Consider the following 144179-nt stretch of genomic DNA (forward strand, 5'->3'; position numbering starts at 1 on the left):
CCTGGCTATCTTCAGTTTGATGCTCTGAAACAATGCAAGTCTCCCATAGGTGCCATGTTCCATCCACTATTCCTGACATATTGGCCACCCAACGCAACCCAAATGTGGCTGGAGACCCATGCAGCAGTCAGAGCAGGGACACGACCCAGCAGATGGGGGTTGACGGTGGGGGTTGGGAAAGCCTTCTCGTCCCTGGATGGGACAGAGGTACTTCTGAGATCTCCTCTTCAAGGGAACACATGGACAAAATCCAGTGCTTTATAGCAAAGAAAATGTAGGGAAATCTGTATAGTTTGGACAGTCCAGGATTAGTTACTGCAGTCCATGGTGTTGTAGAAATGCTCCTGGAAAGGGTTGCAAGCATGGCTAAACTGAGTATATTTTATGAAAAGAAAGTGCCTGTAGCATACTAATTACCAGAACATTTATATCACCAGCTATATCATTCATTAAAAAATGCAGAATGATAATATGACAGCAGAAAACACAGTAGATTTGTATCAGGTTTATAGTTTACTTATATAGAACTTAAATTCCATTAAGTTTTGTTTTACTCACAGACCAGGTAGAATATAGATACCATAATAAAACCATTGCAAAACACAGGTTTTTAAAATCCTTCATGCCAGCTACCTATATGTAATAAACAAACCAGCTCTTTCACATTTTTCTTTTGAAAATATCATAAAAAGAGCAAAAGACAGGAGAATTGCAAACAAGTGAGAAAACGTGAAGAGGAATTTTCTGAATATCTGTGAATAAGCTCCAGCATATTTTTTAATGTAAGTGCCTGCTAGGCTGTTCCTGCTGATTTTCAATAACACACAGCGGGGCTGGAATCTCCTCAGGTCTCTAACAGCTCAGATTTCTGCAGTGAGTCCATTTTGGAAAGTCAGTTCCCTCTTTCAGAAAATCTTATCTCACTGCTCTGCAAATGCACTAAAAGCATTGCAGAAGGGCAGGATACAGAGAGAATACTGCCAAGGCTACAGAATTATTCAGGTTGGAAAAGACCCCTAAGATCACCGAGTCCAGCTGTGAACCTAACACTGCCAAGTGCCCCACAAAGTCTGAAATAATCATTCCAAAGTGCTTTTCCAACACAATAAAAGGAGTGCACAATTTATGAAATTCCAGTGAGGGACAAACTCACTCATATGCCAATTTACCAATAACCCATACCCCAAATCACAAGTATCTTCCCATTAGAAAAGAAACAACACCAAGACATTGTTTTGCAAGATGATATAACTTGATTAAAAGCCGGGGGGGGGGGGGGGGGGAATAGTTTTATTACTTCCATCTCAGGTATCTACATTTTTTTTCCATTTTCTTCCTGCTTTTGCAATTAATACATCTGCTGAATAACTTCCATCCCCCCAGCTGCCTAAAAATGCTGGTTTTCACCTACAATAGCAAAGCATGATGCTGCCATGACATCAGAATGAGTGCTGGTGCAGTAGCAGTGGCACACCTTGTGTTACAAGAAGACTGGCCTTACAGTTTCCTCCTTCTTCCAATGAAGACATCCTTTGAGACTGCAAATTGATGTTTGAGGCAGAACCAACAGGATGCATTACACCCGTTGCAAGACCACTTACAATAGGAGTGTCCGAAAGTAATCCTGACGGAAACCAGAAATCCAGGATCAATCTAGAGGAAGGGGAGACATGAGGATTTCCTCATACCTGGGAGAAAAATATGCAAATTTAGTTTACATCTAAGCCTCCCCAAAGCTTCGGGCATCCGTTCAGGCAACAGTGTGGACAAGCAGTTGTGAGTCAGTGGTCTTTTTAAGGACTCTTTTTTTACAGATTATAGATTATTTCTGCAGGCCTTTCACTAAATGTGTGATGAGGGCACATTAGGCAGAGTATAGTATATACAGCAGTACACAATAGAAGACTAGAAAAATCTGACAGGCTAATATATTTGTAAAGAAATTTTATTCATTTTTATGCATTTTTAAAAATGCATAAGAAATACCACATTCTTCACATGTGCTATACACTATCACATGCTTAGTATTGGAAGGGGAAGTCTATGTACCCAGAGCAGACAGGTAGAAACAAAAAAGGGCTTAGAAAAGAGAACGTCAAATAGATGCTGAATACAGAGAAAGAAAATAAAATCAAAGCAACCCTTCTTGCCAGAGTCACTGTATCTGTGCAAAGGGAGGCACAAAAAGCCCATCATCCCTCATAAAGAAGACCCACATTAAAAAACAAACCAAAACAAACCAAAACAAACCACAAAACAACGAACAACCCAACAGAGTAAAAAGATAATAGTAGTGACTTTGCCTCTTTCAAAATCTCATCTTAAAAGGTAGGTGTGATCCCAACAGAAACCTTACTGATTTGTTTCTTTCTAATGATCATGCTTTGAAGAAAGAAAAGCTCTTTATGAGTAGTATCCTGTAAATTTTTGCCACCATACTGTGTTTACTTCCATCTTCTCTGAAATTTCGTATCTCAACCACAATTTTTGTCTCCAGTTGACAAAAATCACAGCAAACAAACAAACAAACAAAATACCCAATGCTTAAGTAATGAAAAGTAAATTTCAGCTAGAAAGTTATTTCCCCTACTTTCAGATATTCTCTTTCCCCACTCCCCTGTGCCAAACCAGCTGGGCAGATGAATTCAGGGTTATAATTAAAACTGTTCAACAGCTTTGGCTATGAAATCACTCTCATGGCTCCAGAATACAATACTAACCCTTGGCTTTACTGATCTGCATGTACCAGCAGCAGACCTATCTGTAGCTAGTGCATCCTGCGGGGAGTAGAGACCTCACAGCAACAGGCACTGATAGCCTTTTAAGTCCTTCCAAAACCTACTTTTCAGAAGACAGGGTGTGACAGCAATGAAATCCCATTTGGCTTCCATGTGCTCTCAACAGATTACATGTACATGTCCTTACAGACACAGAAACCTTCCTTCCAGAAGAAACATCTGGGAAGAAAGGTAAGTGGCATAAAGATTTAGGTTGGATACCTTAAAAAACCCCACCCTTATTTTAGAGCATTCTACCTTTTTCTTCTTTTCTTAACTCTTTTTTGTTGCAAATATTTCTTTAATCTTGCATATTGCATCCTGGATAAAGTTTTCCAGAGATCGTAAGTTGCAGAAGGAGGTTCCTAAGACACAAGCGATGAGTGCCACCTACCTACATACAGTACCATCACCTTTCTTTCTCTTCAAAGGCAAAAACTACTAGCTGTTGCTTTTCATTTTTTCTGCCTGCTGAGTTGTAGACTGTACGATAGAGAGTGGTTGTAGAACATTCAACGAAATCAAAAGGGAGAAAATACCCATGGAAGTTCCAGGGTTGCAGAGAGTTTTATATTACATACTAGCATTAACCTTTGCACAGTAAAACTGTCTCCCAGGCTTTCGAGGGGAGTATACTCCTTTATTTGTAAAATTTGCACACAGGTCATAACAATATTCATTTTAAAATAACAGGCAAAGCAAATTCATTGAAAAGTAAAAGGTTTTGCAAGTATTATTCTTGAAATCGATGTCTTAATGTGCACGCATTGAAAGAAAAAATGTGATTTACTTCTTTGACCATCCAGCGGCTCCTGCGTTGCCAGGGATGAGGCGCTGGACAGACCTGCACCTGAGGAGTACCGTGTGCCTCCTTCCCGAACCACAGAAGCACCAAAGAATAATTCAGTGCTGGGAAGAGCTGGGTTACCTCTGCTTGTGCTCTGGCTAGCCTAAATATCGTCTACATGATTCCTTACAACTATACGAAGAGAAACAAAACTACCTGGATGAAACGCAAAAATTCAGTGGCCAAAAAGCAGCAGAAGGCACGAGAATGAAATTGTGGCTTAAAATCTACCTGTCTGCTTAGTTGCCAGGCTTGGGTTTTGGATAGATCCTAATGTCGCCACCCTACAGCAGCTCCCTGGGTGGGATTTATGCTCAAGGCCACAAGAAATGTGCCAGCAGAGGACACTAATTCTGCATTGTTATCTAATACTAAAGAAGTGTAAGTGACTTGTGGAAAATATGTGAAAATGCTAAAAAGCGCTGCTATATAATCTTAGGAAAATAAAAAACACAGCACCACCACTAAAACTTTTTCTTGGTATCAATGAATGACCTTAAAAGGCATTTTTTAATTTAGTAATTGTTCTTTCCTTCCAGCAGCCTTGGCAATAAAGCTTATTACCAAGAAAAAAATAATAACTGAAAAAAAATAACCCGATCACAGTGCATATACCTACATAGTGGTCATGATACCTGCTGTGCCCAAAATGTTCTTAGTGTCTAAGGGTCAGTCATGAGGATCAGTTAGTTGTGTGTCTGAAAGACCAAAATTGTGCAGCTGGAGGTTTGTATGAAGTGTTTTTGAGAACAGCAAAACCATGATCCTCTATATGAAAAATGCAGAAAGAAATCAGAAGAGTAAGAACTGAAATCCAATTTTTCATGACTTAAGTATCTCAGTTATGTATATTTATCACCTCAGCTGAATTGTACATGTTCCTTGCATGTTATGGGAAAGCAAAGTGGGAAAGACATGTTATTGTTGAACATGGAAAGAATGACTTTTGAACTAACTAGAGAGTACAGTGTATTGAGTAATCCATTCTTTTACATGCCATGTTTTTCTAGCTATATAAGGTCTCTCAAGGTCAGATGTGGGTTTTATCTAAATGATGGGGTTATACATCAGCATTTTCACATGATGTGACTTGACAGAATTTCCTTCCTCACCTACATCTCCTGATCCCACAACAAGTGTACATGTTATCAAATAGTCTGTAAAACTGCTGAGACACAACCCCCTACCTTCCTACTGTATCTTTTCCTGCTGTAGTATTGTCCTTAAACAGCTGCACCATCCTACTTTTATGCCCATTGTGTACAGACTTGGCCTCCAGAAAGGAAGGACTCTCATACACAAAGCTGGATCTCAAAGCAAGGTATTTACAACCCTAGGTTTTCGCAGCAGGAGTCCCAGTGACGTCCCAGAATTTTTTTAGGATGAGAGCTTTTCTGGGCAGGGACCACCTTCATTTTGTGTGCCCAGTACCAAGCGCAACTATAGCCTTCAATAAAAATTAATAACTGTTACTAAACACAGTTCAGAGCAATACTGAATACCTCACTGCCTGTCCTTGCTTTTATAGTTTGCTACACTTGAATTATCATAGTTCAGTGCATTTTGTGTGGCAGCTTTACTCTACTGATATGTGTGTTCCTACAGAATAATAATACATGACTTACAGACATTAAAATATACATTTTTAGTAGCTTGGCCCTAATTTTAAGCAGCAATTCAAAATCAGCTCTGGCAAACAGACAAAACCAGAAATATAGGAAATACAAGGTTACTCATTATCACTGTTGTCGTATACATTAAAAAATGTGCGTCTATTAATAATAGGTTATTGTTAAGCTCTCTGCCATGAGATGCACAGTCTCATTTAGCTCTGCCTGCTAACAAAATACCATAGAATGTCACTCATGTAAAACCTCAGGACAAATATATCAGCCAGAAACCGATCAAACTCAGTCGCAGAAATTGTAATGCTTCCTGTGGCCTTGGTCAGGCACACATTTTGCAGTCACTGACTACCTATTAAAAAAATTTAGATCTGTTTGTGTAAGCTACAAAACCACCATGGAGTGTCTATATTCTTTTACTTAAACATCCTTCTCAGACTAGTTTTTATTTGGTGCCACTTTGTAGGAATAATTAAGAATTTCTGCATTTCCATACCTCCCCTCAACAAAGGATATTTACCCCAACATATTTATACAGATAATCAGGGTAGAATTGCATTTTACCATTTCTACACTTAGCAGGAATGCTATCATTGGTTAGTTTTTAGAGGTTTACATTGGGTTTTGTTCCTTATCTGTAACATATACCTTTATTTCCCTATCATTTATGTCACTTCATTTTGTTTAGCTAATACTGAAATGTTTGTGTCATTCACTTTTGTTCTGTTTCTTTACTTATGTTATGGAGCAAGTATCTATTGGTTAAACACTGAATTGAGTTTAAGTTCAGTCCTTGAAACATCTACCCATTTTTAATGAGCTTGGGTAAGCCATCCAATGATAATTTCTTAGTGCTTAGTTCTTACATGTAATACAGAAGGTTGTAACAGATCCCAGTTTTACTGCAATGTTCTGAGGATAAATTCATGAATACTTGTTTCTCAGCTGTTGTTTCATCTGGGCATCCATAGGGACAGTCACTAAATACCAAATGCAATAGCAAATGACCTGGCAATTACACTGTTGACGTTTTAATTGTTTGTGAGTCATGCCCTTGTAAAAAAAAAAAAAAAAATCTTAATAATTGCTAAACCTATATTATCATGTATTTTTAGAAAGACGTTACTTTACAGGAAGCTTTCTCTTAGTAGGGAAGTAAGCCAGGTTTCAACAACCTAGATCTCATGGCTAGCATGATCTCATGCAGATGCACATCCATTTTTCCTGTCCACTGAAATTTCTTCAGATTTCCTCATTCTACACAAAGTCAAATACAAGCTTGAGATGGGAAAGGAACTGAAAGCCGTTTAGGTATGGCCCCAAATCTAAATGACTCTTGAGTTTTCAGTAAGACCGATGAGATCTAGCGTAAGAAAAAGACAGGAAAGTAGCTAATATGCCTAGGGTAGACATAAATCTAAAATACCTTTACATGCTAAAATATGCATCCATCTCTTTCCCCAAAGAACTGGTCAGTATACAGAAGTTAAAGTTCAGTTGAAAGGATTTTTTGAATGAATCTATTGAGACAAGGACAGAAACCTGAGACTTCCAGATACAAGGACAAAAAGGCTAGCACAGATACTTATGAAATTATGTGTGCATAATAAGTGGGATATAAGATCAAATGCAACATAAGATTATGTAATATATATTTTTGTGAACGAACCTCTTTCCTTAATAATCAATTACTCAGACAAAGGAATTGCAGTGGATCTCATTTCAGTATGAAATTCCAGAGAAGCATCTTTCTCAGTAAAGCATTTGGTATGATATCAAATCGGAGCTTCAAATGGTAAGGATGAGGATTAATACTAACAGAGTTAATGAACAATAGATTAGTAAAAAAAAGGGTGTCATAAAGGAACTTATTAGTGGACTTCCTTAGGGCTGATATTTTCTAATATTTCCATTAGTGACCTTGTCACAAAAAAATCAGAGCATGTCAAGCACACTTGATAAGGATGCAGGTTTAGAGCTTGAAGAGGGATGTTCACATCATTCAGCATAAGAATCAGAGTGATTTAACATCCCTTCATAGACAATGGAGGGAATCAAGAGAGGATTTTTAAAAACATGGTCCAGAATGGGATTCCACCTTACATGTTCTTTAACATCTCTTGGAAAGCAAGATTTGCCTGAGAAAATGAAGTTTCTTAACCTAGCACGTAAGCTGGATGACATTGCATCATTGAGGTTGAAAAGGGTCAGAATGTCATACAGGAATAACCAGGTGACCCTGGGAGAGAGAATAAGAGGAAAAGGATGGCATTCAATACCTTGAAATACAAAGCCATGTGTCTAGCTGTTACCCAGAATTTGTGCCAGGAATTTTGAGTCCACATTGAAAATGACAAGAGGTGAAAGCACAGTCCAGGAACAACACTTGAGGCCTTTGTTGATCACCAGGTGACTGTGACACAATGAAACCATGACAAAACAAACAAACAAACAAACAAGCAAACAAACTGAAACAAATCTACACACGTATCAGGAAAAGTTCTAGCATGGATAAGGAAGTGTTAATGCCCTTACCCAGAGCAATCATAAGGTGTTTACCAGAACATACAGTTCCAGTCACAGGAAATTTTAACTGAGCTCAGTGAAGAGAACGTGTATTTGCATACACCTGAGAAACACAAAGTCTGTCTTATGGGACACCAAAAATGTTGAGCTTGACAAACTGGGGGCTAAGGGTGAGGAAGAAGATCCTCGTACTTTTTCTCCTCGTACTTTTCTGTTTAGTTCAGACAACTCCCTTCTATACCAGGCTATCTGAATGTCCAGCGTTTCTTGTTTCTTTCTTTTAGACTCTTAAAGCAGACCATACTTTTTTATTGGAAGTGCCCCAAATGGGGAGCAGGTCCAGCCTTGCCTATACTAGTCAGAGGGAAAAAATAACTTTAATAATGACATGCCCATTTGCAGCAGCCTGACATTGGTTCACATTCAGCTTTTCCAGGGGATAGCTATACTCACCAAAGGGGTAACTAGCCAGACGCTTTGCATCTTAGATTTGTGAAGCTGATCCTGCATAACCATATTTTGCACTTTCACAAAATTTTCTCAAAATCACTTTAAACCTAATCCTCTTTTCCAATGCACTTGCAGAGTGTCCCAGGCTGCAGTTTTCTGCAAATGTAGTATTTGTACATGTACTACGTCATCCACGTGAAATTCCTGGAGCATACAAGATGCAGAACAGACGTTATGGAAGCCTACTCAACCCCACTGAGGTGTTATTACTTTTTTTGATCACAAATCATTATTGTGATAATTGCAATAATGTCATTGTTCCTGGTTTAACAATAAACCAGGAGTGAACACAGTCAATTCCAAGTGGCAAGCTGCTTTCCCGCACATCACAAGGAATCCCTATCCCACTTGTTAGGGCATATGTTCAAGAACAAATGGGACAACTAATTCGACACCGTCTTTTCTGAACATACGGAATATGTTAGATGTTTTTGTAGAAATAATGCTGAAACTGTTGAGTATTTAATGTCAGGAAGAAAAGAATATTTAAGAAACTAACATCCACTGTATCAGAATGCCGTGCTAGCAACTCAAGGCCATTCAAACATGGAAAGTCACAGCCAGCTTATCTCTTTCTCCAAAGCCAAAAGAAAATTTTAAGTCCTCTTGGGAAACATTTGTACTTCTAATAATGTTTCTTCTCAATCAGTCTGTTGGAAAGGTAAGAAATTCTTTCCCATGAAAAGTCTAGTTTGAGGAGTATTTATTCCATAATATTCACTGCAACCTGAGTGTTCTCAGGCTGTGTCAGGGTCCAGGCTGCTGAAGCCCTCTGCTCTGCTTGCCCCTGCAATCCCTACTCCTCTTTGTTCACCAAGAAAAGCTTGGCAGTACAAAAGGTGACAGCAAACATGAGGAGCACAGTGAAATTTCAAGATCTGCAAAGGCATGTCCATAAGGCAGGCACCCCATCTCTGCAATCCAAGCCCACTTCCAGCATGGAAGTTGCTTCTGATTAACAAGAAGGAAGATTGATACCATTTCTTGCAACCTCCTATGTTCTCAGGTCAGTTGTTATGAGGTCACGAAACCTTATATGTGCAGCTGGTAGTTATTTAGCCCTCAGAAAATTGCTTCCCAATGGGCTTAATTTAACTGTATTTTGACGGAGGGGACAGAACAGTACTTTATATATGAGGTTTCATATCATCCAATTCACCTGAAAATTTTGGTGCCTCTATTTCTCAAATCCCTCCTTCATTTTCTTTGTATCTTTACAAAGAAGCTACAAAAGCATTTCCTAGCCTTCATGAGATTCCCTGATGTTATAGTTATTTCAGGCACTTTAGTTTAACAGGGAATCCATTCCTTCATTTCAGCATATCCTACAAACGAGAAAGAAGAAAATGTTTCCTTGCCAAATTTAATGCAATAAAGAAGTTAAATGGAAGAAAAAAACAGCTAAACCCATTTATACAACACTTAACTCTGTGAAGAGCTACTTTCATAAGTCCAGTAAAAAACAACTTTCAGAATGTTACAGATGATAAGGTGTACAGGAAATGCCGGCTTGGCAATGCAGACAACATGGTGCACCATCCATTGCTCAGAATGTTGTTCTCTCTTCTAGCACTGTGAACAAGCCAAACAGGGAGAACATCACACTTAAAATATACTTACGGCAAAGATGGGGAATAGGAAAAGTTATTTGATCCCTGGTATTTCACAGACCAGACCACGAGCTGCTGGTGTGAGCAAATCTCTTAATTTTTTGTTGTGAATTTTAGAAATCTTATTTTCTAGTCCCATTTCTCCCTCTTCAGTAGGAAAAAAAAAAAAACACCAAAAACCCAACAAAAAACCACCAAAACAGATGGTTGATAAGTGTGTTATATCCAATGAGGGGTGGTGTAGAAAGACAGTCATTTCACCTCCTCTCTTCCTTGCACGCCCTTTAATAAAGGAATGTGAGAGGAGGAGGAAGGAGAGAGCAAGGCAAGTAAACAAGTAACACAGCACATTTCTAAAAGTAGTACAGAAAATGGGAATCTTTACTACCCAGTCTTTCAAGTAACTATGCAGAACAGGTCAGGCTTTGTCTCTCAGTAAAGTATTCTAGGTAAGATGAGCTAGAAAACCACAAGTATGGAAAAATAATTTAGAGTTTATTTTCATTTATGAAGACAGCCATGAATAAACATTATGCATTTCCTACACATCATACAGATGATATGGGTAATAAGGAACAATGTAAATGGAGTAAATATCACAAAATATAAAATACAAACTGCCAAACTCTATTAACTGTATGTATGTAAGAAAGGAGTTTCAGTTCTCCTAGGTTTGCTGTTGGCATTGAGAAGTTTCTCATCTCTATGTAATTTTATTTCATTTATTTAAAGATATAAAGAATTGCATTCCTCTACAATAATTGCTCCCGGTCACGTCACTGTCATCATCTCTGGAAGAGATAACAAAGTCTCAACCTCGTCTCCTCAGTCCAATTTGTCTCAACAATATTATAAAAGCATAGGAAAAAGAAAACTTCTTACTAATAATATTAAGGTCTAAGAGCCATTTGTCAATTTTCAGATTCTTCAGGCTCCTGTGACTTGCTGTAATTCCATCAGGTACTTAAGATTCAGAATCAGATGCATATCACCCAACTCTGCTATCCGTGACATTTAGATCAGAGGGCAAAAACTCACATGATGAACGCAGAAGTAGTTTTTCTTCCATGTGGCCATTGTTGCCAGGGTAACTACATCCTCTGAAATCCTTGCATGCAGCACATCTGTCTGGCTTCCCACTACCACTGGCTTAACAAGAGGCAACACCACAACATGGCACAAGCATGGGGAAAAGGATGAGACCGGCACACCGCACTTCCAGGTACGCGGTGCTCACGTGTTAAGGCTTCTTAGAATGCCATGGCTAAAAGCACATAAAGTAATCACATACAGTAATCTTATTATCAGTATTTTTAAGCCTTAGAAAGAGAGCTCATGGATCTCTGCAGGCTGTACCTACAGGGTCAACAGAACTGACAGATCTTTACTAAAAGCAACCTATCTTTATCCTTTCCAATCACTGTGCAATACCATAGCAAATTTTATATATACATATACATATATACAACAACATAGAAATAAGGTCACAGAAAGAACTCCACCAGCAAATAACCCTGAAATTTAGGGGAGTTCACATCAAATCTCACCTTTGCAACAACTTTTTTCCTTTATGTTAAAGTGAACCAAAACCCCAAGTCTGAGCACTACCTTCTGGTACAACTCAGGTCTGGACCTGGATCTTGTGTTGTAGCTCAGTTTTCTTTACAAAAGCAGTATCTGCCTGTGCTACCTAAACACCAAATCGCCGACCCAAACACTATCTTGGCTTTACATGATCATAAACCTTAAACAGTGTTTGAAATGCTGAAAAACCTAAACCAGAGTTGTTCAACACACATCACCTAGGCTGGAAGTTGCCTAACTTGTCCTGTGTTTTGTGGCCTCTGAGACATTTGCTTTTTCTGCAACGTCTAAGTGCTCTCACTTTTAAATTAGATTTCAAGCACACTTGGTTGCAAAGAAATCTTTGCAAATATGCCACAAGAGAGCTTTCTGAATATGAAGGCAGTTGCAGTGAATGACTTGGAAGTCAACATCCTTGTTTTCTTCTTCACTTCAGGATACCACCAGTCCAGAAATCCAGTGATGATTTTTCAGTATCAGTATCAATAATTTGATTATATTCACACAAGGTGACATATTGGGAGTGAAGGGGGTGGTAAGAATTGAGTTGACAAGAAATTAAAAAGAATGGTCAAGAACATCAAGGCAAGGTCGGGAAGGAGAAGGGAGAAATAGGAAAGGAAAAGCAAGAAACAAGGGATGGAAGCCACAGAACTTTCTCCGTGAATAATTTAGGACATGCCAGTGAAGAATGGCAAAAATAACCACTCTCCTCTGTAAAAGCTGGCTTCGGCTCTTGGTCTTCAGGCAAATCTTCCACTGACTTCAACAGATACCCTGCACAGTACCAAAAGGAGCATGCAATTCTGATTGCCCGGAAGGAATTCAGCCCTCAATGCTGAATGAGCATGATGTCCTTAATTTAAGGATAGCCAAACATCTCTGCCTCAGCATATTTAAGTTTTGCCTCCCTGATTTGTGATTTCTTTTAGACCGTACACTTAATGTGCTTTTGAAGTTGTATATTATTAAATGCAAAAGGTTTTCCTTACTATTTTAAAATGTAAAGGTCAGGAATTCCAAACTGTTGTTTCTAGTCCTTTTTCACTCACATAAAGTATGCTTTTGCTGCGAATCCTAAGGTTTACATCCCTGTATTGCATATTCAATATATTATAGGTATATACGTACATCTTTTTGTACTCATTTGAATGACCAGTACATTTTGCTAATACTGAATAGCACTCATTTGACAAAATAATCTCACTGATATCAGTGACACCAAATAAAAAAATAAAGTATTACTTAGTATAAGCAAGAAAGGTAAGAATCTGATTTTAATTAGTTTCAGAGTTAGGACAATTGTGACTCAAGCACTGCAAAGTGAAGTCCTATGGTATTATATTCATATATTGAACAAAATGAGGACTAAAACATAGTATTTCAAACATTAGATTCTGGACTACTGACAAATTCTCAGTGGCATTAATTATAGCAAATATTAAAAACATGTGGTAATACATTGATGTGTTTTCCCCTCTAAGGCTTTTAAAGCTCTCCAGGGCCATCAACACCATCAACTCTTTCTTTGAATGTAGTCACCGCTATGTTTTCAGGCTGGTTAGTATCTGGAATTAGGCATAATAACAATAACAACAACAACAACAATTATAATACCAATAATTAGTTATCCTTATACTCAGCTGAATTATGGGAAAAATGAACTATAGCTCTCTAAACTTACTAGGATTTGGGCCTTTGATCTGAATGAAAACAGAACTAGCAGCCCTTGGATTCAAAAAAACTGAGGTACCTGTAAAAAACCTGTGATGAGGAAAAGACATTCAGTGACAACAGCCTGAAAATTTCTGCATCGGAAGACAATTTTCCTTGTCAGTTGCTTCCCAAAATTCCAATTCTTCCACAATATAAATATTTAAATAAACTATTTTCAAAAACTTAGGCCAATAATTTTATCATTAACTCACAGGCTTGCTTTTTTTTCACCACTCACATACATAATCCTTAATAAATTTTTCTGTATTAATTGGTGAAATGCAGGTCCTCTGTGTTCCTCCATAGTTCTAGAATACATGTGACATAGATTTTCCCTCATTTTTCCTATCTTTGGTTTATTACTGTGAAAGCACAGAATAGTAAGTACTGTTTGTATGTCCTTCAGAGTACCTAGAGTAACAGCATAGTTCTTTAATATTCAGAGGCCATTGTACAGGACTTTTAATTTATAGTTGTTAAAAAGAAAACCAAAGAAGGTTATTAGCATCAGCATTAACAGGAATATGGGAAAACTGAAGATAAATGACATGCCCCATGTAATATGGTGATTCAGCAAAACCGGTCCTAGTTTCTAATTCCTAATTACTGGTCTGTCTGAAAGTACTTCAGGAAACTTTAATTTTTCCTTCATGTAAGCTGACAGGAACATAATTCTGGATAACTTTTCAGGTTTAAGTTTCACCTCTTCTCATGGTGTTGCACATATGGTATGCTTTGAACGGAGAAACTAAATTTTAGGCAAAGAAACCGAGACGAAGGTCACAGCTAAAGGGTTGCTACTTCAGAACTTTCCCCACACTCAAAGGAGCCCAGCTATTGATTGGTGACACTTACAAAGGATAGCCTCCACCGAGCAGGCAATTAGTTCCTATCATGGGCATTAATGGGCAAACCTCTACACACCCACTGGTCAGGACTAAATTAATTAATGGACAGACACTGCCTGACTGTACATCCAAGCCCCCACAGTATATCAGATATGGCTGCATTGAAGGCTTGTGGAGGGACCTGTGGAAAATGGGATAGGCCTTACAGAGAACTGCAGCATCCGCTCTCCACAGCTTCTGGATATCACTGTGTGGTGGGTTGACGCTGGCTGGACCCCAGGTGCCCACCACAGCTGCTCCACCCCTGCCCTCCTCAGCTGGGCAGGGCAGAGAAAATACAATGAAAGGCTCACGGGTCAAGATCAGGACAGGGAGATCGCTCAGCAATACCTGTCACAGGCTAACCAGACTTGACTCATGAAAATTATTTTATTACCAATGAAATAGAGTAAGATAATAAGAAATAAAACCAGACCTCAAAACCACCTTCCCCCACACCTCACTTCTTCCCGGGCCAACTTCTTCCCTGAATTCTCTCCGTCCTCCCACCCAGTGGCGCAGGACAGGGAATGGGGCTGCAGTCAGTCCATCACACGCTGTCTCTGCCGCCCCTCCCCCTCACTCTCTTCCCCTCCTCCATCGTGGGGGATCTGCTCCAGGTGGGGACCTCCCTGGGCGGGGGCACAGCCTGCCTGGCAGAGGGCTTCCCATGGGCTGCCAGGGGGTCTCTGCTCTGGCGCCGGGAGCCCCTCCGGCCTCCCTTGCCCTGCCCAGGGGGCTGCAGGGCTGCTGCCCTCGCAGGGTCTCACTCCTCTCTCCAGCTGCTGTTGTACAGCATATTTTTTCCCCTTCTTAAACACATTATCCCAAAGGTGCTACCACCATTGCTGAGGGACTTGGCCTTGGCCAGCAGTGGGTCCGTGTTGGAGCCAGCTGGCATGGGCTCCATCAGTCATGGGAGAAGCGTCTAGCAGCTTCCCAAAGAAGCCACCCTTGTAGCCCTCACCCCCTACCAAAACCTTGCCACACAAACCCCATACACACTGTTTCTCTCTCCTGCATCACCATAAAAAGGAACTACCTTTAGAACAGCTTTTAAAACCTCATACTGATGAGGATGGCGTGGTTTTAAAAAAACATGATGGTTTTAAAAACTCATCCACATGGTGATGCACTTTGTAAAAAATTAATATGGGACTTTCCCTATGGCTACAGATACTCAAACTCTTTTAGAAGACTATGGTAATGATCTTTGTACATGCATTATGTAAATAAAGCTTACAACTGAATTGAAGGGCTGTGCACTTGTGTTCACAATCCCCTTCGTCCCACATTTTTTTAAAAGGACACTACCAACAACAAGTTGAAAGGTTTTCTGAATTTATTTTGAAGACTAAACTCTACAGGGCAAGCCACTGGGCTTTAGGTGTCTTTCTGTTCTTAGGTGGTGTATGTAGTACTTCTCAGCCCTGCTCAGTCACCTTTAGCTGTTCCAACAGATCTAGGTTCTCTGTATCACCCAACACAGAAAAAAAGAACATTTACAGCAGCTATGGCCATCATAAAAACATTGCAGCACTTAGGTTTGCTCAGGCTAGTAGGGGCGCCAATCTGAAGGACACCTTGGACTAAGCTGAACAAGGCTGCGCACCTTGATGATGCTTCCTTTGTACAAAAACCTTCCCTATCGTCCCAAGAAGAAATACGTTTGTGTTGCCTCCTGTTAAGGCCGTATCTACCATAACAACAATACCAATAACAGCATAGCTACATGTGAATCCAATAGCAATGAAGATTGGAAAAATGTGCAGTAGCTGGTTGCAAGACCCTTATGCTCTACGTGAGACAATGTGTTACAAAGAGACAGTAAGAACCCAGCTGGCTCACGCTGAGGACAATGGGAGCTTTATTCTGAATGTAAATAGTGGGCTACTCACTTATTTGTGGTACGTAACAAGGGCAGAACATTTTTGTGATTCTGGAAAGCTACCAGCTGTTTTTATATGAGAGTCCCATGTCAAAGGCTCATCCAACCTCATCTCCCTTCTGGCAAAAAAGGACATCACAGACAAAAATTCCTGGCAGACTTGGCTGGTGAGCATGAACTTCCCTAGAGAACCGGTGGCGAAGGGAGCCATTGGAAAATCTTGCAGGTGAAAACGTGACTGAACTCAGCCCATGGCTGCTTGGAAGGGTGAAAGCTCCCAGGAACCAGAAGCAAGAGGCCAGAGGAAGAGATACTGTCCTAGGGATGCCAGTGTGTCTTGTATTGACCTCAGGATTACCATTGGTTGCCATCCTAAATTTCCTCCCACAGAAGTCAGTGCTTCTCCTTGCCATACAACTGAGTTCTGAGCCTTGGGGAAACCTGTTCCTCAAAGGGTAAGCACTGCAAGAGCTCTTTGGGTCTCTTACTATATAAAGCAAATATATATATTTGCTCAACAAGTTCTATCATACTGATGAGCCTACCCTAACATCAAACCACAGCACGCTCCCCAGGCAAGCATCATCAGAACCTCTACCTCCCATCACACACTTCTCACCAGAATTGTCCTCATGGGAACTCCTACCTTTCGAAAAATGGATATAGGAGAAACTTTGTTCTTAAAGCTGACTGCAGCCCCACTCAGACACTTACATCGGGAGGAATACCTCTGTGGCACACGTTAATACAAGCAGGTAAATTATGCTTTGTTTATAATATGTAGGTGGTGGACAGTATTCACACTTTCAGGTAATTTTTTCTGAGAAATCGCCAAGCACATTCTCAAATGCCTAGGCAATTGGATAACATTTATTATCTCACAAGGTTTCCTCTGTCATCTCACTACTTGCATAATTCTGAACAAATATCACTGCACATGATGTTTGAAACCGGAATAAAAGGTAGACTGCAAGTGTTTACATTTGCCTGAATAGAGTAACCAATTACTCATACAGCTACTTAGGAAAATTCAGACCGTATCTCCAATTTCATGGCTGCCTATGGATACTTTGCCCAACACAGTGTCATCATTAAATTACTGTGTTTTAAAACTTTAGACTTCAGTTTCCCCAAAAAATTTTAATTGTCATGGTTATCTTTCTGATTTTAGTAACAAATTATTTTATACCTACTCTGCCCTTTACTAGTGTATTCTATACCATTCTTTTCAGATTTTGTTGCACAAAAACCACACTACATAATTTCTACTTTTCATTAACTTCTTCAATTGTGAATTGAGTATATAAAAATTGTGTTGTAGGTAAAAAAGTTGTGAAAAGTGCTACAGTCAAACCACAGCACTAGAAACAGTAAATTCTTGGTTTTGCACATGGCTTGGTGAATGGACTTGCCAAAAGTTTGGCTGAGTGTTTTATGATTACATTTTCAAATGTGTTACGTAAATCTGCCTTTCTCCACTTCCAGCCTAAATTTTAGAATCACTTATAATGCAGGATACCTGCTAAAGTCAATGTAGAACTAAAATCAATAAAAGCGATAGTTGTTGGGTACCCTTAAAACTTAAAAACGTACCCCTTTGAAGTACAAATTCTGAAAAGTGAAAGATTTTAAATCAGTGGAGATTAAAAAAAATAATCTGCTTTATCCTCTTTACTGCACTTTTCCTTTTCAGAAATTGTTATTCCTATTCTTACATCTTTTACACTAACAGTGATGATGTGAAATGGCATATGCTGGTTATTTTGATTGCTTGATTACTATGATTGTCTAATTTGCTATGGAAGTGTTATGATTAGATGCACAATAAAAAGGTGTACCTGTTTTGGTATTTTTGGTACCTATGGTTCTTGAAAATGAGATTTGTTCTGATTTCAAAATAGAGATGTTCAATTGCTGTAATTTAAGGCAAAGAAGACTATGTAGACAATAAAATCATCTCCTATGTAGTTTCCAAAAAGGACTTTTGACATTTCAGACCACAAGAAACCATTTTAACTACCAAACCTGTGAACATCCACATGTGCTTAACATACGTGTCTCACATACTTCAAATACAAATGCAGTAATGTCTAAAATTTGGTTGCTAAAGCACATAGGCTATGAAATGCTGCTTCCATAACTTGATTGGGTATTATATGGGGGAATAAAATATGGATTATTTGGGGGATCTATTGAAGAAGCAAAGGGAGTAGTATGAACCTGCAGGTTTATGTAGCTAAAACTGAAAAAGTGAATGTTGCTATTCTGCAAAAGCTTATTACATGCTTTTTGCCGCGGTTCTTGTTATTCCTTGAGGAACTTTTCAGATAGACTTGAATTTTTAACTTATAATCTCAGCACTAGATCATCCTATCTGTACGCACTGTGTCTGGCTGGGGTGAAGTTCACTTCCCTCACAGCAGCCCGTATGACACTGTGTTTTGCATTTACAACTAAAAGTGTCGGTACTCATCAGTGTCTTGGCTCATGCTGGGTAGTGCTCTCAGAGCATCTGGGCTGTCTCTCCTTCCCCTCAGCCCCGTCCTCCCCCTCAATGCTGTTCTGCACCTGGAGGGAGCAGGGTAGAGAGAGACAGGTCAGGGTTCTTTCTGCATCTCCACAGGAAAGGTACAACCATTAACAGCTTACTAAAAAAGCTATTTTATATAAGATAGAGGAAAAAAAAAAGTATGCAAATAGTGATTAAATCTTAATGTCTCTTCAGCCACTGGGAACCCTGAGTTTGTGCAGCTTTGGACAGATCCTAGACGGATTCTCCTGCAGCATGCTGTGCAGATTCTGTGTGTGGAGAGGTTCCTCCTCCCTCCCACACCGTGGTGCCTCTCTTATTTTGTGTAACAAAGTCACAATCTTCTCCTGATGGGCTGGGGTGTTATCTCTGTCATTAACACCCAGCAGTGCACAGCCTGGGCCAGCTCAGGGTACTCCAGCAGACTCCTATGCAGTGGCTACTCATGCTAACATAAAGGATTTCAAGTCTTTTGTACAACACCCAGTGGAGCAGACATGGCCTGTCCAGTATCACCAGCTCCTCAAATACAACATCTTCTGGAAGACTCCCGGTACACCCTCTGCAGTCAGTAGGCTGCCAATGGGAAGGGTGAGAAAATTAATTTTTTTGCTTTATTCCTATGTGCAGCTTTTGCTTTTGCTGTTAATCTGTCATTATTTAAATCCATGAGCCTTCTTGCCTTCCTTTTATTTTCTCTCCATCTTGCAAGAGGATAGTGAGTGGCTGTGTGGCCATTCGGCTGTTAGCTGGACTCAACCCGCACTGTAGCAAGAGCAGAATGTGCGGCCAAAACCATAGTAATTTTGTAACTCATTTTTTAACTTTCCCTTTTAAACAATAGTGAAAAAAATCCTAAGACATAAGAACGGCAAAAGGTTTGTAAGGCAAGACCAGTGTAAAGAAAGTTCTGACGAGTGGGTATGTACAGTCTAGGAAAAGAAAGTGAATAGAAACTCAAGTGTCAATACCCAAATGTTAATGCCATTGGCCTCCCTATATAAAAGAAGCTGAATAGCTACCAAAAAGTAAAGCAGCAACAGGGAAAATATGCAAGGTACTGAAGAGAACCATACAATCGGTGAAGCTATGGGACAAGCTACCACGGACAAGTTGTTAAATCACCTTCACAGAGATATTAATGGAAACCACATATCAGCTTACGGGATATGGTTAACAATAATGAAATCAACCCTGACATGAGATAGCAGTACAGACTAGACGAACTGCTAGAGGATTATTTCTTCTCACATATTTCTTTGAAGACTCACCAAGATTGATTTAATTTGCTGTAATATCAAGGATTCCTTTTTTTTCTAACAGTATTATTATTTGATGTTGATAAATTGCATGGTTTCATAGCTTTGTGGATAGGAACTGAACAGTGAATTTCTTTTTTGATGTCAGCACGCTGCATGCTATTTGTAAAAAGCTTGAAAAAATGCGAAGCTGCATATTATAGCCATGCATTATTGTAACAGGATGAAGTAGGACCACTGTGAGCTATAACCTCTGCACCATCCATGGGCACACGAGGCCAAGGCACTCCCCAGAAGGTCATTACAGACACACAGTGTAAGAGGAGCAGATGTTTTGTCTTTGCTGGCACTATGGTGCTAGGGTTTCTGACTCTTCATGCCACGCAGAGCTTGCAACAAGTCCTCTTGCAATTACCACAAGAGAAAGTATTCCTCATTGTCAGGGCTTACTGAACTCTAACATAATCCACCAAGTAAGTGCCCCCTCTGGGCCTGATCCCAGTTCCCTCACTTGTAAAAGCGGTTTTTATTCCATTAAAAGATCCAATGACAGAACAGTAGTAAACTGCTGCTGGTTTTGTGAGGTGCTTCGCAAGCTGCCCCAGCGCCACGCAGAAGTATCTCGCTCTGCCCCATCCCCGCTGTCCCCTGCCCCGAAAGCCGGCCGGGGCCTTTCCCGTCCCCTCCCGCAGGGCTCGCTCCCTTCAGCCCGGCACACCACAGCGCCCCGCGGCCTGCGGCAGCGCCAGCGCCTCACCCCTTCCCGCCTCGCCCCGCGCGCTGCCGTAAAGCGGGCTGCCGTAAAACAGGCTGCCGTAAAAGGCGGACGACGGAGAGTTGTTGCCACCGCCGCTGCCAGGATCACCACCATGTACCACAGCAGCACGCAGTGGCGGCACTGGACCTTCCGCAGCGAGGAGGAGCTGGCGCGGTGCCGGGCGGAGGCCAACCGCAAGTTTCGCAGCAAAGCGGTGGCGAGCGGGAAGGTGCGGGGCGGGGGGGTGCGGCCTCCTCTCGGCCGGCGCTGCCCGCGCCGCTGAGGGAAGGACCTGGCGGGGGAGCGGCGTTGCCGGGGCGCAGCCTCTGTGTCAGCCGCGGTTTTGGTCCCCTCAAGGTCCAGCAGACCGACCCTGCCCTGCTGGAGCCCCACGAGGAGCTGGCGATATGCAAGTACTACGAAAAGAGGTTGCTGGACTTCTGCGCCGTCTTCAAGCCTGCCATGCCCAGATCGGTGGTGGTAAGCGGCGGGGCCTGCGCGGGGTGGCCGCCCTCCCCTCACGGCCTGCGGCCTGGGGACTAGCGGGGCTGCAGGCAGCGCACACACACCCCTCCCCAGCCCCTGCCCTCCGTGTCTCAGGTTTCTTCGTTTGCGCATTGCTTAGCTTGTTCTTGAGAGCACGGATATCTCTCGTTTTCCAGTGCTGTATTTCATGCTGCTTTTTATGCCTTTCGGTCACCTGGGCAGTGTGCAGCCGTTTCAAAACCAGACTTACTTCTCGACTTCATTAGGCATCTGTGGATGACTCGCAATTGCTTGCTCTCCTCTCCCCGCGAGTCGCAACTGCTTGCTTTCCTCTCCTTTAAGCAAAGAGTAGAAACAAACGTAATGGTGTTTGGATTGACGATAAAATAAAATGATCTCACTGCAGCTAAAGGAGGTATTCTCAAAGTTGGGCTGTGATCCAGTTGTTTCTCCAGCATTGGTGCTTGCCTGACCACAAAGCAAACTGGTTCAAGAACTGGCAGTAAACTAACCCACAAAGGGGGGAAAAAAAATAAATAAATTGTTGAACCTACTTACCTTGAACACAGACGAGTGCATTTCAGAAGAGGAAGGACAGCAACCAAACAGCTAAAGCAGGGAATTGTGCTTTTGTCACCTAGCTGTTAAGATGTGTAATCTGTATCATCCCCAGTCAGTTCTCACTTCTTCTGGCAGGTGCGGCATATGACTAAGGTGAAGAGCGTGTTGTGTAAAGATGTGTTTGAAACATAGCAGTAGGCTGCCATTACATGCTCTGTGGAGGCAGACCTTAAATTTCATAAGTGGCCCTTGTAGAGTATGTGTGCTGGATCAGTCTCACCAAGTAATGGTTTTAGAAGACATGCTTTCATGCCGATAGTGTTCAGATCAGCTTGGAAATCTAGCATTGACTGCAGTACCTCTACACTCAGAGAGAAGCATAAATGTTAAATATATTGGGAAGTTTACTGATCCAAAAAGTCAGATGGCTTGGCTGCGATGACTTGTGATTTTCAGGGTAATTTTTTCAGTCTTTGGTTTTTAAATTTCTTTTAAATGTCAGATTTTTCTCCTGAAGATATTGTAGGCTTTTTGAGCATTGTCTTCCTAACTATGTCTAAATATGGAGGAAAAGATAACCAAGCTGCTAATTTTTAAGGCTCTTGCAGGCATCAGTGTATTAGACTTTGAATTAATTAATGACATGGGACTGTGTACATCTTGGTGCCTTACTGTATCCTGTGTGTCTGTAGTGTGTGTTCAAACTTATCTGTTCTGTTTTGTGATTTTGTGATTTTATTTTTTTCTTAATCTGTTTTTGCTTCTGTACTTACTTTTCCATCCCCCCTTTCTTTTTTAATTTAGGGAACAGCTTGCATGTATTTCAAACGCTTTTACCTCAATAACTCAGTGATGGAGTATCATCCTCGGATAATAATGTGAGTTATCAATGCATCTTGAGTTATTCTGACAAGTGGAACATTGGAGATATAACCATTGTATCTGTAAAGACCAGAAAAAATGCAGAAGTAAATCTGAGAGCTTAAATATGAATGAAGAGGAAGTCTGGTCTCTTTCATTTTCCATTTGGAAGTTTGCTGTGTTCAGAACATGCTGTTTTTAAGATACAGACTTTGTGAACAGAACTGTTGATAAACAGATGGATGCTGCATATGTCAATTGTTTGCTTTTTCTCTAGGTTAACATGTGCATTTTTGGCCTGTAAAGTAGATGAATTTAATGTGTCCAGTGCACAGTTTGTTGGTAACCTTCGAGAAAGCCCTCCGGGCCAGGAAAAAGCTCTTGAACAAATACTGGAATATGAACTACTGCTTATTCAGCAACTGAACTTCCATCTTATCGTCCACAATCCATACAGGCCATTTGAGGGATTTCTAATCGATTTGAAGGTAGTGTTGTTTTATATGCTACATGGTCTGTATGCTAACATGATGCAATCCTGTCATGGATTGTGTTACAAAAGTTTTATTTCCCTTCATATCTGTGATCTGGAAAGATCTACTTTCTAAAGTGACAAAGGAGATTGGTTTAGCTGTGGTCTTTAAGAGCTTTAGATTATTTTTGAAATAAGTAGATGGCCTGCCACTTTTTAGCTTTAATTGTTGAATTATGTGTTCTTAGCTTACAAACCAGAAGACAAAGAACAGCTGCTTACTTTCCTAAATACTTACTTTTTAGACTCGCTATCCAATGCTGGAGAATCCTGAAGTTTTGAGGAAAACAGCTGATGACTTCCTGAATCGAGTGGCTCTGACAGATGCGTATCTGCTTTTTGCTCCCTCACAGATAGCTCTCGCTGCCGTACTATCTAGTGGTTCAAGAGCAGGAATTAATATGGAAAGGTAGTCTTTTCTTTTTTGTTATAGGTATGATTTAAACAGTTTTATTTGCCTCTTGTGTAAAACTATTTTGTTCTAGACATTCTGAACTAGTGAAAGTATTTATTGATTGTTAACACTCTGGTATGTTCTTCAAGTATGTTTCAAAACTGAAGTGGTATTGTTATTTATTCTCCATTTTCAAGAAGCAGGCGATAAATGCAGTTAGTTGGTGTTTGGTGTCCAGTTTGGAACCAATTCCAAAGATTGCTTTGGAAAAAGGAAAAAAAAAAAAAAAGTCAAACTGATGACATTGTCCTAATTAGAACAGCATAGGATTTTCAGACTCCTCTTGAAGATTAAAGTGAAGAAAGTAGAAATACAATAGAAACTGAGAGTATGGAATGCCTCAAGAATCACTTCAAGGGAAAAAAGTAGGATTTTGAAGTTATCTAAGCTCACAGTGTGAAATGAAATTACGCTGAATTGACAGCTACTAGGCATGTGGAAACTAAGTGCTCTGTTTGGCTGGTACAACTGTTCAGTTTCCATGGAAGCAGACTAATGGTAAGGTGCTGTTTTAAATAGTCCCTTCTTCCTTTCTGTGTTCTAGCCACCGGTGTTTGCAAATGCATTATCAAATACTTCGATGTCATTGGTGAAACACGTGGTTTGGTTTGGTTCTTTCTGAGGACAAACCATCTTATTTTTTTTCCTTCAGGAAGACAGCTGAGGTAGTTGCTCTAAGTAGCTGTATTCTGGAGTGTTTTAATTGCCTGATGCTCTGTGTGAGCATTTTTTATCTAGTGTCATGTCAGGCACAAGGGCTGATGTGAAAAGCAGAGTTCTTTTTACAGGAACTTTCCTTCCACCTACTCTAAATAAATCTCATATCTCTCTTGTTCCAAAAGAGCAAGTATGTGAGTATCCTTTACAAGGTTTGCTGACCTCTCAGAATAGTGTAAAAACATTCAGGTGCTTACTATAACTTGAAACTTGTTGATCTCACTCCTGAATCTATATTCTGTACCACTTGTTGCCAACATTCAGAAAAGCATGCTTGTGAAAAGAGCTAGAATAATTTGTAGATGGCATGTGAGTCGAGGTATGTGAACCTTTTCTTTGCATACTCATGAAGAAGTCAAGTCTTTGCCACCTGTCTGCATCCTACTGCTACTATAAACTTGTCACCTGCTTTTTTTGTGTGACTTTGAGCTGCTGGACATGAGAGAAGCTTGGGTCTTGTGGACCTGTGGGTAGGTGGACTTGCAGAGGTGGGGTGGAACATGGAAGGATTGGAAAACCTGTTGTTCCCATCATGTCAGCGTGTCTTAAAAAAGTTAGAGCTTCAGGAAAAAAGACAGGTGCCACCGTACTCTGGCCCATAGGTGGCTGCAAATTAACCTTCAGTTCTGATATCAGCACAAGGTTAAATAATAGTCTTAAGTTTAACTGTGCAAGAGCAGTGATGCTAACAACAGCTGTCAGCTTCAGGGTGGCTGGTGTCTCACTGTGGGAGCTGCAGCTGATGCAGCTGTGTGAGTCTGTGCAGTAAGTTTGAACTTAACACATCATTTATCCTAAAGTGCACTTCCAGGGAAGGGATAAAACTTGGTGGTTGTGCATTATAGTAAGTATTGCTCTGTGTGTGTGTGTGTGGAGGGTTTTTACCCACGTGGTGTGTATATATATTTATGTTCTTAGTAAAAGGAAGTTTGAATCTCTGAAGGAAGAGGAAGGGACCCACAGACTCTTACAGGATGGTATTTAGGATTTGCTTTCAGCTGCCAAAAGAAGCAGTCTCATCTTGCAAGCTTTGCTGTCTTATCTGTCTGAAGACTACTCTTCTGCAGTATCTGCTTTTCCAGGAGTTATACTGTGCAATAGTGTGATGTTAGTATGACACTTCACAGAATCTTAAACTTAAGTTGGCCTAACTCAGTGAGGCTTACTCACAAATGTTTAATTTTGCAGTGTTGCAGAATTTGGTTCTTTATGTGGCTATGTACTTTATGTCACGTTCTTAGAGAAGAAGAATGTTTCAAGTGACAGAGGTGCCTTTTTATGACTCGATAACACACAACCAAAATGTTACTTACAAAAGTCTAGTTAATTAAATGTGTATTATTTATTATTTGCATCTGCTAGAACTTTATAATTAATGTTAGCTGCCACAATACTTAGGATACTTTTAGAACTTATTCTTCCATGTTTCTTTGTAGTTATTTAACACAAAGTCTTATGCTGAAAGAGAACAGAACATCCTTAGCCAAGCTACTAGATGATGTGAAATGTAAGTAAATGTTGGAAAAGTATGACAAACAGTATTTCTAAAGGAGGAAAAAGAGCTTTTTCCAAACAGCAAAAGCTTTATGCAGAAAGTGTGTTTTCGAGTACTTTTCTTCACTTCAGGGCATGCATAAGTAAGTAAAACATGGGCAGTAGAATGAACTACCTAGCATGTTGATGCAGTGGGAGGAAACATTGAGACTTTCCTGTGACAGGAACACATGAAATTAAAAGGCAAAGGGCCTGATGCTTCTCAGAACATAAGAGTTATAGTCAGTTAAGTGCTGGGAGCTGACCCAAAAGTGAGAAATCTATTTTGGGAACTAGGTAATAGCTTTTGTAAGTCAGGGTGAAATGACTGTTTTCAGTCACTCTGTTGCGAAAATTACAGGTGCAGGCTTTTGCCTGAAGCTGTAAAAACTATTTCTACCACCAGAGGGTACCTTCTCTAAGATAAATGATTATGTTAAGCGATACGTCAGGATTTATACTTCACTTCTGTTTTGTAGCTCTGGAGATGTTTCAAAGGATGTTTAGTTTTCTTGTGTTAGAAATATATATATATAAAAAATTCTAGCATGGTTTAGTTAAGATAATGGGGGATGTAGTACACTGATTATTACCTTTTTTAAAATTAAATAAAAAGGCTGGAATATGAAATTTCCAGTAAGTAATCAGTTATTTAATGGTTTAAGCTAATGCATGCATTTAAAATGGGAGAGTGGTAGCATTAATATTGCAGTCTTTTGGCTAGTAGTGACTACACCATACAAGTCACCAGGGTCTACAAATTCATTTTAAATTGCATTGATTAAACTTAAGATGCTGTTCCCTTTCTCCTCCTGTTAACATATCCAGTCTTCAGGTTTCCATTGCTGAGATGCAAAAGGAATGCTGGGGTAATTATTCTTCACTTGCATTATTCTGGAAAGTAGCTTTAGTCCAAAGGCCACTCTTTTGTAAACATATGAAGGCTGGAAGGAAATTTTGAAGCATCTGTAAATGACTAGTTTTACAGAGAACTAGTGGTAGAGGAAAAACTCTTGTTTTTGCCAGGGTAGGTGTAAATTTAATTTGCATTTTTAACAAGACTTCAACCAATCTTTCTCTTTTTTTTAAGACTGAGCTACAATGCTGAATGCAAAAAATACCTGTGTATTTTGAACATTGTTAGCAGAATAATACAAACTGTACAGTATTACAATTTACCTTGAGGAAATCCAGGATCAACAATGCTAACAACTTGTTTCAGTGTAGTGTTCTGTGCTTGGCTTCTGTGGTACCTTGTTATTTAGAATTAATTCTTGGATGTAAGTTGATACTTAAGTTTTAGACACGTAATCTTTGAGCCTTTAAAGTTTTGAGTGCTGTGTGGGATGGGAAGTTTTGTAAGCAAGCAGTTTGGGAGGAGTTCATCCTTTGAATGTCTAATGCTTCCTTTGACAAATAAAAGTATTTTACTTGGTAAGTTGTCTCAGCTGTTTGCAGTAGGTTGCATGTTGCTTTTGATTGCTTTCTAGTGTCTTTTGAGTCTGTTTGAAAACTAGATACAATGCTTTCAAACCTTTCAGAGGTGTGGACTTCAAAACTTAGATTTCTTTTTTTTTTTTTTTTTCTCTGTGTACCATTCTGATTTTTTTTGGTGTAGGTTGTTGGCTTTTTTTTCCCCCTGGTAGAAGCTGCTTGAAAATGTATACTGTGTTGCTGTTACAGGGAGGGAGGGCAGAGTAAACTGTTGGATCAAACTTAACTGTGAGGGATGAGCAGTAATGGTAGCTGTAGTACTGACTGATAGGCAAGTTTAGTTCACAGCTGTGGTGGGCTGGCCCTGGCAGTAGCCCAGGTGCCCGGTGCTGCTGCTCCATCCCTGCCCTCCTCGGCTGGGCAGGACAGGGACAATATAACCCCCGGGTTCCTTTGTTAGCAGCCACATTAGGGCAGGGCAGGGAGAGATAAACCCAAACCTTAAACACACCAATGTGCCGGCCTCCCTGGGCGGGGAACACAGCCTGCCTGGCCCTGGGGGGCTGCCAGGGAGTCTCTGCTCCAGCGCCGGGAGCCCCTCCGGCCCAGCCCTGCCCTGCCCTGCCCGGGGGGGGGCTGCAGGGCCACTGCTCTCACAGGGTCTCACTCCTCTCTCCAGCTGCTGTTGTACAGCAGATTTTCCCCCCCCTTCTTAACTATACTACCCCAGAGGCGCTACCACTGCCGCTGATGGGCTCAGCCCTGGCCAGCTGTGGGTCCATGTTGGAGCTGGCTGGCATGGGCTCCATCCAGCACGGGGAACCTTCTGGCAGCTTCTCACAGAAGCCACCCCTGTAGCCCCGCTGCTACCAAAACCCTGCCATGCAAACGTAATACAAGGTAGAGCTGAAAATATTTAATGTGCTTAGAGCTGTGTTGTTGCTGCTGCAGGCATGAAAAATCTCATAAAGAAATATGAACTACCAAGGCCTGAAGAGGTTGCTGTTCTGAAACAGAAATTAGAGAAGTGCCACAGCTCGGAGCTTTCACTTAATACAAACCCGTAAGTAGGTACTCAATCTTTGATGTGTTCAACTTCTGCCTTTTTTATTGCTGTAGAAGCACTAATTTCCTCTGATCTGTATGAGTGATTGAAAACGAAAACATCCAAATGTACCTACAATGATGTCTGTTCACATGCTTCCTTTGTGAGTGTCTGGTGGAAGCTGAGGACCAAGACTCGAGGTAGAGCTTTCAATAACATGTAAATACATTCTTTTGTGCTGATTTGCACTGCAAGCTGTAATACTGATGATTTTGTAACAAGAGAGCTGGAATCCTGGGTGAGGTTTTAAGGTCTGGCCACTTGATATCATATGTAATGAGAACCAAGAGCTTTAAATTCACAATTAAAAGAATTGTGTAAAGGGTTAATGTTTTCATAAGGCTTGGCTGGATGGCAGGGGACTTCCTGATTTTTATTTTCTGCCCTTTTCACTTTAGTGTACCCACTGTGATCTTCTAGCAAGCTGCTTGTTGAGGCTTTAGCGTGGCACATGTGTCCATAATCTAATCTTGTGGCTGAATAAGGAGATTCCAACTTCTGAAAATACCTAAATGTTTTACTTTGTTTCTGGATGGGGTATAGGAAGAAGAGGAAAGGTTGTGAAGATGATGACCATGTCACGAAGAAATGCAGAACGGATGAGGTCAGTAAACCTATTGTACAAGTACTTGTGCTTTCCACTCCAACTGCCCAGACAAAGGGGACGCAGCTACTGAGACCAACTTCCTGCATCATTAATTCTCTTTTTATGTATGGCTCAGACAGAATCTTCTTCAGCTTTTTAAAAAAATGAGCCAGAATTCATACTAGCCTGCACTTGGGAGTGTTCTTAAACAGTGCAGTCTTTTGTGAGGAGGGGGAAGAACACACAGACCATCCTTCCTGCTGTTTTCTGTGCTTTGAAAATCTTCTGACAAACCATAGATCAACCATAAAACACATCAAGCTTAGTACTCCAGCATGTGAAACTCCATGGTGCCAGTGAGGGGAAATAGCTGTAGATTGATATTTGGAATATTGTGATGAAAGGAGGATTTGGAAGGCCAGAAACTTAACACTTGAGAAATCCTAGCTAGGTGGAAACTTGTTCCTCAGAACTGGATTAAATAAATGACTATGCTGAAATATACTCATGCAGGCTTTTTTCACGCAAGCTTTATGTGGTGGTTTTTCTGTCAGCCAGTGTTTCTGAAACTGTTTTCATTTACTTCATTTGGCTTCTTGCACGAAGCAGAAGTCAGCTGCTGGAGTAAACTTCTACTTCAGCCCATTTGCTAACAGGGCTTGCATAGATTACAGATGGGTAGCTAGTACTTCAGGTTGCAAGACCAAGTGTAAGTACGGTGGAGATGGGCAGAGGAGGGTGACTCAACAAATGAAAACGGCATTAAAGTAACCCTTCAGATCTAATCTGAACACCTTTGAGAGCTTTCATTTGTGGCATTGACTGGAAGTTGTAGAGAATACATTCTGGTGGAGGAAATAGCTTTGTGAAGAACCCTTTTTAACTGGACTTCTTTTGGTATGAAGACATTGTACCATCCTGATGTAGTCTAAGACACTTTAAGTATGGCATTTAGAAAAACTTGTGAACAGCTGAAGAGAGTTGTCTGTCAAAATCTTAATGTCAAGTGCAGGATGTGTAGGGTTTTTTTTTTTATCATTCGAGGACTCTTGATATTAAAAATTGCCATAGTAGGTTGATGCTATAATGTCAAATTAGAATCTAAAAAATTGAGTAAGACTGTAGTAAAATCAGAACTGAAAGTATATTCTAATGAAATGTGGAACCTCAGGCATATTTAATAACTATTCTAATGCTGTACAAACTTTGAGTAGTGTTTACTTCAAACACCAGTCTCGGAAAGCATATTGAAACTGGCAGCTCTGTAAAGCTAGCGCTTTAATAACTTTCCGCTTTCTCACAAAATGACTTGGAGAACAGCTCCAACTAAGCTCTGGAGACTCCTTTCTTCCCTACCCCGGTTTAATTTGAAAGGGGTCTTATTCTAGTTACGCCGCTATGGTTTGAGGCAGTTTTAATTTTTGCGTTTTCAATTTCTATTTGCCATGCTGTTCCAAAGGAATGAACTGATCAGATAAATTCACATAGCGTACAGCATTTCAGGATAAACTCTTGCATGGTTTGAACAGCTCCTGAAACTCTGAACTCCCAAGGGTTTGTACTTGGGATATAAAATAGTTTATATTAAAATACATTATATACATATATAAAAATTAATTTATGCCTATATAATACAGAATGTATATATTATCACACTATATATTTATAGTATTAGATACATAATTATATTGCATGTATATAAATTATATGTATTAAAAATATATTTATATAAAACAGTTTAATTTCTGAGTATTGCAGGCAATAGCAGATCTGAGCTAGCCAGGGCATAAAGGAGAAAGTGTGCCCAGCTTTTTGAAAGCTGATTGTATGTGAGTACTGCTCAAACCTTGAGACTTCAGTAATCCTGTAGTCAGCTGATATTAACAATATGTATATCTGTAAGTAATTAGGCTGTAGTATACAAGTGCACAGTCAGTTCTAATCTATTTGTAAGATTCTGTTTCTTGATCTAATGTTTTACAGCTGAAGTTGACAGCAAGGCCGTAACAGATATAGAAAGCTTATAAATTTGAAATGATAAAAGAAACACACAGAGTAGTGGTTGAGTGAGGATGACTCGGCTGCCAAAGTGATGAAGCCATAAAAAGTGCAAGGTATTAGTAAAGGGTTGCAATATGGGCTTTTGTGGAAATCTGTGGATAATGAAGAATCATGGGCTAAACCTCAACCAGGTGCTGAAAAGAGGCTGCTAAGATGGCTGGGTCTCCATGACATGGATAACTAGCTTCAAGGTTAAAGGGCTTACTCATTACTAGTTAAGATATTTTTTTGTTCTATTCTTTCATGGAATACTTCTATTAGGTAGTAAATCCTGACCATAAAGAACATAGCTTTTTTTGGCGTGGGTTTGGCAGGGGAGGGTGGTGGTAAGCAGTGTGGCATGTTTCCAGAAGCAAAAAGTAGGGCTTGGTCCCAGGAGGCTTTCAATCCTGCATTCTGGGATTAGCTAAAATGAAATCTTCCCTTTGATACATTTACTTGATATTAAGTGATAACTGTTTTATTCAAGACACTGAGCATGCTGGATAATGCTGCTTGGGAGTGGCACGCAAGAAACATTTTAAATGAACCCAGGAATCAAAACTTAATTGGAGTCTCACAACAGACTAAGGTGTGCTTAAACGAATTCCTTTACCTGTGCTGATGTTTAGCAGTGGGAGCAAGTCTGCGCAGAAATCCAGATCATGGGGACTCTAAGGAAGGGAAATACCTTTACATGCTGATCAGCAGTTCTTGGCCATCTTAGGTCATGAGAGTCTGAAGGGGAACATCACAAACGTGCATTCTGTCAAGTGATTCCTGCATAGGCCTTGCATGAGTTCTCATTTCTGGTTTGGGCCAGCCTTTTAAGTTAACCAGGAGTGACAGTTGCTACCTGGTTGTCAGAAGTGGAATGGAGTCTGCAGCATAAGGACGGTCAGGTGTCCTGGCAGAAGTGCTCACCTGTCAGGTAAAGTAAGGTGGACAAGCACTATCTTAAAAAACTTTATTTTTTTATTTATTTTTTTAAAATGTAAGTCTGTTACAGACTTCTCCCATCTCTGAACCGTGTCTGCTATGTGTTGTGCAGATTCTCTTTAACTGGTGCTTGTAGTAGGAGTTACTGTGACAGCACGTGCGGTAGCACCATGTGCCCGCAGGTACATTTTGCCTGGCCCACCTTGTTGTAAAGCACGCTCAGGTTTTTACACTGCTCAAGGCGTTGCTTTTTTCCCGTTAGGAGGAGTGGACTGATGATGAACTTGCAGATTCAGCGTGACGTTGAAGAAAGATGGGATCCTACTGCTGCAGAAACTACTGTTCGGTGTCAAGTGTGAACCTGTCTGCCCCAGGTGCCTTACTGTGTGTGTCATGCGATATTTATTCTGTCACGTTGCAATATCTTCCTAATAAAGCATTTGACTATGCTAAAATAATAAGTTATAGTTCCATGAAAGGTCAAGCGTCATTAAAGAAATGTTTGCTTTAAGAAATCTGTCACTCAGGAAAGAGCTTTGGTTCAGGAACATTTTTGAGCTGCACGTGTAGGGTTACAGCATGGCGGTAGGTAGTGTCAAACTGGACTTTCAGTGAACGGGATAAATGCAAGCAGGAGACAGATCTGCTCATGGCCCCGTACATGCTGTAGAGCAGGATGTGCTCCTCTCCTCCCAAGCTTGTCATCGAAGCAGCTAAGTGAATACAGCCTTGCCTGTAACACTGGGTGCGTTTGGGAAGCTCTTCCCAAGCGTACCGAGAGGCTGCAGCAACATCTTTTACAATATGGAAAGCAATAATCACACCTTTGTGACTTACTCTGCAGCTGTGATTTCAGATTAGGGTGCTGTGACTAACTTACCTGGCAGCAATGGAGAAGAGTACTTTTTACGTCTTCCCAAGTAGTTAGATGTCTTCCAAACCTAGAGCAAAGTCTCTTTCCTCTTCATAAACAGTTTTATAATATTAGTTCTACAGTATACACACACCTAAATGCAGTTTTGGAAGTTTTGTGGTTTCGTTCTCATCAGTGCATTTTGTATGTAATGGGTAAATCGCCTGACAAATCTGTTCTCCAAAGTTTGTATTTTTACCATGCTGTATTACCTACAGCCAGCTAAATTACCCAGTAACCCACTGTAACCACTCTTGCTCTTGACAAATCCTTCTGTAGCAGGGTCAGTGGCTGACTAGTCAGGGAAGAAAAGCAGCTGTCACCATTTCACTCTGGAAAGCCTGACACTTTCAAACACCACCTTTGTAACCAAGTGAAAGAAGTGTGACAACAGAGTGTAAGTTGTGTACTTAGGTTCTGACCTGGTGGGAAGCTGTAAGAGCATGCAGCAGTAGCTTGTCACACACAAAAAGGTTATAAGGTGGGACTGTGACTTGCATGACCTAGTGGTACGCAGGGAACTAAACAGGGCAGAAAAAAAAATTGTTAATTACCTTTTCCTCTGAGATGCAGTTTAATATAGGCTTGACAGCACTAGCGCAGGCAGTGCTTTTAGGGGACAATCTAAAAAGGAAGTCAGTAGTACCAAGATCTTGCAAGCAGGTGTGTTGGCAGTAGGCTGTATGAGGCCTGCCTGCTCAGTGTAGCACTTGTGACATGTGGCAGCTCTCGATGCTACAGCACTGGGCACCCTCCTGCAAGAGAGAGACCAGGGCAGCGCAGCACAGACCCAAAGACAGAGTCTGTACGATCCAGCGTGACAGCGAATGGAAAAGAGCAGTTCTCAAAAGACAAGAGACACAGGTCAGTTGTTCTAATGGTGTAACAACTGTGTTTGTACTACATGGTTACTTAGTGATTCTTGTTAGTCTTGTCAGTGAATCACAGCATCTTTTACTTTTCATTAGATCGCTGCCTAGAAAAAGGGCAAATGGTGATGCTGAAATTCCCTCTGAATGAATTTCATGTTTTAATTTTAATTTTGTTTAACAGTTTGTGGCTGTGCGTTGTCCCCTACTCTTTTTCTGCTTAAGCCATCAGTGACAGTCGAGATGGCTGCACCTGGCTGAAGATGGACTCTGGAGAGAGGGGCAATGCCACAATAGGCAAGGGCCGTAAATCCTGCTCAGCCACTAAGGGCTAGCTGAGTGTGTGCTAGCCTGAGTACAGCTGGCATTTACTCCATAAGCAGTGGACAGCCCAGGGCCCGTGAAGCTCTCCTGCCGTGGCAGTGGGCTGCACACAGGATCTTCCCTTGAGTACGGATGCCTCTCAAGGTTACTTTTTGAGGTTGAGAAAATCCTTATCACATCAGATACTCCCAATTCACTTACCAGGTAAGAGTGCTGAAACTCTGAAATCTTAGCTCAGCGGTATAAAGGATTGATTGTGCATATGTAGTTCTTTAGACATAAATCACTGTCCAAGTCTGGATCCAGCTGCACCTGAACTCCCCTCTGAGGACTGTAGAACACAGGGGGTCCTCTCAGAGCCTCATGACTCAAGGGGACGGTCTCCCTGACAGTCTTCTCTGTCCCTGTCCTCTACGTAGTAAATAATGAAGTGTACCTTGCCAACGAATCTTGTTAAGCCGCTGTCACATTTACCACTGAAATTTAACCCACTACTTTGTGAAGTATTGTACTACTTCTCTCTTACGAGTGAAATGCATCCCTCCCTCCATGACATTTTTTAACATCTACCTTCTCACCCCATGAGAGATGCATACGAATAAAAGCATGTGGACAAGGTAATGCTGTTCTGAGGATTCATCCTAAAAAAGTGACATCGCATGAACACTGCCGAGTATATCATGTGTGTAGACGCTGTGCAAAATTTCCACAGCAGCCAAAGTTAGCCGGTTTCCATAAAGAGTTGATCTGCATCTTGATTTATTTCAAAAACTTATAAAAATAATGTTTCACAGCTAGACTTACAGTACACAAAAGACCAACCAATACCTATTTTATAAAATGGTTTAATGAATGCATGCATGTCTGATACAAGGATCAATAAATTTACTGAATTCAAATTATTTACTGTTGTAAACATTTTACAAAAGCATTGTGATTTATCTGGATATACAGTTCTTGATGGAAGAACTATTCAGACTGAATCAGTGGCACATCAAAAAATAAAGCTGACAAGACCCACTCTGCGTATTCTCTTTCAACATGATTCCAGCAAGAGAAACAGCATGGTATAAAAAGTGTACAGTAAAGATTGTTCCTACCATAACATCAAATTCTGGAAACTGTAAATACAAGTTAAAGTTGTTGAAACAGTCAAAAGTCGTAATTATTGTAACCAGTCAGAAATTACAGTAAGAAACGTTATCCAGTTATATGTGGCTGTCAAAACAATACATTTCTTTTCATGTCAGTTGATAATTCTTTTCCAACAAGACAGCAAAACTTTGGCAATCAAGAGGTGCTGAAAGTAATTTTCAAAGTCCAAGACACAGTCACAGCATTTTCTTTGCGGAAGGTGAACTGTACACCAAGGCTCAGAGGTTGTGAAAACTGTTTCCAAGTGGAAAAAAGTGCAAATGTCCTGCACAGATAGCTTAAAAAGCTGCTGGTACAATCATTCACCAACAGAATCTTTGTTTTCTTTTTGCATAGTTCACACATCACTGGGAACGTGACAGGGTGTGGTATTTTTGGCAAGAGCAAGAAGAAAGTGATACTGGTGTGAGTCTCCAAGTTGGGCATGCTGGATCCATGCAGAATTCAGGTAGAGGGCTGCTACCTGATGTTGTTAGACACTGAATACTGATTTTGTTTTTGTTGAAGCAGTTCAGTAATAGCCAAAAGCTTCTTAAGAACATGCTGTAGAAAGGGGAGTCAGGAAAACCACACATTAGCTACTGGGAACAGAACAGTCTGGCTTGGGAAACATTTTCAGCATTAACCCATCAGACTGCTGTGAGGTAATTTAAATACATGGGGGGGGAGGGGAGGGGGAAGGAAACAGCCAATTCCCTAGTCAATAAGATGCTGCCTTCAAAAGGGAATTCTAAACCAGCGTTACGAACTTTGCCTCTCTGCTCACGGATCTCTTTGCTTTGTAGCTGAATGTGGAGGTAAGGAAGCGTACTGCAAACACACTGCCGCGGTCTGCTAGAAAAGTTTGCTGTGGTTGTTTAGAAATACACTGCCAAATTATGAGACAGAAATGAGGTATCAACAGAAAGCTAACCAAAGAAAATTTAGTTCTCAACCGAAAAACATCCAAGATCCTAAAACTAATGACCCAGAGTGCCTGTCAGGAGACAGTAACTTTGCACATCTAGGCTTCCTCTAGAAACTCATCCGGAAACTTTAAAAAAAACTCTTTAGTTTTGTTGCATGAAGAAACAAAACTATGGACCAAGTATTTACCTTTACAGATAAACAACCTGGTGAAATGCACATATTTTCACACGCTCATCAGTCATATTCCTAGCCAGAAATACTACGAAAGAAGCCTGACACTGAGGAGTAACTCGAAGACATACCGCCTGCACCTGTGATTTGTCTGTTAACCCGTGTTGCTTACCTGCATTACGCCTCGCTCATTACTGAGCGTCCGGAGCTCGTCCGAGTGTGCCACACATATCTCATGCAGGGCTGCCAGATCACGAGAAAGGTCAGTTCTAGAGTGCTCTGTAGTGTCTGGAAGCTCAGGAACATTCTTCAACAGAGAAGATGAGAGTGGATTTAGGATGCTGAGTACCCATGCATGCAGGAAGACAAACTGTACCTCTACAGCTCTGCCAACACAGTTGTTCCATACCAGTTTCTAGTCTTTCCAGCCAAGTCTCTGCAACTTTACTCTTCCCAGCTAAGTCTCCAGTCCATCTTTTTGTTATGAGTTATGCATTTCCTCCTCTCCGCAAACATGCGTTTTATAAGCATACTGCAATCTCTGCTCCTGCTAGAAGGGTTCTTACTAGGAGATCTGGCATTGCTACACTACTATTGAGCTGACCAGAAAATTACTGCATAGACACTCATATGATCTGATTGGCATCACGGAGACATGGTGGGATGGCTCCAGTGCCTGGAGAGCTGGAATGGAAGGATACAGGCTCTTTAGGAAGGACAGGCAGGGCAGACAAGGAGAGGGTGTCACCCGCTATGTCAATGACCAGCTGGAGTGCAGGAGCTCCGGCTGGGCAGGGATGAGGAGCCCGGCAAGAGCTCACGGGTCAGGATTACAGGGAGGGCAGGGACAGGTGACATTGCAGTGGGGGCCTGTTACAGGCCACCTGACCAGGAAGGCCGAGCGGATGAAGCCCTCTATAGACAGACAGGAGCCACCCCATGCTCACAAGCCTCGTCCTCACCAGGGACTTCAACCACCCTGACATCTCTTGAAGGGACAACACAGCAGGGCACAGGCAATCTGGGAGGTTCCTGGAATGAGTGACCAATCAATTCCTTCTCCAAGTGACAGAGGAACCAACAAGGCGAGGTGCCATGCTGGACTTTGGTCTGACCAACACTGAGGGGATGGTGGGGAACGTCAAGCTCAAGGGCAGCCTGGGCTGCAGTGACTGTGAAGTGGTGGAGTTGAAGACCCTTAGGGAAGTGAGGAGGGGGCAAGCTTGCTGCCCTGGCCTTCAGGAGAGCAGACAGTGGCCTCTTCAGGGGTCTGCTTGGTAGAGTGCCATGGGATAGAGCGCCATGGGATAGAGCCCTGGAGGGAAAAGGCACCCAAAACCCCCTGGAAAATATCCAAGGATCACCTCCTCCAAGCTCAGCAGCCATGCATCCCAAGAAAGAGGGAGTCAGGCAAAAATGCCAGGAGCCCTCCATGGATGAACAAGATGCTCCTGGACAAACTCACACACAAAAAGGAAGGCCATGGGGGTAGAAGCAAGGACAAGTAGCCTGGGAGGAATACAGAGAAATGTCCTGAGCAGCCAAGGATCAGGTTAGGAAAGCTAAAGCCCTCAGAGAGTTAAATCTGGCCAGGAACGTCAAGGGCAACAAGAAAAGCTGCTATATGTCCACCAGAGATAACAGGAAGACAGGGAAAGGTGGGCCCTCTTCCAAAGGAAACGGGAGACCTGGTTACCCAGGACGCGGGGGAGGCTGGGGTACTCCATGAGGGGTTTTTTGCCTCAGTTTTCACTGACGAGTGCTCCAGCCGCACCGCCCAGGTCACAGAAGGCAAAGGCAGGGACTGGGAGGACAAAGAACCACCTGCTATAGGGGAAGATCAGGTCTGAGAGCATCTAAGGAACCTGAAGGGGCACAAGTCCATGGGACCTGATGAGGTACATCTGCAGGTCTGGAGAGAAGTGGTGAATGAAGTGGCTAAGCCACTATGCGTCATATTTGAGACGCTGTGGCAATCCAGTGACGTTCCCACTGACTGGAAAGGGGGAAACACAACCCCCCTTGTTAACAAGGCAAATAAGGAAGACCTGGGGAACCACAGGACAGTCAGTCTCAACTCTGTGCCCGGCAAAATCATGGAGCAGATCCTCCTGGAAACTATGCAAAGGCACATGGAAAATAGGGAGGTGACTGGTGACAGCCAGCATGGCTTCACTAAGGGCCAGTCGTGCCTGATGAATTTGGTTAGTTTCTGTGACTGTTACATGATTGATGGATGAGAGAAGAGCAGCTGCTCTACCTGGACTTGTGAAGGGATGCTGTCCAGAGGGACCTGGGCAGGCTTGAGAGGTGGGCCCGTGCGAACCTCGTGAAGTTCAGCAAGGCCAGGTGCAAGGTCCTGCACATGGGTCGGGGCAGCCCCCAGTATCAATACAGGCTGGGCAGAGAATGGATTGAGAGCAGATCTGTAGAGAAGGACTTGGGCTGCTGGTGGACAAAAAGCTCAGCATGACCTGGCAATGTGCACCTGCAGCCTAGAAAGCCAACTGAATCCTGGGCTGTGTCAAAAGCAGCATGGCCAGCAGGTCAAGGGCTTTGGTGAGACCCCCCTGCAGTACTGCATCCAGCTGTGAGCCCCCAACAGAAGGAGGACACAGACCTGCTGGAGCGAGTCCAGAAGACATGAAGATGACCAGAGGGCTGGAGCCCCTCTCCCGTGCAGACAGGCTGAGAGAGCTGGGGTGGTTCAGCCTGGAGAAGAGAAGGCTCCCAGATCTTACAGTGGCCTTCAAATACTTAAAGGGAGCCTACAAGAAAGCTGGAGAGGGACTTTTTTACCAGGGCAAGTAGTGACAGGACAAGGGGGGATGGCTGTAATCAGAAAGAGGGAGATTTAGATGAGATATCAGGAAGAAATTCTCCCCTGTGAGGGTGGCGAGGTGCTGGCCCAGGCTGCCCAGAGCAGCTGTGGGTGCCCCATCCCTGGGGGGGCTCAAGGCCAGGCTGGACGGGGCTGGGAGCAGCCTGGGCTGGGGGGAGGGGTCCCTGCCCGGGGCAGGGGGGTGGGAACTAAAGGGTCTTTAAGGTCCCTTCCAACCCAAACCATTCTATGATGGTTCTAAGGTAACTTTCCCCTAAATGAGGGGGAACCATCCATTAGGTGCTTTTTTCCCAGTCTAAATGAGAGAACAGCAGCAACCAAAAATCAGCAAAATCTGTATCAAGTAACTGGTCATAAACCAGTAGTTCTGTCATTAGAACAGTAGATTAATCCAACAGTTATTTTCAAACCAACAGTCTTCAGAGTTCTCACACAAAATTTGTCATCTAAAGAAAACTGACATACCCTAACACATGGAAGTTGCAACTTAACCAGAAAAAGGTAACATACGGCAACCTACCCAAATGCCACACTCAGTTTTATATCTTATCAAAATATTCTGAGATGTTTTCTAGGTCACTTTTGAGAGACCAATTCAGGAAGCTTAGCACTTTTTTTAATCTTGTTTTTTAAAATGCATTATTGGTTTAAAAATACACATATAACACAAGGACCTAATTCCTGTTATATCAATCATACACAAAACAGTTAAAAAAATACAGCAAATGCAGTTCACTTTCGAACTAGAATATCTTGAACGCGTGCAGTGACACATTTGGCAACACCTAACACATTCAACCTGATATTTTTTAAAGCAAAAAAATATTTCAATTTCTGGTCAAAACCGTATGACAAAGTACATATAGGAATTTGTTTTAAAACATATTTTTTAATATTTGTATTTTTTGCCAAAATTTCTGATCCTCACAGCTACAAAATCTAATTGAGCTTGTCACATCTACAGAAGCACTAAATTAATGAACTGTAAGATGACATTTGATGGTTTCAATTCCATATGACAGGCCAGCAATCTGCAGTTTCTAAACACACATTAGAAAAATTTATTCAGTTACAAGCATTTAAAATGGCATGGCAGCTGATCCATTTTTGAGCTAGTGAATAAAACTGTAAAGAATTTTCATTTATAATGTAGCTACATAACTTCCAGCAAAGATTTTTTTTTTTAACTGCTTACCCCAAGTTCATCCAAGAACATGATCATGCGATGTTTGTTGCTCTTGATGAATGGATTCACCCCTTCCATATACGGCTCCTAGTAATTTTTAAAAGCATTCATTAGAACAAATCATTGTCAAGATAATTTGTCTTGACTAAACATTGTCAAGATATCTGAAGTCAACACACTGTAGTCAAACAAATGACATTGCAAAACAAGTATGTCATCTGGAGTGATTTTATTTTTTCAAGCAAATTTCTCATCTCTGCTGTGCAGCCAGTCAAAAGAGTACAGAATTTGGCGGTACTTATATTCAGAAGAATTTCAGATTCAGAAATTTTCTTATACATGCGAACTGGCATGAATTTGCATTAAGATGGAATGTCTCTCAATACCTAGCTGCAATGAACAAATGCTCTGCTTTCAAAGGCATGATCAGGAATAAGTGCCCTCATTCTTGTTACTTCATTACCGCTTACGTTCCAAGTTATGTGTGTCAAAGGACTAACTTTTATAATGCCAGGCTGAAGTCGCTTTCATTATGCTTAAGTCAACAGGTTTATTTTTCAACCATGTTTTGGCTTGGGAACTGAGACTTTACTGAAAGCTGGGGCTTTTTAGTGCTATATGTACGCTTGATTTACAACATTAATTACATCTAACAATATGAAAGTGAGTACAAATAGGAGAAGTGCTTTGAAGTGCCCTACCACAGAAAACACCCATCTAAGGAGTAAGTAAATGCAGGGTGAAAGTAAGGGAGGGGGAAGAGTCAGAGGTTGGCAGTTCTTCATTTATTTCAGTATCGGATATCTATACCATGCTGGGAATTTAGGCCTGAGTAGTCTCATGTCTGAAAGTTAATTACTATACATAGACAGAAAACGTTATGTGGAATGCATTTCACGGTTGTGTACACAAGCATACCAATTATTACTGAAAGGTGCCTCCCCTTTGACATCAAATAATCAATGGAAATGAAGAAAACAAAAAAAAGCTCCCATCATCTATTTAAGGCGGAGTATTTATCCCTCTGATTCTTTCCCATCACAGATTCCTGCTCTAGAAATTCTCATTTGTCTTTTTGATGAGTATTTCAAAAGAAGGTGTGCCCGTTTTACCATCACAGACACTTTTGTTGTGGTGGGATGGCTGCCTGCCTTTCCTCTTCCACTTCTCCCCTCTAACACAGGAAATACTGGAGTATGACTGCTGCCTTTGCTGCTGCAAACAGAGAAAAGAATGCTCCACATACTTCCACTGTTGCCTTTGGAACAAAAGCCTGCTGAGTTTGCGTTCTCATAGCATCAATGTATAGTTGCATCACACTCCGTAATACCTACTGGCATGGTCACTTGTTCATCAATTATTTGAACAGACCACTTGAATCTGTTCCTACTACCAGATTCAAAACGTTTATGGGATGTACCAAGTTGTTAACGTGAGTTTCTAAATCACTCCCTCTCAAACTATTATGGCTCCTCTTCACAATTTGACCAGACTTTATACTACCGCTCTAGTTCAGATCAACACCCTGTTCAGCTCTAAATAAAGAGGACATACAAAACTGCCTCCTTCCCAATAAGGACAAACAGGTGATGTGTCAGGCTTTGCGTGACAAAATAGCAACAGATTTTCGCATCTATTACACAGGAAGGAACACTGAAATGTACTGGAAGCATGGTTCTAGGCTGTTCTCTGTGTGTAAAATGATATTCACCTTAGCTCCAAATTCAACCAGATTTGCTAAATTCTGCACAGACTTGGCGACCAGCGTCAGTGTTCTTGCAGCAGTGGGGGAAGGAGAATCTGTCAGGAATACAAAGCAGAGTTACTGGCCGTTCCATGTGAAACTAACAGCAGTCACCTGAAAGTAACGCTCTTCGTTATTTTTTCACGGAATAAAGTATTTTTAATGTTATAACACAATCATATGTGGAAGGTGTCACTTGCTGAAGTGAAACATGTTGCTTTAGTACTGTCCACAAAACCATATTAACATGAATGTCTGATTTTCTATAGTAGTTGCATACAGAAAAAAATATGCAAAATAAAGTGATGTTACTAAGAATTAGGTAAAGAACCTTTTTCACAAAAATGAAACAATTTTGTTGAAAGGAGGATTACTTGTTGTTAGAATAAAAAAAAATATTCACCTTATAAATAAATCACAAGTTTATCTTTTTCATTATTTGTGTACACCCCCACATAAGCTGGCTCTGACAAGTTACACAAATTATACTTTGAGTTACTGGCATCAGGAGAACAGAGTAAACATTACACGCAATCATGGCTTGTATTTTCATGAAATTATAGTCACTTGCTGTAGTTAACATGACACTTAACACTTTACATTAACCACTTACTTAAAACTTTTTCCAACAAGAGATACTACCCAGTAGCACCTTACAAAATTCTTTTTCCCTCCAGTTACACTAAACGGCCTGGTTGAAAGTCAGGTTTGAGGTGTTCCAAAATTGACATGGTCATTATATAATCTCTAAACGTTCTAGTTCTTTGTAAGAATGCTATATGCTCTTCATTGTCTACCTGCATCTTTTCTTATTCTTTCTTCCCCTCCCCCTCCAAAATCCACTGGAAAGTAAGTTGTAATTTTTCTTGCATAGCTAGAGCTATGCAACTTATGTCAGTCGTTCATTGTATCTAGTGTTTGCCTCAATATAAGCCTTTGAAGCAGCAAAGCTGGAAAACATTACTAGCTTTGGAATCTGGAATTTTGGGTTAAGAGAACTGATTAAGGAAGTTAATTGTCTTAAAAAACTTCAAGTATGCTTGAAACAAAGGATTTCACTTTTGAAACGACGAGGTGTTTTTCCATCACAGTTGTTGAGGTGGTAGGATTGCTGCTGATACTGAGGCATACCTAGACACACAGCCTTCAGAATACTTTTTTCCCCCCTGTTATGCGAAGAAGGTACATTGGAAGCTTTGCTCCAAAAGGACTGCCTCATCCATTTTTTTTTTTAACAGCTCTAAAAGACCTATGTGCAGTCTGTAAGTTTACCTTACCAGTAGTCAAGAATATTAGCTGGATGTACATAAGCAGGACTTTTAACGGACATGCATTGAGGGGTTACTCAAATGCACAGGTAACTTTTTACACCTGCAGACACAGTGCAACCCATCAAAAGGTACCTAACTTGCAAATTACCTGAAGATAATAAAATCCTAAAGAATCCCTGTGTACTAGGCCATGTTTCACAAATGCTTTCTCCAAAGCACGTATGGAAGTAATTACTGGGTGAGAGAGAGGAACTTTGATACAGCTCTTCTAATTTAGTACAGCCTAAAGAGAGACAATAGAAAACATGCTACTTTGTCTTTATTAAACACTGTCTATGAATAAAGAAAAAAGCTATTCTCAATCAGATTTCTGATTTCTTCTATTTCCAAATCAGCATTTTACTTGGGGGTGTGGGGAATATCAAGAAACTGCTAGAGAGGGAAGGAGGAAGAGCAATGGCTACTGCAAACCAAGTGCCCTCTAGCTTGGGGTGATCTTTGCTGAGAAAAAAACCCCAGAAAACTAAGATGAAGTATAAAATTTGCAAATGTTTAAAACTAAGCAACTCAGATGTCCAAATATTTTAAGTTTAGTAATAGAATTTTCAGTAATTTACTTCTTTCCTTTCTTCCTCCCACAGAAGTTAACTTCAAAATGCCCACAAACAAACATTTCTAGGTGCTTAAGGCAACTGCCATGGGATAACGCCTGCCCTCACCATTAAAGCTTCACAACAGGAAAGCCCCACACCATCAGCATGTCAGATGTGGTCCCTGGTGTGGGCCACCACCCCAGTCAACCCTACGAGCTGTTTGGGAGAACGCTGATACCAGCCAGCACTGAGCCACAGGCTGGCACAGCAGCTGTGCAATCCTGCTCTTGCAATGTTCCCTGCTGCTGTTTTAGTTAACTGCTATAGACACACTCTGCCAAAAGAACAGCAAAAAACAGGGTGAGACTTCATGAGGTGACAACATTCACTTTAGCAAGCCCATGGGAACTCTTCTATATATGGCCAATATATATATATATATATATATCAACCAAGATTGCCATCTCAGGTCTGCACAACCCACCCCTTCTAAACGCCACCCACCCTTCATCTTTAATATTCCTTATTTGAGATTGACTGTATTTAATGAGCTGAAGTCAAACCTTCTCCAATGGCTGGAAGCTAAGCAGGATGTTCAAACAAGCCACGTTTTCTAGGTGCACAAATGTATTCCAAGCTCTGTAGAAGTCTTGTTCATTTAAGAGATACCATTGAATTTCAGCCCTTAACTTCAGCAATTGCATTGTATTCAAAGTGACATCTGAAGACCACACGCTTGCATTTTTCACACTGCTAGAATATATTCCACATTGCTAGCCTTCAACTCAAAATTTTGTTATTAAATACCACAGTCCAAGTTTTTCTGGACTTTAAAATTACATTGGAGATAACCACAACCTAGCCTTTGAGGGTGAAAAGCACACGTTGGCTGCCTTATGGAGAAGTCAGTCAAGTGATGTGGGTAACATGCCTTTGGACACAGCGTTCAAAAAAATTTCCTATTTTGCTACATTACATATTACAGTAACTTCAGGCCTACTACTGTATGAAGTATGAATTCAATCTGAAGCACATAGTCACCTGAGATGATATTAAACATCCTCGGGTTCAGGATAGCAGGACAAATCAGACGAAGAAAAACAAAGCCACTGAAATGAGAAGAAGATTGTGTTTTGTTCAATAAAATTAGAGAATTGGTGTAAAACTGTGTAGTCTTTAAGGATTCAAGTTAGTGTGGAATCTTTTTGAGACAGACATGAACCAACCAGCCTGCACTCTCTGAGTATGGTAACAACTTCAGAATATCATTCTGTGATCCTCAACTATGATAAAAGCTGAAATAGGCATCTTGATTTCCCAGTTAAGGCGTACTGTTGAAACCATTTCGGAAGAACTTAATTGTAAAGTCACACCGAAGCCAATCTCAGACCACACTGGCCTCAAAAAGGAGCTGCCCCTGGTCTCTAACCTTCCAAATTTTTTTTTTCCATTGCCTGCTACTGCAAGACACCCATCCTGTAGCCACCTGTTTCCCCCAAACAATATAAGGAGCATAGGAGCGGGTGGGAAAGGCAACTTCTTTTTTGGCAGCAACACAGGCTTAGTTCAGCTTAAGCTGATCCATATCCTTATGACAGTACGCTGCAGTAGGACAGTAGTAAGGGATCTGCTACCTTCCTCCATGACATAATTGCTGACATCTAGAAAGCTGGAAAAAGCACTCTGCTTTGACTGCAGAACTAGGAACTCATTCAACAGAAACCCAGAATAGTCTTTAGTAGCATGAGAAAAATCTAACTTTCTGTTAATAGCAGAAGTAAGAAACATCCACCTCAAGTTAACCTCAATTCCAGCTAATTGCTATACAATGAGGTGACATATGGACCAACTAAAGTAATCTAAATCATCTTTATTTTTGTTCAGAGTGCTTCGATACAACCAGCAGACTGGTTTTCGTGACAGCAGTACCAAAGCCTGACCACTTATCAAAAGGAAGAGGCCATTACCTCTTGTGTTGTTAATAATATATATTATTGGTTTTATAAATATAAAAAATACATATATATTTACACAAGTTGATAAGTACACAGTGATGGTAATGTCTATATTACTCCAAAATGACATTCACAGTAGTGAGATTAACATACCTTTCATATGTCCAAGACACCTAATATATACTGGTTTAGATATTTATTACTTCTCCAATAACCATGAATTATTGGATGGTATGACAACACTTCCTGGACATACGTGAGGCTAAAATATTTTCTATGGTGTGAATTTAAAAGTATGAGGAAGTAGCTAATTTTGAAATCATGGCATATACACCAATTCCTCCTGTAAAGCGCCCGAAGATGAAGGACAATTAAGTATTAATCTAGCATGGCCTTCGCTGATATAGAAGATCTGGTGCTTCTTATCCTGGTCAAGCCACCTAAATTAAGAATGAGTCTGTCTCCGTGGGGGTTTTACAATCAGAGAGAAATGGCAGCACGTTCTGACTGATACAGTAGGGAAGATATCAGGCATCTAAAACCCTGCCATCTGCCTCTGAATATTTAATCACTCTTGGGCATTAAAAACTGCAAAAAAAAGATAACAATCATCACTGAAGGCTGTGAAGCTCTGTGCTTTGGAAAGAAATCACTACTAGCCACAGGTGAAGACTAACATCACAAGGCATCCAATATTCACAGCATCCAGTGGGGACTTCTGGAAAAGCCTGGATGCAAGCTGTGTCCGCTAAGGAAAGCCACAGAGTTCTCTCTGGAGCTGGGGAGGAACAGGAAGAGATGCGGTATTCACTGCTGAGCTCTACAGCCTTCCCGTGGTGTACAGCCCCTCTAGCGAGAGGGGCTCCGCAGCAAGCACAGCCTCCATTCGCAGGCAATGCCCCTGCATGGTACCGGGGATGACATAAGGCTCTGGTGTCACAATGACAAACACAAGCCGAAGACAAATCCTCCTCCGAAAGACTCCCTCCGTGGGAGATTAACCCCAGGAGATCATGACTACCAGGCATCACAAAAAAAGGAAACATGTGGCCACATCTTTGTCAAAGATTTTTTGTCTGGCCCACTCTGGCAATGGGCAGTGTTACAGGAAGAACTTGTGCACTGTGTTGATTTAGGAACGTTCACTGGTGTTTTTGTGGCTGGTGCAAGTTCAGAGGAGCCAGTTTCAGTAACCTCCTGCAACGTTTTTAGAAGAGCTCCAAAATGTTTTGACATGACTGGGCTGGAGCAGAGAAATGAAACAAAACAGGGACAACACAGAATTATGCGTTTTTGGAAACCAACACAGTGTTGATTCAGAATGATCAGAACCAGCAGCCCAGTACCAGTGACCAGGATGCCTTCTCACCGGCAACCAAGGAGTTTCTGGTTCCATCAGTTTCTGGTGCAGAGAACTACATATCCCAATGCAGCCAGCACCTCAGTGAAACCTAACAGTCCAATTGTCTTTATGAAGAGGCATTAGACTCCTTACCATGTTGGGTCTGCATTTTAAAGGGCATCTTAAACCATGTAAGATTTCTCCAGCAATTGACACACTCACATAAGAGTCCCCAGATAAGGCACAGTCCTCCCAGTTGGCGTATGACAGGGAACATGATCTTCAGAGGTCAGTGCTCTCTACAGGTACCACAAGGGCAACTATTGCTTTGAGAGAAGTTTTGCTTTCCCAGCATGAAAAAGGAAATTGCTATTTCAAACTAGTTTGTAAAACTTGACAAAATGCAAGTAAATTCGAAGTCAAAACTATTAAGTACAGCTATACTGACCTCTATACTACACCATCTTATTCTGGGCAAGGCTCTAAGCACATGATGAAGAATCTAGCAGGCTCATAATCCTTAACTGGGATATCATGCCTCAGCATTGTAAATACCTTAAATACTGCAGTAACCTATGTAAATTCTATACAGTTTTGTCACTGGAAGAAACATAAACACACTGAAGTGAATCTTTAACAAGACTTGAAAAGACTATTTTCAGAGTAAAGTGACGAGTAACTTACCTAACAACTCTGGTTCTCATGGTGGTATTAGCTGGCCACTTGTTTTGAACAGACTTCTGTAGGCACCCATAAATATACCTCAATGTCCTGCAAAAATAATGGCTAATTACTCATTCTCTTAAACTTACAGAATCAAAAAGTCAGAAAGGATTTAGAAGAACCTCCTACTTGATACAGAATTATTATAAATTCTACATTTATAATTTAGACATAAGCTTTAAATTAGCTTTAACTAAGAGTTAATTTGTAAGTTAATAGAAAGTAAATTTCTAAACTTCTATTAAAAAGTAAATTTATATGTGGCAAGGAAACACATTCACTAATACACAATTCTATATGCAATGTAGTGATTATTCAGATGTGCATTAAGTGTTTTATAGCTCTTTAAGTAGTATTTCCTTTTTTTAAAAAAAGGCAATTTTGATGGTTTGATTTTATTATTTATTGTTTAGTTAAGAGGAGAAAAATAACTACTCTTTCCATATATGAGGGTTAGGTGTTTAAAAGTTAAGCAACCCACCAATAGTCCTCTCCCGTTAAAAAATGGGAGAATTATGGTGCATTTCAAAAAACGTTGAGTTGCATCATATATTTAAAAGGAGTGCAACTTTTAAAGCTAACCTTACCAGCACTAACACAAAAAACATTTGTGTACTCTGCCATCTCAAAATTGAGGATATTTTATAATTAAAAAACCTAATGATACAGTGAAAAAAATCTGTTAGTACTATGCATTTTTTATTAGATGGTTTCAAATCTGAGCTATGAAAGTAAGTTGTTATAGCAATTAAAAAAAGGGGGAAAAAATATAACTGCTACATTTTCCTAGCAGACAGAAGCAATCATAGCACAGTGTCATTCTACTCCTACCCTCCTGTATTTTTAATATACTGTTAATAATTCCACCCCTTTCTCAGAGAAGGAGGACTGGAAAGAATTTGTAACGAACTGAAACATATAAAATTGCCTGCTAACTAATACTGCCTTCTACCCTTTTGCGGAAATATAAGCTTGGTTATTTTTATTATTCTTCTTTCCCTGAGCTCTTGGGTCTAGTAACTTCTTCAAAGAAAGGCACGTGGGCTAGCCAGAGACTTTTGCAAAAAGCACTAGTAATTCCTAAAAAGTGGTTTTTTTTTCCCATCTATATTCCTCTGTATGCATACAGCAACCGTAATACCCTAAATTATAACTGATTAGCCGAAGATGAACCAATAAGAACATCATTTTAAGGCGACAGGTCATTCATACAAATAGGAGTTTTCAAATACAAGTCTGAACAGAGAAGTGCAAACTTACGGAGGCAGTATCTCTGCAGCCATGAATATTTTCTCCACCAATTCTGAAAGTATACTGAGTAGATGCGCCAAATTAGTGTTTACATCTTCATTTTTTTCTAACTTTGAGGGATTTAACTACAACAAAAAGAGAAAAACATTAGGCTTCCCTTCCTAACTAGAACTACATATATAAATTCATAATACTACACAGCAAATACTACTGCAGAGTAAATTAAATATTGTGCTGCTGTACAAGTATATTCTACAACTCACAAGCCTGTTTCAATGGCAAGTGAGGAAAAGTGAAGAAGCAACTGTTTTAAGTTCTATTAGGCTTGGCTTTTAACAGCTCAGATATTTACCACTGTCCCATCTGCATGACCTTTTTGTCTCTCTCAATCCAAATTTCTGAGGACTCCCTATACTTTGCACAGTTAAAATGAAAGAAAGAAGTTAGGAGGGTAATTTTAGAAACAGTTTCAGGATCAATAGCAATCGTTTAATATCAGGAATTTTTAAATTCAAACTGAAGTTCAGACATTGACCTCTATGGTATCTTGAGTTTACTAGAATCTACTGGTAAAAAAGCTAGTAAAAAAAAAAAAACCAGTAAAAAACCCCAGCCACTAGAGTTTACTTACTTAGGCTAGGACATGCAGTAACTCCTAAAGCACAGCCTATAATTGCTGAACAATATATAGATAATTTAAAGAAATTTTAAATAAAAAACTTTAGAAGATCTAATATTAACATTGTTCAAAGCCAAAATAACAATTAAAAAACCCTCACTCAATTCAGTTCCTGTATTTCTTACATAAATTAATTTTAGTTCCGAGAGATTAATAAATACCTCTGAAGCAATTATTTCAGGCAAACATAAAACACACCAACCAGCAGGTAATTGTGTCAACAAACCAAAATGTTTAAAAACATAGTTCAAGGTTATCACCTCACAGGACTGCTTGCTCTCCATTATTTTTAATATAGAGTCTTTCAGTGCATGGTGAACAAAACTTGTTGCTGTGGCTTTCATATACTGCTCCATAAGTGTACTTGCTAAAGTGGTGGCACGAAACAAAGTAGTAGCTTCATCTGAAAAAAAACCAGACAGTAAATTGAAAAGCTGAGAAAAGGAGACAACAAAAAGTGAAGAAAAATGTGCTGTATTTACACTTTGATATATGTTGTACCTAAAGGAGGACAAAACCAAAGACGGTGCTGGAGCACCTTCCCCCCCACTTGCCCAGAGTTCCAGTAAACTTTAGTGTATTTTAGCGCAGTACCTTCCATGCTTATCTCCCTGTCATTTAGTGTTCGTAACAACAAGGACTCAAGCTTCTCATGAAGAAAGATCTTCAATAAAATACCAGCCAACAGTGTTCTATCCTGTCCACAAACATGTGATAAGGCATAGACCACATGAAGTTCTTTCTGAAGTATAAGCTGAAAGAAACAGAATTTTGAAATATTCAGAAGCTTCTCCTAACACATAAAAGCTCTGGAAAAACTGCTATCATACATCTGTAGTGATATGTGGACATCATTATAAATATTGCTTAACGATGTCAACCAGTGTTACTGAGATCTACCTCAAACAACCAACAAAACTAGTTTTAACAGATATATCAAGGCAAGTTAAACAACGTCATACCTCTTTAAACTCACTGTACTCCTCTTCTGGCATGATCTTCTCCATAGAATATCGTGCTCGAACACGCAAAGATCCTGGCTCAATACCCTTTAATGGTACATGGGAACTGAGCTGAAACCACTCATCTGTTGCATGTCCTTTTTGTAATCGGCTTAATTGGCAACGCATAAACACTTAAGGAAAAAAAGAGCATTGTTCAAGTACGTTATCTCCAGAAAAACAGTGCTACTATTGAATAAAAAGCATTATTTTTGGCACACGTCATCTCGTTTCAACGAAAGAGTATTAATAAGAATAACCAAGGGTTTTGCTATCAATGTATTGACAGATGCTCTGTTCAATGGTTTAACAAACTCCGTAAACCGAAGAAATATAAAGCATTCTGTAAAGAATGCATATATACACATACAAAAATGCCACATGGATATGGACACAGTTTTCTTTGTAACACTCAAGCAGTGAGTAAAAAAGTGCTCCTCTGCAAATCCATGTAGCAGTCAGAGACTAGAAACAGATTTAAGTGTTCAGAATTCACTGTCTTCTTTCCAGCCTTGGGCTGATAGCACCATCAGGCCTGCTCCTTGCCACTTCGTTACTTCTTAATATTTATTATTACAGTGTTGCTATACTGCCAGATGTATTTATTTTATGCTGACTTCCAGGTTAAGGCTGTAACAGTTTATACACATCATGTAAAAATATATTTCCAAGCAACTTGCTGCCTAGATAATGATGAAAGTCAGCTCAAGGATGGCCAGATCATTAATTCACCTTTCAGTGGTGTGGGCACCTTGAAATTGTCAAGCAGCAACCCGGGCTGCAGCTGAAGCCTGGCCCAGCAGCTGTGCAGCAAGCTGCAGCAGTGGGAGCACAGGCCCATCTGCAGCAGGTGGACACACTCCTGAACAGAGTTACTTCACACAGAAAGGGCCCAGGCACTTGCAGACACAACACTGTGGCTGTGAAGCACCCACCGTGCTCCAAGAGGGGTCCATGGTTGCAGTTTCACATTTACTCTGCCAGTTGGGATCTTTCAAACAAACACACTCCTTCCATGCCTCTCAGTGACATCTGCTTTTAAGTTCCTCATATTAAAAACACCCCAAACACACCAAAAGCAAGGGGTTTGGGTTTGGTTTTTTGGTGTTTTTGGTAGTTTTCTTCACATTTCTGCAAATATGCACATACAGCATACTGCTTTGCATAAACTGTCAACAGTTCCAGTAGACTTCCCATTGCCCCAGTGTTGCGACACAGAGCAGAATATCATTTGATACTGGAACAGAAAAGCATCACATTTATAATGCTCACTTCAGGACATTTCTGTTGCCTATTTCATATTCTTTGGGGTTGATAAACTGCTATAAGCTAACGCATTCAAATTAGTCATGTAGTGTGAATAACAACTCATTACCACCTGCTACTTGTCATCAGTGTGGACGGGAATATGTCTTCAGACCAGGTAATCAATTGACCTTCCCAGGATATTTCTCCCCAGCATTAAAGCTCCTGTACCCACAACTAAGCAATGTGTTTTTCTTATTTTGCTTGCACATGTAAGGCACCTTTATCTTAGGGAGAGAACTGATGAATGAAATTTAGAATCAAGAATAAACTGATGATTTAATTTTTCCTTGTGTTTATAGTAGCACTTGATAGCTACAGTAAAAATACTGTAACCTTGCTTTGTTTAAAAAAAAAAAAAGTCAGAACAGAAATATCTGTACAAGGACTGCAGAACAGTTGCTACCATAATTTATATTCAATAACTTCAAAGGAACAATATTTTTTTCCATTTAGCAGGTTACACTGAATTAGTAGCTACCTTCAGTAAGAGGCCACTATAGTCGAAAAATACAGGATATTTACATTTTGCAATCTAGCACATTTTGAAAGAAAAATAAACATACAGAAACTAATCAAAACAATAGTTGCTTCTCTCTAGACACAGGTAAGACTTCTCTTGACAATGACCTTGATCCAAAAAGAATCACAGTATTTTACATGATGAACACTAGCATACAAAATGTCAGACAGAGCTTTCTTAATGGTTTATTTGCTAAGGAAACTTTGTGCATAACCAAGATTATATTTTGACTGTTAGTAATTATAATATGGGAATCAAAGTGAAAAATGGTTCAACCTTAGCTTTGCTTCAGTTCTCAGACCGGAGATGAACCTGAATTTACTATGAAGCCTTTGTGTAACCCCGCCAGAACAAAACAGAGCCATCAAAAAAACCCTAATCAAATTGTTTAAGAATACAAGATATTTTAAATCTTGAGAAGGAAATTGTTAAATACATGGACATACGAAATCCTGCCTTTTGCAGCCCCAAGCCACTGCCATGTTAGTACAACCCATCCTCCTATAATAACAGCTATCAGTTCCAAAACCCAAGCCTTGGCACTACTGCAAATAACTGTGCCTGAAAGGAACGACATCGGCTATTACTTTGCCATGTGCACCTGCCTGTATGAGGTGGCCGCCTCCATTATAAAAATGCTTCTTTTTTTAATATGAACTAATTTGAAAATGACCGACTATCATGGTGCAAAACCAAACCACAACTTCCACTCCAGTTCAACATTGTGTGGGGTATTGTCCCACAAGATTTACTAATTCAACTGTCTAAACATACCTAAGCATCCCAGTCTGCAGCAGCAGCAGGTGAAGTCTACTAATACATTCCAGGGCTTTATTTTTATCAAGCCATTTTATATGTATTTATTTGAATAAAACCTTATGCAATTCATAGTTGGAGAAACAAAAATCTAAACAGAATTGACAGTAAACCGTTTAGCATAATTTCCACTATTGGAAATAGTTCGTAAAAACAACAATACTAAAATGATTACGGAATACTCATAATAGGCAAAGTTCAAAGCCAAGGACTTGAAAAGTCAGTATATATTTTAAAATACTGGAAAAACAGCCTTCATGCTGATATTGTTTTGGTATTTAACCAGTGCTATGATGAAAGAGATAAAGCAGTGAGACCAATAACAGAGTTTTGGGCTTCAATCTGCACTACATAGCAGGAAAAGCAAGCAGAAAAGCTGACTTAACCCAACAGGGAAGATGAGTAATTCCAGCTTCACCTGACTCCCACTCCACAGCAGTCCACATTTAACAGCTGTGGCTGAAAAGGAGGATGTCCAGGAAAGGAACCAATCCTCTTCTGAAGAATTCAAAAGGTATTGAGGTGATGCAGCACATATGGTATCCCTGCACTTCATACATTTCATAGGGCTGGGGCTGTGAGACATGTGTTCATTCACCTTGACTTAGTCTAACCCTTATCCCAAAATGAAAGGACTGTTGGCTTATGCCGTTAAGAGTGTACCTAATTGCAATCAAGAAACTCAGCCAGTCCCGCTCCTGACCTAGAAAAGGAAACCTTATGTCACCTCCTATCAGCTGGATACATCTAGAGACAACACAACCTCCTTAAGCTGGACAGAGCGGAAGGAACTACAAAAACACTTTAAAAGAAGTTACTGAAGTACCTCATTCAAGAATTACCCTTTTAAAGATTCTTTTACTAACTAGAGCTTTGGTGTAGGATAGATAATGAGCTTTCCACATCAAGTGAATAAAAAGTGCAAGAACATGGTCACAACTGCAGTTAGAGCCTTCTTGTCTGTCAGAGGGAATGTATTGGGTTTTGCTCCTGCTACATAGGAAGTTTTCTAGTCAGAGGAAGGAGAAACAGGCTTGAAACTGAATTAGGTTCTGCAAGCGCATTCAAAATCAGTAGTAATTCCTCTACTTTGGTCAAAGTTTCCCTACCGATCAAAAAATACGGAAAATCAAGAAATTAGCACTGAGGTATAACGTTAACAGGCCAGTAACACAATCTATGCAAACTGAAAACAACTGCAATAGATTCTAACTACTCTGACAGGCTTTGGAACAGTCAGCTCTAAACACAATGGAAAAGAAAAAAAACCTCTGAATAAATTTGAAGGGGGCAGGGACGGTATCCTGCCCTGCAGGCAGCAAAGAGGCGGCAGAGGGCTGAAGTTGCTCCAGAACAAGTAACAGTGGGAAACAAGATGCCTTAAATATAAGGAAAAAAAAACCTAAAAACACACTGTGTGGGAAGAGAACTAAATTAACAAACAGTAATAAAAAAATAATTTCAAGTTTTTTAAGTTTTTCTAAAAGCTATATTCTTCAAACCCTTTCTTTTCTAGAAAGCTGATAGATTTTACCAGCTTCTTGTTCATTTGCTGGAACAGAAACAAAACCACAGTTCAAGAAGCAGCTGTCTGGGCAACACGAGGAAAACAAATTCTTAAGAACTTCTGTAAAAGGCAGAAGAAACTATGGATCCTTTCCCATTCAAGGTGATACTGAGGTAACTTCAAGTTAAAGCCCAAGAGTGGTACAAGGAAAACAGAAAGATGAGATAAAACAGAAAGAAAACAAGGCAAATTTTGTCCAAAGACCTCCCAAGATTTATTTCTTTTTAATTATTTCCTTTAAATAATTAAAGTACTACACCTTTCATCTTTCTCACTCAAAGCAACAAAAAACCTGAACAGCAATTCCATGCAATCAGACTTAAAACTCTGTGGAACTTAGTATTTTATAGAGCAGACTAATAATGACAGCTTCTCTTTCCTCCTGTTTTTTGGTAAGCACAGTCATAGTAGAATACAATGGCTATTCTAGAGCAGAGCTAAAAAAGCCATCAGATACAAAAGACTGTATTACTGTGCAATTTATCAGTAATAAATATGCAGGTTCTCATTGTAAAAACATTAATGGAAAGCCAGTACCAGACATCCAAAACACACAAACACAGCATTATGGTGAGCATAAACCCAGACTTAATTCTCTTGTGATAAGGTTTGACAAGAGTAATGAAAACCACACAAAGTATCCACTGCTGCAACATACAAGTACCTTTTACAGAAAAATACTTACATATATCTGGATCTTTACTTTTCTTTGTTTTGTTACTAAGACTTATCTCAAATCTATTAATATCAGATGAAAGATCACTAGGAGAAAAGACAGAAAGCCTCAGTTAATACTATATTTGTCTGGCATTTAAGCTTCTTCTAAAATCATATCAATCCCGCGTTCCCATCATCAGCCAAAGACACATTAACAAAGATATTTAGGTGTCTACAAAATATTCTGCCCATGCACAATTTGGCTGAAAAGTTGCTGCTGTATAAACACACATACTGTATTTTTAAAAAGCATATGCAAAATAGTACACAGTGTTAAGAATCTTGAATGCAATGCAACTTAGCAGTGAAATTCAGTAACTCAAGAAGATTAAGACTTACTCAAAGACAAACTCTTCTGACCACACAGGGTTCTGCCCTTCCCTGATGTGTGTTTTTGCTACCTGGACACTGTTCAGGTAGATGTTACAATACGGATTAGTAAAATGTTTTACTGGGAGTGTATGAGCTTCTTCTACATGCAAAATAAGACTGCTGACCTAAAAAAAAAGAAAAATACACAAAATTTACTTTTTGTTGCTAAAATAGAAATACAAAACACACAAATGAATTAATTTTTATTCTCAGTGCAGAGGCTTAATGTTAATATATGAACACTGAGTAAAACTAAAATTTCCTAGTAAGGAGAGCAAGGAACAGAAGTAATGCAACAACATTTTAAGAGGCACTAGTGACAGAGTAACTCAACTACTGAAAGCAAATGCCCCATGTTTTTAAGGCATCTTGTCTTCTTTTAAAATTATCTTTCAGGCATTAGAATTTGCAAATACTAACTTTTCTACACACAGAAAATTTTACTGATATCTAAGACTGGCACCTCGAATAAAAGGTTTTTAACAATTCCAAATACAATGGCATATTTGGTACCTTACTAACAGATTAAGTAAAATTCCCCTGTGCAACACATTATAGTCTATTTTTTTATGCAGATGAGCATTTTCTTTGCATTTTGAAGTAAAAAATTATTTCAGATCATCACTTTTTCCTTTGCTTTTGCAGCTTGAAGCTCCCAATTCCACCTGCCACTTTATTTGTGAATGCACCTAATTTAGTTCATTTATTTAGAAGTATCGAAACATCTTTAATGTTTGCTACAGAACAACTGTGCCCTGAAAAACATCGCAATTAATTCCCTTTTCACCTGTCTGTTAAAACAATATGTTCTTAACATTCAAAAAGAACAGGAATTCTTGAAGTATTTCCCTTATTCTCCAATCATTACAGACTTAGTCATTTATGACTATCTATCCTCTACCTATGAGGAAATTCTGGCAAACACAGCACTTTCAACGGGCCAAGCAAAATTAAGCCACAAGCATGGTTCAGCATGTATTTGTTACTGAAAATGAGTATTAGTTGAATGAGTATTTTGTTTACACGTCATTTAAGTTTGTCAAATTTTTAAAGCTTCCTGTATGTCCTAAGTTTTAAAAAGCTAAGACAATCCAAATGCTGACTTCTTTACAACTTCACTCAAATGCAGTCAGAAAATAATACCTCGCAAAGCGCAAGCAGATTGCCTAAAGCCATTCTGGGTTTTATATATGTAGATGATACAACAAAGTGTGAGTCATTCTGGTTGGTTTTGCAAGGATACTGCATAACTCCAAAACGGAGAGTAAGTATATGCAGTATTTACTGCTGTTGAAAGGCGAATTCTAAGATTTATCAGTATCGTTTTGCAACGAGTAGACAAAAAACTCCTCCATGTGCACCACCAACCCCATAATATCAGCTTCACCTGACGCAGACGTTTATTTGATGTTCCTGGACTGGTTTTTCTTAAACTGCAAAACATCTGCAGAGCTTTCATCCAGTCCTAAGAGAGAAGGACACACAACAGTGTAACAATACAAAGTCAGATACAGCATCTTTCAGTGGAAGAGACATATCTAAAAAAGAGTATCTGAAGTTTTGACTCTACCTTGGCAAAACTTAAGTTTTCTGTAATTCCAAAGTATGCAAGTTTGAATATTAAAGCAAAGTTCTTACTTTACTGTGCAAAAACCTAATAAAGGATTTACAAATCTGGATAATTTTCTCCTTTAGAAACAACAAGCATTACTAATGGATATGCAGTGTGACCTTTACCAATTTTCCAGCCTAGTAATATTACATGAAATTACAAATGGTATATAAAACGAAGCAAAACTTGTTTGCTTCTGACAAAATCGCAGTTTACAAGCCAAACTGTTGTGATGATTCTCTCCAGTACTTCTGCACCACAGTCACAATATTATGCACACCTCAAACAAAAACTAAAACATAAACAGAGAAATACAGCATATATCCGACACTCCCCACTTCGTCTGCTCACAAATGCATACGGCAGAGTGGATGGATAGATTCCATTATTATCAAGGAAACAAGCAGGTTGTCTAACACCAAAGTGACTGTAGAACCTTGTGTGTATTTTTTTAAAAAACAAATATGCTGCTAAGAGGCCAACTCCCCACGCCACTTCTGAAAAAGTCACTGAAGCATGAGACAGTTGCTAACAGAGGAACTTTGCAAAGGGCCTTTGCGAGGCTTAAGACATGTTATAGCCGCATGCTCTAGTTTTTGTCTCCCAACCACTGAATTTTGTGTAGCTCTTGCAAAGCGCAAAATTCAGGTTTTGACCAACAGTCTTCATATATCTGTATCTCAAAGATCTGTTATTATTCTCAAAATAAAGTTTAACAATGTCATTAGAAAAACCACAACACTGTTTCCATCTTACCCTTCACAGTATCCTCCACATTTAAAAATTACAGGAACAGGTACTGCAGCTATTTTCAGCTAGACTACTTTGCAGCTCGGGTTTCAGTTTTCAAAACCTTCCACAGAAGGAAAAGCTTTCAACTATGCATCACTAAGTTTCAACAGCTTGTTTCCTTATTCTCAGGAGTAGCTATCAAAGAAACAAATGCCTCCTAAACACTCTAACAAAAATATTTCCTGGATGCTAAATACGCCTCTATACTCATAGCAGGAAAACCTTTCCCCTTAAATGCCAGAGCTTACAGCAGCAAGAATGAGCAATGTGTCACAGTAAGCACAGTGACACAAGCACGTAAGGCTACATTTTATATTTGCTTTTGTTTGGTACAAACCATAAAGACAACAGCAGGATGGCGCTGCTTTGGTATTTATGTACCACGTTATAAGAGGGTATTCATATAAAAAGAAAATTATTATTTTACGAAATGTTACAGAGTAAAGAAAGCGGAACTTTCTCAAAAGAGAAATATCTATAAACTTTCCTGGGCCAAAACCATACTCCAAAAAAAAAAAAAAAAAAACCAAAAACCCCCAAACCAACAAAACCAATCACCCTGTATTCTGTATAAACACAGTGAACAGCCTGTTAAGCAGATCAAAACCAAAAGCAGATTATACCAAATGTTCAGGGAACAAGCCAGGATATTGTCTTCTACACACTCTTAATTCTTTTAATTTGTAGAACACAAAAGATATTGCAGATGTGACAAAAATTAATGTACAGGAAGTAGTAAATGTGGAAATTAACATATAATTCTCAATTACTATTCAGCACACTGCTTCTCAAAGGCGGTACATTAAAAGTTGTGTGACAAATGCTACTACATCACTCTGATATCATCTCAGCAACTCTAATAAATCTGTATTAATTTAACAGGAAAATCTGTGGTTTCCTTTACATACAGCACAAACAGAATACCAAATTTATACAGCCTTCATGCTCTGGTGAATAGCAGTCTGTTATGAGTGCTCTAAACAGCTTTAATTCCATTCAAATGAAATCAAATGCAAAACTTCTGATACAACTGGTATATCTCAGAGCTGTGGACTTCCAGAGCTGTAAACTTAATAAATAAGGACATTTTTTATATGATATGCTCTCCTGCCAGTGAATGAATTTCAGAGTTTAGGCTCCTCTCCTACCATTCTCAATCAGCAAACATAACCACTACAGATCTAGTAACTAAAGGGTACCAACTAAAAAGAGAAAACCTTACTTTTCATGTACGATCAGAGCGCAAGACTATGAACAACCACAAATTTATGGACAGTACAAATAACTGCAAAAGGCAGTTCAATACATTTTGGTCACTGGGCACACACACGTGCATTAGCATCTTCGTTCATACCAGGAATATGCCTTTAAAGGAAAACTCCCACTTACCATGCTCTGGTTTATAACATGGAAAAGTCCTGGAGAGTAAATTATTCTTCTGAATTGAACTAGGTCAAAAAAAAAAAAAAAAAGTTCTCCAGAAACATATAATGGAAAATAATAGATGTTCAGTCCATGGGACCTGCCTGGAACTCGTCCAAAGAACATCCAAGTGCAGTTAACACAGGATCTGCGTTCCCCTTAGAGATCTGCTACTACTTCATTATAACACCTGCTAATGTAGAGATAGCCACTATTTGTGACACACTTGCTTCCCGTTTCAGAAGGGTAGTATCATTAAACATCACAAGACAAGAAACTACTTCTTACATTATATTTACCAACAAAAGCTCTCACCTGTGCTTGTTCTGGAGTTTCGCCTGCAAAGTAAAAGATGTAATGCTCTTCACTAAAGTGCTGAACTACTATCTGAAAACAGTTTGGCCTTAAAAATAAACAAAACAGAAAACGTCAGTTTAATTAACCTTTGTAATATTAACGGACACCTTCACTCATTGATCTGTGCCAAAACAAAGTTTACACTGGACTTGCATTTCTGCTGTTTGTCTTTCACGAGCATTGAACATTGCATCAATTTTTGTTTGTATACATGTAGCATCATCAGACACGGAAAGAGGAAGAACTCCCAACTAGATTTCTCAGGTCCTTCAAAACTGCATTTTGGGTTGAATGTATTACATCATTTGAAGAAAACCACACTTCGCTCCAGCTAGTTCATTTCAGAATACTGATAAACTTTTAGAATGGTCTGTACCTGAATAGGCATGTATGCTGACTTACAGTCATGGCAAAAGAGCTATCTGGTAACGGCAGACTTGTCAATGAGGACCAGTCCTAGAGACTTTAGAAGCAGCAGAGGTTCAGCATTAGTTCCCAAGCAATTAATCATACATTAAGGATTTGTTCTTTCAGGAAACAATATTAACATAAGGAATCCCCTATCTGAACATTTCCCATGGCTCTTGCGACTAATAAAATGTGTACTGGATCACATAGTAATCACTGAATGTATGTGACACAAACTTCTAGAGCCTTAAATACAATTATTGTGTCTTTGCCATTTTGTGTACCTTCACTCATTTGCCAAGAAGTCAACAAAAAAAAAATATTTTGCTATGTTAAATTACAAGCTATTTAAAGTGCACGCTTTACTCATGACTTTCCAACACTGTGCTCAAGGAAGTTTCGCTGTCCCAAAACCAGCACCATGTGAAAGATCGTACTTCATTTGCAAAGGAGTTTCAGTCTTCAGTTCCCCCATCTATTTCACTGCCTGGAGAAATGCTGACACGGCACTCTGTGGCCGTGCCGCAGAAGGGTGGGGGAAAGCAGGAAGTAGCCAGGTCTGGGGCTAATTAAATCATTGCCACCAAAGAACCATGCAAAGCTACAGACTTCACTGTACTTCTGAGAAAGGTAGTTTTTACCAGCTAATTAAAATGCAGGAGGAACTGTCTCAGCTACAGTTCTTCAGTAACAGCTTCCGAAGCTGTGCAACCACGCAAGTCCTCCTACCCACCTTTAGTACCCACTTACTGTCCAACTACACTAACTCACAGCACAGTGTATTTAAAAGCTGTTTCTAGTCGCTGTTAATCAAAATGTTCCTTGTTTACAATATACACTAAACTTCCTGCATAATTGCCAACTTACATAAGGAATATTCCAGTAATTTTTTTCATTGCTGTTCCAGTACTCTATCTATGCTCCTCATTCTATTAGTTTAACTGATTATTTCAAAATTATTAAAAAAATCCCACAGATCAAACAAAAGCATCCATCTTTGCAGCTTAAGAAATGCCAGTAATGTTAAGCATTTGTCTTGAATTTTTTTCATAAAAAGTGGACTATCTGTAATTTTTTAATAAATATTAAGATCCATGAGATAACTGCAACTTCAATTCAATTCACTAACATAATAAGCATGTGTACTTATTTCTTCTATAAGACATTACAATACAGGACAGTGGAGGTTGTTTTTTTTAACTACCAATGAACAAACATGTAAACTCTTTTCATGTTAATTACCAGTAATACCTGAAAGACTTCTGATTCTCAAATAATTTGCTGATAACTGCGTCCCTTCCAGCTGGCATATTTTGAACATCAAAATATTACAGTAAATGAGATTTGATGTGAAAATTCTCTGAATACAGCAACTGTGCAAAACCAATTTCTGAGGATGTTAACTCATATGAACTAGTTTACTACTAAGTTGGTCTCATCTAACAAAGGTACTTGTTCTTAAACAGAAAAGCATTTACAGACTCCATCTAACCAAGTTATTTTTCAAATCCCTAACAAAAGAAAGTACATCTTTTGGAATTGACAAAATTCTTTATCTTGCCAATCCTTGGTTCAAAAGGATTAAGCCCCTCAGTTCATAATCTCTAATACCTGTAAAACGAAAGATGGAACAATTAATGCACTGAATATTCAAGAATGACAATGCAAAAAAGCTCAAACCATCATCCGTTCCTATTTCACAATAAAACTTTGATACTACAGTCTAAAATTTCTGACTGCAAGCTATGTACAGTTGCTAGCAATCGAGTTGCCATGGCTAAACAGATTACTATTCATCAGCTACATCTGTCTAAATATGCTTCTTGCGACTCACACCAACTACAGACTCTTGGTATGAACCAAGAGCCACAATGCAAGCCGGGCATTCACTAGTGACATATTGCCGGTGTCTTGCACATGTCTCAAACCAGCAGTCAACATTCCTGCTGCACGTATGAGAATTAAAAGCCAGTGTCCTACCTGCCAAACAAACTGTCATGTACTCCGTAGACGGAACACACACTAAGGTCTATTAGTCCTTTGGGTTTTGTGGCTCGTTTTTCACTTTCAAAATAAATAAGCTGGGCATCGTTTCCCTCTAATATAAAGTACAAGTTTTTCCATCTCTTTCCTTTACCTGTAGAAGAGTCAAGCAAAAAGTTACAATACTGTTTAAAAGAAAGTGTAAATTTTGTAAATGAAGAAAACAAAAGAGGGCAGTCAAGTTTTTGTGAAATTGCAAACAGAACTACCATGTACAAGTATTCACACCTACGTTATAATATCAGTACACACACTCAATTTTATGCAACATGTGGCTAAAATCAGACCCTCTTCACAGATACAGGTAGAGTTGCAAAACGTTCTCTAAACATTTTCACAGATTTCAACAGGACTAAGCAAGTGCACATGAGCTGCCTGGACAGTGAGTTCCTGACAGTTTTAAGATAGTATCTAGACAGTTTGCAAATAACGATGCTGTGGATCCCGTTTATTACGATTTTAAGTAAAAATTAGATTCTTGAGATAAGAAAGTTAATCCTAAACTCTGACCAATGTTTAACAGATTGCATACAGTATCTTAAAACAGCATGGCTGAAGAACAGAAATGGGATTAAGTTATATGCAAACTTCAACCACAGCCATGCGCCAAACACAACCATGTCTAAGAATCTAAGTGGTTCCACTTGTTCCAGAGAAAATGTTCTCTGAACTACAATGGATTAGGAACTTTCTGCAACTAATTAATGCATTTAGAAAAAGCTTTCAGCCTTAATTTTGTACTTTGATAATCTTAAATCCACCATGGGCCTCAATAAATGAGTACTGTTTTGAAGAGACAAATGTAACATCCACTTCTTACACTCTGACCCCTAGACGGAAGAGTCATTTTACTGCATTTTTCCCGTATGCAGCTACATGCATCTCTCTGCACCTACTCAGTACTCCAGCCTGCACATTTAAAGTATCTCATTGTCTCTTCTAGCTAAAGGTTTTCAATTCATTCTCATTTGATTCCTCACTCTACACCTTCTTTCAGAATTTGACTTCTCAATAGAAGGGATACTTGCCCTGTTCTGTTCAGAGGGTCTACAGTTTTGGGTGGTTTAGGTTTTTTTAATGTCTCTTTTGTATTTGGCTATATGTAAAAAACAAATCTTCCTTCTCTCTTTTGGTCACTATCCAGATTACAATCTGTATCTTATGCTTCTAATATGGTCTCTGTCATTTGCAGAAATTTTATTATTGAAAGTTTTTCTGCTTCCTCAGAACTTTGAAGACTTATTCAATGACAATTCCTTAGGGTTATATTGAGATGAGTCAAGCAGTCAGTGAACGCGGATTTATTATTCTAGTTCTCTCTAACCTACTCTGTTCAGCTAGAATTTAATGAGTTCCATATTAAATAGAAACACTTTTTACGAACACATACTTCATTTAATGAGGTTGAATGCTACCTTTGACAAGGATGCCTAGTTTTGGGCCATACTCTGATTTTTTTCAGAACAACTGCCAATCAACATTTTCACACTGCATGTAATTTTACATATTATGTTGTTCTATACATCTACTACTTAAGGAAAGACATCTTTCATACTCTTCACACACTTTTTAGATCCTTCAATTCTGTCCTTTCTAGTACTATTACTATACTAAACTCGCTAAGTATGCATGTTCAGCTTGGAGAAGGCTGAGGGATGACCTCATCAAAATCTACACCTTCCTCAAGGCGGGCAGTGGGGCAGAAACTACTGATGATCTCTCCCTGGTGACCAGCAACAGGACAGGAGGAAACGGAATGAAGCTGCGTTAGAGGAAGTTCAGGCTGGGTGTTAAGGAAAGGCAGTTGGCCACTGGAAGAGTCTCCCCAGGGAGGTGGTCACAGCACCAACCCTGTCAGAGTTTAAGGAGCTGCTGGATGACACGCTTTGTCATATGGTTTAGTTAGTCCTGCAAGGAGCACAAGTTGGACCCAAGGAGCCTTATGTATCCCTTCCAACATCACATATTCTATGATGCTATGTTCAATAGTTGATTTATTATTATTTTTAAAAAGATGTCATAAAAGTAAACATAACTCACTTTTTTTCAGAAGATAACCTTTTTTGACAATATTTTTATAAAAAGCATCCTTTGTTTTCCGACGAATTGTATTGTAGATTTCCTTTCCATCCAGTGTATCATTAAGCACTTGTTCTTGGTGCTGGTAAATAAATAAGAAAAACATATTTTAAGCTCAGAAATTGCCATTAAAAATTACATACTATGAAGCTGCATCTATGATCATCATATTGATTGCCACCAAGTCACTACTCTTGTTCTCTCATGCATGTTAATAAAGCAACATTATTTTTCATATAATATAGAAATGTAACTATTTTCCTATTTCCAGAATTATGATAGCAGAAAAAAGATTTCAATACAGACCAACTTCTACAAAGTAACATTGTGTCTTTTTCATATTAAATAAAAAGCAGCATCTTTCAACGTGATTTCTGTTAAATTTATGCAAGTCTTTACAGATCTAGCTTCTAACTGTCTTCTACCAAAGCTTTTGGGATAAGTAATCATGGATAAGCTCTGAAGCAACAAGAACAGTGCAGATCACAATTAACACTGACTCAGTCAAAGTTGCACAGTCCCTCATTAATCTCATTAGAACTCACATGTCCTGAGTAGAACTCAAAACCAGAGAAGAAACCAGAAACAGGAAAGAGAAAAAGGATAAATTCACACAAAATTGTAGGAACTGGAAATGCAAAAAACAAATGAGCATGGCCAAAAAACAAGCCAAGTTTGACCTTACTGAGTAAGCTGATCAGCAAAAGTTCTTTAGCCGTAAGAAAATACGAAAAGCAAGACTGTCGAACAATGAGAACAGAGATGAAAAGCGACATATGAACTGGCTCACACTAAATATTTTTTTGCTGCCCATGTATCTACAAGAATTATGATTTTGAACATCATGAAAAAAGCAAGATGAAAAATACTTCAGTAAAACTAACAGGAATTACAGGATCTACAATGGAAGCAACACCCAGATGTTTACGAGTTCAAGATAATCGCCATAACATAGCTATGCGAGGAACAGTGCCCAAAACAACAGCTCTAGTGACAATTATTGTATAGTAAATTTTGTATTAGACCCAGGAAGTCAATCAGACTGACCCTAAAATTATTCAAGGCTTCTGAATTTCTTTTCCCTCAAAAACATAGAGCATGGTAGTATGTGGAAAGGAAGTAACACAAAGCTGAACAAAAATTGCACCACTGACCACTAAATCTTTAAGCAAAGATACTTCCAAATATATGTGAATAATTTAAAAGAATCTGAAGTAGTCTCACATGGAAAATTAGTCAATGCAGAGAAGATTACTACTACAGGAACTGTAAGTGCATTGCAAAAACCTAAAATGAGGACAATTACTGCCATAATTCAAGAGGAATGATGGAGCAAAAGGAAAGTTATAGTGAAGATTTTCAAGGTGCAGTTTCAGGATTTGTATTTGCTTTTTGACCCAACCACATTACAGAGCGCGAGTTATTAGCAGCAAACAACTGGGAAGCACTGATGACACAACACAATTAGCAGTACAGGAAAGATCAGAGTAACAAGGTATAAGTCTACCAGTACAACGTAAGTTACACCTGTTGACACTTACAGAGAACAGAAAATGAGAAACTTGAACAGCTCATTCATTCGCAGGAGGACTGAGCTATGGTGTAATGTGGCTATGACAATACCCCTGTAGTACTGTGTTTTGGTTTTGTGACTAAAACAGCCTTGGTAACACACCGGTGGTTTTGCTTTTGCTGATCAGTGCTTGCACAGCCTCAAGACCTTCTCCACTTCCCCCTCTGCCCCCTCCTCTGCAAGATGGCTTGGGTGGACAAGATGCTGGCAGCAGGCACAGCTGGGACAGCTGACACCAACCGATCAAAGGGATATTCCCTGCCACATCATGTAACCATCATTATCACCAATAAAACTGGGTGGGGAAGGGTGCCTTCCTAGGCGACCACTGCTCAAAGACTGGCTGGGCATCAGCCTGCTTGTGGGAGGTAGTGAGTGACTGCTTTTGCATCACCTCCATTACTCTTTCCTTTGCTTATTAAACTTAAAAACCCAGGAGGGTTTTTTTGCTCTTGTCCACATCCTGCAGGAGATGGGATGAGCAACCAAAGATGTGGGTCTTTTGCTGCTCACCAGGGTCAACCCACCACAGAAAATGACACCTATTCTAGGATATTTCTGTCAAGTATTTTCCAGAGACAAAGGGAATTACCCATGCCATGGTACTTTACACTCTGACCTGGTCCACCACATTCAAGAAAGGCAAGCTCACATGAAAGTTGGTGGCAGCTTGAGAACATTACAAAGGGACAGAATCAGCTTTGGTATGCTTAGCTCAGTGAGCTGACGAAGGGAGAATACAAGAAATGTTCTTGTATTAACACCACAGATCTCACAAAGGAGTATGAATTGACCGTAACACTGTTAAGGAGGAAAATAAGGGCAAATTTCTAACCATTGAAACAATAAAGTTTGGGAACAGAGGGGGATCCAAATATACATGAATGCTTTATGTTTATATATGCTATAAGTTTATGCAAAGGTGGATGATGTGGTGTGCTTATTACTGGTGGTCTCATAGGATGAGCTTCTGCTATGAAGGAAGACCACTCCAGAACAAGCCCTGCGATCAGCCCTGAAGCTTTTCTGTGCATACAGGTTTCCTCTGGCAGCAGAAAAAGCGCAGAAAGAGAAGACAGGAGGGCAGACTGGTTCCTCCTAAAATGGAACTAAGGCACAGCATGGTTGTGCATGGGACCAAAGCTAGGGGCACACAGCAGACGAGGAACACCCCCAGAGGACAGACGGGGCTTACCACATTTACTGTTTGACTATAAGCCAACCCTTGGTAACTGAATGCATTTGAGGATAAAACAAAAGAAACAAGATGAAAACATTAAAATTGGAGATGATGCAGTTTAACTACCGTTGGCATCTCTGCGGTAATTCATTCCTAAATTGATTTGATGATGATTAGGTCTGTGTCTTCAACCACAAATGCTCAGAGAAGAAATCTTACCTGCATTGGAACAGGATCTTTAAGGTAATATCCTTCAACAATCTGTTCTTTTCTATAGTGCTCAATGATGTCAGCGATACTGTTCCAATAAGAAAAAGAGGATTCAAACGTTAAACAGGTTAGTTTTTCCTCTGTTTGAGAATCTGCTTTTTCATACAACCACAGAAAACTTTCTCACAAAGTTTTAATAAAATCAAGTGTTAAACATCATAATCCAATTTGTAGCAATGAGAATTTACTAATACACTGAAGTCAAGAAAGTTCACAAAACTGTATTCAGAATGTATTAACTCTAAACTCCACAAAATATTTTAATTAGTTACTTAAAATGCCAGATGAGGACACCGCTTTTTCCACATTCAAGTAGCACATGTGCATTACCAGCTCTCCAACCAGGCTGAAAATTGCTATTTCATTGGTAATAACTTCCAAAGTCCTAGAGTAACTAGGGAAGGAGAATGGGAGAGACACCACATGTGTGGAGCAATTTACTTCTAGGAGGACAGGAACAGAAAACAGAAAAGGTTTGCAGAAGAGCTTATACAGATTATACTTAGAAATCACTGAGCTAGCCTGTTAAATTAAACACTCAAACAGTAGCACTCTACAGGGGAGCATTCATTCAGATCACCAGATTCAAAATATAACTGTGTTTGGAAGGCTCAGGAGAGATAGTAGTGACAGATTGAAGCTGAAATTCGAGGCATTAGAGTTGCTCTGACTTATCTTTGCAGGTACGAAAATTTACACTAATAAAGAACATCAAAACAAACATCAACAGAAATTAATCATTTGTATGCAAAATATCCACCTAAAAAAAAAGAACTACTTTAGTAGAAAACAAAAATATACTGAGCTTATCTTCTCACTTCATGCACAGTTATCTGTGTGTGTACAGATAATCAACAAGGCATACAGCAATGAAATCTTTGACCTTACAATTGGATACAGTTGTGTCCAACACAGGAAAAACATCTAACACTGTAAAAACAGTTTCAAAACCCTACAAATAAAGCCATAGCAAGACACCTTTGTTCACCTTTCTCTCTCTCATTCTAAAAGCTATGAACTCATGTATGCATAAGGAAATAATTGATCTTTCCACAACCATCTTTGTTTTTCAGATATGTAGAATAACATGTTCTCTTTTGGTACTACATAAATCAAATATTTATTTCAATTTTTACAGAGATGCAATCTGCATATGCCGTCTTCTGCATAAAAATTTAAACTTTGCCACGCTACAGAAAACAATGACTCAGTCATTCCATTCTGCATGTTGAATAGCTACTGCCAACATCTTGTAATAAGTAAAACAGCATTATATAATTTTTCTCACTCATCAAATCAAGAATACTTTGACTGTTGATGTCTCCTCTCCTCCTTCACTGACTAAAAATGCCAGCAGAAGCTAGTTCCTCAATATAAGGAGCAGTTGCCTAGTTTCTTACAATTTTGTAAAACAGATTGAAGAATAAACTCAGTTGTATCTGAAAACTTGTTTTGTAGTTAAGAGTCCCTGGCCTGGTAGGCTAGGACTTTATGCCTTGATGAAGCAACTGGGGGCTTGGCTGTGCAGCCCTCTCTTCCCACAAGTGAACTCAATTCGGATGGTCACTTGAATATACTGCCTTACCACTACCTCAGCTCAAATGCCTAAACAAACTGAATGTTGCAAAATGGAAGACACAAGGTATATCCAGACAAGTAAACTACAGAATGTGAATCTGCAAATCATCGGTTATCTAACATGCATAGCTATCTAACATCAAGGATGAAACAGACTGACCACAAAGCTTATCTAGGGGACAGGAAAATGAATCATAGCCGCCTTCAATGTCTGACAGCAACAAAAATCCTGCTTACACAAAATGCATCAAGGAATGTATGTTAAAAAAAAAGTTAAGCTGTTTGATATATGGAAATAAAGATGTATCTCAATACTACATTACATTCACTTCAGTAATTTAAAAATGCTTAGCACGGGGCTTGTTAAGTTCCTCAGGTCTCAGCTACTTGGATAATTTTAAAAGGATCTCACCACAATGAGCAGTATAATTTTTTTTTTTTTTAACAGCTGAAGAGTGAATCAAGAGTTATTCCAACAGCTGATAATTCAAATAACAAAGAATCCGGAAGGCAGAACTAAGCAACATCATTCTATATACTGTTAAAATACGAAGATAAAGAATTAACATTAAACCCATGTTGTTTGGCCCATCTACCGGTTGAAACAAAATTATCTTCCAACTGCCTAGCAACTTTTTCAAATTGTGCTGTCTCTCAATTTCAAGATAATGTGAAAGCTTGTTGATTCCATAAACTATTGGGCCAAGGTTTCTTATCCTCTCCTTTGACACAGAATCACTAGAAATAAAGTAGAACCCCTCGATTTACAGGGCTTTTTGAATGCTACCTGTTATGTAAGCTGACTTTTGGAAAGGCGGGAGATAGAGAAAAGAAAAGAAGAATGGACTGGTATGCTTTTCCTATCATGTTTTAAAGTCAGAACTGAAACGTTAATAAATGCTATCTTACAGAAAAACCCCGTGAGAACATACAGAAGTTATTCACAGAACGGTTGAGCACAGAGGACACTTCTGGAGACCACCTAGTCCGAGCCCTCAGCTCAAAGCAGGGTCAAAAATGGCTGGTTGCTCTGGCCCTTCATCAGCCACATCCTGAGCACCTCCAAGGATGGAGACGCCATACCTTCCTGGGTAACCTGTTCCAGTGTTCAATCACCCTCATAGTAAAAGCCAAGTGCACACCTCTGGACTGAAATCCCATGACACAGTTACTGAAATCACGACTATACAAGGTCTGCCTGGGACAGAGTTGATTTCCTTCACAGCAGCCCATGCAGTGCTACATTTTAGATGTGTGACTGAAACTCTGCATCAGCAGCACACCACTATTTTGTCTGCGGCTGAGCCATACTTGCAGTGTTAAGGCTTTCCTTCTTCCCCACTCTGCTTCCCCAGCAGCCACCCTGCAAGCAGGACATGGGTGGGCAAGGAGCCGGGAGCAGACGTGGCAAGACAGCTGGCCTGAACTGGCCAAAGGGATATTCCCTGCCGCATGATGTCATGCTCAACAGTAACAGCTCAAGAAAAGGGGGAGGAAGAGGGGGTTGTGGAAAGGCCTATGGAGGGGTGATCACAGAGCAGCTAAACACCCTGCAGTGTTTACTCATCCTCTGCCCTTAGGACAGGGGAGAAAATAGTAAAAGCAAATATGACAAAACTCATGGGCCAAGGTAATGACAATTTAATAAGTGAAGGGCAGGGGCTAGGTAGCACACCACTGATGCAAAAGCAATCAGTTACCACCTCTCACAGGAGACTGAGACCATCTCACTGAGAGCCACCTTGGAAGACAAAACATCCCCCTCCAGTTTTTATTGCTGAGCATGTCTCTTTGGTCAGTTTGGTTCTCTGGAAAACAGGGAAATCCTCAACACTGTGCAGGCAGCACTGTGCAAACACCTCTCTGCAAAAGCCAAATGCTCTTGTGTCAATAACAAATGCTGTGTTATTGACACTGTTTTAGCTGTAAATCTGAATCATGGCACCATACTGGCTGCTGTAAATAAAACAAAACTCCACCCCAACCAGACTTCATACAGCCACCAAGAAAGTTTCGCAAATTTTTCCATTAAAATGCAGAAAGGTGATTAATGGAGTAATTTGTTACCCACAGAATAAACAAAGATCACGGAAGTTAAATGCTTCACTGAAGTCCATGGGAAAATACTCCTTCAATAGTCAAAATAATTCCTCCAATATGTGTGCAATACAGGTACTATATATTTGGACCCTCGAGTGGACAGCTATAAGACTAGAGGTAAGTTGCCTTGCAGAGCTGATACAAAAGAATGAAATAAAATATGACACACTTCAAACTCAGCCTGTTGGTCATACCCATCAACAAAAGTTTTAAAGTAATTTACATACAGAGTGGTGGAAGCACATGCAAAAGGAACAGGTCTGGTGGAAAAAATAAGTCATCCTACACGACATAGAATATGAGATTCCTGAGTTGTACCCAGGACCTCCTTGCCCATGATCACCGAGAATAAACTCTTCTGCAATACATGCAGACATACTGTTGCTTGTAGAGGTTATTGTGATTCCAGTCCCATTTCTGAGTATTCAAAATGTTGGCAAAATAAACCAAACTTCCTCCATTTTTTGTTCCTTTACTATTCTTCACCTTCTTTCTTTCTATGGAAAAACTTGGTCTACAATTTATTGACACTGTAACTGTAATCAATACTCTGCAACCAAAGAGCAGATTGCTTTCATTTTATCTTCTACCCCAATTACAATTGTAAAAACTGTAGAAAAATATTAAAAATACTACTTTGTACTACAAAGGACAATAATTTTAAAGATCCAGCCTAATTCTAGCAACAGATATCAAAGGAAATACCTTGAGAACATTTATGGAAACAGCTTAATATAAAAAAAGCTTACAGTTAATAGAAACTGTCAAATAAACATGTTTAAACAAGAAGCAGCACTTCTTAAATCTGAAATTTTCACCTCAAAGGCAAACACTTCATTTTTAGAGAAGCCACAAAGACAAAACTCTGCCACCAAAAAATGCTTATAAATAGTTTCATTATCTTGCATGAACTTCTGTTTTCTGTCTGTGACGGATTCAGTGCCCTGTTTGTTGTTTTTCAGCTACTTCTGATTATTCCTTACAATTAAACCACATCAGTCTTCACATATTTAAAGATTTTTCTCTCACAGTGTCCCCGTTAAATGAACTATTTATTAAGAATTAAAAAGCCCACAAAGTCATTATTCCCTCTCTCCTGTTCCTCACTTACTGTCCTCTGCAGTAGATCTTATACAGAATTTGGGCAGTTTGCATCTTCATTTTCAGGCCTTATCTTCTGTTACATACTTCATTATGTGTTTGAACTTCTAGGACGTTTACCAGCCTGCAGCACATACTAAGTTGGACTGCATGTGACCCTAGGAGTATAACAGTAACTCTCCAAAACATGCAACAAAAATGAAGCCTTTTAAAGCTTCATTTTAAATGCATATTCTCCTTCGCACTGAGGAAGATCTCAGGTACCATACAGTGGTACCAAAATATATATATAAAAAAAATCTAAAAGCAATTTGTCATAACTTAGCGCTATTTAAAGTTACAATCTTGTTTTCTATTTAACACCACACTCTTCAGATAAATGTTATTTATATACATACATGCCTCAAGTGAATCCAACGCTGTATTTTGAAATAATCTGAATAACATACTTTATATTAACTTTCTGAAGGTATACTATATAACGCTGTAAAACCACTTAGGAATAATCAGAGTTCCACTAATTTCCTAACTAATTTGACATCACCTAGAGTGGGGGCTCCTAACCTACCATCCTCCTAATAAGCCAGGTAACTAGAGAGTGGGCAAAAAGGCATTTACCTTCACGAAAGGCTGACACTGCAGCTAGCCTGGTTTTCAATGAGGATGTCAGGAGGCCAGACTGACTAATGTAGCAGCTATCCAAGCAGCCTGAGTGTGGGATATGCACAGCCTCATAAGGGTCAAATTGTTAACCTCACACCATCGTCCATTTGAAGTCATATGAAAATGTCCACTGAACGTCTTAGTTAGGAAACCTCAACATTTTCTCAGACACACCAGCGGCTGGATCTCTACCCACTCAGAAGCCAAGCTGGAAGTGAGACAAATTTTCGATTGGGATGAAGAATGCCCTGGTTCTAGGTGAGCAAGTTTGGAAAAGTGCTTATTTTGTGAGGCAGGCAACGGCCTCCGTTAAAAGACGGGGCAAGTTTTCACAACTGAAGTCTTACATCTACAACAACTCTAAAAACAAGATTATCAAGGATTAAGCCGTGTCGATAGCTTCTCCCACAAAAGGGCAAACATATCTCTTGCTATTTCTTTTTATTTTTGCAGAAGTTACTGTATTTTTGTACAACTCACAGAACAAATGCATCCCAGGTTTGGTCATTCTAAATGAAGCCATCTGTACTTCTGACCCAAGTATCATGCACACATTACAACGCAATTCAATGACTTTTTCCAACATTGAAGGTATTTTTCCCTCTTTCTTGTAAATACCCATTTCTGTTATTCGAAAACCCTACTGAATGCCTTAGATCAAATTAACATTTTTATTTTCCCTTTTCAAATAGACAAGAATACAAATAGTGGCTTCCAAGACAACAGAGCATTCTCTTAATTACAGATCCACAATTTATCGATCCATATGATCCATGCTATCCACAATTAATAGTCTGGAGAAACTGCTTTGCTGAAGGACAACAAATACTTCAAAGACAACAAGCCACACTTAGGCTTCTGCAAGCCTTAAGAACTTGATCAGTTACAACTACTAAGCAACTTTGGGAAAATGTTTAGTATACCATTCAGAAAACTACAGTCTTAAAATCATAGCAGTAAACAGTTAACAGAAGCAAGTTACACAAATTCTTCTCGCATGTATAAAACATGCACAATTCCTTCTACCATTAAAACTTACCTATTATAGTATCTGCCTCCCATCATAAACTGATTGTTTGATGTTGGACATATTTTAAAACGCTGAATATTTTCACTGGTCCGAAAATAAAGTGAATAATCACCAGGTGTATTATCTGAAGGCCTCACCAGAAAACTGCACACCTGACCAACTGAAAAGATACCATAACAGCGTTACTTTTCTTAGCATTATATATAAGACCTTATCAAATCTATTCCCACATAAATTAGCAAGAATTGCACACTTGAAGAAATACAAAGTCTATAAGGTAAGTTCCAACAGTTATCTCAAACTAGATAAACTAGTACTGAACTGCTGAAATTAATGCAAAATGGTTTAGCTGTAGCTGGCAACCTAGCCACACCTTTGCCACTTCTTTACAACAGCATACAAAAAAAAAAAAAAAAGTTTGACACATTTTCAAAAATTCACAATTTCTTTTCTAGAATTTGAAGTATGCTGTTCAACAATATGGGTCACAAATCTTCATTTAAAGAAATATTTGTTCTATGAAAGGGCTAAAAAAGCTTGTTACTATATTTTCCTTTAGGTATATAGAAGCATATTCTCCACAGCATCTTGATGAACATATCTATCACTGAAATGATTTATTACACATTGATTTAAAAATTACTTCAACCAAAAATTATTAAATTGACTGTATTTGAGAACATACTCAATACTCATATTTTCTTCCAATGTAGTATTCTAACAAGGTAACAACCATAGGGGTTGGTCAGATTAAGACACTCATGTATGTTCACGCATAAAAGGAAGTTTTGCCACAGTTCAATATGAATAGGATCAGTTTGTGCCATTTCATTACCACTGTATTTCAATCAGAAATACAAATACCTGTCATCAGCAAATTGTAAGCCTCTTGTTTGGAGATCTTCCCATGGAACCATCTTAACAAAGATGAAGAGAAAAATTAGAAAGCAAGACTACCAGCTCTCTTTTTTGGCTGTGGTGACATCCAAGGCTCTGGCACCTATGAATTGATCTTTATTTTAAAAGACCTAATACATATAGATGAGATAATCAATGATTATGCTACTTAATGATTCTGTTCCACCAACAGCACGAAAAACCTAACATCAACAGGTATACAAATACATTAATTTCAATAAAAATGTCCCAACACTTGGAGTTGGTGTTCAAATACAACTGTGTTTAGAGATTAAAATAAATTGTCTAAATGGTAGATAATTTGACAGGCATTATTTAAAGTCAGTCTCCTACAGCAATTTACTAGAATCATGAAATCCAAAGCTCAAACAAGGAGGTTAAATGCTACGGAAAAACTCAAACTGAATTTTGCTGTGGAAGTAAAACCTAGCTTTGTTAGACTATTGAATACTAACTGCTTTGATCTCACACCTTGTTCCTTCCCAGAGTCCTGTGTCAGAGTAGTGTCCTAAAAAAGTTCAGCAGCCTCTGTCCAGTCTCAGCCTGATACTTAGGACTATATACAGAACAGCTTGACATGCTACAACTAAATAGCTTATTCTGTACCTTTAAAGTAAAGCTAAAAAGTATGGCCTTTTTATGTATCAGAAAAGAGCTCTACTTCTAACTTTCTTTCTATACTACCTTTAGAGTACAATTTCTGGCTGCTGGGATGTTCGAAGGAATCACTAGTCTCCCCAGGATCCTTTCAAGTGGCACAAATAACTGTGGACAGCTAGTATCAAAACTCCAAGCATCTGTTACAAACTACTTTGCAAATGAATAAATACAAATTCCTACATTTGAAGGCATCCCGTTTGTCTAGCAGAACACTACCAAACAGTAAACAAACAACAAATACACCAGGGATTTTCTTTCTCCTATTAAGAAATACCTTCTCCACCCATCAGCCTCTTGGACACCACACACTGGGCAACAGAGAATAGGCAGCAGGTGCAAATACGGCAAACAGAGGACAGATGAAATAAGCTACTAGAAATTTTTTGGAACTTTCATTTGCCACTCATCATTACTACTAAAAATAACATATCAACAGCTTGACATACCACTACATTGATTCTAAATGGTATTCAATATTTTAAAATTCTTAAGTATTTAAGCAAACAGAACAAATCTTGCAGTCCTCTGGTTTTCTCTTTAAAGCTTAGGAGTTCTTACATGAAGCTAACAGAGACAAGCTCTATCACACTCTGTTTTGTAATGGTACTTTGCTCTCTCTCCAGCATTTAGAGTTGCGCAGATCTGAAAAAAGGTTACCTCGAAAGCAAACAATATCTTCAAGAAATACTCCATTGTGCATATTTTGGCTGAAAATGATCATACAGGCACTCATCTAAGGTTTCAACACTGCAAAACCCATTACAATAGGCATACCTCCTATTACAGGACTCTTTCATGTTAATTATCCATGCATCTTCAGCAGCTAGTACAGTAAAAAAGTCTTGAGATGAAAAAATAAATCTCTCTGGTTCACCTTCCCAAAAGCTGGGAAACCCCATACAAACAGTTATGATTGCTTTTAATAACAAAACAAAAATCCTTACATTTTGCCTTCATGTGGATCTTCTTCTCTTCCCTAATGAGAAAATTAACATATTAAGTGCATGACAAGAGTACAGCTCAGTTTAAAAAAAAAAATAAAACTTCATGGGTTAAGACCTTCTGTAGAAAAAACATTAGTCTGAGACATTTTTGAACTAAGGGGTTTATTGCAGCTCTATAAAAAGAAGTTTTCCTCTTTGTTCACTAAGTGGAAATTCAGCCAAAATATGTTATTTCAGAGGATCGCTTCTGCCATGTTTCAAGTCCTTCTTCAGAGGCAGAATCTTTTTAAAATCCCAGTTTTCCTAGGGTTAACTTCATCACTGATGTATTAGTCTACAGTTCAACAGTCTAGTACTGCCACTTCAATTTAGCACTGACATCCTGACAGATCTGTGAGGATGTGTAGGTAACATCTGCAGGTAACACTGCTATTAGCAAAACACACGTACTCTGCAGGAAAACGCTATCAAAAATATTTGGTAATACTGGACTCCAAAACAATGCTGAGCTTGTTGAATTTTTTTTTTTTTTTTCCTTTTGAAGTATATTAAACCATCTGTTCCCCTAAAACAACTGAATTATCTGCAGGTCATCTCGTTAGATTCCTGAGCCCACACAAGCCCTTGTAGGTATAACTAACTCATCAATACATTCGTAACCTACACTTCATCCTTAAGAGAAAGATCTACCACAAGGCAAAATTACATTCTGTACAGTTTGTGAACGTTTCATGGCAAATATAAAGACATGAAATTAAATGCGTAGCAGATTCTTCACCAGGACAGCTGAGTTTAGGAAACTGCCTAGTAAGTTTAGAGTACCATTCATTTGTACTTCTCTTTGGACAATATGTGAATAAGCACTTTTTTTGATACTGAATTAGGCTTAAAGGTTTGTTATACTATTTCAAAATTAGGAGATCCAATTACTAGGTTTAGAAAAGTACACAACTAGAAAACAGGCAACTAAATGTCATTAGTTTTGGTTTATTCCAATATTATTTTACCCCCAAAATGTTATTCATTTAAGAAATTACAATATAAAAATTACTTACCACTTCTTCTACCAGGTCTTCTACAATAAGACCTTGCTCATCTGTCCGAAGGTTTGTAACCCACATCCAGCCATCTTCCAATTCATTATGGACAATAAACATGTCTCCTTTAAGGAAACTGAATAGGATTACAGCAAGATTTAAATCAGGGATACAATTGTAATACAAAGTTTAATGAATACAATGAACTCTTAAGTAAAATTGCTGCAAAATATTTGAGAAAACCTGTTTGTGAAAAATGTATGAATAACACAAGCACATCATGTGTAATTTTCCTCAGTTAAGTAGCTACTATCTAAGTATTTATGCTTTTAATTTACATTTAGCATCTAACACAGGGTTCATTTCTGTCAACTTTGAAGTGTGCTAAGGACATATAAAATAACACCACAACAATATTAAAAGATACTAATGTTCTTTTCTCAAGAGGGATCAAATACTAAACACAATTAAAATAACCAGAGATACCATTAATAGTCTAGAAGAAAATAATACTCTTTTCATTGAAAACTAATCTCATATAATGAAAGCCTTATCTATTCTTTATGTTCTCACACATGAAGCCAAGTGTTACAAAGAGAGTACAGAACAGTTACCAGAGAAGCTATGCAATTTGCTACAAGAAAAGCATAAATAAGAAGCATTAACATGTCTAAGGGAGTTTGCTTTCTGGAAGGCTTGTAGAAGTTACTCCTTAAAGTGTTATCCCAAACTCAGGTCACATGAAAGCCTTTCACTATAGCACAGCAAGACTTCTCAATCAAGTCTGATGATGTATGAGGGTACAGGAAATAGTAACAAAGTATTGAAGGTCATTAACTACTATTTGAGTCCAAAGCTACACAGCAAATTTCTATGACATTTCTCTCATTTAAGTATCAAGACTAACAGAAAAGGCATTAACTCAAGCACAAAGCAAACAGCAAGAATTAAAGGACAAAAAACAGCAAACCATTATTGAAAACACAGAATAAATTCAGCTGCTAATGAACCTAAACCCTAAGAATGGGTGACATACAGCAAGAGCTCCCTCCATCAGCTCTATCACGAAGAACTATAAATTATGGTGTATATATACACACATATATATACATACACATATGGACGGGGCTTGGAGCAACTTGGTCTAGTGGAAGGTGTTCCTGCCCATGGCAGGGGAGTTGGAACGAGGTGATCTTTGGGGTCCCTTCCAACCCAAACCATTCTATCAACTCAGTAATTTTTTAAAATCTTAAAAAGTAAGAGGTATTACAAATTGAAAAGTATCATTTGTTCAATACAGACTCTTTCAAAAAAGGAGGTAGTAAGAGGGGAAGAGAGAAGCATTTTTGTTCCATTTTGTGGACAGAGAAGAGAACCTGGAAAAAATAGTCATCAAGTCTCCAAGCACAGGTAAGAAAATGAATACTAGAACATTATAAAGGCAAAGCTTTTTTAACATTGCTCCTTTTTTCTTATTTCAAAGCAGGCATTAAATACACTGTTCTTCCATTTACGAGTAGTCCAGGCTCACATACTCTTTCCAGTGGTTAGAATTGGTTTGGCTTGAACTGTTTATCTGCCATTAGTTAGTTCTGTGGTAGTTAAGGGGAAAAAAGCCTAGCATATTCATTTCACACATTCACATGAGGCATTCTGCATTGAATTCTTCCATACACAGACTTACACTCTTGGGAGAAAAATGTTGGGCTTTATAAAACATACTCCCAAACTATATTACTAATTTTACTTCTATAAACTTAATGTAACTTGCCTTATACTTAACACAAACAAATATACTGAGAATAAAAATCTTATTGCTATTTCCACAAAAAACCCACCAAAACCCAAAGAAGCATCATCCTTTAACCTGTGTTAAGATGCAACTGGGCAGTATTTGCATAGGAATGCATACTTCAATCATCAGTATTTATAAATACTCTTGAAAATTTCACAACTGCTACTATTATTAAAACGTACCTTATTTCATCAGTTTCTGGCACTTTGGTGTAAGGTAGAATCGCTCGAACTCTCCTTCTGTCCTCCACAGGCTACAATTTAAGAAAAGTGAGCAAAGTTAGTACTTTCCCCTGTTTGCAGTGTAGAATTCCTTCTCCCCAGTGTTATGCTATTCTGAGGCAAAGGACTGGTAATAGTCATTTACATCTCCCTTGCCAGTTTTACATTTTCAAAGATGAAAACCACGAAGAGCCAGAAAAACATAATTCATACAGTTAGCTAAAAGAGCTCTTGCTTTGTTTCATCTTCTAGCATAACAGATAATGTATATTTATCATCTTCAAAATTAATTGCTAGTAAGATGATTCCCATAAAAACATACTTCTAAACTTTCTTCCATTTACAGTGGAAATTTCCAGAAGTTTAACATTCAGAAACATCATTATTTAGGCTTGGGATTTTGTTAGGGGTGGCAGAATTATGCAGTGTTTTGTTTCATTTTGATTACTTATATTGTTCTAAGGATGAGCATGTGAAAGAAGCCCCATTTTCAGAAACTTTGGTTATCTCCAGGATGCATATTTTGAAACTGTTGTTAGATAGGCAAAATATCACAAAACAGTAAGCGTTACATTACAATGGTGCTCTTTACTAGCCAAGAACTGCACATTTTCTCGTTTATCTCTGTTTTGTAATTAGTATCCTACAAGTTAAACTATAACTAGCACACAATGTTTCCCACATTTTGCACACGTTAAATTAATCCATTGGTCAAATTCACTCAGGCAAGAAAATGACTAAGCATGCTACTTCCCTCTGTTCAAGCAAATCCTGAAATCACTTTCTACTATTCTGTGCCAGCAATGAACTGTAATGTGTAATGGCACTGTGCAGCATCCCACAGGAGCAGAGAGGGACAAGTACATATGGGTGTTGCGATCAGAGGTGCACTTCTGAGGTGAATTTCCCACTGCACTTTGGTTTATATCCCGGACCAATCTCAGAGTGCAGACCTGACTACTTTCCAGTCACTCCAGCCTGGAGCCTTCCCCTTGCCCATCCACTGCCAGCAGGCAGCCAAGCTCCATGTGGCCAGTGTGGTGGCCACCAAAAGCAATCTCCCATCCCCAAAATCTGTCACTTCCTCAGCACTGTTTTATCCTGTTGCAGTGTTATTTCTTACAGATGTAGATAGCTTAGGTAGCTATTATGAAGACTCCTCGTGGTTACAAATGCATACACTATAGAGACTGTAATGCTTTCACCATAGAATCAAAGCAGGGTATGAAGTTTCGACAAGACATACCTCACACAAAATCTTTTTAAAACATTCCCAGAGTACCTATTTAATGCAAAATACGGGCCATGCAATATTACATCTTTTGTTCTTATAAAAGCATATCTGTACTTAGAGAAATACACTAAGGGATGTAAAAAATACTTTCAAGCATCTCAATTTAAATCCACTCATCTGTCAAGAGAAAAGCACATCATAATTCTTCAGCAAACAACTCATTTTCTGTTAGGATAACATAGATCCAGTGAGATGTCAAATATAACCACACTTCTTTCACTCATGCCACTTCATTCAGCAACTGACGACATCCACCTGGCCTTGTGCAAAGCATTTGACACTGTCTCACATATCATTCTTCTCTCTGAACTGGAGACACACAGATTTGATGGATGGACTACTTGCATAAGAAATTGGCTGGATGGTTGCACTCAAAAGAGTTGCAGTTAAAGGCTCAACATCCAGCTGCAGACCAGTAACAAGTGGGGTTCTGCAGGGGTTGGTACTGGGACTGGTGCGGTTTAACATCTTTGTTGGTGACATGGACAGTGAGATTTAGAGCACCCGCAGCAAGTTTGCTGATGACACCCAGCCGTGTGGTGCGGCTGACAGGCTGAAGGGAAGGGATGCTGTCCAGAGGGACCTGGGCAGGCTTGAGAGGTGGGCCCATGTGAACCTCGTGAAGTTCAGCAAGGCCAGGTGCAAGGTCCTGCACATGGGTCGGGGCAGCCCCCAGTATCAATACAGGCTGGGCAGAGAATGGACTGAGAGCAGATCTGTAGAGAAGGACTTGGGCTGCTGGTGGATGAGAAGCTCAACACGGCCAGACAATGTGTTTGCAGCCCCAAAAGCCAGCTGTACCCCGGGCTGCCTCGAAAGCAGCATGGCCAGCAGGTCAAGGGGGGGATCCTCCCCCTCTACTCCGCTCTCATGAGACCCCCCTGCAGTACCGCCTTCAGCTCCAGGCACCCAACACAGGAAGGGCATGGACCTGCTGGAGCAAGTCCAGAGGAGGGACACGAAGATGACCAGAGGGCTGGAGCCCCTCTGCTGTGCAGACAGGCTGAGAGAGCTGGGGTGGTTCAGCCTGGAGAAGAGAAGGCTCCAGGGAGACCTTACAGCACCTGCCAGCACCTAAAGGTGAAGCACCTAAAGGGAAGCTGGAGAGGGACTTTTTACCAGGGCAAGTAGTGACAGGACAAGGGGGGATGGCTGTAATCAGAAAGAGGGAGATTTAGATGAGATATCAGGAAGAAATTCTCCCCTGTGAGGGCGGCGAGGCGCTGGCCCAGGCTGCCCGGAGCAGCTGTGGGTGCCCCATCCCTGGCAGGGCTCAAGGCCAGGCTGGACGGGGCTGGGAGCAGCCTGGGCTGGGGGGAAGGGGCCCTGCCTGGGGCAGGGGGGTGGGAACTAAAAGGTCTTTAAGGTCCCTTCAAACCTGAAACATTCTATGATTACTTACAATGCTATTACTACATTTGGAGATAGCTGCAACACCTGACATACAGCTTTCTCATTACACATTTTTATTACATAGCAATAATTATTTTTTTGTAATTATTACTTTGTATCAGTAAGAATGCATTTTTATATTCCTTATATTACAACATACGGTAAGCCTGTGCAGAACTACACGAAACTTTCTGCAATCCTTTTTGCAAAGAAAACTGCTGGTTAAAGTTACTAACATTCAAGTAAATGACATTTAAAAATTTTACTACTTGCCTCTGGAGGTGCTACTGGAAATAAGAGCTTTTCTCCTTTCAGCAAACAGGACACATGACTATAATAACCGATTAGGTCTGAGAGTGAAGCAAAACGACGTCCACCAATGTAATAGTCTCCACACATGGCAATAATCCTGTTAACAAAAATAAGAATCTTGATATAAAAAAACTTTTTCTACTGATTTATTTATTGGCATTTTTTTAAGAAAAAGAAAATTAGAATAATGTTTAATTTTTAAAGCAGTATCTACATTCAGCAAAATGCAGTATTACAAGCTCTCTATAAATATGTAACTACATCTTAGCTAATTACATATTTCATTAAAAACTGCAGACATGTATTGCATGATACAGCAGTATTTTAAGACTCTAAAGGAAGTGCTGATTCACAAAAAAAGAAAGTTCATTTGTCAGAACTATGAAATGAAATTAAAACAGGAAAATGCAATTGTGGGTGTCCTGAAAAACTAAAATAATGCACCAACAGACACAACAGCATTATTACTTGTATCATCCAAGATATACAGCTTTCATGACAGGCTTATATGAATTTAACAACCCCAACCATTTAATTGCCAAGAAACTTATCCTTCATTCCAAATGAGGACACTATTTATTGGTTTCTTCCAATTTTACTCTTTTTCTTTAGCAGGTCATTATTCTGATACATTCCTCCCAAAAAGTCTTCCTTCACAGTCATTTCTTCATACTAAATTATTTCTCCCAAACAGCGATGTAACATGCATACAAAGATCAATCCTCAGAGATTGAATTTTTTAAGCACACAGCACTGCAAGGGTAGCCAGTAAACAATTTTTTGTAAATAAGGTAAACAAACTTTAAGGACATAGGCTAAACCTTTTGGAATATTTTCTTTTAAGATTCCTTGGTAAATCATTTCATAGACATTAAGTTCTAAATGAAATTTAGTGTTTCTGATTATTACCTCAACAAGCTTAAATGAAACCTTTCTTCAGAACATTGAGCTAGCAAACACAGAAAGACTTTTGTAACCAAAGAAAATTCTGAAGGAGAAGATTAAAAGGTAAATATTTTCCTTCAAAGTTTTTGCATGACTGACTCACCAAAAAAGGTAACACTTCAGTGAAAGAAGACTTCATTTTGACAGATTCATATGGTACAAATCAATGATATGCTGCACAAGCACATATGTCTGTATGGAGCTTTCAACAGGCGCCAACAGAATTAAAAGAGCTTAAGAAACTTTCACCTAAAACATTGGGGTTTCAGTTGCACAGAAATCTAAATGAGGGACATCTTTAGCAATGGAAGTTCCAGGCATTGCTGATAGGCTGCAACTGGCAAAGATCAAGCTTTGGTGGAAACAGCATTTCTACTTTGTGGAACATAGGAGACCTGTCCCTATATTTGCTTGGAATTTAGGGCTGCCATTCTTGAGGTTGACAATGTTCTCGAGTGTAACAGTTGCCTATATAATCACAAACAAAAATATGTATTTGGCAGTCAAAGAATGAAACTGTAAACATGTCCAGCCTCTGAAGAACAAACACTATTAACTTAAAGTAATTCCCTCTGGTTATTTATCTCTATGTGTTCTATGGATCTCAGAATGAAAGATGCTTTAAGGTTTGAAAATATTGTAAGGACCTTTTCCTTAGCAAATCAGAAATCATTAGACTATTTTCTACCTGAGATGCCAGAAACACACTTATGGTAGACATGAACCAAGTCAATTGTCTCATACTGGCTTCAAAGGAGAAGTTATTAAAAATTGACCCAGGACTCTAAAACAGCACTGGAAAGCAAGTATTAGCACAATTTACTTGTCTGTTACTGCTACACAGTAGCCAGTTCCCAAACAAGTATCAGTATAGCTGAGAAGCTGAAATTGATAGCTCAGATGGCAAGATGCAAACATGAGATACTATTTGTGTGCTATATTGTCTGCACTTAAAACAATTATGCCTTCATGTCAATGGGAGATCAGGACCTCTGAACCACATATCATCACACATCAGATGCAACCAAAAAGTCCCTGCATTTGCAAACCATGCACGCAGTGGCTCATACGTTGGTATTCTGGATAACTCTCACTTTCAGAAGTTGAAGAATTTGCTTTGAATTTGTTTGTTGCTACCAAGACAACTGACATAGATATCATTTACTGCTGAGGAGACATTTGCTCTCCTATTTTGTAACGATCAACATTACACTGCAGCACTCCACTTGCTGATTAACCTTCAAGCTCTTCTCAGAATACATCTGATTCACACATAAGAACAAATGAACTTACTGATGTACACAGTCTGGCAATGGTAAAATAATCCTAGTTATGACTTTGGATACAACTGTTTGTATTTAGAACAACTAATTCTAAAACACGCTGAAAGCTGTTTCCAGCAAGCCTTCGGATTATTAAATACATTATCTCTTTGTTTCTTCTTAGTTTTTGGGGTTTTTTTGGTGTTGGTTTGTTTTTTGGTTTTGGGTTTTTTTTTCTGGGGGGTGGGGGGAAGTGCCCCTCAACATTAAGGAAGCAACCACATATGCTAGCACTTGTAAGTATGTCCTGTGAGCTGCAATGGCTACTATGGAACAGACTCAAAACAATCTCCTTGACTGACCAATGAAACCTGCATGTTTCTTTAAGTCTATTCACAACCACTTTAGACAGGCTTCTCTATCCAGATGTTGTTGGCTTCCTCACATTTCTGTTCTTTAGCCTATAAAGTAATTTTTAAGCAGCATATTTTAAAACAAACACAAGTAAAAAGCTGTACCATGCAAAAATAAAGTAAAAAATATTCAACTGTCAAACGATGATTGTTTTCTGTTTGTACTCTATTACGTTCTAAACCCCAAAATAAATAATTACAGTATTTTAAAATAAATCATTTAATTCTCACCTAAAATGATTGACATTTGTTTTACTAAGGAATGAAAGCACAAATGAACCTGGTCTCCGATCACTCTCTCGAATAAGGTAACTCCCAGGTTTTCCTGCTTGTCTAAGACGTTCTTCCGCAATTGTTCTGTCGAGTTTTCCATGATACCACCTGAAAAAAAGTAACAATGAGCATCCTTACAACTTAATGTTTTTGTTTATTCTCACAGAATAGATCTATGAGACTAACAAAAGCTTTCAGTCAAACCTGATGTAACTCCAAACCTTTGTTTCAGTTATCCCATCTTCACATGTTCAACCTCCCAGTTTACTTATTTCCAATAAACAGTATTTCTAAGACAGCATGGTTTTTCTGCTTCTCCCAACAAACCACCTCCCCAGGGGTCGGAAGGTCTATACGTATCATCAGCTTTTCTATCCTTCCTAGTTTGCCTATTTTAAACAAACAGAAACAGAGGTGAGTGATCTGACTCAGAAGACTGTTGTATTTTAAGCCTACATGAACTTCAGTTCTTGAGAAGTTAATTGTAACAACCTGCTTCTCAGCTGACACAGACTGCTGTAGCAAAGCCTGCACTGAATTGGAGTGACAGCAGCCACCAGACCACCATCCAACCCCAAAACATTCTTTCCTAATCACAATGGGTATCCCATCAATTAAAAGCAATATGACAAAGGAACACTTCAGTCTAAAGTAAAGGTTAGACTGTTACCGTTGAAGCATTCACTCACCTTACCTCAGTTTATTTACACAGCTTTTGTTAGAACACTCATTTTATTTCAAATGATCAGGTATTAGGTTTTAAAGGAAAAAAAGGCAGCAACAGAGTGCACCATTCAATAGAAAGCCAAGCATTGTTCTCATCACCTTCACAAAGCCACAGCATGTTCCAGAGCTACATGCTGTAACAATTCATTAGCTCTACACCCATCAACTAACTGTGCTTATTTCAACCTTTGATTTCTACACTTGAGAAAATATCAGCTTCCATACAGCCACTGTTTTAGACAATTTAAATCCTTTACCTCTTCACACCATTTGCCTTTTAGTTCTAATAGTTCACACATCTTGTAAGAGTCACAAAAATGCAATTTGGAAGAGATATGTAAATGACTTTGAGCGAATATATGCACACATACCAAAAATTACACAGATTACAGTTTCAAAAAAAAAAAACAACCTAAAACCAGAAAGACCGGGCTGTTGATAAAATCTGAATCATTTTAGACCAGAAGCTTTTCTTCTCTATGAACTAGAAGCAAAAGTTTTGAGAGCTTTTATCAGAATGAAAATCAGACTAAACTGATAAACATGTATGCCAGCAGAAGCAGCACCAGCACAGATACTGTTTACCCTGGCAAAGCCGTGTGCTTGCTAGTATAGCTCTCCTTTGCTTCTCTTCCTCATCCTGATCAAAACAAGTTAAACCAGAAAAAGCCCTGTTATGTCTGTACAACATACAGCACTTTTAGCAAGATCCTGTCTCACCCAATTCCAAAGCAAGGCAGCCTCACGGACAGAAACTTGCTGCTTAAACATGGCATGCAAAAAAAGAGTATCACGCTACACCTACCATGATAATCCTTTAGGAAGTGAAACAAAATCAAGATCATCTATTTTGACATACCTAGGATGAAATATCCTGCTTGTCAGTGTGCACAGCATGGCTGAAACCCGAGTTCGTTCATTCCCAGCACATGTCACAACTGGGCTTTGCTGTTATGGACAGACCGACTTTGACAAAGTAAGAAACTCCCCAGAGACCCAAGAAACTTTCCTAATGAAGAAATTCTTTGAAACCAACATTCCATGAAGACTATTTTAAACTAACAATAGGTTCACTAAGCTTTTATTTGTTCCTATTTATCACCCACTTGAGAAAAATAATCTTAACTCTATTGAGAGACACACTGCATTGCAATGCCAAACTCAAAATGGGGAAGGTCAGAGTGTTAATAAGAATGCAAATTACTGAGAAAAAAATACACTAGGAAAACAAAAATACCCAATTACTTGCAAACAAACCATTCAACTTTTCTGTTAAGGGATCAGGATTTCTTGCAATAACAACACAAACTTTGGTGCTTCAGTTTTAAGACCACAACCTTTGAACAGAGGACATCCTCTGTGCCAGTGACAGCGAAATATTTGTGTGCGTGTGTGTACAGACATATATATATATATACACAGACACACACATATCCCGCATATTGGAGATCACTTCCTTAAATGCTGAACAGGCTATAGCTATATTCTCACCCATTCAAGAGTTTCGTATCAAGCCTAATTGAAGACATATATTACCTGGTAAAGTATAAACAGGGTTAAAAATTATTTGCTCTACCATTTCAGAAAAGATTTGTTTTCTGAAACAAAAGTATCTGGTTAACTTCAAAGTGCAATTAAATTCAGTGTCACTGAGCACATACTTGAAATATTAACAGCTGATAGAAAATAATACTGAGTTTTACAGCTTACTATGCACTAGTGCTATGTACAGTTGCTCTCTATCACTAGATACAGAAATAAGTATCAACACAGAATTTAACTACCAACCGACAGGAAGATACAAATGGCAGCAAAGCAGTCAATATTGGGCAATGACAGCAGAAAACAGCTCAAGTAGTATCCTCAGGAAGCCCCTGCAGATAGTATGCATCTTTAAAAAACAGGATACACAATTAAGTACAAGCTCTAAGGCATCATCAGAGTATGCAAAATGCTTGTCGAGAAATAACTGTGCTTTTCCAGAGAGCAGTTTGGTAAATAGACCAAACTTTTTCAAGCACTATTTCAAACACTGGAACCACTTTTTTCAAGCAATATACAGTATAACACTGTTGAAGGACTTCATTGTTAGAAGTGCGCATCTTATATTTCATCCAGCTATCACCTGGTCTCACTATTATAAGAAGATACACTTATGTCATCATCTTCAAGTAGTTTGACAGCAAATAGTAAAGACTACTTTACAAAAATGCTGTACTCAGTCTGATTTAAGGATGTCAAGTGCACAATTAAGTGGCATTATTAAAAAAAAATACTTCTGTTGAAAGGTTGTGGGATTTTTTTCCTTTGAAATACATCCATATAGATCTATGATGTGAATACTGGGTAATATACTGAGCACAAATTCATACGGGTTATGTTAAGATCTCTTATGCTGTATTATCATTTATAAAGGAAGATCTATCCAACGTTATCCAAAGAAAAGTACAACAGGAACAACTAAACTACAGAACCTGCCCTACTCATCATAATTTCATCAGAGAATAAAGAACGCGGAATACTGAAGGACAGGACCAGGCCATCATCAATTCTGAAATAAAATAAATCCCAGATCTTCTGGCTTTAACCCTCAGTCAGGTATTTCTATGATGCCCAAGTTCGGCGTTTCTGAAAAAATGTATCAGAAGAAACCACCTCTCTCTCTTCAGCAGCTGTGCACCATTTCAAGTTTTATAGGTCAAGGTAACAACTTCAGCATTTTGCAGGCATAACAGATGCAAGTTTAATGTGGTCACAGTCAGAAGCAATGCTTAACCAGACCTCTTGATTTACATCAAATACAGTGTCTGAACACACATAAAAGGGAGTCCTACCTACAGTGCACTACGAATCTCATGAAAGGAGTTAAGCTTTGGATAGGAAGGTATGAAATAAAAAAGCCTGCTTAGCTGCTTGTAAATATAAAATTGTCCCTGTGGCTGTGACTTAACAAATGCATGCACTCAAAACCATAACTCGCTACCACTTAGATACATATCCTCTATCATTGCCAAAGACAATATCCTTATCATTTCTTATCAGTCACCTCTGCTTGCTTGCCTAGTCAGACCTAGGAACACTTTTGTATTTATAACATTAACTTTGCAAATTTTTTAAATGCAGACAATCCACCATTTTCACAGTGTTTTGAGCAAACATAATTAAATGACATTCTGAATCAGTGCTAGTGCCCTGACAATACAATAGCTATTATGAAATGCATTAAAAGAGAAGATGCAAGTATCCTTGCAACAGAATGTTATGGAGTGGTTAAACAAATGTCTTACCAGCTATAGATCACGATTTAGGTGGTTGGTTCCATGACCACCCATTTAACTGCTGTAACAAACTTGTAAAACGGTTCTTTATTTTGCTTCTAAGAGAATACCAATAATAGATTTCTATGTTTTACAAAGCAGTCAGAAGCTACACAAGAATATTATCTCATCTGCCAGTTTAAATCAAAACCACGTTCAAAACTCCAACCCTATGGTATCACAATCTTAATTACAGCAAACAGCAGAATGCAGACACAATAACACCACAAACAGCTTATACATCCACACAAGTGACATACAGCTGTGCAGAAGAATGGTCCCCTACACTACAGCCACAGCCACGTCATGTGGCTGACAGCCATAAGCCAAGTCATAACACTCATTAAATGAGTTGCAGTGCAGTTAGAGCTGCTACCTCTGGCCTGCAAGCAAGAGTGCCTTAATTTTCCTTGGCTCCATGGAAGATGCTGCATATCAGACATACAGTCACACCAGCCTCATTAGGCCTAGCCAGCAATTTCTACTGTGGGCAGGAACACAACTACGCTGCATCGCTTCAGCAAGCTCATGGTACAGTAACAGGACTTCTGGCCCCCAACGTGGGACACACCACAAGGTCCATGCAAGGCACGGGCTGTTCACAAAGAGGTAGCAGATGGTGAATGTACCATCTGGAAGGAGGCAGCTGCTATTGTGTGTGTAAGCATGTCACATTGTTCAACCAAAACCTTTTATTTACATATTTCCTTTTTTCATGTGGGAAAAGCAAATATTACAAAGCTTTGTTGTTCTATAGAAGGATTCTGCTGGTACAGTATACTGCAGTTTTTACTTAGGAACACAGTAGGTTTGGGAGGAGGGAATGTAGGAGAAAGTACTGAAGGGGAGTAAAAGTGTTTCTCAGCAATCTAGAACAAAAATGTAGATGTTGCTAATAGCTGCAGACCTCCCTATTTCCATCTAGAAAAAGCTATGGTGCACAGGGAAAAAAAAAAAAAAAAATCAATCAAACGCCACATCCACTTCACTCAAAGCTCTTGTTAGCCATACTCTGCTGCTTCAACAAAACCCATAAAGCGAACAGAGAACTTCTAGGAGTCACGGTCAGTGCTCCCCTCCCATCAATTCAGTCACTGCCTTAGTACCTTTCACACATTACAGATTCTTGTTACCACCGCCTGAGACTATGTGAGCTCTGTTCCTATTAGAAGTGAAAGAGAGCAAAGCTGATTGTCTTGAACTGGGAAAATCCTCAATTTCAAAGGGCACACAGAAATCTCAAGTACAGTTTCATGAACACAGAGGGGAAAAAAAAGCCACAACAAAGTATCCTGTTATTATTTGTTTCTTCTTAACCTGTTAACACCAACCAGCATCCCTCAAGCTTTCCATCTAAAGACTTCTATTTCATTCAAGTTTCATTTCAGTCCTACAGTTTCTCTCAGCCTAAAAAGACATTCTTAGTTTTACCATTGTTATGCTGACTCTGCCTTTTAATACTTTATGCCCCATCTCTGTCAGATTTGTAAGACTGCATTATTTCCTTCATGTACATTATTTGTAGAGATTAAATTAAGGTCAGTTTCACAGAGACTTCACTAAATTTAGATCCTTCTTCTGTCATGTTAGTTACTGTTCAGTAGTTACCAATTTCTGACCACCTCCTTGCAGTTCTCCACATCACAAAACTTCCTGCCAGAAAAAGCTCTTTGCAAATATGTATCAACTATGATACTGGATGCACCTTTAAGATAATGAAACAAGAGCTGGAACAAACTTGAAGCCAAGTTAAGTGTTCTGCATCCAATGTGCATGAAATCGTTGTGTACTCTACTAGAAAAAGGGGAGGAGGGGGTTTTATTTCTTTTATATCCCTATTCCTTTTTCTAAGAGGCAGTACAATGCGTTTAAACACATCCAAGTAAGTGTAATGAAGAATAATTCTACTTTTCTCATTCGACTGTTCCAAAACCCATGACAAACAGCATGTGGAAAACTGAACCATGCTGCACTTCAAGAGCAGGAACCAGCCAACTAATGTGGAAAGTCACTACCACAGGCACTCCTCAGTACACCAGCTGTGCCAACCTGTTAACTTTGGGACCTGCACACACCTCCAAAAAATGCTGTCAAAACACTTTCAGCAAAGTCTACACCAGCTCTGGCCTAGACCAAAACAGATCAGCCAAAAACCTCCTAACACCGTAACAAAAAGACTATGCAGAGATGAAAGAGCAAGATAAGCATACAGTCAAGAATGCATACATTTAAATAACTTCACTAAGGAAAGAAAGGTTCTAGAAGTTTCAATTGCTGTAACAAACAATGACATAAGCTTTAAAGGAGACAGAGATGTGACGACAGCCAACATAGCCAAAAGATTTCTTTCAATCCTACCTGATATACATTTACTGAAGAGTGCCTATCTCATTTTTGTGAGAACCACCAATAAGCAGGTGAAATACAGCTAAACTGGCTGAAAAATAGCTCTTGGAACAGCTTGCATTTTCTTACTGAAGGATCAGCTTAGGAAATGAATTCTGGAACTCATTAAAGTTTTTAGCAAGAAACTTCCCATTTTTAAATGCTGCCTACTTGTGCCCTCAGGGTCAAAAATAGGCCTTTTTCTGTTTGAACTAGAAAGTAACTACTACAGAAACAATGTTAATACTCCTACACAGATCAGCAGACACTCTTTGGCAATAATTAAGGCATTTCTAAGATGATATTCATCTTGTCTGCCATTAACCTCATTAAATGTAACACGGGCTCCCTCACCTTCCCCCCCTCCTCGCACCTCACCATCTCTAAGGATGCGCAGATTTTTGTTTTGTGCTCCACTCTCACCTCCCCTTCAAGCTGGAATGCCTCTCTAGAGAGCTGCATGGCAGCCATGGATAAGTAACTGCTTCTGTAACAACAAACCGTGACAGTTATACACTAGAAATCAAAGATGGGTACAACGCTTGAATTAAAAGATGTCCAGTACTTCCCACATGCACTAGGAACAATTCACATCATGCTGTTGGATTTGTTGTGTAAGAACTGTGTAGACAGCTAAGAAAAAAAACCTGTTTCTAGTCTTGAATATAGAACAAGACAACTGCTACAGAGGTTCGGTAATATCCTGCTTTTGGAGGAATAAAGATATTTCTCCAGCATCCCTTTTATTGCAAAGGAGTAGAAAGAACAAAAAAAAAAAAAATAAAAAAAATCTCTCCCCAGATGCTTAGAAAGCACAAAAATCTATGCAAGAAAAAATCTGAGGAAAAGGTGTTTTTGAACTCAGTAATGCCAGCAATTCCTTAATCTTCCACATTAAGCAAGTATTCAAGGTTGAATCTTGTAATGTCTCCAGTGTTACTCTACTAATAGATGGCAATATAAAAAATGGAATGGATTTATGGTTACTCTTAAATTTGATATATAGAAAAAGATGATGCAATTTATTTATAATAACCATACAAAACCCAATGAGTAAGACACAGACAGAATATCCTTTTGTGCATCTACTTGCAGGTGAACACTTACATACATACATGCAATTTTACAGAAAGCAAGAGGTGGACTTAAAATCCTAAGTTAAAAAAAAAAGACCAAAATTTTAGAAAAACCTCTTACACAAATCTACACAGAATTGCCATGTTATTCCAACCTTTGATAAGGTTGGCTAAACATAGATGGTTTCTGGAAACCACTCCAGAAAAGAAACCAGTGTACTCTACAAGGGGAATTTCCTAGAAGAAACCCTTGTCCAAATATCTCTGAGTAGATATTAGTAAGAAAATAATCTGCCCACCCCTGCTGAACTAATGACAGTAATTCTTAGCAGAACACTGTAATGTTTTAAATGTAGTTACATACTCAACTTCTTCAAATATAATTACACACAGCTAACATCTCAACACTAACATTACCTGGCAAGATACATACTGGATGGGTGGTCCACAAGGCAGGTAGGAAATTGGCCCACAGCTGCATTTGGAGTGTGGTGATCAGTGGTTTGTTACTCAGGCTGGCAGCCTCTCACAAACGGGGTCCCCCAGGGACCAATACTGGACCCCATGCTGTTCCACATCTTCATAAATGAGCTGGATGATGGGATTGAAAACTCCCCCACAAGACTGTTTACACCAAGTTGGGTGGCAAGGTGGGCACGTCGGAAGGGTGAGCCATCTTACAGAGGGACCTCAGCAGGCTGGAAGAGTGGGCTAGCAAGAGCAGTATGAATTTCAACAGTTAAGACAAGTGCAAGGTCCTGCACCTGGGGTGGCCAAAGAGCCTAGTCCCGGCTGGGTGGAATCTGTGTGGGGCTGGGGAGCAGCCCTGCTGAGAGGGACCTGGGAGCCCCAGCAAGATGAACCCGAATCAGCAGCATGTTGCTGCAGCAAGGGAGGCAAATCGGACCCTGGGCTGCATCCACAGGGGCGTTGCTACCAGAGACAGAGACATGATCATCCCACTCTACCCAGCTGTCAGGCTGTGCACGGAGTACGGTGTCCAGTTCTGCTCCCCACAATTCAAGAAAGATGCAGACAGACTGGAAAGGAACCAGAGGATGGCCATGAGATGATCAAAGGGCTGGAGAACCTCCCCTGTGAGAAAAGACCGAGTTAGGCGTCTTCTCCCTGAAGAAGAGAGGGCTCAGGGGGACCTCATCATGGTAGTAGTTAAATAGTTAAGTAGTTAAAAAGCAGTAGTTAAACGCTTTTTACAGTGACATCACTCACTGGAACAGCCTCCTCAGTGACAGAGAAAACCTCACTGGAGGTTTCCAAGATGCGATTGAACAGGCTGCTAGATAATCTCCACTGCACTCCCTTTCCCAACAAAAAGTTGGGCCAGATGATCTTGCAATGTCCCTCCCAACCTGGACTATTTTATGGTTCTATGATTCTGTATATTCCAACCCCGATGAAACAGTATACTTATGAAAGACCAATTAGCACTTGAGATTAACAAGTATTACTACTTCAGTTTAACAAAAAAGGAAGCCGTAACAAAAGTAATTGATTTGGTATGAAGTTGGCCTGAGAAGCAGCTGAAAATACCCAAATTTGAAGATAAAGATGACTTTTTTATGTACTGATCATCATAACAGTCAGACTGCTAACATACAAGAACACTGGCTGGGTAAAATGAGCATCCTGGAGACCTCGACAGTCTGTTCCTGAAATACGAATGCAGCATTTAGCAACACTGGTTTACATACATTGTAATAAAAATATTTCTTAGAAGGAAAAGATAGATCTCTAAAGCAAATTCACTAAATATTTAAACAGCACCGTTAGCTACTTTAAAAATTTTCCTTTTTGTTAAAAAGGCAAATTCTTGAGCTTTTCCAGCAGAAATTATATCTGCCTACATAGAAAATAATGAAACATCCTGTTTACCAACCTAAGAATTTCTTGTACCTTCCTTCAGTCTTCCCTATTGGCTACTGTCTCTGATGTTATTCCTGCCTACCTCAAGTAACAATTTCCAGCAAATAGGTCCCGCAACACACTGATCCTCAACTATAAACAGTATGTTTATACATATACAGATTCATTTAAGCTGGAAGTGAACAATGGGGATCATCTAAGTTCAACCTTCCCCCTGCCGCCCCACTCAAGCAGGGTCAGCTACAGCTGGCTGCTAAGGGCCATGCTCAGTTGGGTAATGAACATCTCCAGTGATGGAGAGTCCTCAGTCGCTCCAGGCAATATTGTCACTGTTTCACACACACAGCCCCCACCATAAAAAAGGCGTCTCTTTTTTTTTCATGTAGAATTTCAAGTTTTTTAGTTTGCTTCCATTGCCTCTTGCCCTGTCGCTGGGCATCACTGAGCATAGCCTGACTCCCTGATTTTCATTCCCTCCCATTAGGTATTTATACATATAGACAAGACCCACCCGAGCCTCCTCTTCTCCACGCCGAATAGTCCCAGCTGTCTCAGCTGCCCCTTGTCCGACAGATGGTCCAGACCCTTCTTCATCTTGGTGGCCCTGCACCGGGCCCACTTCAGCAAGTCCATGTCTCTCTTGTGCTGGCGAGTCCAGCAATGGACACAGCACCCCAGATGTATCTGACCAGTGCTGAGCTGAGGGGAAGGACCACCTCCCTCGAACTGCTGGCAATGCTCCTCCCAGTGCAGCCCAAGACGCTGTTAGCCTTCTTTGCCATGAGGGTGTATTGCTGGCTCTGTCCGGTAGGATGCCCAGAGTTGCTTTCCAGCTGCTCAGCCCCCAGCAGGCGCTTGGGGTTACTCCTCCCCTGTGCCAGAGCTTTGAATTTCCATTGTTGAACTTCACAAGATCCCTTGCAGTCCAGTTCTCCAGCCTGTCCAGGTCACTCCGGATGGCAGCACAGCCACCTGGTGTTTTAGCCACTCCTCTCAATCTTGCATTGTCTGTGAACTTGGGAAGGGTGCACTCTGTCCCAGCATCCAGGTCGTTAATCAAAATGTTAAACAGTACTGGCTGGCCCCTGGGTACACCCTGAGGAACACCACCAGCGACTTGCCTCCACCTGGACTTTGTGCTGCTGATCACCACCCTCTAGGCCTGGCCGTTCAGCCGGTTTTCAGTCTGCCTCGCTGTCCATTTATCTAAACTGTACACTGTCAGCTTGTCTATGAGGAGGCTATGGGAGACTGTGTCAAAAGCCTTACTAAAATTGAGGTAAACTCTCCCCCTTTCTCCCTGAGCCAATGACCTCACTGCAGAAGGCTGTTAGGCTGGTTAAGCACAATTTCCCCCTCATAAATCCACGCTGATTACTCCCCATCACCTTCAACACAAAATACAATTTAAAGATAGACTCATGTAAAACTGAAATGTCTTCTGCTCTGGAGCGATAAAGCAGGTATTTTACATAAAAATAAAAAAGTACTAAAGACTGCCTGCATAAAAGTACATAAAACGGGACAAGCATATAAAACTTGTCAAGCACATTTTATTGGTACTGACCATACTCTGGAGGAACACAGAGGAATGAATAATTGTTTCACTGCAATACTTATATGCAGCACAAAGACAACATTAAAACAATATGCCTTCTCTTCCCTCCTACTGTGCCTACCAGTGAGGCAAATACCATTATTTTGGGGGTGGGGGTGTTAAAGGAGAAAAAGATATGTGAGAAACTGGAAAAGTACTATAAGGAGCCCTAGACATATATGGCTGGATCAACAGATGGGGTCCTACACTGAAGAGACCCATGTCTTCACTGGCAAACTTTGTGTTTCTCCTCACTCCCCGGCCACAAAACATTACAAGAAAAGGTGAAGGAAGTATGGCACAGTTTCATGCTTCTCAGTAGGGCAGGCCAGTAGACGAAGTGCTTAAATCCCACACTGAAGTTCTAGGAGTCAATATACAACACAAAGTAAAAACTAGATAAAGTGCAGGTCAAGAGACTCTATTCACTGTTTAAACAAAATGACATCATCTGATGTTAACTAGAAATATTGACTGAACTACTGAAAAGTCCTCCTCAAACTTTTTCTGGCATCAAATGCTGTTCCACTTCTGGTTTTCTTCAACTGAAGCTTTCATTTATATATGTACCTAACACACTCCGTTTACTTACTGCTTCGCTTCCCATATATGGTTAGGTATGATTTTGCTCTGCTACTTTTAACCATTCGATTAAGAACAGCACTTCTACCACCACCCATTCGGCCACAACTAAAATCAGATTTACATTCAGGTCTATGTTGTAAGTGGCCACATCAGTACACTACCCATCAGCTACAGAAAAACAAGGTGTTCATCTTCCACAGAGAACAGGAATTAATCATAAAATCCATTATCTAAAACAGAAAAGTCTCCCTGCTAACCATATTAACTGCTGAACAGAAAAGAAACTGCCTATTTTAAAATCAAGTCACATTACATTTAATTTTTTGTTTATACAGTACCTAACTGAACATGCCAGTATTATTTCCCCTCAGTTTTCAGTGCAACAGATCCACTCAACAGCATGGAAAAGGGCCTTCAGCCATTATTCAAACTGAAAAAAATCCTTTTCATGAGTAAGTGAAATAATTGCTGCAGAACCCTGGACCTGCCACCTCTGACAGTCACATGAAGAAACTTCACATTACATTCAGGTAGGAAAATGTTCTACTTTCATGCAATCCATGCTTATTTAATATTTCTCTACCTATCTCTTTATCTTCAGCTCTTTTCTCACTATTACATTGCCTCAACAGGCATCGAGAGTGACTGTAAGAATATATCTGCTTTGGGTAAGATCTATTTCAACCAGACAGTATTTTGACAGCCTATTTCGTTTTGTATGGTTCGTAGCTTTTGATTTTGATTTCCATTTCAAACTGATAAACACGCTCAAAAAACATCATATGAAAATGACAGTTTTCCTGGAATATATTGGAACTGCTTCTGCCACCTTAATGCATTGCGATACTAGGATCAAAAATAAATGTGTCAAATATGATTTTTAATCGAATACATAAACAACTGAACTATTCCACATCCAGCTGGTTACAACCAAGTTAAACAGCATTCATTCATTAAATTTGAAGCCATTTCCTTACACTGTTTCAGCCCCTGTCAGCAAGCTTTGCAAATGGGGTAGAAAGCACAGAAAAAAAAGACCAAAACAAACACAGGGTTGCCCACTTTATTCTCTAGCATCCTGTGCCTCCCACCTAGCATTAAGCTACTATTTAAACATGCTACTGCTGTGCTCCTGAAAAACCACACACACACAAAACAGACAAGCCTTAAGTCAGTTTCACTCCAGATCAAAGACAAAAACCCACCCTACCCGGAGATTTTGAGTTTTTGAATACAGAGAACCTGATACATGCTAACAATTACCTCCCACTGCTAGAAAGTTAAAGAAAACAAGCTAGGAGAAGACAAGTTCCCCTCTTCCTTAGGTACGTGGAAAAGAGAAGAGGAAATAAAGTGTATTAGGTGCTTGCTAGCTAAGACGAACACATCCTGACTACCCTGAGCAAACTATATTTACAGCATCCTGATGGGAAGTGCAGAACTTGCATCTGCTTCACTTCCCATCTCTTCAGGTTAGTTACTGTGAAAGCCAGAATGTTAACTATGCATTATTTAAAAACTTATTCATGTTTAAAACACACACGCACACACAAAAAGGTGTTTGTCTGCAACATCTTTATGGCCTAACACTTGCAAACCGGGAACTCACTAATTTTTTGTTTTGTGTTTGTTCTGGGGTTTTTTTAATTGGCAAAACAAGTTAAGAGACAAAAAAGTGATAAAGTGTCTAAGTTTACGCAGAAAGCTTCATCTTATTCTATACTTAAAACCCTAATCTGACATTGAAGTATGAACTTGGAAACACTTGCAGCAACTTTTACCAGATATTTGTCTGGAGTCAGTAACCAACCATTCCGTAAATCCTGAAATGTCCATGGGAAGGCAAAGAAGCCTAGTGAGTCGTTACTATTACAAAAGAAATAATTCCTTTTCATTCTTATACAGGAGAATAGTAAATTTCTATCACATAAAGCAAGGCCAGGAGTGAAAAGCACTCTCAATTTTCTGATGTACACATAATATACTACTAGCAATTAAGACAAAGAAAGAAAACCATTTGACAGAGTTGTGGAATTACCCATCAAGCCAACCCTGCATGCCTCCTATAAAAACTGAATGAATTAGGAGGAAGTGGGAAAGGGTGGAGCTGGCAGTGATATTTAAACAAATGGAACAGCAGTTCTGTAATCACATTCAACTGGATAAATTTAATCACAAATTTAAATTAGAAGTTCAATTACTGCTCTTATATACTTATATTGGACCTTTCCTTATGTAAGATGATAGATAATATTGATCTTTGGTTTTGGTAATAAATCAAGAGTTCAACTCTGCAGAAGCAGATGGTATGACTGCAAAGAAAGGGCACTTCCAGAATAAAACAGCAGGACTGAAAGGATACAATTTACTACCGACATATGGCCAATGTAAATGACTTAATTGAAATGGTAAAAACCGATGCTGTATAAAATGAGAAACAAAAGGGGAAAAAGCTTCTAATTATTTTAACCAGCCATATTAATTCTTTCTTTTATGTTAAAGTCACACACCAAGGATAAAATTACAAAGAAAAAGCTTAAGTATAGAGAGGTAAGAACTTCCAAATCAGTTTTTTAAACGTATTTTATTTCTTGGATGTTTCTGTATTAAAGAATCTCTGAGAGAAGAACATTTAACTACAGAGCTACGCCCTGGTCCTACAAAAACTTTGATGTTCCCTTTGTTTGAGAATCAGGTAAGTAACCTCGTCAACCAAAACAAAATCAGGGCCTCTGCAGTCTTCCCTTGCATGTACTCCTTGTCGGAATTCTAACATCTTCCTTCATGAAAAGTTAACCATCACCCTTGCACGTGACTTACAAAACAATGTTCTGACTGTAAAATCCACTCAGAATTGTAGGTATGGTAGAAATTAGACGCATCAAACAGGTAATTATTCACAAGTAAGTACCCCACTTTCCAAAAATACTTCTTACAAAGCTTGCTTTTTGGCTTTTTCCTCAGTTCTCTGAGCAACTCAGCCAGGTCTTAACAGAAGAAGCAGTCTGATCTTTCAGAGAGAAAATCAGAAGAGCAGAATTCTGTACCTCACTGGCTTGGCATGCAACACTGAAGGAGTAACTTCTCTTTTATGTGCTTCTATTTCCCTCCTTATCCTTTGTCAAACCTGCCTAATCCTATTTCTAGCTCATTAGGAAATTCTGCAAGTTTAAGACCATTCAAACACTGCCTTCACAAAACAAGGCCTTAACATTTACAAATTTCCACAAGTCCAGAAATTGAAAGAATAAAGGATTACTAGGAAACCTGTCAAGGTTAGAGAGATTAATTTAAAAGAAATCCTATAATGTTACATTTTATGTCCTCCTTACAGTGGCAGTTGCTCCTGAAACCTTGGAAGCAGTGAAGCAAAATAGCACAGAAGGGAACTCTGTGACAGTGGGATTATGAGAGAATGTAAAAAAGAACCCAAATTCAGATGGGTTTTCAGATTAACTTTCTGACCTACCTCTTGAATACATCTGCCACCCTGTACCTCAAAACCCTAAATTATTGACTATACTCACTGTAACTTTAGAAACAACGTATTTCTAGATAGCGATGAAACCAATCAAAGCCTTTGAAGCAACTTGATTTTTGGGAGAATACATTACTTGCTTGAGAACTATTTTCTGTTATCATACAAGCTTGAGAGTGCTTCACGTAAACTGCAGGCTTTAAGGCTGTTCAGAGTACTCACTAAGTACATGAACTCTATATAACATTATCTGATCTTATATTTCACACAATATAAACACAGAACTGGTGTGCCTCTAGTGTAGGATTCTTTCTATTACCAAGCACTGCAGGAATCACGATTAGCCTAATGGATGGATAAGAGTAATAAAACCTAACAGTAGGTTTACAGATTTTGGGGGTGTCCCCCCCACCTTGGTTGAGCAGCAAACCAGTTAGACTTTATTTGTAAAGATTGCCTCTCTGCTAACACTTTAAAATACAGGACTGATTTTTAATTCATTTTAAAGCCATGTTTCAGCTGCCTGAATTGAAGAAAAAGCCAAACACGTGTGCATCACTTTAGCTATGTTTGGGTATGGAATGGAAAAGTGAAGTATTACTGTGTTTCCTTTAGTATAAAGCAATGCAATGGAGAATGATGACATGGGATGGGAATTATGCCGTGGACAGCATTTTTGTTAGGTTTTATTTGAAAAAAAAAAAAAAAATTGCTCTTCTAAGACAGAAGACGACAGCGCTACCGGAGATTGGAAAAGTCTCCCCAACAGGTAGTTAAACCACAACCGGAATAGCTCACTCTTCCTGGCAGCCTGCAGTATCGCTACGAAAACTTGCAAAAAACTAACCCGGCTGGTCCCCAGGAGCCGACCCCGGTACCACCCTCCACGGTGGGCAGCTTGGCTTGGCGCCCCCGCGGCCGGTGCCCGCCGCCCCCCCTGCCCCCCTCCCCCCGCACAGGGCAGGGCTGCCCGGCGGCCGCCGAGGGGGCTGCCCCCTGCCCCGCAGCGGGGCTCCCGGCCGCGGGCGCGCTCCGGCGGAGCAGCCTTCCTGCTGGAGCGGAACCGGGTGGGGCGGGGGGGCGCAAAACTTCTGCGGGACTTCCACGGGAGTTCGCACACGCGCCTCGCCGGGCTGAGGCGGGGGCGCGGCGGCCCCGCTCCGCGGAGGCTGCGGGGGTGCGTGGGGGGGGAGCGGCCGGGTGTGGCGGGCCCCGCGGGGCGGCGGCTACTCACTGGTTGGTGGGGGGCGCGTTGAGCGGGATGGCCACCTCCTCCTCTTCGTACTCCGGCCCATCCAGCGAGTCGCCTTCGTCCACAGTCCCCAGCCCCCCGGACGAGGGGGGCGGCGGCGGCGGCGGCAGCGGGGGGAAGGCGGCGGTACCGGAATCGGCGGCCCGGGCCGCCTCCGGTCCCTGCCCCGGGCCGGCCGCCGTGGCGGCGGCGGCGGCCACCGGGGAGGCAGGCCCCGCGCCCAGCTCCAGGTGCCCCAGCACCGAGCACAATGCCGGGCCGCCCGGGGGGCCGGCGCCCAGGCTACCAGAACCGGCCGGGAAGGGGCCCTGCGGCCCCGGCCCCTTAGCCCGGCACACGGCGGGGTGGTGTCCCGGTTCCGCGCCGGACGCGGCTCCCGCCGTCCCGGCTGAGGTAACCGAACCGCCCTCCTCACCTCCGGCCTCGGCCGCCATCATGTTGAGCCTCGCCCCCCTCCCCCCCCCGCCGGCCCCCCTCCGCCGGCCGCCGCCGCACGCCGGGGAGGTGGCGACAAAGGGGCCCCAGTCCCCCCCCACCCCCCCGCCCCGCCCCGCCCCGGCGGGGAGCGGAGCCGGGACGCGGGCAAAACTTCCCCGGCGGAGACGGGCTGGGAACAATAGCCGGCTGGGCGGGGGCTGGGCGCGCAGCGCAGCTCCGCAGGGCCCCGCCGCGGCTGCCTCGGCCCCCGCCGGCCGCCAGGGGAGCGGCTCCCGCGGCCCCGCGCTCTCACCCCGCCTCCCGCCGGCCGGCCCGGGAGCGCGCGGCAGCCAGACGGAGCGCGCCCCACCGCGCCTGCGCGCCGCACGCCCCCCCGCCCCGCACGCGTGCGCGGGTGGGCGGCGGGGAGGGGAGGGGGGGCGTGAGTGACACCCCCCTTGGCCCGCGGGGGCGGGGGGGGGAGAAATAGGAAGTGCGGCCACGCGGCGCGGGCGGCAGGTGCTGCGGGGGGGGGCGCGCCCCGGCCGTGAGGAGGGGCTGTGCGGGGGCGGTGCTGCGCTCCCCGGCCGATTGAGGGGGTGGGCGGCTGGTGCCCACCCTGCGCCTCAGGTGGGGCCTTCCCGGAGCGGGACTCGGTGGGGTGACCCCCCGCCCCGGCCCGACCACCCCGCGCCGGGCCTGGGGGCAGCAACCCGCAGGTTGGGGAGGGGTCCCACCGCCTCTGGGCCTGGCGTGCCCGGCTGCGGGCTGGGGTCGGTTTTCTCCCAGTAGCCGGCTTGAAAAGGACCCTTTCCTTTACGTGCTACTGCAAAAACGGGGTATTACAGCCATCGGAATAAAAAACTGTGTCCCACGCTCTGCAAGGTACCCTTTATCTTGTAAGAGTTGCGCCTCCATTGCTACTAAAAAGGTATCTGCTCTTTCCTGAATTTGTACTTTTTTTCCTGAATTTGCATTTTTTTTTCCTCTTCTTACTGAAGCCACAAGCGCTCACACCCCCAAGCCTATCCTCATCATTGATAATTTTGCAAACTTCAGTGGGTTTCCTTGGCACAGCAGCGTCACCTTGCACATTAAGTACCTCAGTCATCAGGAAGACACCCTGTGACAAACATTACCAGGCAATACAACATGTAGGTAGCTTTTCTTTCTTTTTTTTTCTTTTTTTTTTTTTTCCCCTCTCTTCTTCCGCCGGTGTTAGAAGGGCTGACAAATAGCAGCACGTTGACACTTGCATGTCTCTCAAGAGTTCTCAGAAGGCATCTAAACATTCAGGTTTTCAAAGCTGTGCGTTACCCAAAAGTATTAAGTGAATTTTTCCTGAGGCCACTAAAACAAACTACTACTCCCACTTTCACAGCTCTCCAGCCAACCTCTTTTCATCTGCTGAAACAAAGTTTCATATCTTGCCTTCTAAAGGCAAAATTTGCTTCCAGTTACACCACTAAGATCTGTGGAATTATGCTGGGTTTGTGCCCAGTGGCAGTGAAAGGAGGAGCTGGCTCTAGCCCTGGGTTTACGGCATTGTAACACATTCATTCGGTGCCATTTTTCTGTTTAAGAAATCATAGTTTCAACAGAAATCTCTTCCAGCTTTGATTTTTGCATTACCACGTTTCAGTATTATAATTTCAAATAATGTTGTAGCCAGCTGCCTGTGTGGGCTTCTATTGACTGCTGTTTGCTTTCCTTCATGGATTTATAAATACAATGATTTTAACACAGCCTTGCTGCTGCTGTAGTAGTGATATGCCTAAATATAGCAATGCAGTGTAAATATTTGTAAGATTCCCTTTATGAGGCAGGCTTTTCTAAGTGCCTTCCAGGGCAGCAGCATGTGTACGGGTGTGGGGGGACTGGAAGGACAGCTGTGCTGAGAATTTCCTGCAGAAGGGGGTAATGTGGCTGTGGCACACCTCCTTCAGGAGGTTTGAGGGGAGCAGCATTAAATTGGGCAAGGAAACCATAGAAAAGGGACCTGGTAAGATCAGCCGAGCCTTTGCATCTCTGCCTGGGATGCACCATTTCTGCTCGCTTTGCAGGCAAAGTTGTCTGCCTCAGGCCACTTGGCGCTGCAGGTAATGCATATCGCCCTGTATTTCCTCTTTCTTAAGGCTTGCAAGTCTGCTCCCGTTATAAGCCTTCATGGGGCTTTATTTACGTGACTGTATTTGGATGAAGGAACAAGTGTAACGCTGTATTTGTTGGTACTTCCTTGTGCATTAGCGAATAGGTCTTTTTCTGAAATGCCCGGTATAAATGATGCTGGGATAGTTAGTCCTTCATCCCTGCTATGTGGATGGTGTCAGGCTAGCTTTCTCTGAAAAGTCTGTTTGTGTGTTCCCTCAAGCCCATTTGCAGGTTGGTGAATCTGGGAATATCTATGATTTCTTCTCCGCTGGCTGTTGGGTTTGGTATCCCTTACCCTTGGTCTAGTATTGAAATGTCAAGAGCACAGGTAGGTTATGGTTTTTCTGACCTGATTTAAAGACCAATCTGTAGAAAGGCCAAAGCTGAGTCTGACACACAAAAGCACATTGCTGTGTGTTTGTTAATGCTGCCGTTAAAAGTACTGGCTCGTTTATTGATTTATGGTACATAAAGTTCTTAACATAGGTTTCTGCCTGTGGAGGACTAACACAGTCTGTGCCTGTGCTTGTAAATAAAACTGAATGTGCTTGAATATGATTGTCCAGAGAGCCCAGGGCGCAGCGACCTTTTCTGCTGTGCCTCCGAGCATACCACCAGCTCAGTGCTGCTGGGCAGTGGAGGCAGGGCAGGCACCCTTCCGGCAGCTGGAGACTGAGACAGCTCCTGTGTGGAGTCACCCACCAGTCTGTGCCACCTGGCTTGAGACCCCATGCAGGTTCACGGGGATGCTTAATGCACTTCAGTGGAGTAAATGCAGCCATAACTGCCATTATTTTATTAGTAGTAGCAGGTGCCCTTGATAGATCTAGTTCCTAGCAGATACCTAGCTCTAGATACAACAGACTTTGGGATGCGAAGCTATGTCTTCCACTGGTGTGGCCGGTGAATTACAGTGGCATAGAGGCCTTTGAACTACATTACTAAATCAGAGACTCTGGTTCATATAGGATACTTGTGCCATACCACTCATAGACAGTTGGGACTAACATAATAGTACATACAATAAGAATGGTGACAGTGGTGAGATGTTCGAGGCAGCTGAATGCGTGGTTAAGAATGTGAGTTTTCAGGCTGGGTTTGCCACTGATTTGCGTGACCTTGGGCAAGTCATTTGAACAAGGTTACACTTTCTCCATCAGTAAAATAAGAAGCTATTTCACAGATGTGTCAGAGGATTAATTAGCTTTTTTTTTAATTTGACAGCTGTTGGACATTAATGCTTATACAGATGAAAAGCCACATAAAGTGAGTGACACATTGTTTCAGTTATTTGTAGATGTTGCTTAGATCATAGCTACAAACACCATGTAACTTTCACTCCGTATTTCAGCACAAAACACGCTTCTCTCCCCTACACTGAGTGCAGTATATTTCCACTTTTCCAGAGTTTTATCCTATCTCAAAAATACATAGCACTTGTGGAATTTTCGGTCTTTCTGTCGCAGGATGGAGTGACAAGAAAGCAGCCTTCCTGTAACAAAGAAACCAGAATGCTCCAGCTATTCAGTTCTCCCCCTGGTACTCCCACGGCTATATCATTAACAGTTACAGAGGGCTAATTCTTCCTACCCGCATAGCTGTTATAACCCCATGGGAGGCCACATGTGTTGCCAGGGAGGTGGAAAAGTGGTCAGTCTGGGCAATAACTTGAGCACAGGTATTTTTATTTCCTGTAACTTTAATTCTTTACTTCCATCATGTTCATACTTTCTTTTTGTGTTTATTGAACAAAGCTGACTATGTTCCCAGACTGGTTGTCATAAGGTAATCATTGAAGACTCATCATCACTTTCTGCGTATTTCATTTGGGGTCTGTGCTGTCAGTTCTCCTGTGTTCATGGTACAAATTAGAAACTTTTGTTTGCATGGAATATTTTGTCTGTATTGAGTCTCTGAATAGATCATTAATGATATGCTATTTTTAAAACCTTTCCCTTCGTTTTAAAAGACCGACAGTTTTCAAATGTTATTTTTGTTTAATGACTTCCTGATTATTATTGATTTTCAAAAACATTTTTTTCACATGAGAAATAATCTCTCTCAAACTCTAAACTGTTCCATAACCTTTTGTCCCTACTTACTCTGTTCTTATGTCATTTGATATCCTCTGAAGCCAATGTTTAAGCTGGAGATGAATTTACCCTAAATAAAAAAAAACTATAATCCCGATACTAACAGAAATTCTATCTTAAGAGTCAGTATGTATATGACTTTCAATATTCATTAAGAAATTACTGCTGGTCAGTACCTTTATTTTTGTCTCTTAAGTGGATGCAAAAATAAATGTGAACAACCACCTTGAGGTAATAATTTTTATTAGTGTGTGATACTGTTCTTTTTGTTTCTTTTGTCTACCTTCCAAAATGTCTTACAAAGCTTTTGTATAGTTGCCTGTAATTGTTCACTCTCTCTTTTCAATTTTAGAACAGCACCATTACATACAAGCATGGGTTTTCGCTTGTCTAACTTCACTTCAGGCTGCCATCTGGAAAAGAAGTCTTTTTTTTCTTCCCCTTTAATTTTGCTTATTTCACAGGTCTGCTGGTGTAAATAGATGTGTTGTATTTCAGTCCCTTTTCATGAGCCCTCAGTGCACGCCAGATATCTTCTTCCTTTCAGAAACACGTTGATGTTACACTTCAATGTGCAGCCTCAGCACATGTCTTTGCACCTGAAACCATGTGTTAGAACACTGAGGCTCAAAATCCTTTCTTCCTGGCAAACCTTGTTCCTTGCTGATCTGAGTCTGGCCATGCTTCAACCCAGTTGTTGCAGTCATAAATATTGTTGGAAGTACTTCTCCTACCTTTATTATTTGTACACCTTGACATATTTGCTCAGAACCTGTTGCGCTGAAGTTTTCTTGAGAAAGTGTACAGTTTCTAAGCTGTACTGTTCAAATGTTGTCCAGAGCCTGCTAGTTTAATCAAAGACAAATTGTTTTAATGCTGACCTTTAAAAAATCCATTTCTTGAGTGTAGTACATTGATGTCAGTATACATTTTACCTTAGTTATTACCACATTACCAACAAATTTTAAAAATAGTGTGGTTTTTTTACTGTACTGTTCAGGTTGGTACGTTGCTAGTTTCAGACCATTTGCTGTCCTGAAATTTTACATGGTGCTTTGTGACACACTGATGGAAACGTACGATACTCATCTGAATGAATATTTATCTTAGGTCATACAGTATATCAGCAAGTGAATTATTCAGAAACAAACATTTTAAGCAGGAGTAATGGCATCCAGTAGCACCCTGTTTGAAGGCATTTCACGACCTTCTGGCCAGACCTTGGCCTGTACTAGCAGAGTCAGGAGCTTTGCTGCTGCCCTTTGCCTGGTAAGTCAGTGCCCAGTATTATTTTGTTCTTTCAGACCTACAGCAATGAAGCAGACAACAGGGTTTTTTTCCACAAACCCTAAACCAAGTGCTGTGAAAACGTGCCTGTGAAGGCTAATACTATTTAAAAGTACACATAGTGTAAGAGAGTGAAGAAAAAAAAAAAGAAATTCTGTAGAGGAAGACCAGTGAAGTAGTGCATCAGAATAATCGGATTGTTCTACTTACTGTTTTTTCCTGTGGACAAATAAAATTATAGCACCTAGAATGGTTTGGGTTAGAAAGGACCTTTAAAGACCATCCTGTTCCACCCTCCTGCTATAGGCAGGGACACCTTCTACCAGCACAGGTTGCTCCAAGCCCCATCCAGACTGGCCTTAAGCACCGGCAGGGATGGGGCACCCACAGATGCTCTCACCACCATCACAGGGAGGAATCATGGAATGGTTTGGGTTGAAAGGGACCTTAAAGATCATGTAGTACCCACACCCCTGCCCCGGGCAGGGCCCCCCCTCCCCTCCCCCCAGCCCAGGCTGCTCCCAGCCCCGTCCAGCCTGGCCTTGAGCCCTGCCAGGGATGGGGCACCCACAGCTGCTCTGGGCAGCCTGGGCCAGCACCTCACCACCCTCACAGGGGAGAATTTCTTCCTGATATCTCATCTAAATCTCCCTCTTTCTGATTACAGCCATCCCCCCTTGTCCTGTCACTACTTGCCCTGGTAAAAAGTCCCTCTCCAGCTTCCCTTTAGGTGCTTCACCTTTAGGTGCTGGCAGGTGCTGTAAGGTCTCCCTGGAGCCTTCTCTTCTCCAGGCTGAACCACCCCAACTCTCAGCCTGTCTGCACAGCAGAGGGGCTCCAGCCCTCTGGTCATCTTCATGGCCTCCTCTGGACTCGCTCCAGCAGGTCCATGCCCTTCCTGTGTTGGGTGCCTGGAGCTGAAGGCGGTACTGCAGGGGGGTCTCATGAGAGCGGAGTAGAGGGGGAGGATCCCCCCCTTGACCTGCTGGCCATGCTGCTTCTGATGCAGCCCAGGATATGGCTGTTTTTTTGGGCTGCAAACACATATTGTCAGGCCATATTGAGACTCTTGTCAACCAGCACCCCCAAGTCTTTCTCCTCAGGCATTTTCTAAAATTTCTGTATGTGTCTGAGAAAATGCATATTCACCGATGTCCCTTGCTATAGCTTTTTACGACGTTGCGGGATTTTGCTTTTTAGAAAAGCCACTGTGCTTTGACTTTTGGATCCATTTTACCTGCTAAGTTTAGACTGCTGCCCTAGCACTTCACATAAGCCTCCTGCAGCAGGTGTTTTAAAAATCATCAGAGATAATAGATATTTTACTGGTTCTCACATTTAGATTTTCTAGTTGTCATTGTTCTCAGCTCATATCTGGCAAAATACATTGGCAAAGCAGTATGTTTCAGAGATCAGGCTTGTTATTTCAGGAACAGCACATTCAAATCCAGGTGCACCCATGCCAGCTTGTTCTGGGACCATTGTACTGTACAATATGGTCTTATGCAGCTCTGGATTGGTAATAAATTGTAATTGCCAGTGTTGTGTTTTAATTTACAGACAAGCCCGAAAAGTCAAGAACTACTCTAGAGACGGTATGAAACTGATCAGTAAGTGGAACCCAAACTGCATATTATTTATCTGGTATTCCTGTGGAAGGCTGTTGTTAGATAATTGCCATTTATAAATTTTAAGTGTGTGTAGATGAAAATACAGTGAAGAGGCTTCAGTCACAGAGGTGCTTGCATGTTGTCTTAGCACACAGGAGGCAAGTGCAGTGTGCTTTTCATATAATACTCCATGGCAGCTGTAGCTGGCATGATGCGTATTCTACCTGAAATAGAGCAGCAAGTTTAAGGGTGTGAGTGGGCACGGGTCCCAGAAAACAGACCATCCATGCAAATCATCTGTTTTTTTCCAAAGGAAATGTTGCAAGAGTCAAATCAAAATGAAAAACTGAAAAGAAAAAAAAAAATAAGGAAAGAAAAAAAATTGAAAAAAAAAAAGCACACCTGAGAACATTTTTTTGCTTTGAAAAACTACTTGTAATTTTTCCATATGTGATTTTTCATATATCTTTGTCCTTATCAGTACCTTCTCTGACAGATTGGCTGTCTTTTTTAGTATAATAATAGTTAATTAAACAGCACCAGCATTTTTCCTCCTTTCTAAGAGCTGAAATTTATGTCCCTGAAAGGCCACACCAAAACACCCCTTTAACTTCAGCAGTATAGGAACAAGTGCTACATGAACGCTCTTACTATAAGACTGAGGTCCTTTAATTTTAGTTTAAGCTCAAGCATTATTACTTGTTTTTAATTGCAAGAGAAACCTGTCTTTTTATACTTATCCATATTTACAACTTTATGCCTTCACATAAAGCACATACAGATTCTCTCCTGAGCCTGCAAGGATTCAGTGACTCCATTTAAAGATATACCGAACAATTATTTTTTAAGGAACACAGAAAGTATCCTCATTTTTGGAAGCTGATTTGTTAGTTACTAAGATTTTTTCCACAAGAAGAGATGAAAAACTGAGTTACACAGGACAAACAACATTTTTCTCCATTTTGAATTTGAAAATAATTTGCATGTAGTAATTTTCTCTGCTTAATTATAGCTAACTTCCATAAGAATTCTCAGTGATGAATGAATGACCTTAAGTTTATGCAGCATCTCTCTGACTGTTGATGGGCAAAAATGTACACGTTGACAAACATTGCTGTATTTTTGCAGCTGTTTAGGTATCCTTTGGATGTTTATATAGGTGCTTTTACAGGAGCTGGGGAAAGGAAAAAAGTCTGATAAGAATGAACAAACAGGAAAATGTGATTACACTGTCATACCTACAGAACTTCCTCTGAGACCCATGATGCAGCCTGTGCAGGATAATCGTAGCTGTTGCGTGGAGGACTGTCTTTCATTTCAACCTCAGGCAATTTTTCATGCTGTTTACCCTGACACTTTTAAACAAACAGTTAATCACACTACTGAGGAACGTATCATTCTCATTCCTTTCAATAAAATAGTTCCTCAGTTTGTGGTTATTAGTTGCAATGACTTAATTTAGGCCGCCTACCTATATCTTGTATTTAAATAAAGGATATTTCTGTCAGATATAGCTAATAGGTGTTCCTGTAGATGGAACTGTATGCATAATAGTTGCAATGACTTAATTTAGGCCGCCTATCTATATCTTGTATTTAAATAAAGGATATTTCTGTCAGATATAGCTAATAGGTGTTCCTGTAGATGGAATTGTATGCATAATAGTTGCAATGACTTAATTTAGGCCGCCTATCTATATCTTGTATTTAAATAAAGGATATTTCTGTCAGATATAGCTAATAGGTGTTCCTGTAGATGGAATTGTATGCATAACCTATAAAAATCAACAAAAGGCTACAATGCATGTCTAGTCAGCAGGCTCATATTCTGCATTGATAGCAGAACTTTATGTCCTTGCTTAATAGAACAATTTGAGAGTAAAACTTACAGAGACTATTTCTAGATGTAGCTGTAATATAGCTAATAAACAGCTATATATTGGTCTTTTCAAGGAATATTTGTAGAGTGGAGCTCCTAAAACAGTAACAGTGGCAATTATTTAATTTTAGTCTAAAATTATAATTTTAATTTAATTTTAAAATTTAACTTATATTTCCAGTTACCATAAAATAATAGTCAACTCTTTTTGACCTATATTTTTAGATTAACCTGCTTATGAATGATGTCATTGATAACTCAAAGATCAGGAAAGGAAACATTGTTTTGTGTAGCAGATGTGACTTTTGTTAAGATGTAGCTAGATCTAATTTCATGGACATCAGATCTGCATAATGCCAGTAGTTTTTTAAAATGGCTGCTCACACAGTGCCAGCAAAATTTGTATACACACTTACTGACTGCACAGAAACCAGTATTTGCATGTGAGGCAAATAAAATATATTTGCAAAATTGGTAACTGCGTCTGAGGTCATATTTACACATCTGAGGTATCTATTCTGTATATGAAGATTCCTATTTCCTTATGTATATACTCCCATGGAACAAGTTCCTTCAAGTATTACACTGGGATAGTTCAGGTTCTTCTACTGTTCTGCTCATTACAGGTTAGTTCCTATATGTCCTCTGTCCTAGGATGAATTTTTCTGTTAAGAAATGTTTCCCAGTTAGAAAAAAGAAACAAAATGTTAAAACCTATCAGGCTAAAATCAATTCTTAGCTATTTTTCTTATAGGATACAAGGACTTGGGACAGATTGTATCAATCTACTTGCAAAAGAAAATAGGTGAAATGCTGTGATTTGTATAATACAATTGTCCAGGCTCCTAAACCTCTTGACAGTGTAACATGTTAAATTAAATGTGTACTTTCCAAATAGTACACTTATTGCTCTTTCCATTATTATTCTATTTATTGTTTATTTTATTATCTATATATAAATATACCTATTTATATAATTTATTTATTATATGCTTATGGTAGTATTTGCTTGTATGAAAGCAATTTGTTTAAACTAGTTGTATTTCTGTCATTGACGTGGAAATCTGTTCCAAGGTAAGAAACTACAAGGAATAGGAACATAAGTAGTCCATAGATTTAAGGTGTGGTATAACTCATTCCAGAGTAACCTAAATGTTATGACACAGTTATTCATTTACTTGATTTTAACTAATTGTGGATCAAATTCAAAGAGGTATTAAACAAGAAATCACTTGCCGTCATCCCACTGTTCTGTCTGATTTTAAGTCAGAAATAGCTGAGGATCTAATGGTGACAGTAGAATTGCTGCTGAACCTAATTACTTTAAAAGGGGTAGAAGCCTGATACATATGCTTCAGTGTGACACTCTTGGTTAGGACGATGGGAGGTTCAAATGTTGCATCTGATGTATGGCATCTGCTACATGAGGGCACAGTAGCAGCAGTTATCCGTTATAAATAGTATTAGTTACACCTGACATTTAAATGACAACTTATACACACTGTTTAGATATAACCTTACGATTTTTCAAGAGATATATAATTAGTTCATTTGCAGCTTTTGCAGCTCCCAAGAATATCTTTGCTACCTTCGTTGACAGCAATTTGCAAGGATATCCATTTCCTCATAATCAGGAATGACACACTGATTTTTCTATTTGTATGTATGTAGAACAGTGAAAGGCAGAACTGTTTAGAACAATTACGTTAGTCACAGAGTATATAATAAGAATATACAGAGTTTGGGCTCTGTTTTGAAAATGTTGCTATGTAAACAGCAGGATATGCATAGAATTTATAACAGGAGTGCACAGGAGTAAATAGAAAATTACGGAAGGCTGAATACTAGTATCCATCTACTCTAAATAATGAGAAATTGCAGCATACATGGTCAGAAGGAGTTTGTGAAACAAGGAGCTGCCTTGGCATACACCAGGAATAAGCACGTCCAGTCCCTGCACCAGGGGAGCATAGAGGTGACATGATGGAATATTCTGCTGTCCATAATACTAAAAGAGCAAGCAGTTTAATAGTACTTCAAAAAGAAGAGGAGGCTTTGCTTTCTGAGAAAAGCAACTTACAACTGAAAGAGTGCTGTGAACTAAAGGTACCTCTGCCTTTGGTGGTTAGTGGTGGTGAGTAATGCTTGCAGTGGACACTCACTGTCTCTTTGATACGGAATGTTAGGGGCAGGAGGTTTTCCTCCTGGACTCAGACAAGCTCCAGCCTATTTCAACAGAGCTGCAGTAAATCAGTGGTAATATCTCTCTAGGGAATAAAGGTTTCTGGCTTCTGGCTAAATTCCTGCAAGGCGATGGTCAGCAATTCCAGGAGGATTACAGTCAGGCTGGCAGATTTCAGACAAGGTTAAAGTTACCTTTCTAAATGGAATTAGAGCTGGCAGTGGGAGTGGGTCTTCTTCGCTGGTGCATATCTATGTAGGATTTTGAGCCTAATGCTCAATGTTTACAGATTAGCTCATGTTATGTCTGCACAAGAGAACAAAGTATCCCCCATCCCAGACAAAGGATGCACTTTAGTATTTGTGCATCTGAGTTTTTGTGTATGAGCAGGGGAGTTGCAGACTGACAGATCACATCCTATGGTTACCTCCTGACCTTAGCTGTCTTGCCTTTAAATATCTGGCAGTGCTGTGCCTCAAGTTAAAGCAGATGCTAATTGAAAATTTATGGGCTTCTCTATGTGAGACATTTACAGCAGTGCACATGATGTTCCAGTTTGCAGCTTAAGTATAACTCACATTTCTGTAACTTGAATTTCCTCTGGAGAATTTATTCTGGTGGGAATGAAAAGTAATTTGCATTGACATAAATTTGTTTAGTTACATCTGTGCCAAACTTTCTAGCAATTGTGCATTTGCCTTCCTGCTCTGCTTTCTCACCTTTCCAACCACTTTACTGTCCTAACCAGCCAATCCACCTACTGGTAGCACCTCTGTTTCCCAGGGAATAGAGTACCTGGACAACCTGAATGCCTGACATGACCTCCTGGTCTGAATGCTGGGGTTTGGCCGTATTCTGCCTTTTTCTATCCCGGTTTTGATATCAGCATAGCTAGAAAATACACTGTTTTAGTTAGACCTTTACCATAGCTCTTCACCTAAGCTAAGATCATGGATTGTATGAGAGTCCAGGAAGAAGTTAAAGGAAATCCTACATATCAGGTACAGAAAATATGACATATTTGAGGGTAGTACCATGACAGTGGAGAAGCAAGGTCTCGGATGACATGCTATGCGTTGCTGTAGTGAAAGTAGGGTGCCAGAAGGAAAGTTAAAAACAACCAAACAATTCCATAAGCAGCAGTTTCTTATGAATCTGTGCTGCACATTTCTGTGAATCTGGGTCTTCTGTATCTTCCCATGTCATCACCGTCTCTTCTTTTCTTCTCTAAATGCTGCCTGAGAAGGAGAAAGCATAAGACATAGATAGTTGTGAACCACTTGTGGACTATTTGATTGAAAGCCACATGCAGGCTTGAGCCATTTCTCTTGGGGTGGAAGGAGCAGAGGGGGCTTTTAGAATTGTTTCCACCTTACCTTAATTTTCCTAAAACTTGTGGAAAATAATTACTTCTGAGTCCTGGTAAAGTCTAAGTCAACACTGGGCGATTACGTTCAAAGGCTGTTAAAGGCGTCAGACATTCTCACACACCCGTACAACATGACCATGTATTCTTGGAAAGCAAGGCTAGAAAACATGGCCTTAGAAATTATGGCTGTTGGATGCTATAGATACTATTTTTTGCTTATGCTGTACATACATGTTTTTAATCATGGAAGGAATTACTTCAGTTAATTGTTGTAACATAAATATCAGTGGGTAAAATCTTCGTAAGTTACTTTTTATTAGCATCATATTTAGACTATTTTGATCAACAAAAATTCCTACTTGTGTTTCTTTAGCTTACTAAAAAAGTATTGCAGCAATATGATAACTTCATATTGGTGTTGTATGACACAGAGCATTTTATAAGTTACCAACTGCTTAAGCTCCTAAATTGCTGAATCTTGTTGAAAAGTAGCGGTCATGGTAACATGAACTTTAAGCCATCCACGAGGTACAAGAATCATATTTTAGATAGAAAAGATGCCATATTATAGCTGTAGGAACCACTTATCTCCGTCTCCCTTTCCTAAGTATGTGAGTATGCCTTCCAGCAGCCCGGAACATTGTCATTCTGTTGGGTGACAGCAGTTCGTGTGAAGGGCTCAGATAGACCCATGCTTGGAAGGAGGGTTGCTCAGCTGTGTCACACAGCCCATTAGCACATTGGTCAGTGCCAACGGAGGGTGAAGAAGGGAGATAGGAACCATTGTTCCTCTTAGTTTTATTTTTGCATCTTTGCTTGTATTTTTTGTCATGTCTTCCTCAGCCTACATGAAGAGTTCTTTGCTTCCTTTGCTGTTTCATTGTGTGGGTTATCAAAATATCCTTCAAAAGGTTGGATTAGGCTTTGAGCAACCTGGTCCAGTGGAAGGTGTCCCTGCCCATAGCAGGAGGTTGGAAACAGAAAATCTTCAAGGTCCTTTCCAACCCAAAACATTCAATGATTCTATGATTAAGAGTTGTGTAGAATGATTAATTAAACCAGCCTTAAAAAAAAAAAAAAAAAAAAGCCCTTAAGTCTATGCCATACTCTCATTATTTTTAATTCAAAGATAACCCACAAGACCTGTGCCACCCTTGTGTTTCCCTTATTTGAAATGAAGATCAGCACATCTGTAGTGACATGTGTCTAATATTGCTAATGGCAATGTCTCTGATATAGGTGGATCCACGGCATATTTTTTAAGTAAACAGAAAGAGAGGTAGAAAGTGATGTACCTCCAATATTAAAAAACACCAACCAACCAACCAACAAAAAACCCCAAAGAATCCTGAAGAGGTTCTGGGATGACAGAAGTTGTACTAATATTCTCCTGGGTCTTTATTGTTATGGAAATTTAATATAGCAGACTAACACCTTAGTGTCCAGATCCTGAAAAGCACTGATGTTAACTGTTGCTCACTGTCTCATTTTGTTTTAAAAAGGCAACAGCATAAGAGAAAAGGCTAATAGAACTACCAAAAACTTATGAGAATGTGGAAAGTTGACTCAGCAATTCAATATATTTCTGAAGTAGGAAATGGACAGAAAGATGGGGAAGGAAAACATTTCAGTAGCCACAGTGCTGGCAGGGATGTCACTTACAGTGACAAAATGGAGCCTTGTAGCCAAGAAAATCAGAGACAGAGGCAGTTGATGGAGATACTGGGCAGGTATCATCCAACACCGAGGGGACAGATGTGTTATTTCTGGCAGAATGATGACAGCATGAAATCGTAGTTGCAATTAAAGCTTTTATTTTCTTAGCAGAATATTATGATTAGTATAGCACAGAATTTATGATTAGAATGGCACAGGCCACCTACAAGCAGAATCAATTGTTTTGCTGATTGACAAACTCGAATTCCAAATCAAATATAAGAATAATTTCAGGTTATTATATTACAATATAATAAAGGAAAATAGCATGAAATATAATAAAAGGAAAGAGTACTGGTTATATGTAAAATAGCTGTATATTGTACATATATGACAAAATATGATAAAATATTTTTAATATTTAAAAAAATGTAAAAAGAGCAATAGAAGTGAATCATCAAATCATTACTGCAAAGCATTAGAGAAACTAAGAGAGGGAGACATCACCAATTACCACCTTAACATCATCCAGGCCCACACTTTGGCGGGGAAGCCCCTTTGCAGCCAGTCCCAGAAGTCTCTCAGTAACTGGGAAAATTCCTATGTGGCACGTCCACCCATAGCTGAGGCTTCTGGCCCAGACCCAGAGCTTGCCCACCTTCATACTCAGTGAAAAACAAAAATAGTTTACACACCTAGTGTATGTGAGTTTAGGCTAAGTGCAGGCGTGCACTACCTTATGATTCGTAAGGTTCATACCTTACGCACTCCAGGGACGCTGGCCAGACGCCACTGAGGTGATATAGCTGCACGCAGTATTATTGTCTGGATGGTCCTGCCCACATCTTGCTTGTTCAGGGGGCTCAGGACAAACACCACCTGCTCATTAAAGTTGTCCTTGAGCTCCCTGAGCTCACTGTCCAAGTTAAACGATTCCTAATTAAAGACAAAGACTTCATAAGCAGTAAGCAATTTAATAATTTTTCACAGCATCAGTGTTCCACAATCTGTAAGCAGTGTAATACAGAATTTATAACGTGACTTAACTTATGATTTCTAACCACCTGGACCCTCTGCCGGCTGGGTGAGGTCTTGTCCTGGTTTCAGCTGGGAAATAGATGAGAGGGATTAAACCGTGGCCGGTATTAATACTTGCTGTGCTGCATCAGCATGGCCATCGCCACCTAAACTCGAAAATCACTCTAAGGGTGGTCGAGTCGCTGCCTCCGTCCCCGAGACAGCAGAGGACACTGGGGGTGCCCCTGGCCACGGGGGTCCCATGTCTCACTGCCCAGCAGCGGTTCAGGTCCAAGGTCCCCCCTGGGACTTGTAATGGCTTGATTTTACGGATGGTGCTCGGCGCTGTTACGCTTGCCACTCCCGTGCCAGGGCCACCACCACCGCTGGGCTGGCCGGGTGCCTCAGCACCGCTGAGGAGGGGAGTTCTGGCACCCAGGAACCTTGAGGGAGGGGAGAAGAAATGGGTTTGGTGGGTCTGCTTGGGGCGTGGGACCTTCAGGGCCGGACAATGAGGGAAGGGAACGAATAATGCCCCTCTCGGTCACAGGGAATGAATGGCTGCTTCCCTCGTCAGGTGGTGTTAGCTGTGAGAACCACATTACCGGGGGGCAGGAGCAGGGGTACTGCTGACAGCAGATAAATACTCTTGTTGGTGCTGATCATGATCCATACGGTCATACGGTCACTTTCCACCATTTTCCACACTGTAATCCTGCTTCAGTCACAGCAGCCTGTTGGGTGTGCGAACTACGGAAAATCTTTATAGAACATAAATACTATAAATGACCATCAGAGTGTGTCTCTGTGAAAAAATATGAAACAACATGCTCATCTTTCAAAGCAGGTACATAGACATGCCCCTGGCAGGCCAAGAGAGAGCTGCCACAGAAAGCATCTCCACATCTCCGCAAAATTTTCTCCTTTGCTTCTCAGATGTCCTGTGGGACTGAGCGTGCACTTGCTTGTAATTCAAGGCAAGTATTGCTTGCTGCCTTGAGACTCCTGATTACACTGACTGTTTACCCATCAGTTTCCCAAGAGCATACCCCTCTATCATCCTGCATCTCCTTTTCTGACAGTTAATTCTTTCCTAATCTGATAAAAAGTTTCATCAGCCTTACTACTAGAGGACAGGCAAAGTCTTCTGGAATAGCAGAAGGATGCCAACACCATTCATTTCCAAAGCACAAGTTTTTCTAACAAGCCAGTCTTTTTCCATTGCAATGAACAGCTGAGAATGCCTGGAAGTTCCAGCTTACAGGACTTTTGGGCTCACCTGCAACAATGGTAACGGAACTTAAAAAAGTGATCACACTTTAGAACACATTGAAGGAATGCACCTTACTATATATGAGCTCCTATATAAACTCCTGAGCAGCTCCTAGTGTATATGAACTCTATATAAATACACCCTAGTATAGGTGAGGACTTAGGTAGGTTATAAATAGAGTGTGGGTTCTGTTAAATGCATGAATATGACTGGAGGACTGTATATTTGCAAATTACTTTTGTCGACCAGAAGTTGTTGAAAGCCTTGCGACAGAAGACTGCCTCTTTAGTGGGGGCACTCCACTGCAACAGCCACAGAAGCAGAACTGTCCGTGCCAAATGGGTTAGTACCTGTTGGGCAGCAGCAGTGACCAGGGATGGAGTGCTAATAGTTTTGCGTCAATAAATGACTCACATTGGCTTCCTATCTGGGTTAAATTTTACACGGGTCTTCTGGAAGTTGTTTTTTTTTTTGTAATGAGTTTAGAATTTAACATGCAGTTATGGAATAAATGGACTACTGGCTAGATTGTGCTAGATATTCCCACGCATGTGGTCGAAGGCATCATCACTAGCTATCCACTCGTGACATTTATGTGTATTTAGGGGGAAAACACTGCAGGTAGAAGAGGTGACTCCTAGCAGCTGTTTGCTTTGACTGGGCCAGCTAGGTTAGATGCTGACGTTAATACTCACATTCGTAAATATTCCTCCACGTTATGGTAAGGCCATCAGTTGAAGAAAAAATGAGAAAGAAAAAAGAAAGAAAGGAAGAAAGAAAGAAAGGAAGAAAAAAAGAAAGGAAGAAAAAAAGAAAGGAAGAAAGAAAGAAAGAAAGAAAGAAAGAAAGAAAAGAAAGAAAGAAAGAAAAGAAAAAAGAAAGGAAGAAAGAAAGGAAGAAAGGAAGGAAGAAAGAAAGAAGAAAGAAAGAAAGAAAGAAAGAAAAAGAAGGAAGGAAAAAAATGATCTTTTTACTGCATAGGAATACTATAGAAGTTTTGCTTCAGTTAATAGTGTAATTGCCTATAATGACATATCTGATATATATCTGTAATCTCTCACGAATTGTCAGACTGAAAAATAGACAATTACAGTAATTTCACTCAGCCTGTAATGCGGTTGGATAGAGTATTAAGATTTCTTCGCCCTGGATTATCTGGTGTAATGCTGAATATGTAGCAGAATTCACATAATTGCTGAAATATCAGTGCTTCAGGTTTATGCACAACACATTCAGTAAAGCTATTTCAGGGTGCAAATGAACTGATTCAAATAACGCACAGACCACCAGCCTCAACTGTTTCTCCAGGTTCTCCAAAGTATGGAAAACATGCACAAACCCCAATCTTCGGTTATCTTCTTGGGTCACATGTAATTCCACATAATTTCTACCAGAACAGGAGAAGCGATTGCTGTCGAAGAATGATAGCGCAATTCTTAGAATAATTTTGTTCCTCTTAATTTAGAGCTTAGTGTATAAATTACTTAATGATCAAATTATAATTCTTATAATACTATATATAATATTTCTCAGATATTAATATGCCGTATATGGGAATATATGAATTTAAAACATTTTATATATATAATACAAAATGATACGAGCATAATAATAACTTTTTAAAGCTACTTGCACTTTTCGAGACTTGTTTTTCAAATATTGTCTGTTCTTTCCCTGACATAAACAATACCTGACACACACACAAGCCAGTAGATTATAGTGTTACCTTACCCAGTTCTGTCACTTTTAAATGTGACCGCATTTTGCATATACACCATTCAGTGTCAAAGGTAAAAGACAAAATTCATGATAAGGTGTATAAGAAATTTATATGGGATAATGCTAGATCAGCTATGAGAAAACAGCTCACCCCAGTCATACACTTGATGTGGGATTAAACCATAGATGTTTCCATTTAAACAGGTTTCTAGACTGTCTCAGCGTTTTTAAGAAGTAACTTTTTTGACCTATTCTAAGCAATCTTTGTTTAGAATCTCTTTCTAGAACTGCGTGTTTCACTCCACTCATAGAGATGGAAGATGAAAGGTGACCATCTAAAAGATACAGGTGGGATGTGTCATTCCTTAACACCTATCCAGATAAGGAGCAATGTCTGCTAACAGTATTCCAGTACAGACCTATTTGGATTGAAAGAGTCATTTCAGCTGAACATCAGAGTTAAGCAAAATGAATGGTCAATACTGAACCATTTTAAAAGCTTCTGGGAGAACATTCACGTCTTTATGCTGTAAGGGAGGATGGGTACTGACTTGCCTTGAATTTGACGCTCGAAGTTCTGTTGCTTTTGGTAAGAAATATTTGTATTCATTTGAAATAGTTTGGTTCTGTTTTGATTTTCCTATTGCATAATAAATACAATATGTTGTCACAACAAAAGGGTTTGATCAATCCCAAGCTTGTTCTCCTTGCATTTTCTTTCTCAGAGAGTTTGAGAAAGCCAGGTTTTCATTCTGGCTCAGGGTGAAATGAAATGTCAAAGCTTCTATGTATCTTAGGAAACATTTCCAACCTTTGCAGATTTCCTCTCAATATAGATAGTATAACAGCCCCACCTTTACATAAGCTGGTTTCAAAGTTGTGTGTTCAAATGGGATCTGATCCACTACATGCTGTTCTGTCTGCTGTCGTGAACACCACCCATAATTTGGCTCATAGTTACAGAGAATGTGTTACACAATTACTCATGCTCTCTGAATGTGTAATTATGCAGTTGGTTTTTTTTAAAAATTAAGATCAGTGTGTCAGAATACAAACTGCTTGGTAATATGCCATGAATATTTCTTCACACATGTCGAACTGGCTGACATTTACATAGAAGCTAAAGAAGAGGAGGCTGTGAGAGCAGGGGTTGAAACAAAGCAAAATACTGTCTGAAAGAAAAAGTGTACAAATGCTCCATCTGAACTACTGTATCACAATCTTTCCTTAAATAAATGAATTCTTTGAGTGCAAACACCTATATGTCTGTGGCCACTTATTGGATAACAGTATATCTGAACTGCGATAGAATAGCAAAACGTGTAAGAAGATTCAAATCCCATTCAGTGAAATGTCTGAGTTCAGTGAAGTCTATCAAAATGTGTATCGAAGGGCAGGATGCATTCCCTAAAATCAGTATGTGAGAAGACTTGAATAACAGTAGTTTTAGATCTATCAGAAAAGGAAAGAAACCCAAGCGTCCTGGAGTTTTGGACAAACTACTTTGAAGAATATTGAGATCCTTTTGAATCTTACTGTCCAGTTCAGAAGAAGAAGAATTAACCCTCCATTCATCAGGTATTCCTCACAATGATGCCAGGAGTTCTAATAGTAGCCTACAAAAATAAGGTATTCAATACTTTGAGATTTCGGTGAGCTGAGAGAAATTTGGAAAGAATAAACGAGTACATGTTGAGCACAGGGAAAGTACAGAAAGTGAAGATAACTGAGGAGGGCAAAGGGGAGACTGGATAAACTGATTTAAATCTGTATGCTACTATATAGCACCAAACCAAAATTGATTTTATATATCTTGGCTGATTAATGTCAAAATAATTTTCTGGGTTTAGCAGTTAAAACTTAGTTCTGGTTTTATAAAAGAAAAAATATTTTGTGTTTAATCAATGTGAAAAGTGGGAAAAAATCAGATTGCTGAAATTATTTAATATTTATTGTAACAGATGCATGAAATGTACTTTTAAGCATGCTTGCTCAGGGAAAATCACACTGCACTCAAGGAAGAGGAATGTTCAGTGCCTGTTTCTCTTTAGATCTTGGCTATACTATGAACAGGTTTTAATATAGCTGCCCCACAGGGAGTTTGTACTTCTACTGCAGTGAAACTCTGCTGAGGAAACTAGCTCCCATGCAAAGCGGAGGTGCCACGTTGAGAAACCTGAGTTAGTGCCGAGCCACCTGCCTCTGCCTGTGGTATAGCTCAGCACCGTCCGAAAGCGCAGAATCAAGTCCTGATGTCTACTTGTGCCGACAGCCCCTCTGTCCCAGGGTGTACGACCTTGCAAAGGGAGGCTGAGCCAGGAACAAAGTGGGGGAGGCACGTGCAGCTCTCTTTTTTAGAAGGCGGGTTGGCTCGTGCTAAAAATTGGCAGAGACCCATGTAAAGCTACCTTTTTTCTGCTGACCTTCTGACATTTGTCTGACAGAACCTTATCCCATGCTGTCCGCCTAGAGTTTTAGAAGAAGCTGCCACTGAAGCCACTGTATTAGGTCATTCCTTTGTTTGAGAACGCTTTTAAATCAGCTTTGTAATTCTCAGTAAAAACTCAAAGCCGTGATGATGTTCTACGTAGCCTTCATTTATCAGCTTACACCATTGAATAAAAGTGTTATTTTTCATTGAAAACCTCAGTAGTTGGTGTTTTTTTTTTGTTTCGTTATGCTTATCTTCCAGAAGAATGCCACTATGTTTTGCTGATGAGATAATTAGTGTTCTTTGTACTCAGGGTATGCTAAAAGTTTTGTCTTCAATAGGTGCTCAGGCATTAATTCACACAGTTTTAAAGGTAACTGTAAGGGTTTTACATTCACAGGTTAAAGTCTAGCTTTTATCCTTTCATCTGTTTATACTTCACATTTACTACAGCAGCGGATTATTGTCATTATTTACCATTCCATTTGCCCAGTGAGACCTAGTACTATAGTTTTCTGTAGTACTATGTTTTTCTAGGGAGAGGTTTGTTCAGGCACATCCTTAAAATAACGGATTGCTTATCAAACAAGATAGTGATTTTTCTTTCCACTTTTTGTGTTTCATGGGCTTGGTTTGGTCTATCTTGTTGCTCTTTAAAGGAAAATCAAAAAGGAAGGGAAATAATGTCCTCTCTTCCCTCTTTCAGTTCTTATGATGTGGATAACATTTATTTTCCAAAGTATGTGTTTTAACCTTGAGTTTTATTTCACAATATCAGATTGAAATATCCATTCCTACACAGAAGAGCAAATGCAGCTGTTAAGAGAGAGGAATACACCCAGCTTTTAAAAAACACAAGGGAAAACCCAATGCTTTTAGTGGCAAACAGAGAGAACCCACTTCTTTTCTGTTCTTGGGAGATGAAACAGAAAGGGAAAAAGTTGGCAAGTTAATACAATTCAACAAGTGCTATAGCATTTTAGGAGGTTATGTTTGTTCTGTTTAGAAGACCAATTCTACAATTTCTTGTATGCTGACCTATATATTTGTAATTGTTCATTGGTTAAATTTCCTTGTTCCAAATATTACCAGCAGATTTTACAAGTTGGAGCAAAATAATTCAATATAATTTTAATCTATAAGGTCCCAGAAAGAGTGGGGAAGAAACTGTATGATGTATTTAAAACCCAGCCTGAATAATATATGTACTCACACAGAAAAAATTTGGACCAATAACCTTAATTCTGTGATTTGATGACTCTTGGGTGTTTACTTTAACAACCTTACTGTCCTCTGGCTGTATGTTTCATACATGATACAAAGAAATTAATTAGTAGTCACTAGTTTTTGGTGTTTTTTCATCTACATCAGTGTGCAGATGTCTCATGCATAGTCCTTCATTAGCATATCCAGGGTGTTAGAGTCCTTTGTCACATGCATTCACAGAATCACAGAATGGGTGACGTAGGAAGGGACCTCTGGAGGTCATCTTGTCCAAGTCCCCTGTTCAAGCAAGGCCACCCAAAACAAGTTGCCCAGGGCCATGTCTGACGACTTTTGAATATCTTTGAGCATGGGGACTCCACAACCTCTCTGGGCAACCTGTGCCAGTGCTCGGTCACCCTCATGGTGAAAAGAGTGTTTCCTGATGCCCAGTCGGAGTCTCTTGTGTTCCAGTTTGTGCCTTTTGCCTCTGGTCCTGTCGCTGGGCACGGATGAGAAGGGCCTGGCTCCATCCTCTTTGCACCCTGCTCACAGGTATATATATACATTGATAAGATTGGCCCCCAAGCCTTCTCCATGCTAAACAGTCCCAGCCCCCAACCTTTCCTCAGGAGAGATGCTTCAGGTCCCTTCACCATCTTAGTGGCCCTTTGCTGGACTCTCTCTACTATGTCTATGCCTCTCTCGTGTTGGGGAGCCCAGAACTGGACAACAGACTCCAGGTGTGACCTCACTAGTGCTGGGTAGAGGGGAAAGTTCACCTCCCTCCAGCTCTGGCAACATTCCTCCTGATGCAGCCCAGGATATCATCCACCTTCTTTGCTGCAAGACCGTGTTGCTGGCTGATGTTCAACTTCTAGTCCACCAGGACCCCCAAGGTCCTTGCGCTGCTTTCCATCTGGATGGATTGTTGTTCCCAGGTACAGGACTTTGCACTTGTTGAACAGCATGATCTCTCTGCCAGCCCATTTCTCCAGCCTGCTGAGGTTCCCTCTGAATGACAGCATGACCCTCTGGCTATGCCACTTCTCCCAGTATCAGCCACTCCTCCCAGTTCTGTGTTACCAGCAAATTGAGGGTGCACTCTACAGATCATTTATGAAGATGCTAACTCCACTCATGTGACTTGAGAGTGGACAAGCACTGATTAATGAGTTATTACCTGTTCTTATAAGAAGTCACATATAAAAATACAGTCTCACAAGGCCAATAATAAATGGCTGGTTGGACATTTGACTTGGAGGTTAAAGCAAGATGGTTTTATCATACAATTCTATAATAATGTTAGCTTACTATGGTCTTCCTTCCCAGTCCAGTGCATCTCTAGATGATGGAGAATGAATGCATGACTTTCGTACTCCAAATCTATGTGCAAAAGTGACTTCAGCAGGTCCTCCATCCACATCACAGCTATCAGCTCTAACACTTGAAGCCCACAAGGCTGGAGGTTCAACTAAAGAAGGTAAACTCTGTCCCATTGCTATTTCCATTGATCTTGTTTTCATTTAAATCAATGAATAGTTAGAGGGAAGAATCCTCTCTCATCATAGGAATTTAGTACTTCCCCTTTAGATGTAGAACTTCCTCAATATAACTTTTTCTTGCAGGAGAGCTAAGATTAGGATTAATTTTAGGATTTAGGAGGATTTAGGTAGGGACGAGAAAGACACATCCTCAGTTGTGTCAAATTCCTGGTTGATGCAACTGCTGAGGCTTTACAAAGACATAGAATGCTGGACAGCCAAACTGGCTAGCAGTGTGTCTTGACTGACGTTGGGTACAACAGCTCACGTCTGTCGGTGACGCGCACCTCGCTTCCTTACTCATCCATGGGAAGATCTGTCTTTTGTCCATCTATACTCTGGCAGTCCCACTGCGGAAAGGAAACACTGAAAACCAGGTTCTGCCTGCGTGACACAAGTGTAAGGTCTGTCCTCCCACTGCTGCAACGGCAATTTTGAGAAATGCGTGAAGTAGCTCGTGTGGTTTTTTGGCTATAATAGGTGACTTCAGTAGAGCCCCGAGTGCAAATAGTGGCGTCATGTGACAGCTGATATCCTTTCCCCCCACACAGAAATAACCACTTCCTTTTAAAAAGTAATTCAGAATATCTGAGTCATTAAGGGTCTGTCTCAGAATGTGATTTCCATCATGTTGCTGTTTTTGTGGTTTGCTTACCACGTGAGTTATCTACACCAGCCTTCTTATTTTTTTCTGCCCTTGCTGTCACTGAGGGGGGTGGGGGAAAAGAAAGAAGAAAATTTTCAAGCAGAATGTGGTATTTAATGATTTATTGTAGATTTTTGTTCTCGGTATTTTTTCCCCAGTATTCTTATCTGACTTACTGGATTTATGTCAGTGGCGGAATTGACGTTTTTTGTCCAACAGTTTGACAGAGGGAGGCTGTTGCCTATAGCAATAGCAAAAGTATTCTTGAATAAGCCAAAAAATCTGTTGAGTAAAGCAAGGAGGATAATTTCATGTTAAATAGATTTAACTGGCACTACTAGTTAAACTTCTTTACAACTAATACTGTTACTACTACTACTAATAATAATTAAAAAAAAAGAACCTGAAAGTGGCAGGAGTGATAGCAGTACCAAACTTCTTTTAATTTCTTGCAGTGTCCCTTCTCTCCCTTCTCTTACATTTTTAGTGCCTTTGCTATCTTTTTATACCAAAGGCCCCGCACAATTAAAAAACAAGTAGTGCAGTCTTTGAATCCCCTCTCTCTACAACCTCCCGCCCAACCTTGCATTTAGATATGTAATTTCCTCTTCTAGGAAAGTGTCTTACACTTTCTTACCTACCTTAACTGCTTGACATCTGATCCTTATCTTGCCTTTTACTTAAACATTTGCTGGTCTTTCAGTCAAGAGGTGTCAAAGTTTTTTCCTTTCCCTTTGCTATTACAGAGTTCCTGTAAATGTAATTACATTGCCATAATTTCTGTGCAAGGTAAGATTACAAGAGGAGAATTTTGAGAGCATAAAAGGGCAGGTAGTTACAAAATGTTGTAGCCTACAGGTGTAAGAAGTGTGACTAGAGACTCAGCCACCACTGAGGTGCATACCCTGTGAGCATGCATGCAGTTTACAGATTTGGGACAGGTATTCTGCAGCTAAATTGAGAAATTTGAGTCAGGATCTGGAAGGTGGAGTGATAGATTTCAGATATGAGAATGATTTTCCAGGTTTCTGGAGTTTTCAAGTCCATAGTTCTTACTTGGGAATAGTTGTATAATCTTGTAGCATTTGTTTTATGCATAAAAAAGCTTTTTCTGGCAGATGGAAAGCGATATTCTACCTGGCCACGTGTCTGCTCCTTAATAACCGAACTGAAAGGAGGGAGAAGGAAAGCGGAGGCAGGCTCAGTTTTCCAAAGTACCTGTATTTTAAAAGACTCCTGAAAGCAAAAGATCCTGTGGTATACTGCATTAAACAGTGAAATTATGATTTCATTTTGAAACACACAAGCTATTAGATCTTCATTCAGGGGAAAGGTTTATCCATACATGAAGGTGCATTCACTGCTTCTTATCTCACCTTCTCTACCGACAGTACCATATCCCTTAATTCAAGGAGTTAAGCTTGTCTGTGTGTTTTTACATGCTTAAAAATTTGCAGAATTGCAGGAAGGAAGGACTGGATGTATGTCCTAGTAACTCTGGGGTTTTGTTTGTATGCTGTTTATTTCATTGTTAACCTCACTGCTGTTTTCTTGCAACTGAAGACTGTTTGGATCACTGAAGGGGTCATTAAACCGCTTAACATGGTCCCTTTGCTGAAAAGCAGTGGAAGCAATTTTCAGAGGTGTATGTCCCCCAAAACAGTTTCTAGGAACAATCCAGAAGAGTTAAATAGACCAGCGCCTGTCTTTGTGAGTGAGCCTCATTTATGAACATTGAACTCTTGTTTACTTCTTCATTTATGCTTTTACTCACAAGCCTCAAATGTAGAAACAGTAGACCAAAAGCAGTCATGAAAGCACAGACAAAGAGCTGATAACAGCTGCTGCATAATGAAAGCATATTTGAATCTCTATGCATGGCATTCAGAGAGAAGGAAAAAAAAAAAAAAAGCGTGCATAGAATTTAATTATATTGGGCAAAACTAATCTTTGCAGTAACTCCCTGAAATTAGCTGAGTGCTGTTTTTTGGTTGTTGGTTTGTTTTTGTTTTTTTGTTTTGTTTTGTTGGGGTTTTTTTTGAGCCAAAGGGACCTTAGTTTTACATTTTAGTAAATACAAAATTAGTGATTGGTGCAATGTGAAGTCTTAGGTTTAGAAGACTGGACATCCATATTTAGCCTTCCCTACAAAGCTGCTTTATTAATGGGACCAAATATACCACATAAACAAAAATAATTCTCATGTAGCCTTTTGTCTTTAAGTTTGTTGAATTGTTCCCCTTCTTGCCACTGTCAGGTCAAGATTTGTAGTAGTAACATGCACCTGGTTGTATTTAGTCCTTTTTAAAAAATTATCCATTGATCTGAGATTTTTTTGTTGTAGCTAATGGGTTAGAGCTTAAAGCCTGGAGAACCGTATCTCAGTTTAATTATTGCTTCTGAAACTGAGAAAAGTTACATGGAGAACAAAGAAAATAAAGTTCTTTGTGCCATGCTGAAATGAAGATACTGTTTCCCCTTTTTCTTTGTATTAAATAACCTGGAAGTTTTGCTGGTTTTGTGTTTAGTTATTCCAGGGCTGTATGTAGCCTCATGCAGCTTAACGAGACCCCCCTTTTTTTCTCATGTACTTCAGTGATGGTATCTCTCTCTTTGTCACAGATGAAAGGAACTTTTACTGCTGTTATTCAAATCCTAGTGAGCTGGGCAGCCACCTGAGATTCTATCAGATACCTTCAGTTTTTTACAAACTACTCTCAGCCAAGTTGGAGCTTTGGTTCAGATTTGAGATATGGAACAAAGATACTTTACTAACATAAAACTTCAAGCTTTTAGAATGCATGGCATCAGTAATCGTTAGCATCTCCTGGGCAATATTTCATGTGTTCTGAGTCCACAGCTGAAAACCATAAAGCAATTAGATATGTCCCCAGGCTACGTGAAAAAAGTGCAGTAACCAGTGCTTTTAGTATTCTTTTTTTTACAAACACAGTATTTTGCATCTGTAGTGTATTCAAATATACCGGTGCTCTGGAAGGGCTGATATGCATTAAAAGGCTGGTAGAACAGGTTATTATTTTAAAATGTACTGAGGACATAGAACCTAGTTCTTATTAATATTACTTGCCCGTTTCATTTTTAGGTCTTCAAAAAGCTATTCAGAATGAGGAAAAAAATTAAGTGCACCCAGGTGGAAAAAAAAAAAAATAGGCTTTCTTATCTAAGCCTAACAATCAAGGTAATAAATTAACCCTGTCACAGACCATTAGATACATGGCTCAATAATATGCAGCATTTAATTGCTAAATAAGGATCAAGGTAGATCTGAGAGAAATGGATGTTTATAACTAAGGATATTGGCTGGAAGAAGATAAAGATTGGGACGGTCCTGTACTTAAAGATATTGTTTTACTTGAAGAGATTCCAGTAAGAAAAAGACCAAGAAGATTTTCCCCACCCTGGAATATCAGAGCTGCTGCAGTTTTATTTTGTTTGCTTGCTTTTTCACAGCTCTTATAGCATCTGCATTGCATTATACCCATATGTGTACTACCCTGATGTCTCCTTCCCCTCTTGCTGTCTTTTATGCAGAAACCAATGTAAAAGGACTATGATACAGCACTATTATTTGAAATGAAATGAGCTCAACAAAAAGGATTAACTGTGTATGGGAAGGAGATGTGAGTGTGTCCTTGTTTATCTGCTTTGTGGCCTTCATTCTGTCACTTCATCTACCGGGACGCTTTGGACTCTTCAAATCTCTGATTCTCTGTCCATGTCCTGATTGTTTGTACTGAATTTCTTCCAAGTGGGACTGCCCCTCTTGCTGTCCTTTGCAATATCTCATACCAAGCAGATTGACCTCAGTTCTGTCACTCTGCAAGACTAAAATACTGCCACTTTCTCCATTTGAAGGTGATTTATCCTTGTAGAGAATTGTTTGCTGCGCAAGCGTCCTTCATTGTTTGGCATGGGTATGGCGACTGCAATCAAACTATGTTTATTGTTGTTCATCCTTTTCTTTGCAACAGTCTTCTTTTATCTCTCATCCAATTACATTAGTATCTATAGTCTTATGTTTGCTAGACATATGCTAGACATATATGCTAGACATATAGACATATATTTGGTCTTTGCCTCAGAGAGCATACTTCTGTACAAAAATTATAAAGTAAGATATGCATGAAAGGTGGGCATTCTGTTGTAGCATATGGGATGAACACAACCTGGATGCTGCCCATAGGTAGTTTATGGGAATGTTACTTTGGCCACTGAAGCAAATAACTTCTTGCAAGTTTTAAGCTGATGATACACTTCAGTCTTTCAGCATTCACTGTACATTTGGGCTCTGATGACGTAAAGTATTTAAATAGAAACAGCTGCATAAAGGGCATCAGAGAGACATCAACCATGAGAACTTTGCCACATAAAAATGAAGTATACTAACAACACAGATTTTTCTATTATTAATGAAGTGGATTTCTTTGAACAAACTCAAGCAGACAAAGAGTAATAGCAAAGCCATGAATTAAGTAGTGGTTTATAAGTAAAAGTCCCATAGCACTCCTGCACATGACACCTTTCCACTGAGGTTTGTTCAGTTGGGAACTAAAAGAGGATGATCCTTGTTTCAAAGAGAAGAAAATATGAATAGTCTAGAAAAGTTGCCTCATTTTCATAATAAATGGAAGTAACATCACGCACATATTGCTTCAGTCTTCAGATATTTTCTTCCCAAAATAATCTGATCCTGTTTTCTTGCATTGGTATGTCACCTGATTGACTCAGAATTTCTTCTTCTTGATTTATAAGTGATAGACAGGTGGATCATAACAAGCTCATTTCAGATCTAATCAGGGTCATGCTTATAACGGGTTGCCTTTGAAGCCAGGTGAGGACAGAGAGCATCTTTCCATTAGGAATGTCTGAAATGGCTGATGTACAGGAAATGAGAAGAGTAACAGATACTAGCGTGAAGGTTGCACGTATCTACAAGAAACTCAAACATGAGCTCTGTCACAGGAAGAACTGCATTGCTGAAAGCTGCTGAAATAGATTCCTAGATTCAACAAATCTCTTTCCCTTTGAGATCTATTAGATATGGTTGGGCTTCATGATATATCATGATATACGTACATATGCTTGTATGTATACATGCATAAACCAAAAGAGGGGAGATTTAGGTATTAGGAAGGAATTCTTTACCGTGGCGAGGTGCTGGCCCAGGCTGCCCAGAGCAGCTGTGGGTGCCCCATCCCTGGCAGGGCTCAAGGCCAGGCTGGACGGGGCTGGGAGCAGCCTGGGCTGGGGGGGGGTGTCCCTGCCCGGGGCAGGGGGTTGGAGCTAGGCGCTGTTTAAGGTCCCTTGAACCCAAACCGTTCTATGGTTCTATGATTCTGTATCTTTTATGTATGCATATATAATGTATATACATGCACACACGTAAAGTAGGATGCACCTCACTTGGCTGTAGCTGTTTATCACAGGTGTGCCGTCCACTGCGGCTGAATGCGTTCTATAATCTGTGGAAGTACATAAGGACTTCCAGTGTGTCAGGAGACAGATGCTGGAGAGAGGTGAATCACCCTTTGGAGGTTATCTGTTGTTGATACAGGGCACCCAGCCTAATTTAAACTAAACATTCAGCTTCTGGCTAGCCAAAACAAGGTGAACCAAGTGTCACCTACTGTTCCCTAGAATTCCAGCTAGGCTGGCTTCACTGTTAAAATAATTTTTTTTTTTCTTTTACTGTGGTTCTGCCTTCTATCTCCATCCATGGAGTCTTGTTATACCATTGTGTGCTGTGTGGAAGATTTCTCTCCTACCTCATATTTGCTCAGATGAACAGATTACAGTGAAAGTCTCACTTGGATAAATTAAATGGATTGTAGCCCTGTAATTAACCACATGACTTTTCTTTGAGGTCTCTTGGTTTTTTTCATACCACACACTATACCAGTGCCACTACCACCACCTACAATGTTACCGTAAGCTTCCTAGTTAATATATTCTTGTTTAAACTCCCGGGAATCACAACACATTTTTCATTTTATAGCAACATCCTGGAAAGCCCTCTTCAGATTATTTCTCTGTCGCGGGCAGAGAGTCTGGCTGCTGAAGGCTGGGGATGGCGGCTCCCACAGCAGCTGCCCGAAGCAGTAAAATGTGGCAGTCGGGTCAGGAGGGTGACAGCTGGTAGCCTAATTTGCCATCCACACAGATATCTGGCAACAACCCAGCACTCTGGGAAGTACGGGAAGATGTGTTTGGCTTTTGCTGAAAGTCCCGGGAAGCACGCGTGGGTGCTTGCCCACATTCACGGGGGGGTGGAAGTGGGCTGTTTCTGTGTCGGAAGGAAGAAGTTGCCTGACCACCAGGATACGGCTGCAGTGATTGCCACAGAGATTCCCCACTCCTGAATATTGTCTGAGGGACAGAGTTCACAGTGAAGAAACAAAATCCAGTTAAAAGGAAAAAGAAGTTCATCCAAAACTTGAGAGCAGGTTTCAGTTGGGTGATGCGGCATAGGTTTTGAGGCAAGAGGTGCTATCTATTTCTTAGTAACTTCAAAAAATACCTAGTTTGTCCTCAGGTTGTGATGCATTTTAATGATAATGGTTTGGGCCTAGAGCTAATAGTGAGGTCCATTGGAATGGACATGCCATTTATGCCAGCTTTACAAAATCTCATAGGAGAGTTTGTAGTTATTTTTGACACATTCAGACTCACCGTGCTGGTACAAATCAGATTGCCAGTTGATAGAGCTACATGTTGGAGCTGACCTTTCACCGATGTAGTGACAAATGTGTTTTATCTCATTCCCTGAAGACCACATGGAAGTGATGTTAAAAATAAAATCTGTCTTTGGATCTAATGTGAACTTTATTTATTTTCTTCCAGGGGCACTGAACTGCCTATAGGCATGATGTTTTGATAACAGGAAAAAAGAGAAAGCAACTTTTTTTTTTTTTTTCAAAAAAGTATGAATTAGCATTTTCTAGCTGCAAGAAAATGCAGAGACCTAAGCAATACAACTGTGAATGAAAGTTAGCCAGCAAAGTGCTTAGCCTGCACAGAAAGTAGCATCAGTATTACATTTGCCTTCCCATTAATGGTCTGGGTTTCAGATTTTGTTTCAAGGTATGTGCTTTCTGCAGTAATCCAAGATGAATGACTGAATTTAAATCTGGTTTTGACACAACTTGTAAATAACATTTGTTGAAGAGGTATAGGTCATCTCCATACATCAACTGTAGCCTTCCAGAATCTGATGCAGACCTTACTGAAATTACTGAAAAGCTGCTCATTGACTTCAGTAGGCTTTGGATCTTGCCTTCAGATTTTAGCGAGACACAGTTTAGCACCTAGATGGATTCATTGCCAATGTCAGGTACTAGGACTCACTATACAAGATTGGCAAAAGCTTCATTTCATAAGGTAATTTGTCTTTTACACTTCATGTTTTGGGGATTGTGAGCTTGCCTGAACATTAGGAAGTCATTTTCCAGCAAACGAGAAAATATTCCTGTGGGTGAGGGTGAATCAACTCATGTGTCTGTGTTAGTCACTGGGGAGCTGACTTGGGTGCATTACAGTCAGCTCTTTGCATTTAGCAAAGAAACCAGTAATAAATGTAAAGCGGGTCATCCTTCCCCCATCGATTTTGTAAAGATAGCAGAAAATACTACATTTTAAGAATCAAAGACAAGAAGCAGATGTTAACATCCCCACAGGAATGCAGTCAATTTTCTTCATTTGCTTCATCTTCTTCTAAACTTAAGTTGTCTTCGTTTGCTCCAAGAATGACGTGCAGCCTTAGGTATAATTTTGTAAAACTGTTAGTTTCCATCTCTCATGTTCAGGTGTCTTCTACAATGTAGAATTGCAATCTGCTCCTTTCAATGTATTTTAATTTTACACTTACTGGTAGTCTGACTTTGTTTCCTTGTACATTAGTAACGTACATACACACTGCCTTGAACTCATTTCCCCTTTGCTTCTTCAGCCTGGGTGAACCAGATACTAGCCTAATACATCTGTTATTTTTAAGTCTCCTGATTCATAATTATCTGCTGGTCCTGTAAACCCTGCGCTATTTTTGTTTTCCATAGAAGTGTCAGGAATATTTTCTAGAGTGGCTCTATTAGAAGAGTGGTAATGAAAACCACCCAACTTCTCTCTCCTCTGTGTTGCTGCTCCTTGTAAAATTGGTTTATCAGTCACTTACCACCTACTTCTCAACCGAACCAAAGTTACAAGAGGTTTATCTGGATGAGGACTGTGGGGTGTTTGGTTTAGATCCTGATCTTTGTTTCTGTGGCGATTGATTAGCTGTTTCCCCGCAAAGGTGGCCCACCAGGCTTACAACGGCAGTGTGCCCGGAGTCAGCAGCTCTCGCTGCTCCTCCCTTCTCTGTGGTTTGGGTTCTGTCTTCAAAAGGGCATATGAAGGCTTGGGATGGAATGTAATGGACACTCATGTGGCTGCATATTCCTTAGTTCCTGTCAGCTGGGCAGCAAGTCGTCGTTTTCCCACCTTCCTCAATAGCTGTGAGCGGAAGAGGCAGAGAGCAGGGGCAAGACCCTGGCACAGATTTACAACAGCATTGGTTTTCGGGGACTGGCAGCAAGTAACACCTTGGCATTTAAATTCCCTGACTGAGTGCAGCTATGCCAAAACAAGCCGCACATTTATCATATCGTAATTTTTGCTTTGAAAGACATTTGGGATTATCTGCCATAATCAGCTAGGAAAAAAAATTTCTGCAAGATCATCAGGTGTTGGCTGACCTTTTGGGCATTTTCTTCACTGTTAAGTGTTATTAGGCAGTCACAAAAATGAAGTGTTCTTTCTTTAGGCTCTCTTTGCCTTCCTCAGTATTTCAGCTATCATCTTCTTTCAGGCTTTGGCTTCAGCTATGTATTTATTAACCTCAGGTATTATCTGGGTTTTATAGTGGTTCCTCTAAGTGACACTTCTCCTCTAGGGATGCCACTGAAAACATTCCTGGCTCAGCCAAACAGCCACCAGCTAAAAATTAATTCCTGCAGCCAACATGGTGTTATTCTTCTTAACAGGAGACCTACGATGCTGACCGATGGGCATTATCACCCACATCTTAATGCTTTGCAGTGTAACAGCTCTGTCTTTCTTTAGCTACCTTCCTTCTGTGCAGCGCTGTGCAGTGCTGTGCAGGACGCTGGTCTGCGGTCAGTGCCGTTCTAGCCACAAATCCAACTCATGGCACTTTTCTGGGCAGCTGTGAGGATCATGATCTCCATCCCTGCCAGACCCAGTCCAACCAGTAATAACTGATCGCATGAGGGGAGAATAGGAAAGCCTATGTAGAGCCATACGATGTTTAGTTTTAGCACTGTGATTTTATTATTTTTTTTTAAACCAGAACACTTCGATTGAGTTTGTGTTGGGCAGCCGCCAGCAATATTTCTTTATGGAAGACATTCTCAGCAAATCTGTATTTCTTCAAATATGAAGTAATTCTCTTATTATTGTTTGAGTGGAAATAATTGCAAGTTCATTAATTTTGTAAGAGGATACTTGTGAAATTACTTGTCTTAGAGAGGTTCAAGCTGAGCCAGAAGCAATGTGCTCTCTTAAACAGAACAGCTCTAAACAAAAATGCATCCCAAGCACTATACAAATAGCATAGAGGGGAAAAGTTTAGGTTAAGGTCTAATTTACTCAGCATCATGTTAAATCACAGCTTTATGATGTAATCAACTTTAAATTTTGTGCCGGGTAAGCATGTGGCTGAAGACAGAGTTGGAGGATGTTATAATAACAATATCCTGATTGCTGACCTAGGGATGGTTTACAACTAAAGATCTTAAGCTTCTATTAAAACCCATCTGATTTGGCATTATGAATGTTTTATATACTTAAATTTATTTCAGCTAGCAGTATTGTGGCTGCTCAGTGGAAGGTAAGAACGTTTGAGTGTTGAATGTAAGAAATTTGAAGAATTTGTGTTCAAGGCATTATAAAATGAAGAAAAACATAAGTCTAAGGTCTGAAAGCCACTTCAACCCCCCTATGTACAATGTGGGGGTTTCATACACCAGCACTGGTTTATTATAGATGGTTCTTATACGAAAATGCTGAAAATATCTGTTTTCAAAAATGGGTTTGCTTTTCCCATTGGCAGAAATGTTGGAGGAAAAATAAGCATACAGGATATTAATTGGAAAAATCCGTGTGAATACAAGAGCTGATGTTGAGCATATTTTCAAGTCAGGAACAAGAAATAGTAAGGTGGAATAATCTCAACAAACTACCACAGAACAGTGCTGCTCAAACAGCAAATACTGTTAATTATTGTTAACACAACCTGTAGATTTTCAAATCTGAACCTGCAGTTTCGCTTGCTTGAAGGAGCTGGACATGCTAGATTTGTAGTATTTTCATTTTTGTTTATTTATTTATTTATTTATTTATTTCCCCTGTCTGGAGCCCTGTGAAAGCCTTAGGAAAAAACCAGAGATTTTTTCTGTTATCCTGTTTTTCATGTCCTTTTTGCTGATACTGAGGGTGAAGTCAATATGGCCTTTAAGAGAAGGAAAGTTATAAATGCTTTTTATTTGCTCTGAGAACTAACAAAGCTATCACCTATGAAAGATTATTGCAGCATTGTATATCCATGTTTCTTACTCCAATAAAAGCATAGCTGTTTGCTCTGTCAGTAAATTACAAATAAAATGAAATTTTCAAGTTACATACATTCACAAGTATATGTAAACATTCATAACCTCACTTCTTGCTCTTACAACAAATTGCAATCATTGAGAAAGTTTTGGGTTTTTTTTTCTTTTTAATTTGTGGGTGAAAAGAGCTTATCTTGTCACAATTTACAAAGCGTTCTTTAAGAGGGATTAAGAATTGAAATCTGAATTCAGTATAGACAACTCCGAGGGTTTTTTTGGAAATATTTGAATTCAAATTCCCTCACAAGATGCCTCCCTACCAAAAAAAAAAAAAAAAAAAGAAAAAGAAAAAGAAAAAGAAAAAGAAAAAGAAAAAGAAAAAGAAAAAGAAAAAGAAAAAGAAAAAGAAAAAGTTGTTCTGTTAAAGTCTTTACAAAGAAGCTGGAAATGATGTGGTTTTTGATGCTAGATTGAGTGCTATAATTCATCTGTGTAGTAGGACTTACTTTCAGACTTACGTGGACTCAGTCTTGCTAACATAAGTATTGATACCCCCCATGTGATGAGCTGGATTAACAAAGTAATCTGCAAGGGATGCACAAATATCTGCTTAGTTTTTGTTGTTTTTTGTTTGTTGGTTTTTTTTTTTTTTTTAATGGGACATGAATGTTTTATTTTCTGCACGCAGCTTTGAAATGCATTCCTTCATTTTCCCTTGTGCTGTTCTGAAACTACCAGTTGGTAGGTAGGATGTGCCTGTGTTAGAAATTACTGCTCAATGGATTTGCACTGAAGATTTGGAGCCTGTGAACATCCGTACACTGAACAGAATCCCTAGGGCCATGTGGTAGCAATTCTGGAAACATGTTTTGAGGAGAAAAGCAAAAATTTCAAAGTTGTACATCCAGCTTGTCTCAGTAATTTTGCAGGCAATGAAGGATGGCAGTTTGCTTACATTTAATTCTCAAAGATTTGTACAGCTAAGCTACGATGTATCAAAGGGCTAGAGAACCTGTCCTATGAGGAAAGGTGGAAGAATCCCCTTCACTCAAGGTCTCCAAGACGTGTTTGGACAGCATGCTAGATAATCTCATTTAGGCTCCCTTTCCCACAAAAGGTTGGACCAGGTGATCCTTGGAGGTCCCCTCCAACCCCGGCTATTCTGTGATCCTTCATAACCTGCAGAGTGGAGCAGTGTTAAAGGTGGCCTGTAGCCATCTTCCTTCTTTTCTGGTGACTTATTTAAAGGTGGAAATGCAATGATTACAGGGTGGCCTCTTATGTGGCATTGATGCTAAAAGTCAATGTTGTTCTCTGTTTAATTCTATTAAAGATCACATAATCTCTAGTGGGACACTGTGGAATTTATGGCTCAGTTGCCTACATTTCAAAACAGATTGTTGGAGGTTGCTTTGGGAATTTCTGTGTTCACAGTGTTCAGATTTAGAAGAATATGAACCTGATGTTCCTGGCATGGTGCATTCCACCCCTGACTGTAATGCACCTGCTGTACACATGATATTTGAGAAGGACATCTAGTATACAGACATCAGATGGCAATAACGATTTGCAGACTTTCATTTGAGTAGGCAGATGGTCTTGGAATGATGTAAGGAGTTAGCACAACTGCCCTTGCATTAAGATGCAAAAGCTGTTAAATTTAGTGTGGTTTTGGTTCATAGCTACCCACTTTGATGTGGGCATATCACTTGTTAGGATGGTTGTGGTGGAGGCTTGGGGTGCCTTTAAATGTTTATTTGCAGGCTGTGGTCGTTGGAAATGTGCCTGAAATAATAACTTCTTTGTGCCTTTCTTTTTTCAAAGAATGTGTATCTATACTGGATTTGGGCATACATGAAGGCAACAGAAGTTGGCAGAATGATAAATTATAACATTTAAAATAAAAATAGTTTGTAAGTTTGAATGGGCAGCAATTTTGCATGAAAGCTGCATGGGGTTGAAGGGTTACCTGCATTACCAACCAAAGCTTTATACCTGTCCTTCAGGTCATAGAATTCATTTCAGAAAACAATCTCTTAAAATTCCTGAATTGGAAATTGTTTCTAAGCCTTTGAAATTATCTTCTCGATGTGTATGGTGAGAATTACACTAAGTACTGTTCTTGGTTAGGTACTGCCCTAAACCTCCCAGAAACAAAGTTCTTTCAGCTTCATACCTACTGCTATCCACATTCCATTTACTTTTAACATTGTCTATAGAAATAAGGGCAGCAGGCTTCCCTTTCTGTCCTGGGGGTCTGGTTTCTACCATTACAGGTGACTTTTCAATACGTCTTCAAAATAAACTGGCTTGAAAAGAACTTCCCACTTCTTCCCCGTGGTTTCCCTGTGGAAGTGTTGTTGCATTTAATGCAGTATCCTGGGCCATATGTATACGGTAATGGTGCAGTCACAGATCTTTTCCTGTCTTTGAGCCGCTGCTTGGCAAAGTCAAGTGCAGTCAAGTCAAGGACAGTCATTAATTCACTCCAGCTCCTTCCCCAGCCACTCACACTTAGCATGGACAGTACCTACTGCTGCCACACATCCTTGTGCAGCACGCAGATCACTCTGAGCTGGAACGAGTTAATGGTTAGTTCAAACTCTGTCATTCTTTTAACTTTACAGTGGAACTGTGACCTAAACAAAGCAGCTAGTAATTCACTTTCTCCAGCTGCAGGGGAATCTTTGTAAATTTTGTCTCATCTTTGCTCTACCTTACCTCCAGTGGAGTCGGAAAAACAGTGGAGCACAAACTGTTTGCTGGTTTTGGTTTGTCATTTTAAAGGAATTCGGGCCCTTACGTTAGCCCACCGATTTCTCCAACCTTCTGTATCTCAAGGGTGAGGATTAATTTTGTTTTCTTTTTAATTTGTGTATTCTTTTTAAGCGAGCCAGCCAATTTTCATTTTGGTTGAGTGTCTGGATCAAGAACTCTACAACCACCATAGGCTCCTTCAAGATAAACATGTTTTGGTTCTTGCCTAAAATGAAATGCTGTTTCAATGGCTCTTCAAGTATACTTCTAGCACAAAGTAGAAATTCACTAATATGAAAAGAAAAGAAAAGATACTGAAGTTATTAATGCTTGGTATTCTAAATTCTGATGATTTTCTTGGGTGTGATGCAAATATGAAGGGCTTTTTGGAGAATTAATAATTGTAAATGTGTCTCTTGCAGATAAGGCAAAGATTTATGGGATTTACTCCCATTCATGGGAACTTCTATTAAAATACTATCTTTCTGCTGAAATTTGTACAAGACTTCAGTGGAAACTAAATAGTCATTGCACATCAGAAAACAAAAATTATACTGCAGAGAAAAAAAATATCCACAATTAACAATAAAAAATGTGGGGCATCTTACATAGGCATCACAAACAACTGACAATGTCATTTCCCAGTACACAATGTCAAGAAATCCTGATCCAGAGCCATCTCTAGTGTCTAATTATTCTGCACTTAGCTCTTGTTTTTATCTTCTTCACTAAATGAGTTCCTGTGTGGCAGCCAAAGGAAGTGGTGAACCACCCCCACGGAAGACTTGATATTTGGTTTTAAGAATACTTTTATACAAGCTTGCTGTGGTTGCTTCAGCAGCTACTGCTGATGTTTTACCTCTTTTTCAAGTGGAAAAACAATCTTCAGAGTGACAAAAGGTTAGCAGTCTTGCAAGTATCCAGATTATGCATTAGGTTTGATAGATTTCCATTAAAAAGGAAGTAATATAGGCAATTATTTGATATGCTCCAAGCTACTGATGTGATATTGCTATACAGAGCCCACTAAAAAATCCTATGTTTCCTGTCGAAGTGTATTTCTAGGGGAAAGGTTCTGTGTTACTGCACTGTGGAAGTGTGCATTGTATTGTGTCATGATCTTTCCCGGTGTATAATCTACAAGGGCTCTCATTACTGAACTTTTAATTTAATCTACTCTCAGGCCTTGGTTACTCTCAGCCTAATATGTTGGAGTAATAATACTGTCATGTACCAGCATGTGATGCTTGTCTTCTTAGTTCAGAAGAGCTGTTGCTTGGGAAGACAATTATGTAGAGGACTTTGTTAGTAATTTTTTTTATTTCTCACTGCTGCTTTTTCAGTACTCAGTACGGTTTTCTAGTTCAGGTTGATGGAAAATATTTATAAATTTGGATCAAATTTGCTGTGTAGCTTTGATCACATTTCCTTTGTTAAAGATTCCCCCAAACCTCAAACCAGAGAATGATTCAATACTAGTCACAAGTTGAGTGAGCCACTCTGAGACTAAAAAATATTGAAATATGAGTTTCACTTGAGGTTAGAAGTGCTGCTTTCCTGTATGAGGAGTCAGTTCTTATTTTGAAGCCCCACTCATAATGCCACACTTACTGTGAACAACATCTCTGAGCTGGCATTGCCCCCAAAGAGACATATGCCTTTTAATAGACAATAAATGAACAATCCAATTATTTTAAGATACTTTTAATAGCAGGGAGATACAATAAATACCTTAAGTGTGTAACAGGTGACAACAACAGAATAAGCAAGAGACTGTCAGTTGGGAAGAGTCTTACAGCATCCTTCTCCCACAGCCTGAGGCTTATTTCTGATGGCCTGATTCTGATGGTTTTGTCTTTCTGGAAGATCCTATCCTGGAAGCAGATGAATTAACAAAGACCAGTGCTGAGACCAGTGTTAGCTAATGGAAAATTCTGCTGCGAGCCAGAATCTCCATCGACACAGTGACTGCAGGTGGGTCTGACCTCAAGGCACCAAAACCTGATCATCCACAGCTGAAACTGAGCAACCCTTCCACTGCTGTCAACAAGTGTTAACTGGGGAAGGACTGGAGTAACTCCCAGCCATTTGGAGTTCAGCTTTAATAGTAGAAAATTTCTAATTTCTCAGCACAGCCTGTTCATGCTAGTTAGGACTAGGAAGTTATGATAGGACCATTACCTGCACAGCAAGGTGAGCGGCCAAGGCAGCACAACAAGGGTGTTTCAGGAATCTGCTGTGACCTGACACTCGCAGCCCCATTCAGGCTATCTCATTTTTATTATCAAGTCACATTTTTACCTTTTGCATCAGTTTTAATACAAGATACGTTCAGACAGACTGGAAAGATTCCAGTCTAGAGTTTTAAAAATGTGTTTCTTCAGTATCTTTACGAATATTTAAAGCCAACTTCTCTCCATTCACTGAACTCCAGAGACTCATCATATACCTCGCTTAGCTGTTAATGCTGCTACCATTAGTTGTATGGCAGGGAATGTATGGATCTGCCCCATTTTGAAGCCCACAGTTTTGGAGATGTGGTAAATAAGTAAAAAAAAACTGTGGTAGCTGTTTTGCAGCTAATAGTTTGAAGTGGGTTTCTCAGACACTGATACCTGTGCTGTGTCATCCCTGGCAGCCCGCATCCTAAATACACTCTCAAACATCTTCTGACAAAAAAGCTGTTCTTAGCTCACTGACACCTGCTGGCAACCCCAAAACCAACCACGGCTTTAAAATTTGCCAGCCCTAGGTGGTCTGCTGACTTACCAAAAATTGTCACCTTGAACCCTGAAGCTTAGTTGTCACTTTTAAGCTAGTGATGCCTGCCAGTTTTGCCACCACCCTTGCCAGTTCCCTAGGAGCACTGCCTGTCAAAACCTCTGCCTGGCCATCCTGTCTAGGCAAAACAGTAACCCCGGTCGGCTGGGAAGTCAACTCAATCCTTGGCAACTCAACTTTAATTCTGATTATTAAACACTAATGTAATATTTCCAGTTTGAATGTGGGCCCATAGAGTAGCCTGACCTACCCCTGTCTAGTGAAGACATCAAATAAGTGTACTTTTTTTTTTTATGTCATTGTATTTTTTAATTTTTTTTTTTAATTATGGCTACAACTACTCTTAAGTTGCAGATCTAGACCCAATCTCAGCCTTCGCTCAAGGACTGTCTTGTTTAGCAGAGGCAGTTTTGGATGTTACCACATCTGCCTCTCCAGTCCTTTGCTGGGTGTTAGAACTTTCATAACTGAAGGGGAAAAATGAGGTGTGTCCCCACTTCTGTTTAGTCCAGCCTATTAACTTCTGGCAATAACACTTTTCGATACTTTAAGCAGATCTGTAAAGTAGGATGGCTGTAGTTCAGAAAAGTTTTTTCTCCATTGTTGCTGTTCTGGGAGCAGTAAAATCCAGTGAAAGAGCAGGACACCAAGTGTAAAAGTGTTTTAAGTGTGGCTTTACCCAACAGATCCAGTCTGTCCAAGAAATGGCTTGGTAGGGCTAAAGTTAGGATTAGGACTGAGGTTGTTCAGGGTCTGTTTGTTAGACTTACAGATTTGTCCAGAAGGAGTAATTTGGATAGATAGATGGATGTCAAAACTAACACTGGCAAAATCTGAGTTAAATTTATCCACAGTAACTTCCAGCAAAGCTCATGAGAACAGCATTGTGAATTACAAGGCCTGCTATACAGATCTGCTCTTGTCAAAGATGCCTTTTTGGAAGCAGAAGAAGACAATTTTTGGATTCTATATAATTGCCAACATTTGAAAAAAAAAAAATAATTCTGCACAGAATTCTCTTAGGATGACAGTTGTCTGCCAGAAAATAAAGAAGGCCAGGAAAGATACAGTAAAACTGGGGTAGGGGAGCAGGTTTGTGGACTGAATGCCAAGGGTGAGGATGCTAACTCCAGGGATATCATCTAACAAACTTGGATGAGGTGTGGTTATGGCTGGTATTCTTTGGGAAGAAAGAAATAGTTATTGCATGTAGTTGGGGAAGATGCTTAATAGTTTGACAGGTAACCTGAACAAGTTGAAAGGAGCAATTCTTAAAATGTGACTGAATAATTTCTCTTAGAATGTAATCCTCTGACTTACTGGTCTGTACAGTAAGTACCAAGTCGTACCTGGTACCAACTTGATTTAAGGTTAGCAGGCAGGATATAAGAAACAGTGGTGCTATAATCTGAATCAATAACTTTCCTCATTTAAATTAGCCATCCCCATTGCTGCACTTTGGCTCATCTTACAGAGCAATCTTGGAGTGCAGAAAGTGGATTTCTTTCAGTTTAAGCTAAACAAAATATGCCACCAAATATCTTTGCTGTGGTGGTACTAATAGCGGTTTTAAACTA

The 144179-nt window shown here is 40.0% G+C and overlaps 2 protein-coding genes across 3 annotated transcripts; one reads left to right on the forward strand and one right to left on the reverse strand.

The window, feature by feature from the left end:
- Positions 1–20537: 20537 nt before the first annotated feature.
- On the forward strand, positions 20538–35577 carry CCNH (cyclin H). Of its 2 annotated transcripts, none has more exons than XM_080371768.1 (9): positions 20538–20745; positions 20874–20996; positions 22368–22441; positions 22702–22912; positions 23310–23365; positions 25564–25634; positions 28046–28157; positions 28743–28803; positions 32027–35577. In XM_080371768.1, the coding sequence occupies exons 1-9, from the start codon at positions 20629–20631 to the stop codon at positions 32063–32065; spliced, it is 864 nt and encodes a 287-aa protein (XP_080227894.1). In that variant the 5' UTR covers positions 20538–20628; the 3' UTR covers positions 32066–35577. The 2 variants fall into 2 exon arrangements, with proteins under 2 accessions (XP_080227894.1, XP_080227893.1); XM_080371767.1 differs by having other exon boundaries at positions 20549–20745; positions 23202–23365.
- RASA1 (RAS p21 protein activator 1) lies at positions 34700–102463 on the reverse strand. Its single transcript, XM_080371766.1, has 25 exons — positions 101949–102463; positions 85625–85774; positions 82735–82870; positions 79737–79807; positions 77778–77895; positions 76723–76754; positions 75065–75117; positions 74210–74360; positions 67678–67756; positions 64667–64787; positions 62564–62720; positions 60134–60221; positions 57380–57457; positions 55960–56117; positions 55589–55665; positions 50654–50826; positions 50286–50445; positions 49952–50094; positions 49022–49137; positions 47723–47809; positions 44783–44850; positions 41845–41933; positions 40143–40220; positions 36278–36412; positions 34700–35568 (listed from the first exon to the last, which is right to left on the reverse strand). The coding sequence occupies exons 1-25, from the start codon at positions 102401–102403 to the stop codon at positions 35485–35487; spliced, it is 3057 nt and encodes a 1018-aa protein (XP_080227892.1). The 5' UTR covers positions 102404–102463; the 3' UTR covers positions 34700–35484.
- Between the last annotated feature and the right edge of the window lie 41716 nt (positions 102464–144179).

Source organism: Falco punctatus (genome assembly GCF_963210335.1).
Source record: "Falco punctatus genome assembly, chromosome: Z".
NCBI lineage: Eukaryota > Metazoa > Chordata > Aves > Falconiformes > Falconidae > Falco > Falco punctatus.

Bases quoted from the DNA above. Each gene is read 5' to 3' on its own strand.
- RASA1 (XM_080371766.1), bottom strand. From the start codon at position 102,403: ATGATGGCGGCCGAGGCCGGAGGTGAGGAGGGCGGTTCGGTTACCTCA. The intron at 74,361-75,064 runs GTATTTGTATTT...GTATCTTTTCAG, and splicing joins TTACAATTTGCTGATGACAG to TTGGTCAGGTGTGCAGTTTT. The intron at 50,446-50,653 runs GTATGACGTTGT...TGTTTCTTTCAG, and splicing joins AGTACAGTGAGTTTAAAGAG to CTTATACTTCAGAAAGAACT.
- CCNH (XM_080371767.1), top strand. From the start codon at position 20,629: ATGTACCACAGCAGCACGCAGTGGCGGCACTGGACCTTCCGCAGCGAG. The intron at 22,442-22,701 runs GTGAGTTATCAA...CTTTTTCTCTAG, and splicing joins TATCATCCTCGGATAATAAT to GTTAACATGTGCATTTTTGG. The intron at 28,158-28,742 runs GTAAGTAGGTAC...GATGGGGTATAG, and splicing joins CTTTCACTTAATACAAACCC to GAAGAAGAGGAAAGGTTGTG.